General features: G+C 43.0%; 2 protein-coding genes across 4 annotated transcripts; one reads left to right on the top strand and one right to left on the bottom strand.

The window, feature by feature from the left end:
* The first annotated feature begins 12,839 nt into the window (after positions 1 to 12,839).
* DAO (D-amino acid oxidase) lies at positions 12,840 to 32,206 on the top strand. The gene is made up of 11 exons (XM_037817346.1): positions 12,840 to 12,960; positions 18,263 to 18,464; positions 19,381 to 19,495; positions 21,110 to 21,186; positions 21,942 to 22,007; positions 23,444 to 23,498; positions 24,756 to 24,860; positions 25,813 to 25,895; positions 26,838 to 26,955; positions 28,334 to 28,432; positions 29,662 to 32,206. Exons 2-11 carry the CDS (start codon positions 18,271 to 18,273, stop codon positions 29,791 to 29,793), a joined length of 1,044 nt encoding a protein of 347 aa, XP_037673274.1. The 5' UTR covers positions 12,840 to 12,960; positions 18,263 to 18,270; the 3' UTR covers positions 29,794 to 32,206.
* A 2,939-nt stretch (positions 32,207 to 35,145) lies between these two features.
* LOC119519374 (SV2 related protein) lies at positions 35,146 to 139,155 on the bottom strand. Of its 3 annotated transcripts, XR_005214012.1 has the most exons (17): positions 138,727 to 139,155; positions 101,803 to 101,963; positions 98,147 to 98,232; positions 96,240 to 96,338; positions 91,178 to 91,249; positions 82,927 to 83,051; positions 62,294 to 62,357; positions 60,301 to 60,426; positions 58,432 to 58,560; positions 54,769 to 54,842; positions 52,774 to 52,850; positions 46,640 to 46,747; positions 44,024 to 44,135; positions 43,033 to 43,114; positions 37,870 to 37,959; positions 35,773 to 36,803; positions 35,146 to 35,663 (listed from the first exon to the last, which is right to left on the bottom strand). XR_005214012.1 is itself a non-coding variant. In XM_037816955.1 (16 exons), the coding sequence occupies exons 1-16, from the start codon at positions 138,981 to 138,983 to the stop codon at positions 36,597 to 36,599; spliced, it is 1,869 nt and encodes a 622-aa protein (XP_037672883.1). In that variant the 5' UTR covers positions 138,984 to 139,155; the 3' UTR covers positions 35,146 to 36,596. The 3 variants fall into 3 exon arrangements, 2 of the variants coding, with proteins under 2 accessions (XP_037672883.1, XP_037672884.1); XM_037816955.1 differs by having other exon boundaries at positions 35,146 to 36,803; XM_037816956.1 differs by lacking the exon at positions 138,727 to 139,155 and adding an exon at positions 119,124 to 119,337 and having other exon boundaries at positions 35,146 to 36,803.
* Between the last annotated feature and the right edge of the window lie 5,024 nt (positions 139,156 to 144,179).

Here is a 144,179-nt window from a genome sequence, read left to right as displayed (position 1 = left end):
TACTGAGTTAATGATTTTTTTCTTACTGGATTAGAAAAGTGGTTAAGTAAGATATTGGAATAATGGAACGCTGCCAGGGGCTGTTCCTGGAGTGTGTAAATTTAAAGTCTGCAAACTCTTTGGCACAGTGAGTCCATTTTTAAAAAATTCAGTTTTAATGAGATATATTCACATACCATACAAACATCCATGGTGTACAATCGACTGTTCACAGTACCATCTCGTAGTTGTGCATTCATCACCCCAATCTATTTTTGAACATTTTTCTTACACCAGAAAGAATAAAAATTAGGATAAAAAATAAAAGTAAAAAAGAACACCTAAATCATCCCCCCATCCCACCCTATTTTTCATTTAGTTTTTGTCCTCATTTTTCTATTCATCCATTCTGGATAAAGGGAGTGTGAACTACAAGGTTTTCACAATCACACTGTCACCCCTTGTAAGCTACATAGTTATACAGTGATTCCATTTTTAGGAATCAACCCTAAGGAAATAATTGGACAACCTGCAAAGAAACACATATGGGGCATTTCTTTGTAATATCAAAAAGTTGGAAACCACTGGAAAGTTCAAGCGTAGGAATTGACTAAAAAAAATGGTGACATCCGCATACAATGGTATCCTGTGAAAAAGGGTTCCCCTGACCTATAGTCATTGTTATGGAAAGATGATCACAACATACAGTATATGTAAGTGAAGAGTGGGAGACAGAACAGCAGGTAGAACATGATCTCATTTTTGCAGCCCAGGTGTGTTGATGTTAAGGTTTGGGGGTGTTAGCCCAAAATGTTAATGGCAGTGGGGTTAGCTGTAGGTGGTTCTCCCCTTCTTCTTTATACCTTCTATATTGTATACATTTATCGTATGATTATTTAATAATTAGAAAAGTTATAATAAAGCTAATTCCATTTGAGGGAGTGCATGGCAGTTAACTTATTACATCATACCCTTCCTTGTCCCCCAAGTTTGGGCTTCTGCAGAGAAATCTGAATAAATGACCCCTTTGCTCTATCCTGAGTGTATCTCAGAGCTACTAGGAGGCCACGTTGTTTATGAACAGGCCAGTGGATCAGAAGGATCTTGGATTCCTACAACTCCAGCCAGAGCAACTGAAATGCATTCCAGAGGTCTGCGGTGCAGCATCTGGTTGTTTTGGTTGGTGAGTTTTGGACTTCAGAATAGTGGGAAGGCATGGCCATCATGAGACCATGGCTAGCCTGGCTCTCTGAGTGACCCCTACAATCCTGTGGGACTTGGGGGCACATCTCTTCCTCTCATTAGGCCTTGATTTGCCCAACTGTGAAATGGGCAGTCAACCAAATTAGCGTTTCTCAACTTTTTCTTTCCTTTTCTCTCTCTCTCCCTTTTTTTTTTTTTTTAACTCAACAATTCCCTCCCTACCCTCAACTTCTGATAAAGATAAAAATCTTATATCCCTTCTCTTCTGGGGGGATATTTTCTACCTATACCCATAGCCAAGAAGATTCTGTGAAACTTTACTTTCTATAGTTTATATCATGAAAATAATAGGTGTCCCCACCTGTGATGGTTGAGTTCATGTGTCACCCTGGCCGGGTGATGGTGCCCAGGTTTCTGGTCAAACAAGCACTGGCCTAACCATTACTGCAAGGAGATTTGTGGCTGGTTAATAAACCAGAAAGCTGGTTTATTAAATCATCCATCAATTGACTGCATCTGTGACTGATTACATCAACAAAGGGCATGTCTTCTGCAATAAGAGAATTCAAACAGCTGGATTTTATCCAATCGGTTGAAGACTTTTACTGGAGAGAAGAGAGAACCTTCATTTCTTCTGTGGCTAGGCAGTGTCTCCTGGGGAGTCCACTGAACACCTTCATCAGAGTTGCAACTTCGTTGCCTGCCCTATGGAATTTGGACTCGTGTACACTGCCCCACGGAATTTGGACTCATCCCCACAGTTGCATGAGACATTTTTATAAAATCTCATATTTACAGGTCTCTCCTGTTGGTTCTGTTTCCCTAGAGAACCCTAACTAATACACTACCCCATTTTCCAAAATTAAATAATAATACCGAATATGCTTTTCATACGCTGCTGGGGTGTCGCTGGTGCCTGAGGCCCTTCTCCAGCTCTCTTTTAACCTCTGAGTGTGGTTTTGACGGCTGGAGCTCTGGACACAGACCACCTGGGAGACAGTTGCCAGATCAAACACAGGACATCTGTATTTTTATTTGCTAAATCTGGCAAACCCTAGCCTGGGTTCAAATCCAGGCCTACACTTAGGGGTAGTGGGACTAAGGGCAAGTTTTCTTTCTTCTCCCTTCTCTCTTACTCCTACCCCTTCATCCCTCTCTTCATCTTTCTTTCCTTTCTTTCCTCCTTCCCTTCCTCCCTTCCTTCCTTCATTTCTCCTTCCCTCTCTCTCTTTCACTTTCCTTCCTCCCTCCCTCCTTCTTACTCTTTCTTTCAATTGTATCAAGTACATCAATATTTAAAAAGTTTTTTTTAACTTTATTTATAGAAAAATTAAAAACAAACAAAAAACACATCTCAAACAAAACAAAGCAAAGGATTAAGAAAAACAAATAACCTAAAATTTCTTCTTTGCTTCCAACGTAAGTACATTAATAATTAATCTTAATGATGGATTTTTACATATGCATATACTTGTGTAACCAACATTCAGATGAAGGAACACATTTCCAGCATCCCAGAAAATTTCCTCATGCCTCTTCCCAATCAGTACCTGCCCCCAGAGATAATCATTCTTCTGACCTCTATCTCCATTGATTAGTTTGCCTGTTCCTGCATTTCATATATATATATGGAATCATAGAGTACGTTCACTGCACACACACACACCTTCCCCCCAGTATGTTCTTTTTTGCATCTGGCTTCTTTCACGCAACAAGGCAACTGTGACATTCATTTACATTGTTAGATATAGCAGCAATTTTCTTTTTTCATTGCTGTGCACTATTCCATTTTATTAATTTTCTTAATGCACAACAATTTTTTTTATCCATTCTCTGGTTGATAGACATTTGTTTTGCTTCCAGTTTGGGGCTCTGAATGTTCATGTATGTTTCCAATTCTCTTGGGTAGAAGCCTTGGAGTGGGTTGAAGAGTAGACATAGGTTTAGCTTTAGTTGATACTGTGAGCAAGTTTTTGAATTCCGACTATGAAGTAGGGGTGATAATATCAGCACCTACCTTGTAGGGCTGTTGTCAGATTAAATGAGATAAGCCAGGTAATGTATTTAGAGCAGGCACATCCAAATTTAAAAAACATACATCATTGCTAGGTTGGCGGTGAGGAACAGGAAGACATTTAGCTAGCATTTGTGAACTTTTAAGTCCTATGGTGCACAAGGAGACACACAAAGAACTTTCTTATGGTCATGTGATATAAAACGCTATGTGACTATCGTAAAAAAATTCAAACAAAATGGAAGTACATAGAGCAAAAATGGAGATCACCCTATCCTTTTATTTTCCTAAAAGAAAAAAATAGTCTGTCTTCTAGTTTGCTAATGCTGCAGGAATGCAAAACGCCAGAAATGGATTGGCTTTTATAAAGGGGGTTTATTTGGTTACACAGTTACAGTCTTAAGGCCACAAAAGTGTCCAAGGTAACACATCAGCAATCGGGTACCTTCACTGGAGGATGGCCAATCGTGTCTGGAAAACCTCTGTTAGCTGAGAAGGCACGTGGCTGGTGTCTGCTCTGGAGTTCTGGTTTCAAAATGGCTTTTTCCCAGGACATTCCTCTCTAGGCTGCAGCTTCTCTCCAAAATGTCACTCTCGAGTGGGGGCAAGATGGCAGACTGGTGAGCTGTATGTTTTAGTTACTCCTCCAGGAAAGTAGGTAAAAAGCCAGGAACTGCGTGGACTGGACACCACAGAGCAATCTGTCTTTGGGCATACTTCATACAACACTCATGAAAACGTGAAACTGCTGAGATCAGCGAAATCTGTAAGTTTTTGCGGCCAGGGGACCCGCGCCCCTCCCTGCCAGGCTCAGTCCCGGGGGAGGAGGGGCTGTCAGCTCCAGGAAGGAGAAGGGAGAATTGCAGTGGCTGCTCTTATCGGAAACTCATTCTACTGATTCAAACTCCAACCATAGATAGACTGAGACCAGACACCAGAGACTCTGAGAGCAGCCAGCCCAGCAGAGAGGAGACAGGCATAGAAAAAAAACAACACGAAAAACTCCAAAATAAAAACAGAGGATTTTTGGAGTTCTGGTGAACACAGAAAGGGGAAGGGCGGAGATCAGGCCTTGAGGCGCATATGCAAATCCCGAAGCAAGGCTGATCTCTCTGCCCTGTGCACCTTTCCTTAATGGCCCTGGTTGCTTTGTCTATTAGCATTTCAATAACCCATTAGATCTCTGAGGAGGGCCTTTTTTTTTTTTTTTTTTTTTTTTTTAAATCCTTTTTGCTTTTTCTAAAACAATTACTCTAAGAAGCTCAATACAGAAAGCTTCAAAGAATTGCAATTTGGGCACGTCAAGTCAAGAGCAGAGCTAAGAGAGCTCTGAGACAAAAGGCAATAATCCAGTGGCTGAGAAAATTCACTAAACAACACAACTTCCCAAGAAAAGGGGGGTGTCCGCTCACAGCCACCATCCTGGTGGACAGGAAACACTCCTGCCCATCGCCAGCCCCATAGCCCAGAGCTGCCCCAGACAACCCAGTGTGACGGAAGTGCTTCAAATAACAGGCACACACCACAAAACTGGGCGTGGACATTAGCCTTCCCTGCAACCTCAGCTGAATGTCCCAGAGCTGGGAAGGGGGAGCAGTGTGAATTAACAGAGCCCCATTCAGCCATCATTTGAGCAGACTGGGAGCCTCCCAACACAGCCCAGCAGCCCAGAACTGCCCTGGGGGGATGGCACTCACCTGTGACATAGCACAGTCATCCCTCAACAGAGGACCCGGGGTGCACAGCCTGGAAGAGGGGCCCACTTGCAAGTCTCAGGAGCCATGCGCCAATACCAAAGACTTGTGGGTCAGTGGCAGAGACAAACTGTGGCAGGACTGAACTGAAGGATTAGACTATTGCAGTAGCTTTAAAACTCTAGGATCATCAGGGAGATTTGATTGTTAGGGCCACCCCCCCTCCCCGACTGCCCAGAAACACGCCCCACATACAGGGCAGGCAACACCAACTACACACGCAAGCTTGGTACACCAATTGGGCCCCACAAGACTCACTCCCCCACTCACCAAAAAGGCTGAGCAGGGGAGATCTGGCTTGTGGAGAACAGGTGGCTCGTGGACGCCACCTGCTGGTTAGTTAGAGAAAGTGTACTCCACGAAGCTGTAGATCTGACAAATTAGAGATAAGGACTTCAACTGGTCTACAAACCCTAAAAGAACCCTATCAAGTTCAGCAAATGCCACGAGGCCAAAAACAACAGAAAATTATAAAGCATATGAAAAAACCAGACGATATGGATAACCCAAGCCCAAGCACCCAAATCAAAAGACCAGAAGAGACACAGCACCTAGAGCAGCTACTCAAAGAACTAAAGATGAACAATGAGACCATAGTACGGGATATGAAGGAAATCAAGAAGACCCTAGAAGAGCATAAAGAAGACATTGCAAGACTAAATAAAAAAATGGATGATCTTATGGAAATTAAAGAAACTGTTGACCAAATTAAAAAGATTCTGGACACTCATAGTACAAGACTAGAGGAAGTTGAACAACGAATCAGTGACCTGGAAGATGACAGAATGGAAAATGAAAGCATAAAAGAAAGAATGGGGAAAAAAATTGAAAAACTCGAAGTGGACCTCAGGGATATGATAGATAATATGAAACGTCCGAATATAAGACTCATTGGTGTCCCAGAAGGGGAAGAAAAGGGTAAAGGTCTAGGAAGAGTATTCAAAGAAATTGTTGGGGAAAACTTCCCAAATCTTCTAAACAACATAAATACACAAATCATAAATGCTCAGCGAACTCCAAATAGAATAAATCCAAAAAAACCCACTCCGAGACATATACTGATCACACTGTCAAACATAGAAGAGAAGGAGCAAGTTCTGAAAGCAGCAAGAGAAAAGCAATTCACCACATACAAAGGAAACAGCATAAGACTAAGTAGTGACTACTCAGCAGCCACCATGGAGGCGAGAAGGCAGTGGCACGATATATTTAAAATTCTGAGTGAGAGGAATTTCCAGCCAAGAATACTTTATCCAGCAAAGCTCTCCTTCAAATTTGAGGGAGAGCTTAAATTTTTCACAGACAAACAAATGCTGAGAGAATTTGCTAACAAGAGACCTGCCCTACTGGAGATACTAAAGGGAGCCCTACAGACAGAGAAACAAAGACAGGACAGAGAGACTTGGAGAAAGGTTCAGTACTAAAGAGATTCGGTATGGGTACAATAAAGGATATTAATAGAGAGAGGGAAAAATATGGCAAACATAATCCAAAGGATAAGATGGCCGATTCAAGAAATGCCTTCACGGTTTTAACGTTGAATGTAAATGGATTAAACTCCCCAATTAAAAGATATAGATTCGCAGAATGGATCAAAAAAAATGAACCATCAATATGTTGCATACAAGAGACTCATCTTAGACACAGGGACACAAAGAAACTGAAAGTGAAAGGATGGAAAAAAATATTTCATGCAAGTTACAGCCAAAAGAAAGCAGGTGTAGCAATATTAATCTCAGATAAAATAGACTTCAAATGCAGGGATGTTTTGAGAGACAAAGAAGGCCACTACATACTAATAAAAGGGGCAATTCAGCAAGAAGAAATAACAATCGTAAATGTCTATGCACCCAATCAAGGTGCCACAAAATACATGAGAGAAACATTGGCAAAACTAAAGGAAGCAATTGATGTTTCCACAATAATTGTGGGAGACTTCAACACATCACTCTCTCCTATAGATAGATCAACCAGACAGAAGACCAATAAGGAAATTGAAAACCTAAACAATCTGATAAATGAATTAGATTTAACAGACATCTACAGGACATTACATCCCAAATCACCAGGATACACATACTTTTCTAGTGCTCACGGAACTTTCTCCAGAATAGATCATATGCTGGGACATAAAACAAGCCTCAATAAATTTAAAAAGATTGAAATTATTCAAAGCACATTCTCTGACCACAATGGAATACAATTAGAAGTCAATAACCATCAGAGACTTAGAAAATTCACAAATACCTGGAGGTTAAACAACACACTCCTAAACAATCAGTGGGTTAAAGAAGAAATAGCAAGAGAAATTGCTAAATATATAGAGACGAATGAAAATGAGAACACAACATACCAAAACCTATGGGATGCAGCAAAAGCAGTGCTAAGGGGGAAATTTATAGCACTAAACGCATATATTAAAAAGGAAGAAAGAGCCAAAATCAAAGAACTAATGGATCAACTGAAGAAGCTAGAAAATGAACAGCAAACCAATCCTAAACCAAGTAGAAGAAAAGAAATAACAAGGATTAAAGCAGAAATAAATGACATAGAGAACAAAAAAACAATAGAAAGGATAAATATCACCAAAAGTTGGTTCTTTAAGAAGATCAACAAGATTGACAAGCCCCTAGCTAGACTGACAAAATCAAAAAGAGAGAAGACCCATATAAACAAAATAATGAATGAAAAAGGTGACATAACTGCAGATCCTGAAGAAATTAAAAAAATTATAAGAGGATATTATGAACAACTGTATGGCAACAAACTGGATAATGTAGAAGAAATGGACAATTTCCTGGAAACATATGAACAACCTAGACTGACCAGAGAAGAAATAGAAGACCTCAACCAACCCATCACAAGCAAAGAGATCCAATCAGTCATCAAAAATCTTCCCACAAATAAATGCCCAGGGCCAGATGGCTTCACAGGGGAATTCTACCAAACTTTCCAGAAAGAACTGACACCAATCTTACTCAAACTCTTTCAAAACATTGAAGAAAATGGAACACTACCTAACTCATTTTATGAAGCTAACATCAATCTAATACCAAAACCAGGCAAAGATGCTACAAAAAAGGAAAACTACCGGCCAATCTCCCTAATGAATATAGATGCAAAAATCCTCAACAAAATACTTGCAAATCGAATCCAAAGACACATTAAAAAAATCATACACCATGACCAAGTGGGGTTCATTCCAGGCATGCAAGGATGGTTCAACATAAGAAAAACAATCAATGTATTACAACACATTAAAAACTCGAAAGGGAAAAATCAATTGATCATCTCAATAGATGCTGAAAAAGCATTTGACAAAATCCAACATCCCTTTTTGATAAAAACACTTCAAAAGGTAGGAATTGAAGGAAACTTCCTCAACATGATAAAGAGCATATATGAAAAACCCACAACCAGCATAGTACTCAATGGTGAGAGACTGAAAGCCTTCCCTCTAAGATCAGGAACAAGACAAGGATGCCCGCTGTCACCACTGTTATTCAACATTGTGCTGGAAGTGCTAGCCAGGGCAATCCGGCAAGACAAAGAAATAAAAGGCATCCAAATTGGAAAAGAAGAAGTAAAACTGTCATTGTTTGCAGATGATATGATCTTATATCTAGAAAACCCTGAGAAATCAACGATACACCTACTAGAGCTAATAAACAAATTTAGCAAAGTAGCGGGATACAAGATTAATGCACATAAGTCAGTAATGTTTCTATATGCTAGAAATGAACAAACTGAAGAGACACTCAAGAAAAAGATACCATTTTCAATAGCAACTAAAAAAATCAAGTACCTAGGAATAAACTTAACCAAAGATGTAAAAGACCTATACAAAGAAAACTACATAACTCTACTAAAAGAAATAGAAGGGGACCTTAAAAGATGGAAAAATATTCCATGTTCATGGATAGGAAGGCTAAATGTCATTAAGATGTCAATTCTACCCAAACTCATCTACAGATTCAATGCAATCCCAATCAAAATTCCAACAACCTACTTTGCAGACTTGGAAAAGCTAGTTATCAAATTTATTTGGAAAGGGAAGATGCCTCGAATTGCTAAAGACACTCTAAAAAAGAAAAACCAAGTGGGAGGACTTACACTCCCTGACTTTGAAGCTTATTATAAAGCCACAGTTGCCAAAACAGCATGGTACTGGCACAAAGATAGACATATAGATCAATGGAATCGAATTGAGAATTCAGAGATAGACCCTCAGATCTATGGCCGACTGATCTTTGATAAGGCCCCCAAAGTCACCGAACTGAGCCATAATGGTCTTTTCAACAAATGGGGCTGGGAGAGTTGGATATCCATATCCAAAAGAATGAAAGAGGACCCCTACCTCACCCCCTACACAAAAATTAACTCAAAATGGACCAAAGATCTCAATATAAAAGAAAGTACCATAAAACTCCTAGAAGATAATGTAGGAAAACATCTTCAAGACCTTGTATTAGGAGGCCACTTCCTAGACTTTACACCCAAAGCACAAGCAACAAAAGAGAAAACAGATAAATGGGAACTCCTCAAGCTTAGAAGTTTCTGCACCTCAAAGGAATTTCTCAAAAAGGTAAAGAGGCAGCCAACTCAATGGGAAAAAATTTTTGGAAACCATGTATCTGACAAAAGACTGATATCTTGCATATACAAAGAAATCCTACAACTCAATGACAATGGTACAGACAGCCCAATTATAAAATGGGCAAAAGATATGAAAAGACAGTTCTCTGAAGAGGAAATACAAATGGCCAAGAAACACATGAAAAAATGTTCAGCTTCACTAGCTATTAGAGAGATGCAAATTAAGACCACAATGAGATACCATCTAACACCGATTAGAATGGCTGCCATTAAACAAACAGGAAACTACAAATGCTGGAGGGGATGTGGAGAAATTGGAACTCTTATTCATTGTTGGTGGGACTGTATAATGGTTCAGCCACTCTGGAAGTCAGTCTGGCAGTTCCTTAGAAAACTATATATAGAGTTACCATTCGATCCAGCGATTGCACTTCTCGGTATATACCCGGAAGATCGGAAAGCAGTGACACGAACAGATATCTGCACGCCAATGTTCATAGCAGCATTATTCACAATTGCCAAGAGATGGAAACAACCCAAATGTCCTTCAACAGATGAGTGGATATATAAAATGTGGTATATACACACGATGGAATACTACGCGGCAGTAAGAAGGAACGATCTGCTGAAACATATGACAACATGGATGAACCTTGAAGACATAATGCTGAGCGAAATAAGCCAGGCACAAAAAGAGAAATATTATATGCTACCACTAATGTGAACTTTGAAAAATGTAAAACAAATGTTTTATAATGTAGAATGTAGGGGAACTAGCAGTAGAGAGCAATTAAGGAAGGGGGAACAATAATCCAAGAAGAACAGATAAGCTATTTAACGTTCTGGGGATGCCCAGAAATGACTATGGTCTGTTAATTTCTGATGGATGTAGTAGGAACAAGTTCACTGAAATGTTGCTATATTATGTAACTTTCTTGGGGTAAAGTAGGAACATGTTGGAAGTTAAGCAGTTATCTTAGGTTAGTTGTCTTTTTCTTACTCCCTTGCTATGGTCTCTTTGAAATGTTCTTTTATTGTATGTTTGTTTTCTTTTTAACTTTTTTTTTCATACAGTTGATTTGAAAAAAGAAGGGAAAGTTAAAAAAAAAAAAAAGAAAAAAGAAAAAAGACAAACAAGGAAAAAAAAAAAAAGATGTAGTGCCCCCTTGAGGAGCCTGTGGAGAATGCAGGGGTATTCGCCTACCCCACCTCCATGGTTGCTAACATGACCACAGACATAGGGGACTGGTGGTTTGATGGGTTGAGCCCTCTACCATAAGTTTTACCCTTGGGAAGACGGTTGCTGCAAAGGAGAGGCTAGGCCTCCCTGTATTTGTGCCTAAGAGTCTCCTCCTGAATGCCTCTTTGTTGCTCAGATGTGGCCCTCTCTCTCTGGCTAAGCCAACTTGAAAGGTGAAATCACTGCCCTCCCCCCTACGTGGGATCAGACACCCAGGGAAGTGGGTCTCCCTGGCAACATGGAGTATGACTCCCGGGGAGGAGTGTGGACCCGGCATCGTGGGATGGAGAGCATCTTCTTGACCAAAAGGGGGATGTGAAAGGAAATGAAATAAGCTTCAGTGGCAGAGAGATTCCAAAACGAGCCGAGAGATCACTCTGGTGGGCACTCTTACGCACACTTTAGACAACCTTTTTTAGGTTCTAAAGAATTGGTGTAGCTGGTGGTGGATACCTGAAACTATTAAACTACAACCCAGAACCCATGAATCTCGAAGACAGTTGTATAAAAATGTAGCTTATGAGGGGTGACACTGGGATTGGGAATGCCATAAGGACCAAACTCCACTTTGTCTAGTTTATGGATGGATGTGTAGAAAAGTAGGGGAAGCAAACAAACAGACAAAGGTACCTAGTGTTCTTTTTTACTTCAATTGCTCTTTTTCACTCTAATTATTATTCTTGTTATTTTTGTGTGTGTGCTAATGAAGGTGTCAGGGATTGATTTAAGTGATGAATGTACAACTATGTAATGGTACTGTAAACAATCGAAAGTACAATTTGTTTTGTATGACTGCGTGGTATGTGAATATATCTCAATAAAATGATGATAAAAAAAAAAAAAATGTCACTCTCAGTTGCTCTTGGGGTGTTTGTCCTCTCTTAGCTTCCCTGGAGCAAGAGTCTGCTTTCAACAGCCATTTTCAAACTATCTCTCATCTGCAGCTACTCTCTCAGCTCCTGTGCATTCTTCAGGTGTCCCTCTTGGCTGTAGCTCCTCTTCAAAATGTCTCTCTCAGCTGCACTGAGTTCCTTCTGTTTGTCAGCTCATTTATATGGCTCCAGTGATTTAATTTAGACCCACCTGAACCGGTGGGGTAACACCTCCATGGAAATTATCCAATCAGAGTGATCACCCACAGTTGGGTGGGTCACATCTCCATGGAAACACTCAAAGGATTCCAATCTAATCAGCACTAAAATGTTTGCCCCACAAGATTGCATCAAAGAATACGGCTTTTTCTGGCGGACATAATACATTCAAACCGGCACAGTATGCTTCATTTTATATGTATTTTCTTATAGAATCTTCACCTTTTTATTTGATAATGCTGAAGGTAGAGGGGTGGTGCATGACCCAAAATGTACATTATCAGGGCTGGTTGGCCCCTCTCTGTGGGCCTCAGTTTCCCCATCCGTACAGGGAGGCACCTGATGATCTTCAGGCTCTAACAATCGGGCTCCCGGTCCAGCCCTGGCAGAGACAGGACCTGGAGTCCTGCCTCTGGCATCTCTGGGATACAGAAGCAAAGAGCCACACATCCTCACAGCCCAAACAGGCGTCACCTCCAGTCCCTCTTTGGCCTTATCCACCCTGCGTCCCAGAATTGCATCGGGCTGGCTGGCTGGTCCCGGGAGCCGTGTGCTGTGCCTCTGGCCTGCCCTCAGCGGCTGCCAGGCTGCCCCCAGCGGCTGCCAGGCTGCCCCCACCCCCTGAAGACCAGGCCATGGTGGCCAAGAGAACAAACCCCCCTCCTCCAGAGTGGCAGCAGGAAGAGAGAAGAAAGAGGATACTCTCCAGCTGGCCCAAGAGACAGATCTCCTTGTGCTCGTCAGCCCTCCAAGAACCCCCGCCCTCCCTCCCTCTCTCGAGGCCTGTCCAGAGGGGCTCGGGATCAGCCAGAAAAGTCAGGCAACTTTTCAGGGCCTAGGAGCCATGGGAGGTGAGGTCTCCAGGACTGGACAGGGGCCAATCCCTGTGGGCTGGGCAGTGCTGAGACCCGCCTCTGTGCTCCATGCCCTATCCATAGCTCCAGACTTTGACCCTGCGTTCCAGTCCCGGCCAGCGGGCAGAGGGCTGAGGACGGGACACCCCAGAACCTGGAGCCACCCCCGAGGAAATAAGACCTGGACCGCAGCCACCACCTCTTTTCTTCAGAAGTTCGGCACGCCAAGGTGAGTGGCGGATGCCCCTTGGAGCTGGGGGGAGGGATGGTGAAAGGCAGCAGGACTCAGTGTCCCCCATGTGTCATATCAGAGCCTGGAGCAGGTGACAGAGGAAAGGACAGAACTAGGCTGGGGCAAACGTCTTGCAGAGACCCTGGCCTTGGAGAAAGGCTGGGACTGCAGATAAGCCTCTCACCTCTCCAAGCCTCAGTCTCCTCATTGAAAATATCAGGTCATGACTCAGCTCTCAAAGGGTTAATTTGAGTATTAAAAGAGATAAGGAATGTAAAATGCTCAGCTCAGAACTGGTCACACAGCAAATACTCAATAAATGATAGTTATTATTATTTGGGGGCAGGACCTGATAACCTGGTTCTCAAGCTTCTGCAGAATGTGTTCCTTTTTAAAGATTAACTCTGAAAATAACTTTATAAGAAGTAGCCATATGGTACAGTCTGGATGAGCTGATGATGTTGATCCAAATAGCTCACCCGTGACTTATTGATTTTCTGGAACTAGTATTCCATGTTCTTTGTTATGCACATGTAGCAATCAAAGGCATAAGCCCCTCAAGTTCCTTTCTAAGGGACAAGAGAGGTTATAAGCAAGCAAATACAAGGTGAAATGGCAACAGGAACTATCAAGTGACAACTTGCTGATGGCTGCCTTAATATTTTTGTGGTACAGTGCAGAAAGCTCAGCTAGAAGCAGTTCAGATCCGAGCTCAATCCACAATGCTGTGTGACCTTGGGAGAGTGACTTCTCCTCTCTGAACTTCAGTCCTGCACCTGTCAGCTAATGGTCCCTACTGCCCATGGCAGCTGTGAGGATTAAGTAAGACCATGTCTGTGCTGCATCTACATGGGCTGACAAGTGGCAGATGGCCAAATATGCTATCATCCTTCCTGCTCTATGCTTCCATAGACATTATAATTATATGCACACAAGAGAGATAAATATAATCTTCCTAGATGCACACTCCAAGCGTGCTTGGTTGGGGTAATGGCATAAAATAGAGAACCGCAGCACAAATAAAAACATCAGCAACAACAAGAAAATGGCTGACTTCACTGAGCTGTGTGCATGGAGTCCAGAGGTTCATTATCCACGTGCATGAATGATTTTACCTGGGGCTGGGCTGTCATCCTACGATCTGGCTCCTGCCACTAATGAGAACCTCATGCATTTATATTGCCATGTACCACATGCACTTACACCCACACCCCCACACACGCACAGTTGCTATAATCAGTATTGAATTTGATTCATATAGTGCCTTTTTTTTTTTTTTTAAGATAATTTGCTTACGATACACACTTTTCCCTTTAGATTCTGTTCCCACCACCAATGCAACAAAAATTCCCATGCAGGGCACTGAAACATTGGTTATTTCTCTTCACCGGCTTTAGCCTCAGATTCCTCGAATGGTGTGATTTGCTCTTGTTGAGGGTAGCAAAGCTTGGTGTTTAAGCACACAGACCTGCCAGTTAAGCAAGCCAGCCTGGGCTTGGGCTCCTAGCTCTGCCACTCCCCATCTGGGTGCCTTGGGAAATGACCTTGACTTGTCTGGACCTCGATTACCTCATCTGTAAAATGGGCATAATGATAATGCATAGGGTTGCTATGAAGACTAAACTAGATAATGCTGTAAAGTTCTTAGCACAACGACCTACGCATGCTAGCAGTTAAAAAAAAATAGCAGCTGCTACTGTTACTGTTATTTCCATGTTGCTAGTTCTTTCCTGACTCAACCATTTGATCAGCCTCCATATTCCTGACTTGCACAGAGACTTTTTCATCTCAAGACCCTACAAAACCTTTTATCACAGCTGCAAGACTGGCTGAGCTGCTCCCCTTCTCCGGGCCTCAGTTTCCCCTTCTGTATAATTATGTCTAGCCCATTTAAAGTTTTACACACTGGAGACATTGAGTCCCACACTGTGTTTGTTGCTATTACCCTGGTCAGGGGTTCCGGAAGTTGCCACCATGCTGTGGGTTCTCCCACACGTCCTTCTGCCAGGTGTGTGCCAGCCGTCCTGACCAGATGCTTGGGCTCTGGTCTAAACCAGCCTTGTTTTTGAAGAGGTGCCATGGGATGGTCTACTTTGGTTCAAAGTCACCATCTCTCTGTCCCAAAGTCTCTTACAGAGTTTTCCAAAGCACTCTCTTTCTCGCAGCTCACCCATTTCTATTATATAAGCAGCTATTTTTTCCCCCTCAATCCGTGGCTGGTATTCTAGGCAGTGTGAGACTGTAGAAAGGGCACGGGCCCTGGAGAAGGCGAGCTAGGTTCTCATGCCACCCCTTCTTCCAACTTTGTTATGATGTCCAATAGCTGACCTTGCTCACTCACAGCCTCAGCCCCTCGTCTGTAAACTGGGGACAGTGATCATCACCGCTCTCATCCCGGAGCTCTCAAGCACTTTAGCTGTGTTTTGTTTTGATCCTCGTAAGATTCATTCATTCATTCATTCATTCAGCCCCTGCTATGCGCCGGGCACTGATCTAGGTGCTGGGGATAGAGCAGTGATCACAACAAAAGTCCCTGTCCTCCAGGAGCTAATATTCTGGTGGGGGGACCATGAGGCAGGGAGCTTCATTAGCCCCTAAAAGTTCATGGAAGAGGCAGCTGAGGCTCCATTAGGATGACCGACTTGTCCCAGTTTGCCCAGGACCTTCCTGGTTTTAGTGCTGAAAATCTGCATCCTGGGAGCACCCTCAGTCCCAGGCAAACTGGAGTGGTGGGTCCCCCTAGCTCAGCCGAGCTCAGCGGCTTTCCCAGGGCCACGCAGCTGGTGCAGAGTCAGGCTGTGACCCTGGGTGTCTCCGGCTCTCAGCCTGGGCTGATGCTGTCCCTCCATATGCCATGCTACCTCCTGGATGCATAACAGGGAATTTGGAAAATGCATGAAAGCCCTTCTACTTCTCTGCCTTCTTATCATTAAGGTAAAAAGTGGTCAGCTCTCCAGAGATTATACCTCGATCACTGCAGAGACAGTGTGATGTGGTGGCAGGATCGGAAGGCCCAGAGAGGGGTTGCAACTTAGCCAAGGTCACACAGCAAGCCAGAAGTGAAGCCAGGCCTGACTCTCCCTTCCTCTTTTCTCCTTCTCACGATAGCCCATGTTTTTCCCACTGTTATTTTCAAAGTGCTGGGGGTGGAAGGGGACTATTATTTTTTGAAGCTCTGTGCTTAGGCACCATGCCAGCATCTTTCACCAAGATTGCCATTTAATCCTCATAACGACCTCATGAGATTGGGTTTAGCCCTGTATTACAGAGGAGGAGATCGAGTCCCCTAAGGCAGATCATGGGAGAAGAGAGAGTCGGGGGACACAAGGCATCCCTGAGGGAGATCTGCCTCCCCAGCCGAGCCCAGGCCCACAGCTGGAAGGAGAATCACACAGAGCAACTATGCCTTTCCGTTTGTTGGTTCTGTCCTCGACTTGGCTGCCCAAACCCCAACGGTATCCAGTTCTTGTGAGCTGGAGTCATTTTCCCCCTTTACGAAACTAGGCCATACTGAGAATGCCCAGCCGCTCGGGGCCACAGGCCTGAGTTGCCAGGAGCCGAGGTCCATGGGAGAAGAGTTGTGGGTAAAGAGGAGGGAAAGTTGAATTTGACCCTTCCAGGCACAAAAAGTCCTGTTGTTCTGCCTCAGCAGGAGCTGCAGAACGTTTCCCTGCTGTGCTGGCCCCAGCAGCTTCAATGTCAAAAGATGCTAGGCTTTCTAACCTCGAGGGCCAGACAGCCCAGCACCCTAGGGCCGGCCGTGAGGGGGTACACTGGAAGATCTGGGGTCTGAGGTCAGACATTGCGTCAGCCAGCCTTGCACGTAGTAGGTGTGCATTTATTGCAATAAATGGGTGTTGAATTTATGTGAATTGCAATTAAGTCCCAGTAGCGCCACTTACTGGCTGTGTGACCTCGGGCAAGTCACTTTACTTCTCTGGGCCTCAGTTTCCTTATCTGTTAAATGGGGGCAGTAATACTCATGGAAATGTTGGGAGACTGTTCTAGTTTGCTAATTCTGCCAGAATGCAAAACACCAGAGATGGATTGGCTTTTATAAAACAGAGTTTATTTGGTTACATAGTTACAGTCTTAAGGCCATAAAAGTGTCCAAGGTAACATATCAGCAACTGGGTACCTTCACTGAAGGATGGCCAAGGGTGTCTGGAACACCTCTGTTAGCTGGGAAAGCACGTGGCTGGTGTCTGCTCCAAAGTTCTGGTTTCAAAATGGCTTTCTCCCAGGACATTCCTCTCTAGGCTGCTATTCCTCAAAAATCTCACTCTTAGTTGCTCTTGGGGTGTTTGTCCTCTCTTAGTCTCTCCAGAGCAAGAGTCTGCTTTTGACAACCATCTTCAAACTGTCTCTCATCTGCAGCTACTCTCTCAGCTCCTGTGCATTCTTCAAAGTGCCCCTCTTGGCTGTAGCTCCTCTTCAAAATGTCACTCTCAGCTGCACTGAGTTCCTTCTGTTTGTCAGCTCATTTACATGGCTCCAGTGATTTAATTTAGACCCACCCTAAATGGGTGGGGTAACACCTCCATGGAAATTATCCAATCAGAGTCATCACCCACAGTTGGGTGGGGCACATCTCCACAGAAACACTCAAAGAATTACAATCTAATCAACACTGGTATGTCTGCCCACACAAGATTACATCAAAGATAATGGCATTTTGGGGGACCTAATAAATTCAAAACAGCACAGAGACCTACATGAAATGATGCATGTGAAGCACCTACACATTCATGAACCATGAATGTCAGTAAGTCACTTGTTTTGCACCAGGCACTGGGTTAAGGTTTTTACAATTGCTGTCTTGCTAAGTCTCCCATCTGCCTTCTGAGGGATGAGTTATTTTTCCCATTTTACAGAAGTTGAGCCTCAGGAAGCATCTTGACCCAGGTCAATGACTGGTAGGTGGCAGAACTGAGATCTGAGATTTGAAGCCGTTGTTCCAACCACCAGACTACCCAGCCTAGAGCTGGCCAGGCACCCCGCTAGGCTCTTTTATATTTTCACCTGGGGAAGGGGTGTCCATGGAGGCTCCTAGTGAAAGCTGCATTACTTACCAGCTGTGTGACCTTGGGCAAGTGGCTTTCCTTCTCTGTGCCTCAGTTTTTCTATCTGTGAAGTGGGGCAGTTGATAATCCCTATCTCCTGGGTTGTTGTGAGGATCAAATATTAAAAGAGTGGTGATGATGATGGACATGATGGTGATGATGATGGAGACGATGAAGGAGATGATGATGATGGAGAGGAGGGCAATGACGGTTGCCTTGACCTGTCTTCCCCACAGCTGGTACGATGCGTGTGGTGGTGATCGGAGCAGGGGTCATCGGGCTGTCCACCGCCCTCTGCATCCACGAGCGCTACCATGGAGTCCTGCAGCCTCTGGACGTGACAGTCTATGCAGATCGCTTCACCCCGCTTACCACCACTGACATTGCTGCCGGCCTCTGGCAGCCCTACATCTCCGACCATGGCAACCCACAGGAGACGTGAGTGAGGGTCCCAGAGGGTGGCCCAGGAGCCCGAGGGGCTGAGTCTGCAGAGAGGCTGCTCTCCTCGGGGTTCCTGTCACCAAGACCAAGTCCCCTGCAGAGGCTCTGGCCTGGCCCGACGACACTAAAGGACTTATAAATATTAAGCCCCCACTATGTGTCAGGCACTGAGCTTTGTCTCCAAACTTCCTCAAAACTGGGTGACTGTCAGCACCATATGCACCCAAGAATCTGGAAAACTTCTAAGTGGGTGAATCACTACTGAGATGAATCGAAGAGGTTACAAAGGAAATTATGAACATTTAGAAACAGCCAGCGGCTTCAATAAATGAACACGAATAACAGTTTAAACGATTTAATTCTCCCTCCAATAAATTCCAATTCCAATATTTCTGATCAGTGAGTGGCAATTCAGAAGCCCAGGCCCCTTCCATCTTTCAGCTCTGTCATCCCCCAGCTCTAGGCCGGGTAGTCTGGTGGTTGGAACAATGGCTTCAAATCTCAGATCTCAGTTCTGCCACATTACCTGTCATTGACCTGGGACAAGGGAGAAGAGGAAAGGAAGATGGGAGCAGCAAGTAGGGTGGTGATCACAGTCCCCAAAGCCTTCATTTAAACTCATTGTCTACTCATTAAATGCATGACCCCAAACCAGAAGGTGGGCCCCACATGGCTGTGATGGACCATCCTTTGTTCTCCCTCTTCTCTATTTTATTCACGGTGAAATACCAGGAGACTTGCAGGAACGTGGGACTTTGTGGGAGTGAACGTGGCAGATCTCTGGGCTTGGGACATGTCCTCGCCAGAGGCAAGTGGCAGCCTTCTGGGCACAGCCCCATGCAAGCCGACCCCCTGAGCTTTCTCGCCCAGAAGGAGGTATTAGGTGATCAAGACTCTGGATGTCTCCTTCCAGGGATTGGAATCAGCAGACCTTTGCCCATCTTCTGAGCCACGTCCATTCTCCCCACGCTGAGAAAATGGGCCTGGGCTTAATCTCAGGCTACAATCTCTTCCATGAAGCTGTTCCGGTGAGTGAGGAGTTCCTGGCCCTGAGGGGTGTGGGATGGGGGTTCAGAGCCTTGAGCACGGACAAGAGCTGGGCCTGGAGTCTGCTGAGTACTTTGAGGATTGAGCCTCATAGATAACAGAGTCTTGGGTTTGAAATAGGCTCACTTTAAAGTCTATTTTCACTTTTAAACATTATTTCGGTTTCAAAGGAGTTAATAATAGAGGGGTATATGGGAAAAATGTACCTATTGCAAACTATGGGCTGTAGTTATCAGTAATATCTTAATATTAGTTCATCAACAGTAACAAATGTACCACACCAATCCTAGGGGTCAATAATAGGGGAGGAAAAGGGTCATGGGATGTTTGGGGTTTTCTTTTTTATTTTTATTTCTTTTTCTAGAGTAATGAAAATGTTCCAGAATTGATCATGGTGATGAATGCACAACTATGTGATGATACTGTGAGCCAGTGATTGTATGCTTTGGATGGATTGTATGCTGTGTGAATGTATCTCAATAAAATTGCATCAAAAAAAGACAAAAATAATTTTTGTTTCAAATTTGTTATTAAATTGGCAGAAACCAAAGAATCTGTTGATGAACCGGGGGAACTAGTCTTTAATTGGTATGCAGTGGTGGACACTTGACGCTTAATTCAAAAGGTTTTTTGTGCCCTTGGAGGCCACAGAGCTTTTCAACAAGATGGAAGGAAATACTAATCATAGCAAAAAATTTCTAAAGTCCTTATTTTTGGCCAGGCCCCATCCTAATGACTTTACTGCTGGTGATCCATTTAGCTCTTGCAATAACCAAAAAGTTTCTGTCATTAGCTTCATTTTACAGGTAAGAAAACAGAGGCTCAGAGACGTTGATTCACTTGTCCAAGGTCACACAGCTCTGAAGTGGCAGAGCTGGGATGTGAGCCCAGACCCTCTGTGACCATGTTCTACTATGTGAAGAAGAATAGCCTGACCTTGGGGGTGTACTCAGGTTGCCTGGAGAGGGTGGTCCAGCTCACTGCCCAGAAGCCCTTGCCAGCTCGCCACAGTTTATTCAATACGTAACAGCTGTGAGGCACTGTGCTAAGGGCTTTACCCAGCATCAAGACGTGATTATTAGTTCTATGATATGGACAAGAAAACAGCTCAGAGAATTCAGTTATTCGTTCATGGTACTAAATGATGAAACTGGGGTCTCCACGCAGGTTGTCTGACCCTATGATCTGCTGCCCCCGATTCTCACACTCAGTGACTTTCACTGTCACCCCTTTCTTCCCCTCATTTCTGACCTGCACCGTATCACTTATTCTCACTCTTACTCTTACCCTTGGTATAGTACAGGGGTTAAGAACATGGACTCTGGAGCCAAAGTGTGTGGGTTCAAGTCTCAGCTCCACCATTTACTGGCTGTGTGACCTTAGACAAGTTAATTTACCTCTCTAAGCCTCAATTTGCCTATGTGTAAAATGGGGATAAGAACAGTACCTGCCTGGATGATTGTTGTGAAGATTAAATGAACTGATATAAGTGAAATGCTTGGAGCAGTACCTGACACAGAATAAACACTTTACAAGTCTTTGTTTTTATTGTGGATTTCCACTCATCCCTGTGCCCCATCTTCCTTTCTCTGCAGGACCCTTCTTGGAAGGACACAGTTCTGGGATTCCGGAAGTTGACCCCCAGAGAGCTAGACATGTTCCCTGATTACAGGTAAGGTTATTGTCAAGGGCAAAGGGGCTGAGACCGCACAATTCAGACACATGTGTCCAAATGGCAGCAGGGAATGGAGGCACCAGATTTCCCATCTCACTCCTTGCCTTGAGCCCCTAGCACCCCTGATTTCCTTCAGAGCAGCCACCCACCCACCCAAACTGGGAGTGAGTGCAGGTGCAAGGGGATATGAACTCACAGAATCTCAGAACCTGAAGGGACTTACAAGTCATCAAATGATAATTATAATAGCTGCCATTTATTCAATCTCTTCTATGAGCAAGTACTTTGTTTTTGATTCCCAAGACTTACAACAGCCAAATCCTATTTGTAGATGAGGAAACTGAGCTTCAGAGAGGTTAAATGAACTTCCTAACTTCACATAACCAAGTAGCCAAGTTAGTACTCCAACCACATTTGTGTGACTCCAAAACTCGCCCTTCTTTTCCCTGCAGCCTGATGTATCTCTGGTCTTCTCCTCACCTACCCCATGCAAATGAATCCCCTTTACAAATGCACATCCAATCTCCACGTGCGCATCACAAGGTTAGGGATGGCTTTGTCTAATAGAAAATGTTTCCTTACATTGAGCTGAAAACTTAACCCCTCCCCCCCCCCAGAACTTCCCACAGTGGCCCTGGCTTTAGCCTTTGGTGGTCCACAGAGCGAGACTGATCCCACCTCCATCTGACAGCCTTTAAATATAGCTCTGATTCTGATACTTTATTCCCACCTTTGGCCTGCTGTGAATTTAGCTATGGCTGGTTCAACACAAGCCTGATCCTGGAGGGGAAGTGCTATCTGCAGTGGCTGACTGAAAGGTGAGTTTTTAAGCTTCAGCTGGAGGAAAGCATCTCTCAGGGACAAGGTTGTAGTAGACAATTGGTCATGAGATTCCTCTCTGAATTAACCAACCCCAAAGGTGACCAAAACCCTTAGGCTGGTGGGATCTATCCTTGGTCCTGAGGTCCACAGTGCACTAAGACCATGTTTCCCACACCTGGCTGGACATCAGAAGCACCTGGGTAACTTTTAACATGTGATCATTATTAGCAACCTCACTAAAATCTCTTACTGCTTGTGTAATAGTTTTAAATGTATTCTCTTAAGTTTTCTATATATACTCACATTATCTGCAAAGCATAGATTATCTTTTTTTTTTATTCTTCACTTTTTTTTTCTTGTCTAACTGCTTTGGCCAGTTTCTCCAAAGCAACATTAACTAATAGTGATAGTGGAAGCCACTGTTGTGTTCCTGACTTTAACGGGGATCCTGTAGTGTTCCACCTTAAGCAAACACTAGCTTGAGAGATTCATTTACATTTAAATTCAAATATGTTCATATTAAGGAAGATTCCATAAGTTCCCTATATATCACTTACTTATAAAACTTAACAATCTGGAATGGATGGTAGCTTTTACTAAATTTACTTGGGAAGTTTTTAAAAATATAGATTTCAGGACTCCACTTAAGCCTGCTGAATCAGATCCTCTGGGGTGGGGTTCAGGAATTTATACTTCAAGTAGCTCTGGGAGTAAGTGTAATTATCAGCCAGGTTTGGGAAACGGCTGTCCTAAGGCATGGTTATTTGCGACACTGGGCCCTTGGGACATGTATGACTTCTGTCTAGCATTTTCCAGGAAAGAACGCTCCCAGTTTTACTTCTCCATCTTGAGGAAATGATGCAGATGAAATAGTCCTGAGATTATGCTTCAGTGTTTACATGGCTTATTTCCTGTCCTTTTGATGTTTCTACTATTTGTCCAATAGTGAGCAATATTTTTCCTCTGGGACATTTAGAGGGAGGGCCAGCCCACCTCCCTCCTCATGCCCTGCTTCCAACAAAGAGGCAGTCGACCTTGGTCTGACCTTGCCCCACCCCCCCCGCCCCAGCCTGCATCTCTTCCCCTTGACGTTTCAAGGGAACGTGGCAGTAGGAGACCTGGGTTGAGTCCCAACCCCATCACCAATGCAATCTATGACCTTGAGCATCTCCCTGGGGGCCCTCCCCCACCCCCATCTGCCTGATGAGGGGCTTGGGCCATCTCAAGTTTCCCAGGGGACATTTGATGCCCTGCTAGTCCAGCAAGATGGTCACGAATGAATTTGACCACACAGCCACCTCAAGGAGTATCCCACGGGAATGGAGTCCACGGAAGGTTCTTGGGGCTTTCCCCCTCATGCCATCCTCTTGGAGGGAGAAAGTTGGGGCAGAGAACTGGATACCAGGTTTTTTGACATGTCTGATCATCCCAGGTTAACTGAAAGGGGAGTGAAATTCTTCCAGCGGAAGGTGGAGTCTTTTGAGGAGGTGAGCTGCAGGGCTGGAGGGGATAGATCTGGGGTGTGGGAGAAGAGGGGAGGTCTCCGCTTCCTGCAGCTGGGTTTGGGGTCCCCTTCTTAGGCTCCCGGGGTCCCTTTTAGACCTATCCCAGGCTTGGGGCTTCTCTCAATCCCGGGAGCCCTCAGATAGTCAGAGGGAAGAAACCTCTGCCTTGGTGTTGGTGGTGGGAGTGAAGGAAACTTGGGATCTAGTGGCCAGCAGGGAACAGTTTATATCTAAGCCTCGATGAGTTTTAGGGCTAGAGAGATGGCTGCCTCTTCCCAGTGTCAGCTGTACTCCCACCCTCAAGTTCTGGACACTTAGTTGCTTCCTATAGACATCTGGGTTGATGTTCCTGCAAAGTCCAAGCCCTCAGGTGACTCGGATGATGGCAACAGCAGCTACTGATATCAGGCATTGCTGCAAACGAAGAGCTTTACTATGCTGTGTGGTTCATTCGCAGCATCTAGAATAAAGCTTGATGCGTGGAAAGCTCTCAGTCCTTGCAGCTGCTGGTATAATTGATATAATAAGCACCTGCTCTGTTAGGCCCTGATGTTCACTCCATACATAATTGATACAGACACAGTCCTTGTCCTCAGGGAGTTAAGCGTTCCCTGCAGCAAACACTGACTCACAAATAATAATGATGTGTTGTGAGCTGTGTACCCCATGACTGACCTGTGTGGGGAGTCACGGGCTGTGCTGGGGAGTTAGGTACCCATAAGGCTACATCCTGGAACCATCGAGTATGCCACATGTGCACAGAGCTAGATCCACCACTCCTGCAAATGTCTTAGCAGCATGGAAGGCAAGAGAATGAAGAAAAGAATCAGAAGGAGGAAGAGAACAATCTCTTTCCTTTCTGAGTTCTTCTGGGAGGTTCTAAGAAGGTCTACCCCAATTAATGACACTGAACCTTCCTCAATACCCCTTTCTGAGCACTTTTATATCCAGGGGCTCATTGGATCCCCCCAACAGCCCATGAACAGGCTTTACCAGCCGCCTTTGACAGCTGAGAGAGCTGAGGCTCAGGGAGGGGAAGGGGTTTTTCTGAGGTTGCAGAGAGGGTAAATGGCAGAGCAGAGATTTGGAGCCAGGCCCCTCTGATTCCTCGTGAGACTCTTTCCCGTGGTTTCACAGGAAGCAGAGAGCCATGGGGTGGAAAGAGGGGGGCGGGAAGGGGCAAGAGATTCCATGATCCTCAGCTGCGGCACCCCCGCCTGCCGTGTCGGTTGCTGCCAGGTGGCAAGAGGAGGCGCCGATGTGATTATCAACTGCACCGGGGTGTGGGCCGGGGCGCTGCAGCCGGACCCCTTGCTGCAGCCAGGCCGGGGACAGATCATTAAGGTGAGTCCGAGTGTGGGGGGTGCGACCCCCAGCCTCTGTTGGCAGGAAGATTGTTGCTGTGTGCTTATTTCATCCCCAAAGATCGCAGACAAACCAGGCACGTCTATTGGAAGACACCCCCCTACCCGCTGCCCGGACTTTGGTGGATTGACATGTTAAAGAAACAAGAAGGACCAACAGAACACCCCCAAACTACCTCTTTGGGGGTTTCTTCTTAATTGCAAAGCATGCGTGTTATGTTTGTACATATGCAGGAGCAGCGTATGCCTGTATTCTAATAAAAGTAGCGAACATTTATGGAGTATTTACTAAGTGCCCGGCCCAGGCCCGACACTTTATGGTGTTGATTAATTGAATCCTTACCACAGACCTTTGAGATGGGTTCTGTCATGATGACCACTGTGGAAACTGAGGCACAGAGGGGTCAAGTAACTTGCACAAATTCACACAGTAGTCAGCAGGGGAATTGGGATTAGAACCCAGGCCAGCTGGCCTAAGAGCCTGTGTGTGTAACCTTCACTCCCCACTGCCTCTCACTGGGTACGTGTACATGGGTGTGAGCGTACGCCTATGTGTGGGCACTTGTGTGAATAATATGGATGTGCATTCATGCTGTGCATGCTTGTGTGCTTATGTATGTGTAGTGGAGTGTGTGTGTTCCCAATGTGGGTGTGTATACGTGTTTACATGTGTGTGCTGGAGCTTTCCTGTAGACATGTGAGTGGGAATGCGTGATGCTTCGGGGAGCCGGGGTGGTTCTCAATGGAGAAGGCCTTCCTTGCAAGAGGCAAGCAGCCAGGTGCAGACACAGGGCATGCTGGAGGGTCTTGGGAGGATTAAGGAATCTGGTTTTGCCACTCTTGTTAGAAAAGCTGGTCACGGAGGGGAGCCAGGGCAGGGGAGCCCACTGGCCCAACTTCCCTGACATTACCTCTCTATCCTGAATCAACAGGTCGATGCTCCTTGGATGAAGCACTTCATTATCACCCATGACCTAGAGAGCGGCATCTACAAATCACCGTACATCATCCCAGGGTAAAACGCTGGCCGTCCTAGGGCAGAAGAGGGGGCATCTTCATGCTCTCTTTATGCCCCTGTTGCCCTCTCTGGACCCGTTGCCCAGTCCCTTTGTTTTTGTTTTTTTTTTTCCCTTTCAATGTTTTGGGGGTGAGATTGTGCCATTAAATCCCTGGGAAGGCAGCACGCAGCCTTGATCAGACTCTATGTTGAATATGCTTTGGATGACAGTAGTGGTGATATGGGAGACAACAGTTGTAAAGGTGATGGCAGTGACACTAGAAGTGGTGTGAATGTCAATAACAGGAGTGGTGACGGGAATGGTGATTGAGTTTGGTGATGATAACGGTGGAGGTGATATTAGTGACGGTGGTGGTGTTGATGGAATGCCAATATTTTTGATTATGGAACTGCAGCAGTAGAGATGGTATTGTTATTGATGGGGAAGATGATATTGATGGGGTGGTGACTCGGGTAAGGATGGTAGAGGGGCGATGCTGATAATGGTGGTGAGTTGGTTCGGTGGTTGATGCACAGGTCAGTGTTGATGATGGTGGTAACGGAGTGGGGATGGTAGTTGGTGTTGAGAGAGATGATACTATCAGTTTAATGGGACGGCAGAGATGACAACATCAATGACAATGTTAATGGTGGTGGTGGAAATGCTGATTGAAGTTGATGGTGGTGACATGTTAATGGTGGTAGTGAAGACAGTCATGGAGATGATGTTGATGGAGATGACAATCGTGATGTTGATGTTCCTGATGGTAGAGATGATGGTTGGTGTTGAGGTGATGACAATGGCAATTGCAGAGGTGATGACGGTGTTAGCAGTGGTGACAATGTTGATAGTTGTAGTGATTTGGGCACAGATGGTGGTAAGGGTGAGTATGGTGATGATTCTCCTTTTCTCAAAGGCTTTGCTTTCCCTCATCCCTGATCCTCCTCACTTTTATCTAGAATCCAGGGAGTGACTCTTGGAGGGATCTTCCAGCTGGGGAACTGGAGAGAGGTAAACAATATCCAAGACCACAACACCATTTGGAAAGGCTGCTGCAGACTGGAGCCCACGCTGAAGGTAAGGTGGTGGTGGGGTTATTAGGACCCGAGACAAATGTGCTGGCAGCTTAGTCATGAGGATACGTGATGACGGGAAGATACCACCACCGGGATAAATTAAGTCCAGCCAGGGACTGTGGAATACACCAGAATTTGGCATTGTACAGGGGCATCCCTGCTGTGGGCTGATGAAAGCTTCCTGGCCATGGCCAAGAGTTGCTCTCTCTTGATGTGATCTCCCAGAAACACCTTAGTCTAGCTTCACAAGGAGCAAATGTATTTGTTGCAGAAATCTCTGTTTTCCCATTTGTCTGCTGGTAGTGATGACAATAGTGATGATGATGAAGGTAGGGGTGGAAGTGGTGGTTGGTGTTGATGGTGATGGAAATATTGAGGATGGTGGTAACAATGGTGATGGGTGGTGACCATTTCTAATATCATAGTGGTGGCTGATAGAGGTGGCTGAGGAAGATGAAGTAGGTGATAGACTTGGTGGTAAGTGGTAGTGAAGATGGTGATGACATTGGTAGTTGATAAAGGTGGTGTTCTAGTTTGCTAATGCTGCCAGAATGCAAAACATCAGAGATGGATTGGCTTTTATAAAAGAGGGTTTATTTGGTTACATAGTTACATTCTAAAGCCATAAAGTGTCCAAGGTAACACATCAGCAATCGGGTACCTTCACTGGAGGATGGCCAATGGTGTCCGGAAAACCTCTGTTAGCTGGAAAGGCACGTGGCTGGTGTCTGCTCCAAAGCTGTGGTTTCAAAATGGCTTTCCCCCAGGACGTTCCCCTCTAGGCTGCAGTTCCTCAAAAATGTCACTCTTAGTTGCACTTGGGGTATTTGTCCTCTCTTAGCTTCTCCAGAGCAAGAGTCTGCTTTCAACGGCTGTCTTCAAACTCTCTCTCATCTGCAGCTCCTGTGCTTTCTTCAGTGTCCCTCTTGGCTGTAGCTCCTCTCCAAAACATCACTCACAGGTGCACTGAGTTCCCTCTGTCCATCTGCTCATTTATATGGCTCCACTGATCAAGGCCCACCCTGAATGGGTGGGGCCACGCCTCCATGGAAATATCCAATCAGAGTCATCACCCACAGCTGGGTGGGGCGCATCTCCAAAGAAACACTCAAGGAAATCTAATCAACACTGATATGTCTGCCCACACAAGATTACATCAAAGATAATGGCGTTTGGGGGACACAATACATTCAAACTGGCACAGGTGGTGATAATGGTAGTGGTGATTAATGAAGTTTACTGTGATGATGTCATTGGTCATGCTGGTAGTGAGCTGCCAAAAGCTAACTCCCTCCCTAAAAATGGCAGCAGCAAAAAACAAAACAAAACAAAACAAAAAGAAAACACCAGAGATGATTTGCCAACACTTTTCTTTCTAGGATGCAAAAATTATTGGTGAATGGACTGGCTTCCGACCGGTACGCCCCCAGATTCGGCTAGAAAGAGAACAGCTTCACTTTGGACCTTCAGTGACAGAGGTATGCTCTCCTGACCAGGAAAGCCATGCCCTCCCTCTCCCATTCGCACTCCTAAGATCTCTTTGGGAATTCCAAGGAACAACCATGCCAAGGAACAGTATCCTCACAGCCTCCCTAGTAGGCAGGGGCAGTGGTGGCTAATATTCCCTCTTCTATAAATGGGGACAAGTGAAGACAATGATGGTGTAGGACCTCCTCAAGGTGACAGAGAAGGCAGTGCCTTGGTTTGCTAAAGCCTGTGGTTGAGTAGAAGGAAAACAGGTACTTACTGAGCATCTAATTTGTGCCAGACACTGCGGCAAGCCCATGACACAAATTACCTTGTTGAATCTCGCCTACAGCTCTTTGGGTTAGGGACTGTTCTCCCCATGCTTCAGAAGAGCAAACCGGGGCTCCAAGGGGTAGTCACTTGTCTAAGTCAGACCACCGACAAGGGGCAGGGCTGGGATGAAATGTTAACCCTACTCTTGCTGACTCCAAAGCCATTTCCTGGATGCCTATTTTGTGGCTGCCCCATCAGCCCTCTGGATTAGGAACTGGGCTTGCTGAAACCATGGAAGTTGTCCCAGGTTGAAGAAACTGACCTAAGTAGATGGTGGCTGGGTTCCCACTAGGAAAGATCACCCTTCCTCCATGATCCAAGCTGTATGGAGATGTAGGGTGTGTGTGTGTGTGTGTGTGTGTGTGCAGAGGGGTCAGTAATGGACAGTTACATATGAGGTTTAACTCCATGCTCATGGTTTTAGCTTTGAAGGTGCCCTCAGAAATCTTGCCCTTGTCCTCAGGAAGAATTAACCCATTAACCAGAGTGTACCCATCTGATCCCCCTGATTCTCCTGAGGTGGGTAGGAGGGTCCATCTATTAGCACAGGAGGTTTGTCAGTTCAGAGTGGGCTGGGAACAAGGAGGGTGATTTGGGGAACTCCAAATAATATGATGTGGGGAAAATCGCTGACCTCGGTTCTAGATGTGATTCTACTTTTCCATGCTGAGTGTACTAAAACAGGCCTATCTCCTAAGCAGAAGAGGAGGGTCTGGGTGGTTGTCATCTAGTCCCCAAACAATCCCCCTTACTGCTGTTCCAGGGGAGCCAGCAGAAACTCAGGGTGGTGTCTGGCTTTGCCCGGGACTCTCAGGAAGCTTCTGAGTCTTCCAGAGCAGAAAAGCTCCCTCTACCCCATCCCACTGTCCCTCAGTGACCTGGCCAACTTCACTCTTGCCCCTTGCAGGTCATCCACAACTATGGCCATGGAGGCTACGGGCTCACCATCCACTGGGGCTGTGCCCTGGAGGCAGCAAAGCTCTTTGGGAAAATCCTGGAAGAAAGGAAGTTGTCCAGAATGCCACCATCTCATCTCTGAAGAGTCCAGTGAACTCCACCTCCCCAAAAAGAATCCTTGCTCCTCTCTGCCAACTAATCAGTGTGCTCCCCTATAAGCTGTCGCTTAACCCCCACCCACCCCCAGCTCCTTTTTTGCAAGAAGCTTGAGATGAGAGGAAACCATGAAGTCACCTTACAGAGGAAAGCCTGGGGTCTTTCCATCTTCTCCAGAATGGACCACACCCCAGCCAGTCCCGACATGATGGAGAGCAAGTGGGGGCTCTTACTCCATGAGATCTCAGAAGGAAGGAGAGCTCAGAAAATCAAAGAGGCACACTGCCCAGAGCCACAGAAAACAGAAATCGTTGAGGCTAAGTAACTTGATTACAAGTCACACGAACACATTAAACGTTCTGAAAACTCCTGCAGTGAATACATCTAGCTAACGTCGTTTAACCCAGTGCTTCCTAAACCTACCTGGCTTCGGAAACCTTTTGTCAGGTGCACCAATGATGCATCGGAACACACTTTAGGAAACACTGTAACAGCTATGTTGTAGGAAGTTCTATGTAGAATTGGAGGGTGAAGTAGGCAGAAAAGGCTTTGAACTGGTAACACTTGGTGCCTCTTCCGTGTCTGGGAGTCCAGTTGGCATCAGCTGCTCGTTGAGTGGCCCCATGGCCACCATGGAACCCTTGAGGAGGGGCCATTGGAGGGAAAATCCCACAAGGAGCCCATTTATAGAGAACTAGAGTCACCAAGCACACTCCTTATTCTTGAGGCACGATTTAACGTCTCTCTTATCTTCTGATGGTCACCCTCTGAGATGGCAAACAGACTCCCAGATGTTTTCGAAAGCCTTAAATGAGCCTAGAAGACACCTCTGCTTTCCCACTCAGCCTTTTCTTCTGTCTGGGTTTCTATGAAAGGCCAAAACCTAGAGGGTTTCACACATCTTGGGCAAGAGATCTCTGCTGTGAAGAGGCCTCTGTTGGCCCATTCTTTGCCATCCATGCTTATGCCATCTCATGTGATGGTTTATTCATGACACAGCTGCCGTGATGCTGGCGGGCTCTAAGCTAGGTCTGATGAGAGAACCAAGATCTTAAAAGATAATGTCCTAAGAAAAGTAATGATACTTGTAATAATTATAATAGTAATTATTGTCATTATAATAACTAACATTCATTGCATTCTTACTTGGTACCAGGCTCTGTGTTAGACTCTTGCACACAGTACTCATCTAATCTTCACAAAAGCCCCATAAGGCAGCTATTCTCTCAATTTCAGAGGTGAGGAGAGCAAGGCAGAGAGGGCAACAGATAGGAAGGGGGTAGAACGGAGATTCTGGGCCAGAAATGATAGGATGCCAGTGCCTCACTTCCAACCCGAGTCCCACACTGAGGGGAGAAGGCTGTTCTGAAGGAATTGGTTGGGCCTCTTTCCCAGCTTTCTCTCAAACACAAGCAGAGGAACCAGCTCTCTCCTCCTCAAAGCCACATTTGTGCCAAGACTAGGGGGCTCTCACCAGGCTGCCAGGTGAGAGTGAGGTCCAGACCCCTGGACCTTAGAGTGGGACACAGTGTTTCATTTGTGACCAAAATGATTTCTATATCCTCCCCAGGGAAAGTGACCCCTGCCGGTCAAGGCTAGTTATCAACAGGAAATCATTAGGGCTCGGTACTCGGTGAACTCACAAAATATATAGGGCCAAGAAAGTCCATTTTCAGACCTGCAGTGACCATCCCGTTCTTTTTATAAATGGTAAGAACCTCTTTGAAATGTGGCTTCCTCTTGACTCTGCCCTGAAATTCAGAATTTAAACGGCATGGGGGAATTCTGCAACACACGTGGCTCTGTAGAAGATTTTACAGTGATTCATTCCTTTGCTTTCCCTTTACCTAACTCTCCTTATTCTTCCTTGAAGCAGATCTGCAACCACATTTTTAATGAATTCTTATCAGTTTGATGAATTTAGAAGAGACTTTTTTTTTTTTTTTCCCATTGAATTGTTTTGGCCCCTTCATTGAAAGTCAATTGACCATAAATGTATGAGTTTAGTTCTGGGCTCTCGATTCTATTCCATTGATCTATATGCCTATATTTATGCAGTGCCACACTTGATTATTTTAGCTTTGCAGCAAGTTTTGAAATCAGGAAAGTGTGAGTCCTCCAACTTTGTTCTTTTTCAAGATTGTTTTGGCTATTCTGGGTCCTTTGCATTTTCATGTGAATTTTCAGCTTGCCAATTTCTGCAAAAACCCCAGCTGGGGTTTTGAAAGGGAAAGTATTGAATCTATAGCTCAATTTGAGGAGTTTTGACATGTTAACCACATTAAGTCTTTCAACCCACGAACATGGAATCTCTCTCCATTTATTTAGATCTTTGATAATTTCTTTTTGCCATATATTTCAGTTTTCAATGTGTAAATCTTGTACTTCTTTTTGTTAAATTTATTCCGAAGTCTTTTATTCTTTTTGATGCTGCTGTGAACGGAATTGTTTTCTTATTAATGAATTTAGAAAGTGCTCTGTTCTCTGGTATGATGGGAGGAGGGGTATTTGAAGTGATTTGCCAAATATTTGTCAATGATCATTTGTGACGTTTATGGGTGCTCACGTGTCAAAGAATTAGCATACCATAAAGTACCACCAGTCACCAAAACTGGACTGAAACCATTGAATCTCTGAAGAGTCAGAGGTGCTTTAGGATGCTCAGACCCGGGAACCCTATATACTCTCTGTATCAATCCCTTAGTGCTTATATCACACTGCATTGCACTAATCTGTTTATGCCTGTCCCCCTTGCACGCACACACATGCACTGTTAGTGCATGAAGATTAGCTTTGTGCATCCTCAGTGTTGAATATCACACCGGCACATGAATATACCCTGCATACTTACCATATGCCATGACGTGGCCCATAATAGAGAGTTTGCATGTATGTCACCGTGGGTTCCAGACATCCCACCAATTGTCTGGGCCATCGTGCTGAAAGGACAGGCCTAAGATGCCATGTCTTGACTCTAGCCCTCCCTGACCCAACTTAATTAGACCAGGATGGAAACCAACACCAAAGTGGGTCCATCAGCTTCCCCTCCTGAGAATTTGCAAGTGGGACACCGAACAGCTGAGGAATATGTTTGCAGAGCTGAGTTCTAAGGCCATGGAACCACAGTGAGCCCAAGCCATATATATGGACATGAGAGAGCAGCAGCCACGAGGAGACAGAAGAAAGCCAGGCTGCAGAGAGGAGTAGAAACAGGATCCCAGATCCCAGATCACAGAGAGGGTGCTGCTTTGGGCTCTAGGGGCTCCCCAGTTTCCTGTCCATTGCAGGAGACCAGATCTCTCTATCCTTCCAGAGGCTGCAAACTGGAAGTCCATCAACCACAGCTGGCTTGCAGATGAATTTTATCTGGCTATATATCATTTAAACATTTTTTATCTAACATACTGAAATTGAGAGGTTCTCATAAAAATCCAGTTTTCTGTCTTGAAAATTGGAAGGTCTGGCCACACTGCACCCATAGAGCCACAAAATCATCTGGAGCTGAGTAGAGGCCCCTTTGGGCTGGTTTGTGCAACTCACTCAGCCACAGTCCTCACTCCTTCTTGTTGCTTTAATTTACAGCTTCCTGGTTTCATTCATGTATGTTCCTTGGCTGTCCCCTGCAGGAAAATAACTGCTGGACCCGTTCTTAATATTAAGCATCTACTTAATTTGAGCTGGCCTGAGCAAAAATTTCCATTCCTTGTAACTAGAAGAGCTTTGAATAGAACTCTGGGACCTACACATATTTGGCAAGGTTCCTTTCAACCACTGCTTATCCCACAACCCTCCTGTGCTAACAGAATCCTAATTTTGTATATCAGACATCCCATAGGAGCCAGCCCTCAAGGATGACTTATGATTGGTCTAAGATAGTCTTGCTAATTCCTGGGGCTTGTGATATAATTCTGACCAATGAGAATCAGTGGTGAATCTGCTGGAGGAGTTCCATATCCAACCCCAAATAACAGAATTCTGTGAAAGAAAAGCTTTTGCGATGACTCCTTCCCCTTTCTACCTCCTGAGAAAATAAACATGATGCCTGGCACTTCGGCAGCCATCTTGAGGCCATGAGGTTTCAAGCATAGGGTCGAGTGGCCAACAAGCAGAGGATGGCAGAGAAGAAAGATGAAAAGAAGCTGGGTCCTTGATGACATCCCTGAGCTGCTGAATCCATTCCTGGAATTGCCTGACTCTGGGCTTGTGAAATTAACAATAAATATTCTAATGGTTTAAGCCACTATGGACTTGCAGCTACAGGTATTCTGGTACTTTGATGTTTATTAGTAGAAACCAAGGGGGACTCTTGCTCTCTTCATTCAAGGTTTTATGTTGATTAACATTATTAAAAGATAATCAATTCCACATTCATTTCAAAGCCGATCCCTAAGACACTCTTTTATCTCATTGTCAAAACCACCAGCATCATTTATGTGTTCCGGAGAATACTTGAAGGGAAAGAAAGAAACCATATAACCTTGGTTACATTGACATCGCTTGCTATTTTTTGAAATAACACTGAGAGAAAGAGACGACATTTCCATTAATAGAAACGAAGCTTTTGGAGAGTTCAAAATTGGATACAAAGCTTCTTCAGCTCAAGGCCCTGCGAATTTCAGAGACTTGGACAACTTTTGTGGCAGCTCTTGTATCATTCAATAATACTGATTTTTTTTGAAAAGGGCAGCCTATTTAAAAGGCAAAGAAAAATTAACTTTCATATTCTCAGGAAGAGCTCCACAGACCTCAACTGCAAGCTTGTCTACCCCATCCCCTGGAAAACATTCCTGCTCATCAAGCAACTCCAACCCCCCCACCCCACTTCTGTCCCCCCACCCCTACCCCAGCTCCCTTGGGTTATTTGAGGGTGAAGGTCAGGGAGCTGACAAGCTCATCCGGCAGAGTCTGGCAAGCTGGCAAGCAAAAAGGCCAGGCACAGGCTCTGTGTTACCCAGGAGAGCTCAGCAGCCCAGAAATAATTAGAACTTCAGTCACTCGTGGTTCAAAGAAATGTGGGTGACGGAGAGCAGCAGCTCTGCTAAGCTGCCTCCTCGCTGGCTGCAGGGGCTGAGGTGCTGCACCATGGGGTGCTATTTCAAGGACCCGGGGTTGTTTGCAGTTGAGCTGAAGAAGTGACTCCGTATTGACCTGCAGACCATCAGAAGAAAGGGTTGTATCCAACAGACCCAAAGACACAGTGTCGGCAACCAACTGTGCAATTTATCTTATTAAAGCAACGCGAAGTAGACTGAGATGAACTTGTATGCACAGATTTACCCAGACATTAAGCGTAACTGTCGCTAGAGCATTATGACAAACCAGCAAACTCAGACTCTTGCAATGTCCATCACCAACATGTTTTAATAAGAGATGAACGAACACATTTGGCTTCCTTGCAATGTTTACTTCAAGCAGATTATCTCCAGGCAGAGGGTCAGTCTTCTCTGGTCTTTGATAAGCTCTGGCAGCGTCTTCCCTCCTTCTCCAGGTCCCCCGCCTTCATGGTGGGGAAAGGGGTTGGGTAGACCAAACCCCAGAGTGGATGTAGTCTGCCAAGACAGCTCTAGCCCTTCCTCTCAAGGTCAAACCAAAACTCAACTGACCTCCCTTTCTCTTCCTCTGAAAATGTATAAACTCAACCCACTGGCCCTCCCTCTCCTTCCCATCCCTGCTGTGGCTTCCAACACTGGAACCCCAGGAGCCCTGGGCAGCCTAGAAACTGAGGTTGACAGACCAGCTTTGCATCGGGGATTTCTGGTCCCCTGTCCCAGATGGGAGCTCCCAGTTGGTGCAGCCTCTTTTCTGTTTCTCTGTCCATTCAGCCATCTACCCATGCTCAATTCCAAAGCGCTGGTGCTTCATGGAGAAAGAGAGAGAGAGAGAGAGGAAACCTGAGTAAATTGTTTTCTTCTCCCAAGAGTGGGCACTCAGCCAGTCCGAGATGGTGGCCAGGAAAGGAGCCCACCTTGGTCTTTGCTGCTTCAGAAGGGGAGGTCCCTGCTTTGGCTTTGGGCTTGATTCTCACCACCCTTCATGCAGTCCCCGATTCCCCGGGAGGTGACAGCTTTCCGAGGGTGTCATCGGGCGCAAGCCCAGCCATCCCCATGGACTCATCTGGATCTCCTGGAGCCAGAGATGGCAACTCCAGAGGTGGTGGTGGGGTTTAGGGGGGAGGGCATGGGGCTCAAGTTCCAAAGCACGTCCACCTGCCGGAGTCATCCTGGGAAGGCAAACAGTGGGGCCCCTTTTGGGCATTTCTTGGACCCAAGGAAAAACTGCTCAGGCCACACCTGGGTCACCTGCGATTTCAAAGAAGAAAACCTTGGAGCCAGGGGTGTAGGAGAAACCTACTGAACAGGTTGGGTTGGTAGATGGTGGGTGAGGACTCACTGGGGTGGGCAGGTGTCACCTGATCTGGGCCTGGACTGTATCTAAAGATGCTTTTTGTTGTCATTCATTGAAGATGTGGCCGGCAAATTCTAGAAGGCAACTGGCTGGCTGCCGGCTTTGTGGGACATTCCTAATGTGGCAGTTTCCCCAAGCAGCCCCAAAGGTTGTTAACAAACCTCCCCCACACTTCCGGAGACCCCTCCAGAGCAAACGCCCCCCCCCATCCCTAGGTGGATCTCGATGAATATGAGCAGACAGAGTCAAGACACAAAACCCAGTTGGTCCAGGTTGTACTCTCGGGTTCTTGACGTCGGCAGTGAGGGTCGGGGGCCCCAGCTGGGCTCTGCCAGCTCCCCGCAAGCCACAGCCTCAGAGACCAGCTGAGACCCCCATCGGTGACTACTCCCGAGAGCCAGAGTTCGACCTGGTGACGCCTGTGCCGTGCATCCCTCGGCCAATCATCTCCTGGCCCCACTCTCGGTGGCTGGACTCCTGTAGTCCACGGCCTTTGGTCTCGATGGGCAAACAGCAGGAGGCCACGGCGGCCAGGAGGCAGCAGCCGCTGTACACCGCCAGTGTCAGGTACACGGAGGATTCCAGCATCACCTGGGGAGAGGAGATGCAGGCTGTGAGAACATCCCTTCCGAAGGAGAGACACCACCAACCCCCTCTCGGAAGCCCTCCGTGAAAAACTGTCTCATTGACTCCTTATAACAGTCCCTAAGGTAGATACTTCATCCCCACTTTGCAGAGGGGGAAACTGAGGCTCAGGAAGAGTACATAGCCTACCCACGTTCATACAGATAATAAGGGTGGGGCTGGGATTCGAACACAGGCTGTTAGGCTCGAGGAGACTGTACTCCTTGTAACTACAAACCTCCCCCTGGACAGAGCCGTGCTGACTTCCTGACTTTTCTGTATGGGGTGGGTGGGTGGGGAACCATGCCGCAGAGCTGAATCTCACTTCCTCAGTTGCCAAGTGACCTTGAGGGCAGTATCCGTTTTCTAATGCAAGGACACCAGGAAGCACTTGGCATCATGCAGATATGTTGCAAGTTCTCATACAACACTAGTTAGTAGTGATAGACGATGACTAGAAGTATGGCAGAAGCAAATTCTCGGCTAAAAAATGAATTGGAATGAACCTTGAAGACATTATGCCAAGTGAAATAAGCCAGACACAAAAGGACAACCACTGTATGATTCCGCTTATATGAAATATCTAGAATGAGCAAATTCATGTAGACAAAGTAGATTAGAGATTACCAGAGACTGCGGGGAGTGGAAAGGGAGTGATTGCTTAATGGGTACAGAGTTTCTATTTTGGGTGATGAAACAGTTTTGTTGATGGATGGTGTTGATGGTAGCACACCACTGAAAATTAATGCCAAAACTAGTGGCCAAAGCAATCCGGCAAACTTGGGGTCTTCTACCTAGGAAAGATCCGGGTTTGATTCTTGACTTCTCTACTCCCCAGCTGGGTGGCTTTGGGCACGTCCCTGGATCCTTCTGAGCCTGTTTCCTCATCTGCAAGCAATATCCCTTCTGTCACAGGGTGAGTTGTTAGGATGAAGTAAGGCAATGCACACAGAGAGCTCGGCATATGTAACTGCTTGCAATGCACTGGCTTTTGTCGCCCCAAGACCCTCTGTATTTTGGGGGCGGCACCTACCTGAGCAATGAACGGAGTGATGAGAGCACCCACTCTTGCCATGCCACTGCAGGTGCCCAGGCCCAGCGCCCGCGTCGCCGTGGGGTACACCTGAAACACAGGGTTCTGGGCGTGGGCTTTGGAAAATGCAGGACCCTCCCTCCTCTCCCACTCAAGACCGATGGGACCACCCCCAATAGGTAGTCCTGAAATGAGCGTGAATCCTCAGGTGTTGGTGACCCCGTTAAGGGACAGGATTCCCACCCCAAAGGAAGTAGGGAGTTCAACTGAGAAAGAGAACGAGAGACGGAGCTATGGGATGGAACCCAGGAAGAGAGTCCTCCCCGCTCGTGGTGATCCCCAAAGACTCCTCCACCTGCAGCTGCTGTACACTCAGGACCCAGGCATGGCTCCACCCACCATTTTTCATCAGCTCACCTCAAAGTACCCGTCATGGATTTCCAAGGGATTTCATAAAGAGAGAGGCTGAAATGTTGACATAGTTTCTCAATGTGTACCCGATTGTGGCCGCATGGCTTGTTCTCTCCCATGCAAAGTGGGAAAGGGACTGTGCACCCTCCTGGCTAAAGTGATTAAGGAGTGGGCATGTTTTCTCCACTCCCTTCCCCTGCCTGCTGGCTGGACGGAGGACTCCGAGACCCTCGGGCAGGGCTTCTCAGCCCTGGACACTCTGGACCAGATAATTCTTTGTTGCGAGGGGCTATCCGGTGCATCGTAGAATGTTCAGCAGCATCTCAAGCAACTACCCACTGGATGCTTGTAGCATGTCCCCTCACCCCTCCGGACTTTGCCAAATGTCCTCTGGGGAGCAAGATCACCCCTGGTCGTGGTGGTTCCTCACCACTAGGATGAGGAATTCACACGTGCAAGGAGTCTGGGTCCCTGAATCGCTGTGGAGAGGAAAGCTGTCTGCCAGTCTGGAACATCTACGCTGAATTGTTCCATAAGTGAGAAACTTCTATCATGTCAATAAAGTCCATTTGGGGGAGTTATTTGTTCCAGCAGTGAACTCGCCTCTAATAAATACAAATGCTCAGTGCCGAAAGCTTGAAAAGACTAAAAAGCATACAGGGGTGATAAGCAAAACTCACTCATGATTATCAGAGATAACCATTGTCACATTTTCATGTGTTTCCTTCTAGTTTTTCCTGTGATTGTATGTGTGCATATATTTATTCAACAAATACTTTTTGAGTGTGCATCTTATATATTTGTAGATGATATTTTAATTTGCTCTTAATTACACATGCAATACATGAATATAGTCTCCTTCTAAAGAATCAAAACACCTAAATTACTTTTTGATTCATTCCATCTCCCAGGAAAATTCTCCCCACAGGACCCATTATTATGAGGTTTGGAATGTATCCTCCCAGATGTGTTAAAAATATGTATGTATAGAAAATATATAGCATTGTTTTTTTTAATACAAAAGGTGTCATACCAGACATAACATTTTACAACTTGTTTTTTTCCATTCAGCAATACATCTTAAAATCCTATGCACGGATCTATATTTTCTGTAGCACACCAAATAATTTCACTTGTATGGCCAGTTTATTCAAACACCATAATCACATGGGACTTTGAAAAGGAAGTGAGACCTGGTAGGACAGGAATCCCAATATATTCCAAAGTAATTTAGGCAGAGAATAAAAATGAATTTGCAGGGTGTCCCTGAGGAACTGGGAGAAATGCAGAAATATTAAACTTCCTGGGGAATTACCGATAAACTTACTGGGGAATTACTGATATTCTCACAAGCATTGGGGACTATGAATTCATTAGGCCAAGCCCTTGATCTTGGGCCTTGCCCTCATGAAGCTTGTTACTGCAAAGGAGAGGCTGAACCTACTTATAATTGTGCCTAAGATTCTCCCCCAGAGAACCTCTTTTGTTGCTCAGATGTGGCCTCTCTCTCCAAGCCTACTCGGCAGGTAAACTCACTACCCTCCCACCATATGGGACATGACTCCCAGGGGTGTAAATCTCTCTTGCAACGTGGGACATGACTCCCAGGGATGAGCCTGGACCCAGCATCAGGGGATGGAGAAAATCTTCTTGACTAAAAGGGGGAAGTGAAATGGAACAAAATAAAGTTTCAGTGGCTGAGAGATTTCAAATGGAGTTGAGAGGTCATTTGGAGGGTATTCTTATGTGCTATATAGATATCCCTTTGTAGTTTTTAGTGTATTGGAATAGCTAGAAGGAAATAGTTGAAACTGTTGAACTGCAACCCAGTAGCCTTGATTTTTGAAGATGACTGTATAACTATGTAGCTTACATGGTTTGACTCTGTGATTGTGAAAACCTTGTGGATCACTCTCCCTTTATCCAGTATATGGACAGATGAGTAGAAAAATGGGGACAAAAATTAAATGAAAAATAGGGTGGGATGAGGGGGGATGGGATGTTTCAGGTGTCCTTTTTTACTTTTATTATTATTTTTTTGAGTAATGTAAATGTTCAAAAATTGATTGTAGTGATGAATGCACACTGTATGATGATACTGTGAACAACTGATGGTACACTGTGGATGACTGTATGGCATGTGAATAGATCTCCATGAAACTAAATTAAAAAAAAAAAAAAGAGGACAGGGGCTGAGGTCTACTAGACAGAGCAACTCTGTTTTGAATTTTGTGTTTTCAACTTTGTACCAGTGAGCTGCTGCTCCAATGGGTAAATGTAAAACAATAGAGTGGTGGGGAATGTAGCAAACGTCCCTATCTAAAGATGTTAAATTCAAGATATGGTAAAATATTGTGCAAGCCTAAAAACAACAACAAAATCCTATGCACGTCGGTATATAGATATCTACTTCATTCTTTTTAACTGCTGCGGTTGAATTCCACAATGGATATTCCACAATTTACAATTCAATAGTGATTGATGGACATTTATGTTACACACAAATATAGACAATATGATTTTTTAAAATGGATAAACGAATTAGTACTACATATCCTCTGTTTGTCTTCCTATTGTGGAGAATTCCAAGCATATACTAAATGGTATAATGAATCTCTAGGACCAAGCATCAGCTTCAAATTTCTCATCTCATGGGCAGCCTTGTTTCAGCCACACGTCTCTCACTTCCCTCCCCTCCCGAATTATATTGAAGCAAATCCCAGAGGTAATATCATTTCATCCATTAGATATTTCTGTGCTGTTTTTGAAGACTTCTTTTTTATCTCTTAGGAAAAAATTGTGGACATTTCCCCACACCCATATATAGTCTTTCACAATAGTGTGATGTCTAATGGTTGCATAGGATTTTACCTCTTGGATGAATCATCATTTATTTAACCAGCTCTTCACTGTTATAAGTAGCTGATTGGATTAGTTCAAGCCAGGGGTCAACAAACTTTCTTAAAAGTGCAGAGAGTAAATAGTTGGGGCTTTGCAAGTCATATGGTCTTTGTGGCAACTACTCAACTCAGATGTAGCATGAAATCAACCGTAGAAATAACAGTAAATGAATGGGTGTGGCACGTTCCAATAAAACTTTACTTACGGACACTGAAAATGTAGTTTCATAATTTTCATGTGTCAAGACATGTCACTCTTCTTTTGATTTTTTCCAACCATTTAAAAACACGAAAACCCCTCTTAGCTCTTAGACTGCACAAAAACAGGAGGCGGACTGGATTTGGCCCATGAGCCATGGTTTGTGAGCCTGGGATAAACCACTGGAGACCTTGAGTCTCCTAAGCCTGGAGTGGGCAGCTTTCTAGTATCTCCTGATCTCCTTCTGGAAGGCTCCAACCATCAACCCACAAGCCTTTGTTGAGTGGACGCTAGGCTAGATGCTATGAGGCAGTCAAAAACTAGGAAACACAGGACCTGTCCACAGGGAGCCACAATCTGCTCAGGGAACAGGCCATCTCAGTGTGACTACAAATACCAAAGAGTGGCACCGACGCTGATGGCAAAAGGAAGTCAGGGGACAGGGAGATCCAGGAGGAAGAGTCAGGAGTGGAGCCGGGCCTGGATGGTGAGGAGGAGCAGATGAGATTCAGGATGAAAACTCGGCCAGAGCGAGGGCTTCGGAAAGCTGTGCAGGCCCACGGGTACAAGGAACAATGTACAGCCCCTAGCACAGCTCTAGCTACATAATATTCTCTCCCTTTGCTCTTATTTAAAATTAAATAAACTATAAAAGAAAATAAATAACCCATAACCTCTGAGTGTGGAGTGTAAATTGGTTTAACATTTTAGATGGTGATTTTGCAATCTCTCTTGACATGGTTTAATGTTTACAGCCTTTCACTCAGAAATTCAACATCTTGAAATTTATCCTAAAGGAAACACACATGTGAAAAATTGGAAAACAATCCAAATATCCATTATTTGGAGAATTGTTACAAAATGAGAATCTGTCCACGCTATTTCAGAGATTCCATAACATAGCAGCTGTTAAAAAGAGCAAAGTAGATTCAGACGCCCTGTGCCCAATATCTTTCATCTGCCCCTCCAGAATCATTCTCCACCCTTCCCCACCTCATTTTCTGCCCTGGGGGAGTTGACCCGTGTGATCACATCAAAGGGCTCCCTGGCCTTCTGGCTTTTGTTGGGTTTAGCCAATGGGGAACCAGTTTCCTGGGAGGCAGTAGCAGCTCCTTGCCCTTACCCCATCAGCCCTCCTAGGGTGGTAATGGCTTCCCCAGCCACCCCACCCTGCCCCACTGCAAGCTCTTGGGCACTGCTCTATGACTTGTGGGGTTCCCTAAGCCCTGTCCCACACCATTGTAACCGGTCCCTTTATAAAACTCTTCACTATTACCCAATTACCCAACTTGACTGATGCAAGCACTAACATAATAGTATTTGCATAGAAAAAAATCTGGAAGAATACACACTGAACTATTCAAGAAGGTTGTCTCTTGTAAGGGGTGAGGGGGGGGCCCTTTCATATTTGGTTTTCTACAATTCTGTAACATTTGGGATTTTAACATTGAGCATTAACTTTTATAAAGCAGAAAAAACAGACAGAAAAAATAGACTAAATTATTGAAGGGATTTGCAGGTGCCACTGAGACCCAAGGACAAAGTTTCCTTCGGAGGAGCTCAGGCTGGGAGCCTACAACACTTTCAGTGTGGGTTTCTTGGGGGAGAACTCCCACCCTCCCCACCCTGGCTGCTTCCCGTCACCCTTCCTACCTCAGGTGTGTAAACATAGGCTGCTTGGAAGCCTCCAGAAATAAACGCTCTTGCAATGAAGAGTAACAGAGTGAGCATATTTCTAGGGAAGGGAAAAAAAGCAGATGAGCAGGTATTTTTTTTTCCTATCAGCTTGTCTCAGCAAAGTCCCATTTGCCCAAGCAGAATTTGCACTCTAAAAATTGGCAAAGGAAACCCCTCGCCACCAACATACACGTATTCAGCCACCCACTCAAGTGCCCTCCCTAAAGTCTGCTCTTATAAGTTTATCAATTTCCAAAGCACCAGGCTGAGAGGTGGTGCCCAGGTTAGGGGCATTTGGGAAGAAGAGATGTAAAGAATCAAAACTCCAGACAGAAACATGTGGGGCCAGAAATGGAGCCAGGAGGCAGCTGAGCTAGGGAAAGTAAACTTCTTTTTGGTATTTTTAAGAGGATCCTGATTCCCAAATCCTCTGTTCCATTTTTCCCATAAATGTCCCAAGTGCCAAAATTTCTGGGTTTATGCTACTTCTCCCGACCTTCCTCAGACAAGAAGTGGCCCCCAGGGTCCTCATCAGAAGTCCAGAGAGACAGAGGCCACTTCCAAATCTTGAAGCTCTTGGTAGAGGGAAAAGTGGAGACATGCCAAAGCGGGGTTACAAAATAGGGTCAACTTAAAATAGTTACATTGAGCAAATTAACGCTTTAAACACATACGTCAATTAAACAGCTATATGTGTGATCTCATTGGGAGATGATGTCGAAAGTCTGCATGTGAGGTTGTTGGCGTGAGACCTGTCATCAGAGCCCCCATCCAAGGCTCCAGAAGGGAGAATGACCTTTGGGTCAGCTGTGAGCCCAGCCAGGAACCTCAGTCCTAGCGAGCAGCTTAGGGGGACCCCTCAGATACCTCCAAGGGGTATAATTCACAGCTGGCAGACCCAGATGGCCACTGATCAGGATCTGAGAAAGAAACCTGCTGGCTAGAGAGAGCTGATTCCACGACCCACCTTCCGACACAAATAAACAGCAGGATGCTGCAGAGGGAGAAGATGATGAAGCTCAAGGCCATGGTTTTCTTGCGACCCAGGCGGTCGATAATCCACAGAGTCACCAGGACACCTGCGAAAGGAGCAGAGGCACCGTGGCAGCCTCCCACGGGGCTCCCACCGCTCCCTGTCGTTCCTATTCACACCTTGAGTCATCCCCTCCCCTGGAGTGGGCTGGACCTGGAGACTCACTGGCAATGATGAAAATACAGCAAAAGTGCAGGACCTCACTTCTGAAGTTAGGTTATAAAAGACCATGACTCCCCTCTCGCTAGCCTTGGCTCTCTCCTTGGCCCTTCTCATGCACCAGCCCCGGTGGAGAAGGTCACCTGGCAAAGAACCAAGGGCAGCGTCCGGCTGCCAGCCAATAAGAAACTGGGGGCTCTCGGTCCAACAGCTCTCGAGGAATTGAATCCTGCCAACAACCGCTTGAGTGAGTGTGGAAGCAGGTGGCTCCTGCCCCAGCTGAGCTTCCAAATGAGACTGCAGACCCTGTGCCGACCGCCCCCCCACCATGGCCATTGAAGCCACTCCCAGGCTACTGACCACAGAGACCGTGAGATAAGAAATGTGTATTGTTTTAAAAGTCGCTAAATTTGGGGAGAATTTGTTGCACAGCCCTGGATACAGACACCAAGAGCATTTGCGAATCCAGGCAGCAGAATGCCTGGGCTGGCAACCAGAAATACCTGGGTTTTAAGGGCTTGTCTCCATTTCTAACTTGCTGTGTGATCTTGGATTAGGGCTTGCCCTCTCTGAGCTTCTGTCTCTTTATCTATAAAACGGGACTAAATAAAAATGCAACGCCCTAACTCAGTAGAGGTAGTATAGCGTTATTGTTATTAATAATAATTAAAATTTGGACTAGGCACTTTTACATTTATTATCTTGTTTCATTTTCTAAGGTAAATACTACTAACAGTTCCATTTTACGTATTTATTCAATCAATAAATTAAGTGCCTACTATGTGCCAGAACTGTTCTAGGACTTGGATGTGTCAGTGAACAAAGACAAATTTCAAATCGATAAACAATAAATAAGGAAAGAAGAATCAGAGTTTTAGAGAGGTAAAGGGAATTGCCTAAATTCATGCAGCTCGTGAGTGGCAATGCTGAGTTTAACTCCTGAGCACTTAGCCTTTCCCAGTAAGCCATCTAGACAGAGTTTTAGAAGACAGACAGACAGCCTAGTACAGAAGTGAAGACTCTGGGCTCTGGGGTGCAACCAGAGTTCATCTCTCATCTCTGCCAGCCAGCAGTAGGAGCTCCAAGTCTTCTTAGTTGGATTTCCCCAGAGGAGACCCTGGGCCAAGGATGTAAGTGTAAGTTGTTGACTTGGGAGGTGATCCAAGAAAGCACCCATAGGGGAGTGGTGAAGTCAGACAGGGAGAGGAAGGCAAATGATGAAAGATGCATCTCAAGCAGGTAACTACTGTGGGCAACTGGAGCTGAATCCCACCGGGGACCTCTGGGAGCCAGCGTCAAACACATACCCTGGAGTTCCCCACCTGATGGGCAAGGAAGCTGGGATATTTATACATGACTTCTGCAGTCAGTGCTTCAGAACTGCTCCCAGGTGTTAATTCCCTAGCATTTCTGCCTGCGTTGCTTGCTTTTAGATACAAAGTAGGGGCACTGACAGTCTCTGCTACACTGGGCAAGTTCATTCTAAGCCTCAGTTTCTTCCATTGTAAAATGGAAATAATTATGCTACTTCACCAGCTTAAATGAAACTGTATCTGTAAACTGTTTAGCCCATTGCCTGGTATACAGTAACACTCAATAAATACTAGATTTTAGTATTGTTATACTCATTATTATTCCTTTTAAAGGAAAAGACAGTTCACCTCTGCACCATGTGCAGGTTTGGAGTTTCCACAGCCCACTCATCTTTTCCAGTGTGGCTAGTATTGGAAGATAATTCTCCATGGGTGTCTCATATTTCTGTACATCTTGCGAGCAGAGGCACAAGCTGTCCTTTTGTTCCAGACAATCATTTCAAGGGTGTTTGCCTAACAAACAGCCTTGGAAGATAGAGATAGTGTTTTCTCTGGAGCAAAGGGCAGGTTTGTTTTCTGTACAATGTAATAAAGATGATGTCTCCCTTTTGGGCAAAGATTGGGTAGCTTTCTGGAAGCCCATTTTGAAATATCTGGGTTCCCTGATCTTGGGGTTTCTCAGCCGTGAAGACAAATCCATTGCATGTGTTAGCATCCAACTGGGCCCTTCCACATCTCCCTCATGGGACTGGGGGGCAAGGGGAATTGATGCCAATATTTTACATATGCTACTTGCTGTGTCATGAGTAGTGAAGTCTTTTTTTCTCTGACCCCAGAGTCTCATGTTTTCTGCTAGCATGCATGAAACTGGGCAGGTTAACTTGTTAGCCTTCAAGTGGGGTGAAAATCTCAGTCCCGTCACAGTTCTTGACAACTTGTAGCTAAGACTTGGGGGAAAAAAATCTACTCCTCTAAAAATGGGATTTGCTGCCAGGTGACACCAGTTGGGCTGCCAGCTGATCAGCTGCCACATTCTCAGACTTCCCTGCCCCAGCCCCACCTCACGCGGGTCCCTCACCTGGGAACTCAGAGAGGGTAGTCCACAGCAGGTCCATGTAATCCTCCTCGCTCAGGTACTCACAGGCCAGGCTGCATTTGGCCTCTACCACCTTCTTTCGGCTGGAGACTGGGGTGGGTGGGAGACAGAGAAAGAGAAAGGCAGAGCCACGTGCAAGATCTAGAATCCCACCTTCCTGCTCCCACAGCTCCTTCTCTGGGTATGAGACAGTTGAGATGCCAGGAAAGAGCTCAGGCTCAGGAGCCAGACAGACTCAAGTGTGAATCCAAACAAACAGTGCTGTCTATAGTGTCAGCAATCTGAGCCTCAGTTTTCTCAAAAAATTGGGGCTAAACTCGGCAGGTGAACTCACCCCTCCCCACTACATGGGACCTGACTCCCAGGGGTGTAAATCTCCCTGGCAACACAGAAGATGACTCCCAGGGATGAGCCTGGACCCGGCATCGTGGGATTGAGAACATCTTCTTGACCAAAAGGGGGATGTGAAATGAAACGAAATAAAGTTTCAGTGGCTGAGAGATTTCAAAGGGAGTCGAGAGCTCACTCTGGTGGGCATTCTTATGCACTATATAGATACAACTTTCTAGGTTTCAGTGAATTAGAATTGCTAGAAATAAATACCTGAAACTATCAAACTGCAACCCAGTAGACTTGACACTTGAAGACGATTGTTCAACAATGTAGCTTACAAGGGATGACAGTGTGATTGTGAAAGCCTTGTGGATCACACTCCCCTTACCCAGTGTATGGATGGATGAGTAGAAAAATGGGGACAGGGACTAAATGAAAAATAGGGTGGGATGGGGGGATGATTTGGGTGTTCTTTTTTACATTTATTTTTTATTCTTATTTTTATTCTTTCTGGTGTAAGGAAAATGTTCAAAAATAGATTGGGGTGATGAATGCACAACTATATGATGGCACTGTGAACAGCTGATTGTACACCATGGATGATTATATGATATGTGAATATATCTCAATAAAACTGAATTTAAATAAAATGGGTCTAATGAAACCACCGTGTATGGAGGTTGAGAGAATGAAAGTAGGCAGGTTTTTGTTTTTGTTTTTTTAATTCCAGAGATTTTTTTAATAGAGCGTTTGTTTCCAAGGAAGGATTTTCAAGTATTACTTTCTCCTAAATGCTCATGCCTTAGATTTCCATTGTTTGAACAAGAATCCCATCTGGATTAACAGACTAGAGAATCTTCCTAAATACCTTGAGTGCTTGCTGTCCTTTCTTGGTATTATTGAATATGGAAATGATAACGTGAAGTCAAGGCAAAGGGTAGGCTGTGTGTGGGAATGTGCTTAGTCCAGATTGCCCCATACTGGGTGCTTTTGTGGAAGACAGACATTGGGTGGCCCCACGATCCCCCCTCCTGGTGTCCATTCTTATGTGATTCCCTCTCCTTGAGCGCGGGCAGGACATGAGACTCACTTGCTTCTAATAGAATACAGCAAAAGTGATGGTATTTACGTGATGACATTACATAAGATCGTGATGCTTATCTAGCTAGGACAGCCTCTCACTCTCTCTCAATAGCTGTGGGGGAGCAAGTGACCATGTTGGATGTCCACATGGCAAGAAACAGAGGGTAGCCTCGAGCTGACAGCCATCAAGAACCCAAAGCTCCCAGTCCTACAAACTGCAAGGAATTGGATCCTGCCAACAACCACCTGAGTGGGGCAGTGGCTCCTTCCCCGGTCGAGTCTCTAGATGAGAACCCAGCCTTGGTGGAAACCTTGAGTGCAGCCTTGCAGAAGACCCAGCCAAGCTGTGCCCAGACTCCTCCTGGACTCCTCTCTTTCTAGCATTCCCCATGGCCAATCCATCAGCCAGTTCTATATGCTCAACCTTCACTATTTGTTAGCATATGACTGGCCACTTCTCACCACTTCCACTGCTGCCTTCTTTCACCTGGATTACCACCATAACCTTCCAAATAGTTTTCCTGTTTCTACTCTTGCCCCCTCACCCCACCCCACCCCACCCCTGGCCATTGTTTACTTCCAGCACCATGGCCAGGGGGATGTTTAACTTGAGTCAGATAATGTCATCCCTCTGCGTAAAACGACAATGACCTTCAACCTGACTCAGCCTAAAAGCCAAAGTTCTTAAAGAGCCTGTAAGGCCCTGTAGGATGTGACGCCCACCACTTCCTTGATCCCGCCTTCCATTTCTTTCTCCCTTGCTCCCTATGCTCCAACCACACTGAACTCCTTGCTGTTTTTCCAACAAGTGAGGCACATTCCTGCCTTGCAACCTTGGCAATGCCCATGGCCTCTTCTTGGATTGCATTCCATAAATCCCCATAATGAATTCTCTTACCTCCTTTCAACCTTTCTTTAAATATCATTGCCAACACCCTGACCACACCCTATTCAAAAACTTCAACCTGCCCCTTGCTCTGTGCCACACAGCTGACCGCCCCCTTACCCTGCTCTACTGCTTTTCTTTTTTTTGTTTTTTTTTCATATAATTTGTCAGGAAATAACGTAAAAGACTTTGAAATGGGCAAAAATGTACTTTCTTCCTATCTAGTGTACCCCTGTGGGTTCTTTCAATCTGTCGTTGTCTTTGTGCTATTTTATAATTCTGCAAATTGTAAAATACAGATAGCAATGAAAATGAGTCTTATCCATAGAAATGCAAATTCTATCTGGTGGTGATGCAATTGATGCAATTGATTATCGCCCTATGCATATTAACAAGTTTTGCCAACCTATTGCAGCATTTCTTTTTGCCTACACAAGCGTGTGTTTTGAATTTTCCCTTGAACCAACTGTAACCTCTTAGTGGTATTAAGAGGCAATTCGCCATGGGCCTCTTGGTATTTCTGTATATCTTATAACTATCTTTGTTTTGGACCATCTTTCAAGGATATTTGTGCAGTGAAACAGCCTTGGAAGATAGTGAGTGGCTCCATTTGGAGCAAAGGGAAGGTTTGCTTCTGGCCTTGGAATATATAGATAGTGTCTCTCTCTCCAGAGCAGGCATGTTTCCTATCCAGGATAAAAGATCTAGATCCTTTAGCTCCAGGTTCCTCTCTTGCAACACAACGCACTGAGAATGGCAGGGCTTTTGCAAGTATCACCTGCCCCTTTTCATCTCACCCTTTGGGACTGGGCTCATGGTGTAAGAAAAGGCTGATCCTCCGGCTACAGCTACTGCTGTGAGTACTAGAGTATCCTTTCTCTCTGTCCCAGGAATCTCATGTCTTCTGCAAACATCTCGGAAACTGCAATGCCAACTTGCTAGCTTGTTAAATAGGTAAAATCTCAGAATGTTCATAGTCCTTAACAACTGTTTCATTCATTAATGAGCCAAGTAAAATCATTGACACATGTTCATTTTACATTTGTTTAAGAGGCATGATTTTAACTTTTCTTTAAAAATTTTCCTTAAATACACCTGTTGTGGGAGCCCCAGGCCCAGGGCCTTCCCTAAGAGCCTTGAAGACAGTGCACACAGCAGCTTGCCTGACCTATGTCAGTTAAGGTTTGACTTACTCTTCTTGTAGGATCAGGCCTCCAGCATTAAATGTAATCTATAGTTTACCTCCTTCCTGAAACTCCCTGAGATAATACCATCTCCAAGATAACCTATAATCCTCCCTTCTTCCCTGCTGACTACAATCGATCCCTATGTCACAAGACTCCCGTTCCCACACTTATGCTCTCATACCCATTGGAATGTCTTTGTCTCAAGCCCCTGTAAGGCTTGATCAGCCCCCACAAAGTACAGAAAACCTACCCACAGAGCTCTGAACCCCCGCCATTCAGAGCAGCTCTCGACATCATTCAGAGCAGCGTAACAGGCTTCCATTCCCTTGTAAGTAAGCCCTGAATAACAGCTCATGTCTCAAACCTTCTTTAGTCCTTTAGCCGCAAAAACCCCCTTGGGCCAAGACACTTATCTTCTAACATACTATAGAATTCCCTTACTTATAATTTCCTTCTCCTCACCAAAATATAAGTTCACAGGGCAGGGGTATTTGTCTTTTGTATTCACTGATACATCCCAACATGTAGACTAATACCTGGCATGTAGAAAATACTTATTGAATGAATGAATGACTTGCCCAAGGACACATAGCTACTTGGTACCAGAACCAAAATTAGAATTCAGGTCCCCTGATTTCCAGCCCTGGGCTTGTCACACAGCATCTCCTTCCCACCCAGGTATGAGAGAGAGCTTTATAACAGGGAGTTGGCAAACTATAGCCTGTAGGCCAAATCTAGTCCCTCCCTTCTTTTGCATGGCCTGCAAATCTGTGTTCCTAAATCAGGTTTAGCAATGCTCATTCGTTCACGTGTTGTCAGTTACTTTGGCACTACAATAGCAGAATCGAGTAATTGGACAGAGATCATATGGCTGACAAAGCCTAAAATATTTACTATTGTCCCTTTCTTCTTTAGATGTCCACTGTTGGGGACATGCAATCTTTGCTCAATACCAAATCTCCAAGCCTACACAGAGCCACTTCCTCAAAACATTTAATTTAGACTCCCCACACCTCCCAGGGAGATGTGACTTCACTATATCATTAAATCCTTATTCCAATAAACAAAACCATTAACACCCAGTAAGATCACAGAGACCTAAGTAAGATCACAGAGACCTAATGGGCAAACTCTGCAGAAAGTGGGAACTTAATTCCTTTATTCCCCCACCCTGGGTTCAAGGCTAGGATCTAATATTACCCTAAAGGTGGAATGGTTTGAAAGTCCTGTGGACTTCTCTTTTTATTCTTTGCTTTTGTCCAGGACTTTTCTTTTTATCCTTTGCTTTTGTCCAGCGTTTTCTCTCCTCCAGCCACACAAAAGAATCACCTGGGGAGCTTTCAAAAATCACAGATGCCTGGGCTCCACCTCCAGAGATGCTGATTCAATCGGTCTGGGAGGAGCCCAGGCACTGGCATTGTTTAAATGCTCCCCCAGGTGATTCTGCTGGTGGCCAGGGTTGAGATCCATCTGCTTCTCCAACTGTGCACATCAGAATTGCTTCACTGGAACATATTCATAAAATTCTGAGCACTGTTTTCAAAGATAACATTAACTTACTTGCTATTTTCACCTTAAGTGCTAACTTTAAGACTCAAGCCCTGACATGAAATGTGACTCTGCTGTAATGCGTTTCTACCCAGCATCTTGGAAACCACAGCCATGATCTTCTCTGCCTAGATTTTCCAGAACTTTCTCCCTGGAGTTGGTGAGCTAAAGTCACTGGAATTTGTCCAAGGCCAGGCCAGGCCCTGTGAGGGCAGGACCTGGGGTGGGAGTGTAACTGAGAAGTTAGGATTTAAGGGATGATCATGGTTGCTGAATCATATAGATAGTCCTTTCTACTTTCTGGTATATTAGAGTAGATAGAAGGAAATACCTGAAATCTCTGAACTATAATCCAGCTGCCTTGATCTCTGATAACGATTGTATAGCCTTTATCTTGTGCCCTCGTGACTGTAAAACCTTGTACCTAACCTTCACTTGTGCTCATTTTATCCAGTTTTTCAAGGTTAGAGTCTTATGATCACTGAGGACAGCCCCTAATGTTTATTAATGAAGGGTCTTGGGTCAGCCCAGAACTAACCCACCCCAAGTCCAAAGTTATCTTGATAACCGAAGCTGGATCTAACCAAAATGGGCCTGCGTGACATGCGCAGTAGCTTAGACTTAAACCTACAAGTCACCTATACCTCGTTATAATACTAAAAATCATGCCCATCATCCTATTAAGGCTGCCATTTTCTTACATACGTTCTGTGACTAAGCATGTAATCAATCTGCGCATGCACAATAATTAAATACTTCTAATTACATCATCTGGGGCCATTATGTTCATTATCCTAAAACCTGCCCATCTTTTAACACTATAAAACTATCAGAATTCCTGCAGTTTGGCGACACAGATTTTTGGGCCGCTAGGCCACTTGCTCTCCTGCTTCTCGCCTAGCAATAAACTCTTTTTTCTTTGAACCCCCGGTGTCTCAGGAATTGGTCATTTGAGCACATCGGGCAAAGAATCCACCACCTCGGTAGGGTAACAGGAGTGTGTGCGTGTGTGTGTGTGTGTGTGTGTGTGTGTGTCTGGAGGGTAATGGTTAACTGGTAAAGAAGATTGAGATACTCACTACTGCAGACATCTCCTGCTTGGAAAAGTTCTGTGGTGAGCAAAACTAATCCATAGTAAGAAAACGCATTGGAAAACCTGCCGGGAGTAAGCAAGAAGGTAAAGAAACGATCTTAGAAATGCAAGTCCCCTTGACCCATCCCCTCGGAAGGGACTTGTAGGCACAGCTTTGGGGACCAGACTTTGGGCCACATTTGGTCTTTAGGGGTTTACTGTGACCCTTGAAGTAAGGAGGCAATCAGCAATGTGATAAAGGGAAACAACAGATTGATCTTCAAAAAACCATAAACTATATAACATCGTAGTTTTTTTTTTAACATTTTCAATAGTTTTCTTAATAAGTTAAACAGTCATTGGGTGGAAAGTTCCTTAAACAGCAGTGAGACTGAATCATTTCCCGAAGCCAAGGCCCCTTCCACTAAGGATAAATAGCTACGTCCCTCCACGCCCAACGGTTCCCAGCTCTCACTGCACCCTCACAGGGTAGCTAAGGTCTTGGCGACCTGCACCCACAGCTAGCCTGTAGTCAAGCGCTCCCTTGAACAGAGCCTTCATCGACTCCAAGGAAGCTGGGAATGCCAGGTGGGGAGGAATTGATATTTCAAGGCTGCCTCTTAACAGGTAAAAGGGGGGAACATGTTTGGGTTCCAAAGGCCGGAAGATAACAGTCGCTGTTGACATCTGTCCGGGCTTTTGTGTTAAGGTGGTCAACCTGGACATAGGATTTTAAGAATTTCCAGAAAGAACGACAGCTTATTAATTCCTCACAGTCCCAGGAACCAGAGAAGTCAAGTCTGCAGAAGCAGAACTTCTTGTCCTGTTGTATATTTACGTGGGAACTTGGCGATAATCAGGAGCTGATGATTAATTTCCTTGGGTATAATTGGTGCCAGCCAATTTAGCGACGTCTATGGTGCACTGAAATTAGTCTCAAATTGTTTCAGCCGGCAACTGAATTACATGCACTCAAAGGTGGGTATCCTGAACTCCGTCCCTCCGCCACTCCCTTTTTAAAAATCCTGTCAACAGATGGGGCACTCGGTAGGTGTTTAATAAATGCTTGGTGAGTTGACGCATCTCTCAGGAATGCAAGGGCAGAGGCTGAACCCCGTTATGTATATTATCAAAGCTTTTCCCTCCTTGTCCTTGTAATTGATCACCTCAGGACCCTCCCCTGCTAAATAGCACCTCTGCTCAAAGGTGAATAGGAAAAGTGAGAACTGGTTAAAATAGAAACACAAAGCTCTAAGCCAGGCCAATTTTGTTCACAGTTGATGCCGTATACACAATTTGGTAGAAAGAGAGTTGAAAGAATGGTTGAAATTCGATGAGCTGTGGAGTTTAAGGTAATTACTCTCTGCAAATGCTCCCCCCTCCAAGGGCTCCCAGCCCCAACTCGGTTGTTTAAGAAAATTCGAACAGGATGAGAACTGAAAGCTCTAAGAATGTGCATGTTGACCAAATTGATGGTTTCCAAAAATACGGGCTGTGAACCACTGGTGGTCCCAAGGCAATATTGGGGAACGCTATCTGGACTAAATACTCAATCTCATTGCGGAAAAATGAAGTTCCATTTCAGTGTTTTACAAAGTTCCCTTTCAGTATTTTGTGTTAACGCCTCTCTAACACTTGCTAATCTCCAACTGTCTCTTTAATACAAAGTCTTCGTGGCTTGCAGGCCATCCATCTGATCCAGCTATATTTTATAGTTTTTCCCTAAGGGCATCTTCTATTTATGGCCCACAAGCCAGGATTTTCCTTTGAAGTAGAAATATCAAATTTCCTTTAAACATATATTTATCTTAGTAACAAAGTGAGTCAAATTAAAGAAAAAGCTGAAGAAACAATAGCACCGGTGAAATCTAGATAAGGCAGAAATCAGGAAAGTGGTTCTCAAAGTACGGAATTCTGCCCAAGATGGAAACATTGTATTAAAATAAAACCCCAAATAGGGCCCAGTGGAAGGGGGTAAACGTGATCAACAAATAGCGCTTACCATATAAACCACAGCAACAAAGTTGTCCATCTAAAATGGGGCGTGAAAAGGTCCCTCATTTTGCCTCGGTCTTCCTGTTTCAAGATAAGGACATGCTGTTTACTCTTCTCACCTCCACATGTGGAGGATGGAGGGTCAGCATCTGTGGAACCCACCGTGGGGAGGGAGGTTTCTTGTGGGCAGGACACTGAGGGCTCTGAGAACCCAGGACTCAAACCCACTTCACTGCAGCACCTCCCTTCCCCAACGTGGCCAAGGAGATTCAGCCTCTCCAGTGGGACCCCAGCAATGGCCAGGGGTTTAGCTCCTGCGGGCAGAGCCTATGCCCCCACTGGGGACCGGGAGCTGGGAAACATCCCCCACCCCCTCCCCAACCCCCACCCTGACCCTGAGGCTTCTCAGGTGGTCCCATGAGCACCGGGAGCTGAAAACCAGTTCAGGGGTGTCCAACCATGTCACCCCAACTCCCAAAGCTGGCTCTAGGTCAAGAAGATGAAAAGGCGTGTACTCAAAATCCATTTATCAAAGGCCAATTTGCTAAAAGATTGATTAGCTTAAGTGACCCATTTGCCAATTTTACAGAAATTACAAATTGACCAAAGCTTCGCTTTAAGCTGTTATTTTAAAAATACATTCAGTGAATATGAATATGAATATATTCTTCTCAGGTATATTTAATAACCATATTTTTCTTTGCAGCAGACTGAGGATCATTCATATTTAAGCATGATGAAGGTAGAAAAAAAAAAACCACAAATCTACAGACCCTAAGGTGGTTTAATCTACCTATGAATTATTGTCTTCATGAATAAGAATATTTCTGTAATATATTATTGAATAAGAAGCCTGTATTCATTATTTTTATTGAATGCATTTGTGAATGTCTGTATATGTTCAATATGCTTTAAATAAAATCATTAATATAGGAAAAGAGTCATTAAAATGTTTATATAAAGAATATATTGATGAATAGATGTATTAATATATATAGGAAGAATCCATTCATATTTATCAAATATATTAAAAATGAATATTCCATAAAACATGTTTTTGGTAAATCGATACATCTGACAAATAGTTTGGGAAAACTGGCTTTTGTAGAATTGGTCTGCTTCTGGAAAACCCTTCACTCCTCCTTTTCTTGTCTCAGGAGACACTGCCTCCTTGGAGCCTTCCCGGTGCAGCTCTCTGTGGGCCTTGCTGCCTCCCCGCTGCACCAACCGTGCACCTGCTCTAGTTGACCTTCCCTACAGTCACCGGGGAATTATGACCCCCAGCAAATAAACGAAACCCGCTGCCAAGTGCCCTGGGACAGGCAGAGACGCCGCAGGGGCAGCCGCTCCATCCCAAAGTGACGCTGAATGGATGGAAGAAGATCTACCCTGAGACTTCCAGTGTGGGACACACATTTGAAACCACTGTGTGCTTTCTCTAATCAGAGCATCTTTAGGGGTGGGAAGTGGGGTGGTGGGGGGGGAGGAGACCCTAAAGTGGATTTAGGGTGTGTCCCATGGCCTCTGTGTTGTCAGACCATGCCAAACACCCTCTCCCAATCTGGTGAAAATCCATTCAGTTTTTTGCATAATATAGAAACAATCAGAAATAAAATTTCATTTAAAAATATATATATATTAAGGATATTTTGGAGCTTGAAGTTGAAGGCTTAGCAATCTCAAGTGGGGACCTCGGGAACAAAATATACTCTCCTAAGTTTTTTTTCTTTTAAACCCAGTGATTTTGCTTTCGGATCACACTATTTATTCCGTATTTCCCCCTAAGTGGCTGACTTATATCCTCAGCATTCCTTTAGCAGTTCTGAGGTTGTGCTTGAATTTAATGCAATGACAGAAAAAAAATTCATAGATATTTTAGGGCTGTTTTGAGAGTAAAATATTTTAATAATAATAATGAAAAGAGATCTGGGGGAGAGCATTCCTGGGGGAGAGAAACGCTAGTGAAAAGGCCCTAAGTCATGAAGGAGCTTAGTATGTTTGAGGATCAGAAAGAAGGCAAGTCAAAAAAGATGGAAGCAACCCAAGTGTCCATTAACCCATGAAAGGATAAATAAAATGTGTATAGACATACAATGGAATATTATTCAGCCGTAAAAAGGAATGAAGTCCCGATACATGTGAAAACATGGATCATCCATGGAGACATCATGTTCAGTGAAATAAACCAGACAAAAAAGGACAAAAACTGTATGGCTTCAGTGATATGAATAATTAGAATAAGAAAACCCAAAGAGTCAGAATCTTGAATATAGGTTACCAGGGGACAGGGTGGGAATAGGGAATGAAGAGTTCATGCTTAAATTGTGCAGCATTTCTATTTGGGTTGATTCTAAAGTTTTCATAATAAATGGTAGTGATGGTAGCACTTCATTGTGAATGTAATTAACAGCACTGAATTATATATGTGAATGTGGTTAAAATGGGAAATTTTAGGTAGTATATATGTTACTAGAATAAAATTTTTTTTAAAACATAGAACCTACTACACAGTGAAACCTATTGGAAACCATGCACTATAGCTAATAGTACAATTATAAAAATTGCTTTCATGAATTGTAACAAATGAACTACACTAACGCAAGGTGTTAATAATAGCGTGGTATACAGGAACCCTGTATTTTATGCATGATTTTTCTGCAAACCTCCAACTTCTCTAATAAACAAATAAATACATAACGATTCTATTAATCAATATATTCTTTATACAAACATTTTAATGAATCTCTTCCTAAATATATTAATGATTCTACTCCAAAAAGACTGCCTTGATTAATTTTTGGAAAATGGATTTTGGGGTGTGTGATATGAATTTGGATGATTTTGGCTCCTAATAACAGAAAACCTCACACTGTATATAAAACTTTTTAAAAAAATTAGCTCCAAATAAAAAGTCCATGGATAGGCTCTCCAGGGTTGTTTACTCAGTGACTGATCAAAAACATCCAGGAATAGTCTTTTCTCTTTTCACTCTGATGTCCCTCCTAAAAACAAACAAACAAAAAACCAAAAACATAATTTCCTTGTACTGCTCAAAGCCATCTGTCACGTTTCTCCAATCGGCTTGGATGATCTTCGAGGGCAAGGACTGAGGCCTAAAATCTGTACCCCTTTTGAAGTGGGTGATCAAAATTTTTCACTGTGTGGATTCCCTGACTGTGCTGCAAGGAGAGTGATAAAGCGTCGGTTAAGCACGTGTACACGGGTGCGCTGGGGCCCCCTGGATCTGAGCTCAGGGCATTGCTTTCTCAGACGGTTTTATTGCACAGCCTTTGCGGATCAATCACATTTGCTAGTCAGTCTGCATCGGTGCGGAAAGGTGACACCGAAGCAGGACCGCGCCCGGGACTAGTTACCGGAAAACTTAAGAGGACAAAACATTTCTCTAATCACTGACGAAATTCACCAGCTGATGCTTTTAGGACTTGGCAGTGAAAATACACAGCTTGGAGTTACCAAACTCGCCACGCAGTTTTTGCTCACCTCATGTACACCCACACCCCGTGTACCACAGACGCTCATGCCCCGCCCTGGGCACATGTGCTCATCTGCATGCGCACAGACGCGCACGGACGCGCATGGAGGCGCATGGACTTGCACGCCCCACGCATGCACGTGCACTCTCCTGGCCAAGAGTCGTCCACTCACTGACCTGTCTGGAGATGATGAGCTTCCCCAGCGGCATAGGGGCTCCGTTTTCTGTCGCTATCCTTTTCAAGGTGGCAAGGGCTTTTTCCTGGTTCCCGGACAGCACGTCGTACCTTGCGCTCTCCGGCAGCCACTGTGTGGGGAGACAGGAGACCCAGGTATGGCCGGTTAGGACGGAATAGAACAGTCACTCCCAGCCACACAGTCTCACCTGTGCTCATGGTCCTTAAGGGCGGGTGGGGGTGGGGGTGGGGTGGGGTGGGGTGAGGCGCTTTGGAGCCAGAGACCTGGTTTCAGCTCCCGGCTCCATCACTTATTCTATTGGTTGTGTGACCTTGGGCAATTACTTCACTTCTCCGTGCCTCAGTTTCCTCAACCTAAAATGGGGCTAATAATCCTACCTCTTGGGGTTATTGAGAGGATTAAATGAGCCTTAGCCCTGTGTCTGGTGTTGATTAAATTGTAAGTATTATTGTTGTTACTGTTATAATTATATTTGGGGCTGCTTTCAGAGTTCCAGGAGAGAGCTGATTTAAATTGACTGCCATTCTCACCATTATTAGAAATCTCACCCCTAGCTCTCAAGAAACTCCCCCACCTGTGTTCAGCATCCTCTTGCAAACTTGGTCCAAGAAATCAGGCCTAATATAGTCTCAGTCCCCAAGTGACCAGATAAATACACTCTTACAAAAATGAAGCAAGAGCCATCTATGAAACAGCAGGCTTAAGCACGAGACACAGAGCCAGACGATCTGGTTCTAATTATAGTTCTATTGCTTATTTGATGTGTGCCCTCTGGGTTTCAGTTTCCTCCTCAGTAATTCCTCCTCAGTAATCTGTGGGAGATGTAACACAGATTGTTAATGTCCCCAGATTCCTTGCTTCCCCTACCAGAATATAGAGCTATCTTGGGAAGTGGAAGTTGCTGCCCAGCCAGGGACTACATTTCCCAGCCCCCCTTGCAGCTAGGTAAGGCCATGTGACTTTCTCCCACCAATGGCATAAGAGCAGACTATTCCTAGTAAAGGTACTTAAGAAGTGAGCAGTGCTGCCTCTACCAGCCCTTTGCTGGTTTGTCATCTGAAGCAGAAGATTCCACAGCCCTGGAGGATGACAGAGCCACAAACTGGAAGAAACCTGTGCCCAGCGTCATACTTGCCTATCAGGAACACCCATGCTGGACTGTTCTGTGAATTAGAAATAAACTCCTATTGTTTCAGCTATTGAATTTGTAGGATTTATTTGTTACAGCAGCTTGTGTCATCCTAACTAATATAGAGGATAATCATAGGTCTAGCTCATATGGTTATTGGGAGGAATAAATGTGATGATGCACGTGAAGAGCCTAGCACAGAACCTGCCACATAGTTAGGCTCAGTAATTATTCAAACCTATTATTACTACTAGGAATTATTGTAATATTTACTGTAGATGAGACCCACTTATGTACAAGCTTATTTGGGGACCACCCCCTGGCTGTAAAATGTTTCATGTGTGGGTCTACACCGTGAAATGATAATTGTGTGGTATAAACTCACTGAGGAATGTGGTTTATGCAGAGTTCAGAAGGAGGAATAATTTGAGCTCCTGGACCCACCCGTGCCTGAAGCCAGACATTTACTTTAAGAGTAGCTCTTGTAGTGGTAGGGCCAAGGCAGTCACCCTACCCTGCTATAGCCCTAGAGGACATCTCAGCAGTGTCAGTCTGGAGGAAATCCAACATCAGGTCCCATTATCTTGTCTCATTTTCTGATTTAAACAAATAAACCTTAAAAAGTGGCTTTGGTGCCCTCCTCCACTCCCTCCTCCCCAAAATACAGTGAACAGCAGGGTGCCAAGTAGCAAAAGTTGATATCTCTTAAAGGATACCTACAAAACACAGGATGGCAAAGAGGAAGAGCGGGACAGCCGAGAGGATGAGCAGCCAACGCCAGCCCATGCTGGGCATCACGAACACAGCCAGGATGACCTCGAACACTGTCCCGATGGCCCAGAAGACCTGGCACGGAGAGTTGGGGTCAGAGGTGGGGGCAGCACAGCCAACCCAGAAAGCTCAGTTATGGGGTCATTGGAGACAAGGGATCAGCAACGTCAGAATGGCCACAACTCTTCCCGTGGTCCATACGGTTAGGCCAGGGCTGCCTTGTTGTCCATCTCCCAGGGGAACCATTGATACTGCAGAATATTTGCATGGTGCCTTCTGGAGTTGTCTGCTCAAGGAGGTCAATGCGATCGATATTGTATGAGCTCAATATGGTAGTGGATATATTGGTTTTTGTCTACTGACATCTTCTACCTTTCCCAACAATTCCCCAGCATCTTTTATCAGAATTGCCTTTCCCCTATGGGGCTGAATATCTTCTGTGTGTCTCTCTGGAGTCACTCTCCACCTCTTTTCCACCTTGCTCTCTGTGTGGACTGCTTCAACAGGCTTCCATTGGGTCCAGCCAATGGGGAGTCCTGCTGAAGATGAGGAGGAGGAAGGAGACAGAGGTTGGGACTTGACTCCACTGGCTCCCTCCCTGCAGGGTGGTCAAGGAAAGGCTGTCTGCTTCCCTTAGTGAAAAGTCAAGTCACAGCTCGTAGGAGGAGGCCATTACCATACAATTCTCTCTCTCTGGCCTGCTAATTACTCCCACCCTTTGCTGTTTGAGGCCTGAGGTGGTAACACCTCTGCAGGGACTTTATGGATAGTTTCTGTATTAAACCCTCTTCAAATTATCCTAATTTAAGTGTGCAGTTTCCTGCCGAGACCCTGGTTATACAACTATTGTCCATTCCCAAGGCTGAGCCTCCAACTTCCGCACCAGTTCTAGGATCCCCAAGAGGCTTCCTAAATTCCCTTTTGCTTAAATTAACCACAGTCCATTTCTGTTGTTGACAATCAGAGGTGATAGTCAAAAATGCTTAAGATCTAGAACAGCGTGGGCACAGAGCAATCAGAATGAACACCAGCCGTGGTGCCTGAGCCTTGGAACCCACCATCACTGGGCCAGGAGTTAACTCTTTAGCTGCTGGATCCTGGAGAGATCTAGGGGGTCCCAAGAGAGGACAGGATATCAGGCAATGGGGAGGCAGGCAGGAGTCATGGTCAGCTGGTGCAGATGCATTGCAATATTTAAACAATAGATTCATCCATACCAGTGTGGACCAGCTGGATATCAATCCTAATTGGTTCAGATTGATTGCAGTCGGATGGTTGACTTGGGTATGGGATCAATATGATCAATATTGTCAGTGTGGTTACGGTCATTGGGGAGATCAGAGTGGACACACAGTCATCCCTGTGGACATCAGTATTGGGCAAGGGGAAATAAACTACCCTGCCGCTGCGTGGGAGAGGGGTCATTGGGCAGCTGTGTATGTACCCTGGGATCTTCCAAATCATGGTTGGGAGATGTGTCACTTGATCCTGAGAGGGGCTGGCTGGACCAAGGGCATTCTAAGGCAGGCCTCTAGGCCACTGGGATGGCCAAGAATGGAGATCTCACACAAGACATGGGTCAGTCTGGGTAAAAACAGGGGTAATGGCGATGCCGTGAGCAGGGGAGCTGGAGCTTGGTTCAGTCGAGTGGGACCATGCAACACCCAGTTTCAGATAAAAGCCTTTTCCAGTTCAAGGACGTACCACCCACCTGCTTTCCTTTTTCCAAAGGGATGGTAGATTGCATTTTTTTGGTCTATTGAAGAATTTGTCTATATTGCGAAACAGCCAGGTCAGAACTGACGTAACTGATCCATTTGTCTTTGCATACTGAATCTGTTATATTTTTCTTAACTCCTCCTTCCCTGTTCCCTGGCTCCAGACACCTGAGAACCTCCTACTGGAGACACCATTGTCTAGAGGCCCCGAGCACCCTCCTTACCTCAATCAGCAAAATGCACTTGGCTCTGGCTTTCATGGGCAGGAACTCAGCATACAGCGTCACCCTGGGAAAGCAGAGGCAGGCAGAGGGTTAAAGTCAGGACTGGGTGGGAGATTGCTACAGTTCCCTGAATTTCTTGGCTGATACTCCTCCAAGTGTGGTCTGTGGATGACTTGCAGGAGGATTTCTTGGGATGATAGCCCCATATGCAGATCCCCAGGCCCCACCCCAGACCTCCAGAAGCTGACTCTCAGAGGTGGGGCCCCGGTACCTGCATTTTTAATTAACTTCCCAAATGATTCTCAAATTTAAAAACTGCTGTCATGGAGTCCTACCCACAATCCAGTAAATCTAGGAGGAAATTGGGTGGTGGCATTATGAGAAATTTCAGTCTCGAACAGTTCCTTGGGCTTTGCCTATCACTTACGTACTTAATAGTCTTAAAAGGTTCCGGTCTTTTATTCCATAGGACACCTCTCATCCTGGGCCCAGCTGATGTCTCCTTGTGACCAGACTCACACCAGGCTTTCTCGGCAGGAACACCATGGAGACAGGGCTGAACTCTTCCTGGTGCATCATACGGGACACGTAATGTCACCCTGTACCAACACTAGTGACACTAATCTTCATCACCTGATCAAGTTGGGGTTTGACAGATATCTCCACCTTAAGGTTATTATTTTTCCATTTGGGATTAATAAATATTTTGTGGGGAAATATTCAGGGATTATGCCAATATCCTATTCCCCATAGAACTTCTATCCACCAGCTTTAGCATCCATTGACTCATTTGGCCTGAATCAGCTACCACTAAGATGGCAGTGAAATGGTAGTCTTATTTCTGTTGTTCCTTCTATGTTTATGAGTTGATATTCTACTGTAAAGAAGAGCTGTCCTTCCTTCCCTCCCTCCCTCCCTTTTGTTTCTCTTTCTCTGTCTCCTTCCTTCCTTCCTTCTCCTCTTCCCCCTCCTCCTCTTTCTTATCTATCTTTCATCTATTTATCTATCTACCTATCTATCTATCATCTATCTATCTATCATCTATCCTATCAGCATAGACTTGTGAATTTCTATTCTATTCAATGGGATATAATGCATCACCGCCATTATTATTCTGATGCTCAGACTGTCCCAGATCTGGCCAGTGGGAGCCCCTTCAAGCTGACTTTTGTCTCTCTCTCAAATGTCTCATCATCTTACTTTCTGGCACAAGTGACATCCAGGCTCATCCTGCACCTTCCTTGCCCCAGCCCTGGAGTCAGCCATTTTTCTAAGAAGTCTGGTTCCCTTTGGTGGATGATGGCGTTTGGAGACCAGAATCTGAGGGCCCTGGGTGCTTGTTCCTAGTGGGGCCTCATTGGTTCTGGGCCCTCTCAGTAGACAGAGCTAAGAGATATAACTATATACACTATATACTCCCTCTCCACACACACCAGACATCTACACCTATTTCTATAATCTTTCTATGTATACATGTTAAACAAAATACCTTCAGTTCCAGTCCAACACTTCAGGGTTATTTCTAACCTTCCCCCTTTCAGCATTTATATTTCCCTTCTACAACAATGAAAAAGCTGGGCCCCATAATCTCAATATATTTACTTATTTGCTCAATCAATTCACTTGTTTGCTCAGTGTAACCAGGGTCTCAACTACATGGGCTGCCTTCTCCGTCTGCTGCCTCCAGGCCCTTCCCTTTCACTTTCTCAGCCATGGGGCATGCTGGGAAGAGAAGAGGACTTTTAAACTGGCCCTCCCTGCTGCCTTCCATTTTGCTAGGAAGAGGAGACGTTCTCTTTTCCCACACCTCCCACCTAAGTCAGACATGCAAGCTGTCAGATGGCCTCATGTTACTCTCCTGGCTCCTCATAAGAGAAGGTAGAGGGGGTCTAATTTCCTCTAACCTGTTCATGGCAGATGCTATTAGTGATCTATTTAGATCTCCTGGGATCCCTTTTACCAGATCAGGTTGCTCACACCTGCAACCTTCTCCTAAGGATTGCTCTTTATCAATTGGAGTTGCCTCATCACAGAGATACCTGGGAGTCACGTCCCTTCTCCCCCAGGTGCAGACTGGTGTTAGGTGCAAAAGCCCCATCCCCTGGCTTCAGAGGATGAGCTCTCTGGAGAAGTTTACACTCCTGAGCTGCCTGTGGGATCAGGTTGAGGCTAGACATCACCCAAAAACAGATCCTTACTTAATTTCTCTGCTTTACCTTTCTTGCTTCCTTCACCCTTTGACAGGTTCCTCCCATGAGCATTCCATCCATAAATCATGTGTGCAAGAATCCCTGCCCCAGGCTCTGTCTATTTCTATGCAACACAAACCTAAGACACCTTTCCCGGAAGAGCTTCTAACTTCTTACAAGTTGGCCTCAACAATATCGTTGAGAATTAGAAACCTTTCTATCCCTAGCAAAAGTCCTTCTGAAGGTTCTGATGAAAAGGGACCGCTGTCCAAAAAAGGAAGGATTCTCAGGAGCCTTAGAGGCAAGGCTAGGTCATTATAGACTCTACTTACAGAAAAGAATGAAGAGAAAGTAAATGTCATCTAGTCTCACTTCCCAGTGTAAGTATTTTAGCACATTCTCTCTTTCTGGCTTAGTCTTTCTGTCAATAGAGAATTGTCAACCCTATCTTACATTTGGTTTATAAATAAGCATTTCTGTGCCATTTTAAATCCTCTTACACATTTATATTCCATCATATGCATGAACTATACATTCCTTAATAGCTAACTTTTATTGAGCATCTACTATGTGCCAATAACTGTTCTAGATGTTTTACCTGGATTATTGCAACTAAGAAGCATTGCATGTCAATGAGATAGGTACTATAATTCCCATGATATGTGTGTATGTGTTCATATCTATATTTATCTATCTCAGAAAAGTTGTTACTTGACCAGGATCACAAAGCTAGTAAGTAATAGGGCCAGAATTTTAAACCAGTTCTGTCTACATTAAGCAGCCCATCAATTACTTTCCTATTTGGATGGTTTCACAATTATAAACAACACCACAATAAACATCTTTAGGCCGAAATGTTTATCTTCATTTCACATAATTTCCTCCAGATAGATTCCCATAAGTAGAATTTTTGAGCTAGAGGGTTTGCATAATTTTAAAGCTTTTGATATATATTACCAAAATTGTTCCCAAAAAAGTTGTTCCAATTTATATTCCTATCAGTACTTCTCTCAACAAGAACCATCAGGAGTCTTCATCCAAATTGGCAAGAATAGAAATGTCTTGATCTCTTTTAGAACAAACATGGTCTGCTTTGCTTTCAATATGGAAAAACAAGGAACAACATCCATTTCAGAACTAGACTGTAAACAAAAAATATCAGATAATTTATTTACAGATATAGATTTTAAATTTAATGTGAAAAATTCTGCCAATAAGTCTCTTCTCATTAAAAAAAAAAAACTAATATAAAAAAAGAGAAAAAAATTAATTATTTGGCCAAGAAAATGAAGTTTTGTACAAAACCAGAGTTGGGAATTGAAATGAGATTTTCAAAAACAAAAGGAAGTATCAATATCATAATAATAATGAAAGAGCCAAGGTTGGTTACAGAAACAAATGGCACTTTTAATGATGAAGCAATGCCAGACAGTCATAAATATCTCAAGAAAATGAAGTTGGGAAGAAATATGAGTGCAAGAAAGACTCACAGTGGTCAACTAAGAAAGAACTAACTAACAATGACGAACTTCAGGATGATAGTGAGTTGCTTCCTAGGAAGGTGTTACTGACTGAATTTAGGTCACTGGTGGTTAGTAATTCTACCACTAGAAATCCATCCACTGTAAATAATGATTATGGTCACTAAAGAATTTCAGGAAATTAAAAAAGATCACATTTCCTGGAGCAGGAAAACATCCCCACTTCATTGGAGGCTGAGATCTAACAGCTCAACCTCCTTGAAAAAATACATAATTAGAAGAGTGGTTGAGGCCGGAAATGGAGGTGCAAAAATAAACATGAAAATAAGAATTTCTTGCTGATGATCTCTTTAGATATCATCCTAATGACAAAAAGAAAATAACTGAGGACGTAATAAAGAAGGCACAGAAAAACACTTCCTAGCAAGCATTTAGTTTATGCTTCCTGGGATACATGAATATAGTGTGGAGAAGAGATTTAAATTACCAATATTTTATGGACTAAGTTTGTTAAATAAAATAAAGGAACAAAGAAATTAGGAACGTCATTAACCAAGCTCAGTGACTGGGGACCAAGAGTACAGCGATTGCAAAAGATTACAGTTGTTATCATGGATGATGTCTTTGAAATTTTATTCTCTTTTCCAAATGGTGTATTTATATTATTTTAGAAAATCAATAATAATAAAAAAATAAGAAGCATGTTTAGCTTTCCCTCTTCAAGCTAAAGTCAAACTGATAACTGTGCAAAAATGCATATATTCTAAGGGTAAAGCCATTCCTGTCCTTAGCTATCAAAGATTTTTTAAATGAACCTACAGCATGCAATCTTTATATTCTTTTTTCTAAAGTTACAGAAGTAGTATACAAAAGCATTATCATTGTAAAATAACTCAGCAATTGTTCTGGTGTGCTAAAGCTGCTATTATGCAAAATACCAGGAATAGATTGGCTTTTATAAAGGGGATTTATTGGGTTACAAATTTATATTCTAAGGCCACGAAAGTGTCCAAACTAAGGCATCAACAAGAGGATATCTTCACTGAAGAAAGATCGATGGCATCTGGAAAATCTCTGTTGGCTGGGAAGACATGTGTCTGGCGTCTGCTGGTCCTTTGCTCCTGGGTTCTGGTTTCAAAATGGCTTTCTCCAAAATGTCTCTGGACTTGTCTCTGTTAGCTTCTTCAGCTCCTGTGTATCTAAGCGTCTGGGGGTCCTCTCTTAGCTTCTCCGGAGCAAACTCTGGGCTAGCATCTCCAAACATCTCCAAGCATCTCCCAAACATTAGCATCTGTGTTGGCTCTTATTTCTCTTAAATACTCCAGTGAACTAATCAAGCCCCACCCTAAATGGGCGGGGTCCACACCTCTGTGGAAATAATTTAATAATAGTTCTCACCCCCAGTTGAGTGGGTCACATCTCCATGGAAACATTCAAACAAAAGGTTCCACCCTAATCAAGACTAATAAGTCTGCCCCCCACAATATTACATTAAAGAACATGGCTTTTGTGGGGGACATAATAGATTCAAACTGACAAAGCAATATGTAAATATACAGTGTACACAATGATCCTTTCTTTCCCTATGATCCCTACTTCTATTCCCCTCCCCAACAGCCATAATGCCAGCAAACTTCCAGCCCCTTCTCTATGTGAATAAATAAATAAATAAATAAATAAATAAATAAATAAATAAATAAATAAAGACAACCTGATCTCTCTCTCTCTCTCTCTTTCCATCTTTTTCTTAACACATGCATCATTATATGGGTGGAACTGTCAGTGTCCCACCATATAAAAGTCCGCATTTTTACCACCTCAAAGCTTGCTAGCTCACCTTCTGGTTGGTCAGCATCTGCAACTCTTTGCCAGAGGGTTTTCTCTGGGCAACAAAGCTTACTTTCTTAACTTGTGTAACAAGCCAGAAGCACCAAAGAATTAAAACTTTTCAGGGCAGCCCTCCACAAAAGATAGTTCCCTTGTCCTTTGGATGGAGCTATTCGGTTATATGTGCTGTAGAGTCTCCCAGAATTCCCTGGTGGGATTACGTTCCAGTTGCCCACAATTATAATTTGCTTGACAATGAACTCTTCTTTTTCTTTCTTCTCTTTATATCTTATTTCCTCGCTCCCATACCTGTGTCTCCTGGGATCACCTTCCAAGTAAACTACCTGCTTTTAAACCTTTGTATCAGGATCTGTTTCCCACAGGACAGTATGGAAATCTTTCCATATTAATATACAAATATTAATATTTATATTAATCATTTTTGACAGTTGCATAGTCTTCCTCATTGTGGGCTCTACCATCATTTCTTTACACCATCCCCCACCCCCGCCCCCTCCCCATTGAGAAATATTTAGGTTGTTTTCAATTTCTTATTTTTGCAACCCACACTACAAGAAATATCGTTGCCTATAATCACTGTGCCCCATATTCAGCCATTAGTTATAGCAGCTCATTATGGAAACGAGCTGCTTGATCTTCATCCAAAGTATTGTTATAATTACAATCATACTGAAGAACGAAAGAATGAGCAATAAAATTAGCAATGCCAAGAGGCAGCTGATGCTGGCATAAATAAAATCTCACCACAAGTAATCTCCTTTACAACATTTGGCGATTAGAGATTTGCCATTTGGCTCCCATGCTTGGAAGGAAACGACCTGTGATCTCAATTTGGCATTTCTACTTGGTCTTTTGGAGGAAAGAGCAAGGCCAAGGGCAGGTTTGTGAGCAAGCGTATTCCAGACACAAATCTGAAGAGCTTTCTGAGGCAGCTTTCAAGGCAGACTGGATGGGCAGCTGCCTGGGATATTAATGTGTAAGAGCAGCTAAAACACACGTAGACAGCCAGTTAATTCAGGTTTTCATCGCAGCCACTTACACAACTGATGCTTCTCCTGAAGTACACGGCACCCTCTACTGGGAATAAAAAACCCTCTGCCCCAATGCCAACCTGTGACCTCAGTAGTTCTGTGATGTGATATGTGTGATTAGAGGTGATTATCATTTTTCGGTGCTTATTTACATTTTCTAAATTTTCTAAAACAAAAATGTGTTGTTTGTAATGAAAAAATAGAGTTATTTTTAACTCCCTTGCTTTAACTAAAGTCCATTTCTTCTTGATGTTCCTCCATAAACATAAAGTGTGATTATTTGGCAACCTAAATGTGATTCCTCTCCCCTACCTTAAAAGGACTAAACTTTGCTCAGAACCACAGAAGTTCTACATTCCCGGAATCATCACCAAAGGTGTACCAACATCCCCAGAGGGCATTAATGATTTATGAGGACCTTCCGACTACATATGCTCATAACTGTTTCAGCTATGTTTGTTCAACACAGCATCAGATATGTTTGTTCAAGCTTTGGCATCAGGTAGATTTGGATTTGAACCCAGTTTTCCCATGTGGGAGACTGTTTGCACAAGTGGCCCCAATTTCTCCCATCCCTGTATCTGAGCTCCTTGCTACATGACTTTGCAGCTTGCTCCATCAAGAGGCTATTTCCCCAACCCTTGAATATGGGCTGGCTCTGTGATTTTGCTTTGCCCAACAGAACGTAGCGGAAGTGTTGTGCCAGTTCCAAGCTTCGGCCTCAAGAAGGCTCGCAGCGTCTGCTTGCTGGTTTGGGTTCCTGCCCAGGGGCCATGTGAGCAAGCCTTGGGGCTGCCTGATGGTGGATGAGAGACATGTGGAGCAAAGATGAGTCAGTCGAGGCCGATAGACCAGCCAGCACCCATCCAAGTCACCAGTTGTCTGAAGACACATGGGTGAGCCCCACTGAGCCCAGAAGAACCAACGAACTGCTGAGCTAAAGAAAGAGGAGTTAAATAAATCGTTGCTGTTTTAGCCATAAGTATTGGGGTGGTTTGTTACAAAGCCAAAGCTAACCCTACACTCTACTTGGTAGCTGTCTGGCCTGAAGCAAGTCACCTATGATTTCTGAGCCTCAGTTTTCTCATCTGTAAATTGGGGATAATAGGGTTGTTGAATGGACAGTGAGGTAGTGTGAGGAAGACCATAACATAGTGTCTAGCACTTGGTAAGCACTCAGTTGACATTATTATTGTTATTATTATATCACTATTAATGTTATTGTTATTATCACCATGAACAACTTTGGGGGAAGGAAGAAAGTAAAGAAGAAAGAAAGGGAGAAAAGGAGGTACATAGAAAAGCACAGATCAATGCAGAGGGATGGGCTTCTAATTAATAACATAAATTGTATTTATACTAAAAATTCAGAGTACACTATAAGCACTTCTGGTTGTTGAACTTTTAAAAAGCATATAGGGAATTAAAAGTGTCCAGTTCCGACAGGCGGGGCAAGATGGCGGCATGGAGAGGAGTGGAAACTAAGTAGTCCCCCTGGAACAACTACAAAAAACCAGAAACAACTAGTAAATAATCCAGAATAACTGCAGGGGGACAAACGAGACCATCCACTCATCGTACACCAACCTGAATTGGGAAGAATGCCCGAGAACACAGCGTAAAATCTGTAAGTAAAACCTGTGGATCCAAGTTGTGAGACCCCCTCCCCCATAGCCCGAGCTGCAAAGCCTTGTGATGCCAGAGAGAAGCTCTCTCCCAGCAAGCGAATATAGCTCAGCTGAGCTCCAACTGGGGTTTTAAGTAGCGAGTGCGAACTGCTCACTACAGGTACGCATCCCCAAAAACAGACAGAGGCTTTGGGTGACAACTGACCTTGGAGAGCCGGAGGGTCGCCTTGGACTGGGTCTGAAGGGGACTATCTGTTTCTTTTTTGGCTCAGTGGAGAAAGCCCCAGTCATTTTCAGTTTCCAGGGCTGTGACTCTGGGAAGGGTGGAGACAGCACAAGCAGAGAGCGAGACCATTGAAATGCTAATGACCTCCACCTGAGGGGTCTGTCTTCTCTAGGAGGAAAGGGGTGGGGCCCTTTCCATTCAGAACCAGACCCCAGAGCCTGGGGGAACACGGCCATACCTCCTCACACCAGTCAAGAATTATAGGCTAACAGGCGTCACCTGCTGGGCAGAAAAGCACAGTGACCCGAGGCATCAAAGGGTGGAGCAATTTTCTAAGACACACCCGCAGGGAAACCAGATACTGAATATTTCTTCCCTCTGGGACCTGAGCCTGTTCTGGTCTGGGAAACCCTGATTTGGATAACCAAGGAAACCATGCCTAGACAACAGAAAATTACAACCTACACTAAGAAAAACAAAGTTATGGCCCAGTCAAAGGAACAAATGTACACTTCAACTGAGATACAGGAATTTAAACAACTAATGCTAAATCAAATCAAAAAGTTTAGAGAAGATATTGCAAAAGAGATAGAGGCTGTAAAGGAAGCACTGGGCATGTACACGGCAGAAATCAAAAGTTCAAAAAAACAACTAGTAGAATCTATGGAAATGAAAGGCACAACACAAGAGATGAAAGACACAATGGAAACATACAACAGCAGATCTCAAGAGGCAGAAGAAAACACTCGGGAACTGGAGAACAAAACACCTGAAAGCCTACACGCAAAGGAGCAGATGGAGAAAAGAATGAAAAAATATGAGCAACGTCTCCGGGAACTCAAGGATGAAACAAAGTACAATAATGTACGTATCATTGGTGTCCCAAAAGGAGAAGAGAAGGGAAAGGGGGCAGAAGCAATAACAGAGGAAATAATTAATGAAAATTTCCCATCTCTTATGAAAGACATAAAATTACAGATCCAAGAAGCGCAGCGTACTCCAAACAGAAGAGATATGAATAGGCCTACGCCAAGATAATTAATAATCAGATTATCAAATGTCAAAGACAAAGAGAGAATCCTGAAAGCAGCAAGAGAAAAGCGATCCATTACATACAAAGGAAGCTTAATAAGACTAAGTGCAGATCTCTCAGCAGAAACCATGGAGGCAAGAAGGAAGTGGTGTGATATATTTAAGATACTGAAAGAGAAAAACCACCAACCAAGAATCCTATATCCAGCAAAGCTGTCCTTCAAATATGAGGGAGAGCTCAAAATATTTTCTGACAAACAGACAATGAGAGACTTTGTGAACAAGACACCTGCCCTACAGGAAATACTAAAGGGAGCACTACAGGGTGATAGAAGACAGGAGTGCGTGGTTTGGAACACAATTTGGGGAGATGGTAGCACAACAATGTAAGTACACTGAACAAAGGTAACTATGAATACGGTTGAGAGAGGAAGGTGGGGAGCATGTGAGACACCACAAGAGAGGAGGAAAGATAAAGACTGGGACTGCGTAACTTGGTGAAATCTAGAGTATCCAACAATTGTGTTAAAATGTACAAATATGTTCTTTTATGGGGGAGAACAAGCAAATGCCAACCTTGCAAGGTGTTAAAAATGGGGAGGCATTGGGGGAGGGATGCAATCAGCATAAACTAGAGACTGTAACTAATAGAATCATTGTATTATGCTTCCTTTAATGTAACAAAGGTGATATACCAAGGTATATGCAGATAAGAGGGGGGGATAGGGGAGGCATGTTAGACACTTGACATTGGTGGTATTGTCTGATTCTTTATTCTACTTTGATTTAAGGTTATTTTTCCTTTTGCTGCTTCCTAGCTGTCATTTTTCTTTCCTCTTTCTTTTGCCTCTCTACCTTCTTTGACTCTCCCTCCTGCCTTATGGAAGAAATGTAGATGCTCTTATACAGATAGTGGTGAAGGTGGTGAACACATAAATGTATGACCCTGCAGAAAACCATTGATTATTTACTTGGGATGGAATGTATGGTGAGTGAACAAAACCGTATTTTAAAAAAATGGGTTGATGACAAAACCTCGAGGGCAATATACTGAGTGAAATAAGCCAGACACATAAGGACAATTATTGCAGGGTCTCACTGATAGGAACTAATTATAATATGTAAACTCATAGACATGAAATATAAGGTACCAAGATATAGGACGAGGCTTAAGAATGGGGAGTGGTTGCCTAGTATGAGCAGAATGTTCAAAGGATGAACTTAAATGTTTGGAAATGAACAGGGGTGTCGGTAGCAAGATGTGAGAATAACTAACAGCGCCAAATGGTGTGTGAATGAGGTGGAAAGGGGAAGCTCAGAGTCATATATGTCACCAGAAGGAAAGTTGGAGGTCAAAAGATGGGAATGTATAAAACTGAATCCTATGGTGGGCAATGTCCATGATCAACTGTACAAATACTAGAAATTGCTTCCATGAACTGGAACAAATGTATGACAATACATTTAGAAGTTAATAATAGAGGGGCATATAGAGAAGAACTATACACCTATTACAAACTATATACTACAGTTAGTAGTATTTCAACATTTTTTCATAAACAGTAACAAATGTACTATATCAATACTAGGAGTCAACAATTGAGGGGGGTTGGTTAGGGATAGGGGAGGATTAGAGTTTCCTTTTCTTTTTTTCTTTTTTCATCTTTCAATTTATTTCTTGTCTGGAGTAATGAAAAGTTTCTAAAAATTGAACAAAAATTAAGTGTGATGGATGCACAGCTGTATGAGGGTACCCAGGGGCAAGCGATTGTACACTTTGGATCTTTGGATAATTGTATGGTACCTGAACAATCTCAATAAAAATGAAAAAAAAAAAAGCATATAGGGAGGATCTGGGAAAGATTGTGGAGTAGGAAATTCCATGAATCGATCCCTCCACCAAAACAACTATTGAACTGGCAGGAATTGTCTGAATAAACTACTTGGGAAGTCTGGAGTCAAAGAAGAAATCAAAGGGAAATTAGAAAATACTTAGAAATGAATGAAAATGAAAACACATAGCAAAACTTACGGGATGCAGCAAGTATTTGGAAGGAAATGTAAAGCAATAAATTGCCTACATTAAAAAAGAAGAAAGATCACAAATCAATAGCCTAACTTCACACCTAGAGGAAGCAGAAAAGCAAGAGCAAACTAAACCCAAAGTTAAAAAAGGAAGGAAATAGTAAAAACTAGAATGGAAATAAATGAAATAATGAATAGGAAAACAACAGAATCTATAAAACCAAACATTGGTTTTTTGAAAAGATCAATAAAATTGACAAGTCTTTAACCAGACTGACAAAGGAACAAAAGAGAAGATAACTAAACTAAAATCAGAAATGAAAGTGGGGACATCACGAACAACCTTTCCAACCTAAATTGGAAAATGAACAATTGTACACTGAATTAGATAACCTAGATAAAATGGGCAAATTCCTGGAAACACACAATTTACCTAAACTGACTCAAATAGAAATAGAAAAATCTCAACAGAACCGTAACAAGAGACTGAATCAGTGACCAAAACCTCCAAACAGAGAAAAGTCCAGAACCAGATGGCTGTCACTGCCATCTGATACTGTTTATAAACAATAAAATTTTGTTTATTTTAAACAATAAAAAATGTGTAATTCTTTAATTCTTCATTTAAAGAAAAATTCATTAATACAAATCCTTCGGAAACTCTTCCAAAAATTGAAGAGGAGGGAATACTTTCTAACTCTTTCTGGGAGGTCATTATTACCTTGCTACCAAAGCCAGATAGAGACAGCACATATAAAGAAAATCACAGACCCATAGCCCTTATGAATATAGATGTAAAAATCCTTAACAATGGGGGACAAGAACCCCAGGGATGAGCCTGGCCCTGACATCATGGGATTGACAATGACTTCTTGACAAAAATGGGGAAAAGAAATGTAACAAAATAAGGTTTTGGTGGCTAAGAGATTCCAAATAGAGTTGAGAGGTTATTCTGGAGGTTACTCTTATGCAAGCTTCAGCCAGATATTATAAATTGCTACAGTATGTCAAGCTCCAACCAATAATATTCCTGAAAACACTGAAGACAGCCCAGGGCTGTATCTAAGACTCTATAAAAGTTTTACTCATTAAGTTTATGTTCCAGAAACTTAAAACCTCCAGATTATTCTTATGCCAGATAAGCCCTGAAATTTAGAGGTACCAGTTTCTCCCAGAACATCAACCAGTTGCATTCCCCTACCCCATATTGTTGACACCCCTTTTCAACATTAAGAAGTTAGAATGGTCATTGCCCAAATATCCCTGAAGACAGAAAATAATCAAATGAGAGGGAGGAGTTTTGACAGAGAAGATAGGATTTAACAAATGATTATGGCTACTGAATCATGATATAGATATTTCTTTTTTAGTTTCTAGTGTATTAGAACAGCCAGAAGGAAATACCTGAAATTGTGAAACTGTAACCCATACTATACTTTGAAATTTGCTCTATAACTACCTGTTAAACTGTATTTAGAAATTTATCACTTTTCTGTATATATGCTATATTTCACAATAAAAATGTTTTTTTTTAAATCCTTAACAAAATACTGGCAAACTGAGTCCAACAGTAAATTAAAAGGATTATACACCACAACCAAGCAGGATTTATTCCAGGAATGCAAGATGGTTTCAACATAAAAATATCAATCAATGCAACATACCACATTAAAATAATGAAGGAACAAAACCACATGATTATCTCAACTGATACAGAAAAAGCATTTGACAAAATCCAACATCCGTTCATGACAAAAACACTCAGAGAACTTTCTCAATATGATAAAAGGCATTTATGAAAAACCCATAGTTAATGTCATACTCAGTGGTGAAAGACTGAAAACTTTTCCAAAGATGAGGAACAAGACAACAATGCCCACTGTCACCACCGCTATTCAACATTGAACTGGCAGTTCTAGCCAGAGCAATTAGGCAAGAAGAAAGAAAAAGGCAGCCAACTTGAAAAGGAAGAAGCAAAACTATCTCTATTTGCAGATGACATGATCCTATATATAGCAAATCCCAAAGTATCCAAAGAAAGCTACTAGAATTAATAAACGAATTCAGCAAACTGGTGAAGTACAAGATCAACACACAAAAATCAGTTGTGTTTCCATACTCAAGTAATGAACAATTGCATACAAAATTAAGAAAAGTATCCCATTTCCAACAGCATCTAAAAGAATAAAATATCTAGGAAGTGAAAGACTTGTACACTGAAAACTATAAAACATGGCTGAAAGAAATTAACGAAGACCTAAGTAAATGGCAAAACACCTGTGATTATGGGTGAAGACTTCATATTGTTAATAAGTCGATATTACCCAAAGTGATCGATACATTCAATGAATGTAATCCCTATCAAAATCCAGACAGCCATTTTTGCAGAAATGGAAAAGCTGATCCTCAAATTCACATGGAATTTCAGGGCCACGAATGGCCAAAACTGTCTTGAAAAAGAACAAAGTTGGGGGACTCATTTTCTGATTTCAAAACTAATTACAAAGCTACAGTAATCAAAACAGTGTGGTGTCAGCCCAAGGACAGACATATAGACCAATATAGAATTGAGAGTCCAGAAACAAACCCACCCATCTACAGCCAGTTGATTTTCGACAAGGGCTTCAAGTCCATTGAATAGGGGAAAGAATAGTCTCTTCAACAAATGGTGCTGGGAAAACTGGATTTCCACATGCAAAAGCATGAAGTTGGACCCCTACCTCTCACCATATACAAAGCTTAACTCAAAATGGATCAATGACCTAAATACAAGAGCTAAAACCATAAAACTCTTAGAAGAAAACAGAGGGAAGCAGCTTCAGAACTTTGCGTTAGGCAATGGTTTCTTAGACTTGACACCCAAAGAACAAGCAACAAAAGAAAACATAGATAAATTGAATTTCACCAAAATTTTAAAAACTTTTGTGCATCAAAGGACATTATCAAGGAAGTGAAAAGACAACCTACAGAATGGGAGAAAACATTTGGAAGCCATATATCTGATAGGAGTTTTGAAATTTATCACTTGTTGAAATTTATCACTTTTCTGTATATATGTTATATTTCACAATACAATTTTTTTAATATCCTTAAGAGAATATATAAAGAATATATCCAGAATATATAAAGAACTGTCACAACTCATCAACAAAAAGAGAAAGAGCCCAATTAAAAATTGGCAAAGGACTTGAATAGGCATTTCTCCAAAGAAAATATACAAATGCCCAATAAGCACATGAAAAGACATTCATCACCCTTAGCATTAGGAAAATGCAAATCAAAACCACAATGATATACAACTTCACATGCATAAGCGTGGCTATTATTTTATAATATCAATATTTTTAATGATGGCTACTATTTAAAAAAAATGGAAAATAAGTGTTGGTGAGAATGTGAAGAAATTGGAACCCTCCGGCATTGCTGGTGAGAATGCAAAATGATGCAACCACTGTGCAAAACCATTTGGTGGTACCTCCAGAAGTAAACAGAATTACCTTATGACCCAGCAATCCCACTTCTAGGGATATACCCAAAGGAACTGCAAGCAGGGATTCAAACAGATACTTATATGCCAGTGGTCAAAGCAGCATGATTCACAATATCCAAAAGATGGAAGCAACCCAAGTGTTCATCAATGGATAAATGGATTAACAAAATGTGGTATATACACCAATGGAATATTAGTCAGCCATAAAAAGGAATGAAGTTCTGATATACACTGCAACATGCATGAACCTTGAAAACATTATGCTAAGTGAAATAAGCCAAACACAGAAGGTCAAATATTGCATGATTCCACTTATGTGAGGTTTCCAGAAAGGAAAAATTCATAGAGACAGAAAACAAAATAGTGGGTACCTGGGGCTGAAGGGAGGAAGGATTGTGCAGTTATTGCTCAATGGGCACACGTTTCTGTTTGGGGTGATGAAAATGTACTGGAAATAGTGGAGAAAGTGACACAACATTGTCAATGTATTTAATGTCAATGAATTATACACTTAAAATGGTTAAAATGGTTTTAAGTTATGTATATTTTACCACAATAAAAATGTTAAAAAAACTTTTACAGCAAAATTGTACTCATTTGGTCTGGTGAAGGGGTGCAATTGGGTAAAACTATTCTAAATTAATGGAAACTTTTAATTAAACATTGTCAACTAAATGTTTCCAAATAATGAGCTTAGGGAAGCCATTTTTGTAACTATATAAGAACATTGTATAATCAAGATATAATTTTTTTATGTAAATGGCTACTGCTGGGAAACCACAGCTCTCTTGGGTGATTAAATACTTCTGTGATTTTGTTCATTGTTTTCACTTGCTCTCCTCCCAAATAAAAGCCATGCAGTGGAGTTGTAAAGAGCATAGGCTTGGAGAGTCAAGTCACGTTTAAATCTTGTCTTTGGCATTTCCTAGCTGTGTGTCCTCGGGCACGTGACCTAATTTCTTACTGGTAAAATGGAGATAAAATGGAGATAATAATATGTATGTCTCGAGGCTCTGTGGGTTTTAAAATGGTCATAAATGTAAGCTCATGGCCCAGTGCCTGTCCCATAGTAATAGCTCAATAAACAAACAGGAGGGCTTTAGTAGCATTCAGTCCAGAGGTGTGACATTTGAGGTGTGTGGGGAGAAGACAGGCCAGCTGGGGACCCTCCCAGCATAAGGAAAGCTTCACCCCAAGTTAAGTTATTTCTTCTTCCTTTTTTCTCCCTTTGCTGCCCTTTCCATCACCAAAGACCATGGTAAAAGTCCCTAAGGCAGATGTTCCGTTTTATTTTATCCAAGAGTCTAATTCTGCAGACTATAAACATAGGCCAGGAGAGAAGGGGACACAGGGGTATGTGTCCTTTATTTTAGTCCCCCTGGGGTCCTATCCTCTCTCCCTGCACTTGACTCTGGGATCTTTCTCCTTTGTAGTCTCTCTCTCCTTTGCTGTTGAGAAAGAGGTTTTCTCTGCTCTAGTTACTCCACCATTGCAATACCATATGTTTAGAATCTTTCAGAGGTTCCTCAAAATTTCTGGTCCACTGATGGTATCCTTTTCCTGCTTCCCAGCTCTGTGTTCTATTTCTTACAACTCTTATGTCATTTCCAGGAAATTTGGAGGAAGTAGAAGTATTAAAGAATGTTTCTCTGTCCACCATCTTGCATGAGAACCACTGAGAACATTCTGGATACTTAAAGCCTTTTCCTTCCCTCCTATGGAGTGAAATCCCAGGGGGCTGTTTGGGGCTATCTCTGCTGCGTCTACCTGAGCATCCCTGGGAAAGGAATATCATCTGTTCTTCTGTGAGTGCATTCCTTCTGACCACTAGGGGTAAGTTCTCCCCTAGTCAATGAATAGCTCAAGAATGGGCAGTGGCTGTGTCAGCAGGGAGTCCCAGAATTAGACCAGAAGTGAAATAAATTGGCCCAAAGGTCCTGCCAGCTCAGATTTATGGTCTTGGCTCTTTTAATTGCCTCTGCTTCAAGCCTCAGGGTTTTTGAGCCCAGCACAGATCCAGGACTGGATGTCAAATGCCTATCCTGCCAGAGTCCTGGGGGAATCAATAATGAGTAGGGCAGGGAGGGACAGAGGGGGAACTGAAAGCAACTCACTGTCTTTCCAGCCTCTAAGTGGCAGGAAGAGCCTGGGGATTCGCCATGTGGTCATATCTCCCTCCTTATCCACAATCTCACGCTGAGGCCATTATAAGGACACTCAAGCTTCTTACTAAAGCCTTCAGTAGGTCAGAAGTTTGCTAACATTTATTGAGTGCTTTGACAGGCACTGTTATGTAATAGTCAATGTGACCCCTGAGGTGGGTATATTATTAACCCCATTTTAGAGATGGAGAAACTGAGGTGTAGAAAGGCTAAGAGATTTGCCCAAGGTCACAGCTATTATGTGAAAGAGGCAGGATTCAAACCCAGGCAGTCCACGCTACTTTGGAATCAGCTTCAACCCTCTAGACTATGTCTCCCAGTTCTTCTCCATCCTGACATTCAACAGGCTCAATAACTCAGTCCCTGAGATGCTGACTTTTAGAGGGCAGGGACTGTAGGGGTACAGCTCCCATAGCCTGATCTAGCTACTTCTGCTGCCAAAGAGCCAACCTTCCAGCGACAGAGATCTTCACTGAGACCCAGTATGGAACCATCCCTCATCTTTTGGTGGCAGATTATTGACACTGAATTCCTTCCATTTTGGAAGGAGTGACAATTCCTCTTGATGGCAATTGGCACATATTCTGGGTGATGTTTTGCCTTTCCTGCCCACAGGGTCTCAGACAGCACCATTATCCGAAGGCTTACAGAGTATCTGACCCTTTGGTATGGGGACCCACAAGATACTATGTGGGACCAAGGGAGTTGATATATAGCAAAGGAGATGCAGCTGTGCAAATGGGAATAGGACCATGAAATCCATTCTTAAACTGTTGGCCTGATAGAAAGCAATGGAACAGCCTTTTGAAGGTGCTGCTGGGGTGGGTGAATTTGGAGATGGTGGCCTGTAAGGACGGGGCACTGCCCTCCAGGACACAGTACACACTTCAACCCAGTGGCTGTGTTCCCAATAAATAATCCAGGGGTGGAAGTATGAGTGGGTCTCATTTACCATTTCTCCCAGTGACCCACATGGGATATTTGTACTTCCCATCCTGAAACTTTAGGTTCTGTGGGTCTAGAGGTCTTGGTTCCCAGAGAGGGTATCCTTCTATCAGGGGACACAGAAAGAGTCACATTCGAGTTTAAGCAGTAACTATTACCCAGCAACTTTAGGCTCCTTGTGTCAATAAATGAGAAGGCAGGAAAGAGTCACTACTTTGTCAGAGGTAATTGATCCTGATTATCAGGAGCAGGGAGGGCTGCTGTTGGAGTATGGGGGCACCCAGGTGATCCACTGAGCATCTCTTAGTGCACCTCTAACCACTTTTGATGTTAAAGGGACAAATGCAGCAGTTATGGCCTGAGAAGGTCACGGTGGCCAGGGAAGGAGTACAGTTCACCCCAACAGGTAAGCCACCGAAACCAGCAGAAGTGCTAGCCAAAGGTGAGGGCAATCTAGAATGGGTAGTAGAGGAGGGAGGTAAGAAGCATCAGTCACAGCTCTGAGGCCAGCTGGTAATAGCAGGGACAGAAGTTTGTTCCAAGAAAAGAGTTGATAAGTTTTCCCAGGAAAAGAGACCAATCAGTGTCCTGGAGGAGCTGCTCCCAGATGGTGTGAACTTATTGTAGGAAACAGGTGGATCCAGAAGAGCAAGGGGTGGACTGTCATGGTGACTGTGATGCTCCTGCAGGATTCACCCTTCAGGACTGAGGCACCGATTCCCTTGGCTGTTGAGAACTCAGTTGAGGCCCTCCCAGGAAGTGCCTTGGCCAAGGTCATGCTCTCTCCCCAGGGGCAGCCCATATCCAATGACTGACAGATGTGAAGGTCCAGCCCCCTTGCCTCAATTTGGAACAATTCTGAAAGGCCATTGCAGCTTCTGAACACCCCTGGGATCAGTTGAGGCCTGTGTTTTAATTGCAAATAACTCAGTTTCTCTCTCTGCCCAGTCCTGTTATACTCACTCCTTTATAGGTGTGGATCCCAGTAATGACCTGCACCCAAATTTCTAAGGTCAGAGTCTATTTCCCAGGATTCCGACAGGGAGCATGTCTGTCTTGCTCACTGCTATATTCCCATTACCTACCATGGGCCTGGGCTATAGTAGGTGCTCAATAAATATAGGTTGAATGAATGAGTAAACTAGAAGGGATCTACTTGACCCTCATGCAACATTCCCTAAATTATTGCAATAAGGTTCCTTGAACCCAACCCATCTTGCCTGTCATTGTCAGTTGATACTTCTAAAGTATCTCCTCTGCTCAAGAACTCTCAGTGACTCCCCACCACTTATAGACAGGCCTTTGTCCTGGCATTCAAGGTCCTTAACAAGCTTGCCCCAGGCTACCTGTCCATCATCAGCTTTCAGTTCTCACCTATTTCAGCTCTCCGAGCTAACCAAATCAGACCCTGAACCTTCCTCAATTCATTTAGTGCTTCATCTTCTCTTGCAGTTCCGTTCCTGTGAAAAATCCTTCAACTTCCCCCAAACTCCCTTCTGGGCCTTCCCAAATGCTTTTTACATCCTTTATGGCAGGGCAGTCACAAGCAATGGTCAGAGCCCAGGCTCTGGAGTTGTAAGGGCCTGAGGGCAGATGCAGCTTTGTCACTTGGGGTGAGTTACTCTACCTCCCTGTGCCTCTGTTTCTTTATCAGTAAAATAGGGTTAAAAATAGACTTTACCTCACAGGACACTTTGGGGGATGAAATGTGATAATCTAAGCTGTATACCACCTAGAACAGCACCCGACACACTGAACACTATAAATATTAGCTATTATCATCCACCTTTAGGGCAGGAATCAACAGGCGTTTTCTATAACATGCCAGATGGTAAATATTTTAGGTTTCGGAACCATGCGTCTGCTGAGATGACTCAACTCTGTCACTGTGGTGTGCAAGCAGTCATAAACAATATGTAAACAAATGGGCGTGGCTGTGTGCCAATAAAACTTTATTTAAAAAACAGGCAGCACGTTGCATTTGGCCCACGGGCTGTAGTTTGCCAACCCCTGCTTTAGGAGCCAGAACAAATGCCACACACTTGGGAAGCCATCCCCATCCCACCAGGAGAAAGTGCCCACTTCCTACAACTCTGAATACACTCAGTATCTTAAATGAAAACAACCCTCTTGTGGTTAGCATCCCACTCTGTATTTTATTGAGGCTAGAAGGGTGCGAGAGGAGGCATAGATGGTTAAAAGCATGTCAGTGTTGTCAGCAGATGAATTCAGGGTCTTAATTCCGCTTACATACTGTGAGACTTGGGCAAATGATTTCACCCAGAGCCTCAGTTTCTTCAACCGTCAAATGGGGATTGTAATAACACAATAATATAAACCACCTGGGCCTGCTTGGATGTGTATAGTTTTTATCGTTATTTCACTTTTACAACCTTCCAGCTATTGTGTGCTAGTTGTTGATCATTATAATATCAATAATGAGAATGTTCTCTTGCTACATCAGAGCTCCTGGATACCAGAAGCCACGGTGTAAACATCTTTGCCAACCCTGAGGCTGTGAACAGACAGAGCTGACTGGCGGCCTTGGCTGGCTGGCCAGCGGGGTATTTACTTACGACTGGGGGACCCCTCCGATTCCAAAGCCCACCAGGCCTCGGAGCACCAGGATCCAGCTGTATATGGGCGCAAAAGCGCTGAGGATCCCATAGTACAGGGTCCAGAGCACGCTGATCTTTAGCCCCTGCGGAGAAAGAAGACACCAAATCACAAGGGCTGACTCAGCACTTCCAGGCAGTGTGGCCCTTGTACCCAAATGTAAAGCCAGTCAGGTCACCCACGCGGCCAAGGTGATGCCAGGGGTTCTCTGCCCGGGTAGCACCAATCCCTAGGAAGGGTTAAGCGAAATCGTGCAACAAGGACAAGTGGGACGAATGAGAGAGAACGTGCCCTGTGTTGTCCACCTCTACTCAGCTCTGGCCAAAAGTTGCCATGACGGATTGTGGTCCCAGGCTGCCAGATCACCCAATTTTCAAGAAACGCAATAAATCTGTTTACATGTATGCAAAATGTGCCATTTTTGAAACGAAGGCAACTGAGTCAAAAATCCTACAAAACATAGTGTGAGATAAATAAAACACATCCATGAGCCATATTTGGCCTATGGGCCACCAGCGTGCAATCTGTAGCCTAGAAGGGCCAAACAAATATTCTGGCATTTGAGCCTCCTGCTCTAAGATTAGCTGAAAGTCTTGCTGCCTCTTAGGTGCCAGGCCTGTAGGGGAGTATGTTGATGTCATACAGCTGCTAAACCACTTATTCAGCTACCCCCAGGGCTGTCTGGCACTTAACCCCCCGGTATTTTCCAATCGTGCTCAATTACAAGGAAAATACTTACAGGGCCAGGAGATCCTGGGGTCCTCAGAGGCAGAGTCCTAGCACATGCCAGCCCTCTCTTTTTGCCTCTTTCTTAAAAACATGGACCTAGAGCTTCCTTTTTTTTAAATTCAGTTTTACTGAGATATATTCACATACCATACAATCATGCATGGTGTAAAATCGACTGTTCACAGTACCATCATATAGTTGTGCATTCATCATCCCAATCTATTTTTGAACATTTTCCTTATACGAGAAAGAATCAGAATAAGAATAAAAAATAAAAGTAAAAAAGAACACCCAAACCAACCCCCCTTCCCACCCTATTTTTCATTTAGATTTGTCCCCATTTTTCTACTCATCCATCCATACACCAGATAAAGGGAGTGTGATCCACAAGGTTTTCACAATCACACCATCACCCCTTGTAATCTACATTGCTATACAATCATCTTCAAGAGTCAAGGCTACTGTACTGGAGTTTGAAAGTTTTGGGTATTTACTTCTAGCTATTCCAATATATTAAAACCTAAAAAGTGTTATCGATATAGTGCATAAGAATGCCCACCAGAGTGACCTCTCGACTCCATTTGAAATCTCTCAGCCACTGAAGCTTTATTTTGTTTCATTTCGCATCCCCCTTTTGGTCAAGAAGATGTTCTCAATCTCATGATGCCGGGTCCAGATTCATCTCTGGGAGTCATATCCTGCGTTGCCAGGGAGATTTACACCCCTGGGAGTCAGGACCTAGAGCTTTTGAACTAGCTAGTAACCTGATAATATTGTGATTTTTTTTTTTTTAACTGTAGGCCCCAAACCATAAAAGTTACCATTCATTGCAGGCTAACTGAGCATCAGCAAACACTGTTGTAAGCACTTCACATGCATTTTCTCATTTAATCCTCCCAACAAACATTTGAGCCCCCTCTGTTGTCAACTCTGTTTCACAGAAGGGAAAACCAAGGCTCAGAGAGGTGAAGCAACTTGCCCAAAGTTACCTCACTCAGAAGTGGGGGCACTGACTATGAACCCTAAGGTTCTATTTTCTTTCCATGGCTGCCACAAGCCCCCAGGTTGTAGAAACTTCTGTAGGAACCCAAGTGGCCCTCCAATTCCTAACCTCATACCTAATTCTCTGCAAAGTCACACAGCAGACACCTTCAAGGAAAACCCCCAGCTGGGTCCAGGCAAATCAAGAAGCTCAGAAGAGATTCTCTGCACTAGCTGAGACTTCTCAGCTGCCCAGCCCACCTGGTGTTCCTTGGAGGAATTCCCAGGAAGCTTTACAATTAGATCCTGATCCATCCTCCCTGAGCTTGAGCCAGAATTCTAAGCTGGGGAGGAAGAGGCTATGCGTTCTCTCCTCTCCCTCTGATCACATCAGCTTCATGTTGAGTATGGAATTTAGCAGACCATGGAGGAGACCTGGAGGAGACACCTATAGGCAGCCACCCAACCTTCATCTAGTTGGGATGTCTGACTATTCAACTGATTAACTGAATTCTGGAAGATGTTTGTTATGTCTCTTGGCAGCCAAGGCCAAGGATAAGGATTCTGGAGCCAGAAACACCTGTATTTTAATAGTGGCATTGTCATTTCTTTGCACACTGAGCTTGGCAAATTATAGGAATAATAGCAGACATTTATGAGCTGCGTCCTCTGTGTTAAGAGCTTTATGAACAATGGCCCATTTGCTCCACATCCCTGGCCTCTACCCACTAGAGAACCCTAGCTGTGACAACCAAAAGCATCTCCAGAAATTGCCCAATCTCCCCTGTAGGGCAAAATCTTGCCCTGTTGAGAAGCCCTGTTCTAGAGGGTGCCAAAATGTGACTACAATTCACAAGATTCAGAAAACAGCATTACAGAAAACCCATCTATGAATCTTTTTAAAATCCAAGACTACAGCTTTCTACTCTGAGGCCATGATAAACCCAAAGATGTCTATATTGTACAGAGCTACCCCCTAAGAATGCCATGTGAACTACCATCCTTAGGAGCAAAGTAAACACAATCTTTTAAGGGAACTCAGAATCTTAAACTAGCAAACTTTGTAGACTTTTCTGGAAAATGAAGAGTGTTCACCAGTAAAATTGGTTGTTGGTCTGTGGAGGACAAGGCAGTAGCAGAAAATGGAAATAAGGAGATATGATTCTCATCCACCCCAGCTTAGTCGCTCAAGAAATATTTATTGAGTGTCTACTGTGAGCCAGGTACTATGTCAGGTGCCAGAGCCACCTCAGTGAACAAAACAGACACAGTCCCTTCCCTCAAGGGACTTACTAAAGTCACTCCATACTCTCCTGTCTTGTGCCCACGGCAGACATCACTAGTCGATCACAGCATTTTCCCACTGAACCTTCTGAATCCTCAAACTCATGCTCCCGGCAGCCCCTACTAAATGATTAGAACAGACACAAGGGATGAAAACCCATTTAGCCTTTAGTTTTGGGCATTGATAATTGTAGCTATTAATATCAGCTGTTATTGAATTCAACCTCCTCCTAATATAAATGAGGAAACTGAAGCCCAAGAGAGGCATGTGACTTGCTTTAGTCACCCAGTGGCAGATCCAGGCCCCAAAGTTAAGGTATTTTTATTCTTTCCCCCCTGTATTCCTTACTGCTCCATGGTTCAGCTCCCAGATAACAGAATTCAGGGTATGTCAAAGTTCTTCATTATGGATTTCTGCATTTTTGTTGATGTACATGGGTGCCTCAGGAACAAGTAAAAATAAAAATCTTTTTAGCCAGAGAGACAGGAATGAGTTGTCCACCCCCACACCAAGTCTGCTCAGGAGGAAGTTACGATAAGACTCAGAAGAGCTTTTTCTTCCAGTTATTTTAAAGACCTAAAGGTGAATGTCCAGCCTCAAAGCCTGCCACAGTTTTGCAGTTCCTTTAACTGCTGCCCAGCAGTGTTTCTCTTTCCCTCCTACCTTCCTTTCTCTGCCCTCCCTCCTTCTCCCTCTAACCCTTTCTATCTCTGCTCCCCCCTCCCCTTTCAACCAGAAAATCACTAAAGCAGTGACTCACACCCTCCAGACACAAGAAGTGGGTGGGAGAGGGGATGGGGGCCGAGTCTACAGAGCTGGTAGCCAAAGACCAGAGATATCTAGCTCCTCTCAGGTATACAGGAGGGAGGAAACATCTTTTATGCTCTTTGGAAGGCCTGGAGAGGACTTTCCAAATGGCCTCTCCAGCCCTTTACATTTCTCCGGGCCAACAAGGCTGCAGTTAGTTTCCCAACCTTGCCAACTCTGCCTCTGCCACATCTAGTTCTTGGCAGTTCATTAATGATCAGCTCCCAGGTATCTGCTGGCCCATGTGTTTCCCGTTCAGTTACAGGAGAAAAGATTGCAGCTGGAGTCCACTTCCTGTCCAGCACCGTTCAACATTCATTCATTGAGTCAACATATATTTATTGAGCACGTATGGGTCTGAGCCACTAGCATCAGGGTTGAGACCAGGGGTGTACTTGGACCCACCACTGTTGGACTGAGAGGAACTTCTTGACCAAAAGGGGGAAAAGAGATGAAACAAGATAAGGTTCCAGTGGCTGCGAGATTTCAAATAGAGTCAAGAGGTCACTCTGGAGGGTATTCTTATGTGCTATGTAGATATCATTTTTAGTTTTTAGTGTGTTGGAATGGCTAGAGGAAACTACCTGAAGCTGTTGAATTGCAACCCAGTAGCCCTGATTCTTGAAGACAATTGTCTAACTATGTAGCTTGCACAGTGTGACTGTGTGATTGTGAAAACCTTGTGGCTCGCACTCCCTTTATCCAGTGTACGGACAGATGAGTGGAAAAATGGGGACAAAAATTAGATGAAGAAAAGGGTGGGATGGAGGGGATGGGAAGATTTAGGTGTTCTTTTTTTTGCTTTTATTTTTATTTTGGAGTAAGGAAAGGGTTCAAAAATTGATTCTGGTGATGAATGCACAAATGTATGATGGTGCTGTGAATAACTGATTGTACACTGTGGATGACTGTAGCGTATGTGACTATATCTCAATTAAACTGTATTAAAAAAGTAAATCAACAATGGGGAAAGGAGGGGAATGGGACGTTTTGGATGTTCTTTTTTATTTTAATCTTCATTTTATTTTTTGGATTACGAAAATGTTCAAAGTTTGATTGTGGTGATGAAAGCACAACTATATGACGATACTGTGAACAACTGATTGAACACTTTGAATGATTGTATGTTATCTGATTATATCTCAATAAAATTGCATTTTTAAAAAAATACAAGAGCTCTAGACTTACAAAGAGCTGGGGTGAGTCTTGGCTCCAGGGCTACAGATTGTGTGGAATTGGGCAAATTGCCCACTCTTTGTGCCTCAGTTTCCTCATCTGTAAAAACAGTGATAATACTACCTACTTCCTTGGTTTTTAGGGGGATTGGATGAACTAATGCATGTAGCATGCTCAGTATAGTACCTGACATACAGGGAACTATTTTATTTTCAGTCCAGAACATAATGTTGTAGCAAGCAGATCTTGCCTATTACTTACCCACTACCCAAATTCTCCTCTTCCCTTCTAACAGAATTCTAAGTTTGTTTAGAACACAGGAGCAGATTCTTATTAGTTGAAACCAATATTTCTCAAAGTAGGGTCCCCAGCGACAACCTCGACGTCAGCACCACTTGAGGACTTGCTAGAAGTGCTATCACTGCAGTGCCAGCTAACGTGTGTCCCTTGCCTACGGTGTACATTCGTAAGCCTTTGTGCTGGTTTGAATGTATTACATCCCCCAAAACGCCATTATCTTTGATGCAGTCTTGTGTGGGCAGGAAACATATTGGTGTTGATTGGGTTGGAGACTTCTGATTGGATGTTTCTGTGGAGATGTGATCACTCAACTGTGGGTGAGATCTTTCACTGGATAGTTTCCATGGAGGTGTGGCCCCACCCACTCAGCGAGGGCCTTGATTGGTTTACTAGAGCACCATATAAGCTCAGACAGAAGGAGCGAGCTTGCTGCAGCCAAGGGGGACACTCTGAAGACTTCACAGGAGCTGAGAGAGGAGCTTCAGTTCACAGAGACATTTTGGAGACAGCCTTTGAAAGCAGACTTTTGCTCTGGAGAAGCTAAGAGAGGACAAATGCCCCAAGAGCAACTGAGAGTGACATTTTGGAGAGAAACTGAAGCCTAGAGAGGAGTGTCCTGGGAGAAAGCCATTTTGAAACCAGAACTCTGGAGCAGACACCAGCCACGTGCCTTCCCAGCTAACAGAGGTTTTCCGGACACCATTGGCCATTCCCCAGTGAAGGTACTTGATGATTGATGCATTACCTTGGACACTTTATGGCCTTAAAACTGTAACTGTGTAATCACATAAACCCCCTTTATAAAAGCCAGTCCATTTCTGGTGTTTTGCTAAACAGCAGCAGCATTAGTAAACTAGAACAGCATTGTACAAAGCAATTCACACCCCATGACCTCAATTCACCCTCTGATGTAGGCTCTGTTATTTTCTTCTTCATACAGATGAGGAAACTGATGCTCAGAGAGGTCAACTCACTTGTCCAAGATCACACTCCCAGGGGGAGAGTCCAAGACAGAGGACAATTAAGCAGAGAGTACAGTAGCTCAGAAGGTGCACTGCTAGATGGGCAACTTTTCCTAAGCAGGGCTCTTGACCAACTAAACCTTGCCCGGATTTACAGAGATTTTTTTTTTTAAACTTTTTATTGTAGTAATAAATATACAAGTCAAAATTCCCTTGTTAACCACATTCATGTGTACAATTCAGTAGTGTTAACTGCATTCACATCATCTTTCCATCACCAATATCCACTACCCCTACTTTTTCATCACCTCAAAAACCACATCCCCTTCCCTGCTAACCTATAAACTACTATCTCCATAAAGTTTGCTTATTCTAGATAATTCATATAAGTGAGATCATACAATATTTGTCTTTATTTCGTTCAACATGTTTTCAATGTTTATCTGTGTTGTTGCATGTATCAGAATGTCATGCCTTTTTATGATTTAATAATATTCCATTATGTGTATATACCACATTTTGTTTATCCATTCATCTGTTGATGGACACTTGGGTTGCTTCCTCCACCTTTTGACAATTGCGAATAATGCTACTATGAACATTGGTGTAGAAATATCTGTTCCAGTCCCTGGTTTCAATTCTTTTGGGTATAAACCAAGAAGTGGATTGCTGGGTCATATGGTGATTCTCTGAGGAACTGCCAAACTGCCTTCCACAGTGGCTGCACCATTCTACAGTGCCACCAGCAATGTATAATGGTTCCTATTTCTCCATATCTTCGCTAACACTTATTTTCTGTTCTTAATAATAGCCATCCTGGTGGGTGTGAAGTGGTATCACACTGTGGTTTTGATTGGCATTTCCCTGATGGCCAATGATGCTGAGCATCTTTCCATGTGCTCATTTGACCATTTATGTATCCTCTTTAGAGAAATGTCTATTCAAATCCTTTGCTCAGTTTGGAACACTGTGATTACGTGCATAAATGTTTATGACTATTATATTGTCTTGGTGGATTGAACCTTTTATTAACATATAGTATCCTTTTTGTCTCTTGTAATATTTTTGACTTAAAAGTCTATTTTGTCCAATATTAGTACGGTGATCCCAGCTCTTTTTTCATTACCATTTTTGCATGGCTTATTTTGTTCCCTCCTTTCACTTTCAACCTATACGTGTCTTTGGGTCTCAGGCAAGTCTCTTGTAAACATGTAATTGGATCATGCTTTTTCATCTGTTCTGCCAAACTGTGTCTTTTGATTGAATAGTTTAATCCATTTACATTCAGTGTAATTACAGATAAGGTAGGACTTCAGCCATTTCATCCACTGTTTCTTATATGTCATATCTTTTTTGCCCCCTTTTCCTTTATTGCAGTCTTCTTTTGTATATAGTTGATCTTTTGTGATGTACCAACTGATTTCTTTCTCATTTAAATTTCTGTTTATATTTTAAATACTTTATGGTTACCAAGCGGTCTGTATTAAGCAACCTAAGTCTGTAACATAATAATTCAAAATGATACCAACTTAACTTCAATTGCATACACAATCTCTGCCCCTATACCCCTGTTTCCCCTCTTTATGTATTTTTTGTCACACATTGCCTCTTTATATTTTGCATGTCTATAATACAGATATATGATTATTTCCTATTCAACTGTGTTCTAAATTTTATAGGAAATGAAGAGTAGAGTTACATACTGAGGATACCATAGTACTGGGTTTTGCATTTACCCTTGTATTACCTTTACTGGAGATCTCCATCCTACTATCTACTGTCCTTTCCTTTCAACCTGAAGAATTCCCTTTAGAGCAAAGTCTTCTCACTGCATTTCAACTCAAAAAGGAGTTACAGCAACATAGCTCCTAATTAGGCCCCCCAATTGCTAAAGCAGCACAGCTTTTGCAACTTGTCAGCATCATCAGGGAGATAACCCAGAAGACATGAGCTTAAAAGAGTTTGCCTTACTGTTTTCCTGCCGTACTGGTCTGAGACGTTTCCCCAGAGCGTGGAGCTGGACATCATACCTACAAAGACCACCTACGGGTGGAAAGACAGTTTCTGTTAGACAGCAGCACGAAGCCTTGAAGAGAAAAAAAAACAACTGCATCAAACCCATGACATCACACCCTCGGCAATAACAACAGTGAGTCGATATTTACTGAGATCTTGTGCTATTCTAAGTGCTTCATGTAATCATATAAGCCTCACAACAATCCTACAGGGGTGGAGGCTATTGTTATGCCTATTTCACAGATGAGGAAACTGAGGCTTAGTGAGGGAAGGTCGCTTGGCCAGGGTCACACAGGCATAAGTGGTGCAGCCTGGACTAGAATCAGGTTCCAGAGCTAGCACTTTACCAACTACTCACCATCCCAAGTCAACCCCTTGCCCTGTCTCTCAGAAACTCTCAAAGGCTGCAAGGGAGAATTTGGAGGGTATGTAAAGCAGGCAGCCAGGAGGTTGGGATGGGAGCTGCGAGTAAGAGGAACCATTATTGGTACACAAGCCTGCCAGGTACAATCACTATTATATTGTTAATCCTCTCACAGGATTGAACTATTGAACGATCATGCCCATTTTACACATAAGGAGCCCATGGTTCAGAAAAGCTAAGAAAGTTACTCAACTTCCCAGTTAGGAGAGAGTAGAGATGAGTCTTAAATGCAGGCAGGCTGACTGGAGCCTGTGTGCTTTATCAACCACGCTCTCCCCTTTCCTTGGGCACCCACCAAATGCCAGATTCCAGGCTAAATGCTTTATGCAGACTTCATATCTAACCCTTGCAGCAACCTTGTGGTGGGTGCCATTATTATCCCTATTTTACAGATAAGGCAACCGAGGCCCAGAGAAAAAAGGCATTGCCTGCCCAAATCCCAAAGCACCAGGCTATACTTCCTCCAGGGATGAGCTAGGGCAGCGGGCTTCAAACAGGAGCTACAGAGACTCATTCCAAGGTATTGTTTTACAGGAATTAATTTCCGGGTCCTCCACTTCCATGGAGGATGAGCCAGTGTTGGGGGTCTTACCTGTTCCCTATCCCACACCATCTTTCTCAGCTGCCCTCTCCCACTTTCCATCCATCCCAACCTTACCCTAGTGCATTGCTTTTGGAGGCAAACCCTCTAGGGTACCGTTAAAGGGACACTAACGACAGTTAAATCCTTTTATAGGTCATCTAGTTTCTGATTCCTTTTTTTTTTTAAACAAAAATTGAAGGAGAACCTAATCAAAATGCCAGCAACATAGATCATAAAAATAATTGTTCATAAAAGATTGCTGTTGTCCTTTGGCATACAACTTGGAAGTCATTAAAAAAATCGAGTGGCATTAGGTAAATGAGTTATAACAAAACTGCTTCCATTCCTCAAAAGTTTTTTTTATGTGAACAAAGCTTTTCATATTTATATCCATTCAATAAAAATGAAAAATAGGAATAGAATTCGTGCTTAACCCTGTCTCATTTTAGCAATAAGTAATCGTCCAAGAATACAAAAAAAAATTCTTTGTTTAATAACTATTTATCAAAATTAATTCTATTTTATTGTTTTGTTCTATTGTGTGTTTTCATCTATAATTCACTATTATGAATTATAATGATAATGATGCAGGGGAAAATTTTTAATACTTGGAGCCTTTATGTTCTCAGAAAATTAAAAACCAATAATTTAAAATTTATATACTTTGTTGCATGGAATTATGATACAGTGACAACAAATACTTTCAAGCAAAATAAATTATTAATTAAGGTAAAATTTTATGAGCAAATGGAAATATAAATTCAAGAAGAAAACAAGGTAATGCAAAGTTTCCAGCTTCTAAAGACTTATTCATGTTATTAAAAATAATAGATGATGGTGGGTGTCAGATTACTTTAGTATTTCAATTCCATTGGACACATTTCAAAAAGTGATATGATAATTCTGTCTAAATTTTTAATATTTCAGTATACTAGATATTATGTAATCTGCAATCTATAACTTTAAAACAGATGTCAATTTAAAAACATGAGCGGATCCTTGGGGCTGCAACAGTTTTTGCACAATTCTTGTCTAAATTACCCAAGTGAAAGTGTCTTCAGATTATTGTCTTTGGGTGAGCTGTTGTGGCCTTAGTCAAGTGCTGAGGGATATCCTTGCATTCTGAAAGAGTTAAACATTCCCTAAACACCCATTTTTCCCCTGAGGGAGAGATTTCCATACAGGAGAGCCGTAATTCTATACCATGGTAATTACGGTAATCTGGGCCAACAAGGAAAGAATCTGCCTTATCCAGCTTGTGTACTTTATGCAGTTAAAGCAACCTGCAGTAAATCCCATAACTGTTCCACAGAAAACCTGGCCACAACATTTTGCGGCTCTACCTAGCTCAGGAGTCCAGACACTATGCCATACGAGGGTAGCCCAGGGCAGTGGCTGGGAGCAGGGCTCCAAGTCTGCCAGGCCTTTTTCACTTCTGCCTCTGTCTCTTATAGGCCGTGTGAGCTTGGGCAAGATGCCACACCTCTCCGAGTCTCAATTTCCTCATCTATAGAAATGGGGGTGATGACGGCAGCTCTTTCATAGAGTTGAGAGTCAAAGAGATAATGGATGCAGAGCCCTTAGCACAGAGCCCGGCCCATAATAAGTGCTCAATAAATGGCCGTGGTTGTTATTACCCAATGAGGAGACCACAGAGGTCTGCATTGCAAAAAGAGAGAATGAGGGATATAAGACGGAACCAGCAGACGGTTGTACAACTCTGTGAATATATTAAAATCCAATGAACTGTACTTGTTAAATGGGTGAACTGTGCTGCATTTATATGTGAACTATATCTCAATACAGCTGTTGGAAAGAGAAAGGAAGAGAGGAAGGGAGGGAGAGAAGGAGGGAGAAAGAGGAGAAGGAAGGAAGAAGGGAGGGAGGGAAGAGGGGAGAAAGAAAGAGGGAGAGAGAAAGAGAGAGAAAGAAAGAAAGAAAGAAAGAAAGAAAGAAAGAAAGAAAGAAAGAAAGAAAAGGAAAGAAAGAAAGAGAAAGGAAGGAAGGAAGGGAAAGAGAGAAAAAAGAGAAAGGAGAGGAGAAAGAGAGAGAGAGGGAGAGAAAGAGGGAGAGAAGGAAAGAGAAAGAGAAAGAAAGGAAAGATAGTAGGTAGGAAGAAACTACCATTTCCTGACTCCCCCTGTGGTTCTGTGCACTGTCTGTATGTCGCTGCTCATTTACAGAGAAACAAGTGTCATCATTCCCATTTTGCAGATGAGGAAATAGAGCATGCTAAAGTGCCTCACTCAAGGTCACACATCTCGAGGCAATCGAACCACAACACTGCAGGCCTGCCACTGATCTGCACAACCTTATTGCTGACATCAGAACCAGGCTTTGCTGCTGAGGGCACTCAGGCCATTCAAGAACAGTTAATCATAGAAAAACAGCATTTTGGAGGTGGCTCTAGCTAGCAAACATTCTGCCACTAGCAGAGTGTGCACGACCTTGGGCAAGTTACTTAACCTCTCTCAGCCTCAATTTCCTCAACTGACAGTAATTCCCTACTTCCTAGGGTTATGATTAAATAACAGAGTGGATATAAAGCCCTTTCCACAGTTAAGTGCTCAAAAAACATTAGCTGTTGTGGTTACTGCTGTTATCATCCTCTTATCTAGCCTGGTTCTTCCCTTCCTTTTTAGAAGGCTGCTGCTAAACTATCTCTGATAAAAATTAAAAATGGGCAAAAGACTTGAATAGACATTTCTCCAAAGAAGGTATCTAAATGCCCAAAAAGCACATGGAAAGATGCTCAACATCATTAGCTATTAGGGAAATGCAAACCAAAACCACAATGAGATACCATTTCACACCAACTAGAATGGCTACTATAAAAAAACCACAAAACTGCAAGAGTTGGAGAGGATGTAGTGAAATATGAACACTCATTCATTCATTGTTGATGGAATGTGAAATGGTACAGCTTCTGTGGAAGACAGTTTGGCAGTTCCTCGGAAAGTTAGGTATAGACTCACTATATGACCCAGCACTCCCACATCTAGGTATATACTCAAAAGATTTGAAAGCAGGAACTCAAATAGATAGTTGTACACCAATGTTTATGGCAGCATTGTTCACAATTGCCAAAAGGTGGAGGAAACAACCCAAGTGTAGATAAATAAAACGTGGTATATATGTGTGATGGACTATTATTCAGCTGTGAAAAGGAATGAAGTTCTGATACATGCAACAACATGGATGAACCTTGAAGACATTATCTTGAGTGAAATAAGCCAGACACAAAAGGACAAATAGTGTATGATCTCACTGATATGAAATAATTAGAATTAGCAAACTTATAGAGTCAGAATCTGGAATATATGTTACCAGGGGATGGGTTGAGGTTAGCAAATGGGAAGTTAATGCTTAAATTGCAGAGTTTCTATTTGGGTTGATTGCAATGTTTTTTGGTATAAATGGTGGTGATGGTAGTGCAATATTGTGAATGTAATCAAAAGCACTGAATTATATACGTGAATGTGGTTAAAAGGAGAAATTTTAGGCTGTGTATATGTTGCTAGAATAAAAATAAAATTAAAAATGTATTTTTTTAATTGAGGTTACTGTCTCGCTTTCCTTCAAGCCTGAATTCTAGGATGCAGCAGCTACCTACCATTTATTGAACACCTACTACGTGTTCAGCGTTGTGTTGTTTCCTATCCTCAAATCAGCCCTGCTTGGAAGGAACTGACATCTCCTTTTTATAGTTGAGAAAAGTGAGGCTTATAAGATTTATAAGTGACATGCCCAGCTATTGAGCATAATGCCGGAGCTGGTGGTGGGGGATGGGGGTGCAAATAGTTGGACCTCTGGGTGGGATGAGTTTGGCTGCAAACCTACCATGTTATTGGGGGAGGACTTGGGTAAAGGAAACTAAGGTCACGGTGTTTCCATCCAACCTTAATCCTTTTCTGCAGAGCCCTTGGCAGCAGGAGGTGGGGTGGCATCACTGAGGACACCCCAGGGGCCCAGAACTGTACATCACAGGACAGCGCAGTTGGGCTTCCTACCGAGGTCAGCAGTGCAACCTGCCAGCTGGGGAGCTGCCACTCGCAATGTAGCTGCGGTGCGAGGATGCTCAAAATCATCATCTCCATGGCGTCGGCCATCTACAGGGGAGAAGAAAACATCATGAGGCCTAGCTGCTGGCTGCCAAGTGCCCTACCAGATATTAAAACATAGCAAAGAGCTCTAGGAGTTAAAACAGCATGGTACCCAAAAGGGGGATGTGAAAGGAAATGAAATAAGCTTCAGTGGCAGAGAGATTCCAAAAGGAGCCGAGAGGTCACTCTGGTGGGCACTCTTACGCACAATATAGACAACCCTTTTTAGGTTCTAATGAATTGGGGTAGCTGGTGGTGGATACCTGAAACTATCAAACTACAACCCAGAATCCATGAATCTTGAAGACAATTGTATAAAAATGTGGCTTATGAGGGGGGACAGTGGGATTGGGGGGGGCATAGGGATCACACTCCCGTTTGTCTAGTTTGTGGATAGATGAGTGGAAAGGTGGGGGAAGGAAACAAACAAACAAACAAACAGACATGGGCGCCCAGTGTTCTTTTTTACTTTAGTTGCTCCTTTTCACTTTAATTATTATTCTGGTTATTTTTGTATGTGTGGTAATGAGGGTGTCGGGGATTGATTTTGGTAATGAATGTACAACTACGTAATGGTACTGTGAACAATCAAATGTACGATTTGTTTTGTATGACTGCATGGTATGTGAATATATCTCAATAAAATGAATAAAAAAAAACCAAACAGCATGGTACCATGCAGGAATCAACAAATCGACGTTTAACGTTCTTGGCGTTGTGTGTTACAGTGTTTTTAAAAAATGTGGTTCACCCCTTCAAACGAAGTTGGTAAACATATTTCCAAAATCTGAGTAAAACAGTTTTAAAAATTCATTTTTATTGAGATATATTCACATACCATACAATCATCCAAAGTATATTATCAATTGTTCACAGTACCATCACATAGTTGTGCATTCATTACCCCAATTTCTTTTTTGAACATTTTCCTTGTACCAGAAAAAGTGAAAAAACAAGAATAAAAAATAAAAGTAAAAAAGAACACCCAAATCATCACCCCCCCCACCCTATTTTTCTGTTAGTTTTTTGTCGCCATTTCTCTTGAGTAAAACATTTTTGTAGAGATAGACAATGTCTTTTTGGTTTACAGGTCATTGTTCATATATAATTGTCAGTACTTTTAACAAGTGCAAACTTTTAATATATTAAAACATGCTGGAAAGTGCTGGAAATTAAATGCTGTACATTCTTACCTGACTAAAGGGATGGAACAAAGGAACCAAAATGGGAGCCCAGAGCAGACCCCTAAGGCCATGGGAATATGGAGCAACATAAAGGCAACTTTTCCAAATAATGGGGAAAAGGATGTGGGACGTTCACTATCCATTTGGAAAAATACTATACAGTTAGATCGCCACCTCACACCACTAACAAAAATTCATTTCTGCTGTAATAAAGGTCTAAATTGCTATTTGCCATAGCTAATTAGGCGATTTAAACTAGGGAATGTGAATCCCTCAAAACACAAGGCAAATTTTTATCTGTGCACGTTTTTCCAGCTCCACAGCGGACGTCAGAATCTCCTAGTAGCCTTCAGCCCTAAAGGGTTGGAGAACCGCTTAATTAGGTAGAAGCTTCGACTCCTCCTTAAGGGCAATTGCCAACCACACCCAATTCCCTCCCCCAGCCCCTGCTCCCAAGTGTCCAGCATCACCACCACTGGCACTTAAAATAAACTTCATTGATTGGAATTCAAGCTAAGTCCCTATGTGGAAGGAACTATGTCCTTCCTTGTAGACCATGGAAACCCAACTGAGCCCCATGGGGGTTCCATGGAGACTGAATACGGGCCCCCGGGCCCCAGAAATACTTGCCCAAGCCAAGCCGGTGAGGACTGACAGCTTCCACTGGAATTTCCCAAAGCCAATGGCTTCCACCGCATCTTCCACCATGAAAGTATCTGACAAGGGGAGAGAGGAGGGGAGGAAGGGGTTAGTGCACACTGCAGTTGTCCCAGTGTGTGGGTATCTGGGGTGGTTCCCCAGCCAAGTGAATTAAAGGCAGCACATGCTGCTTCTAGAATTTATTCTAGAAAATATTCCAGCAAACTTGAAGAGACATCATGGTACAAAATCCATTGCTTCACTGTTTACAACAGGGAAAACTGGAAACCCAGAATATCTAATGATGGGGGATTGGTTAAATAAATTATCATGCATCCACATTATGAAATATGGCCCAACTGTTAAAAAGAATGTGCAGACGTAGAAAGATGCACATAATATATTGCCAATTAATTCTAAAGCAAAACAAGATGAACAACAAAATAGAATATGGTTCTATTCTTGGAAATGAATGTGTGCATGTGTCTATGTATGTATGTGTGTGTGTGTATATCCATATGTAAAGAATATATACAAAAATCTATTTTATGATTTTATTTTTGTTGTCTTTGGAGTGAGGAAGGGAGAAAGCATTTGAGACTTTAACTTCTTTTTACAATCTGTCTTTATTACTTCCATCATCAGGAAAATATATATACCTTTAAAAAACAGAATTCCATTATGTACTTGTATGGGAAGCTGTCCACACTATATAGTTATGTGAAAAAAGCAAGTTGTGGGGAGATATGTAACACAGGAGCCGTCTTTGTGATAAAATTAGATACAATGTGTGTGTGTGTGTCACATGGGGGAAATAAGATTGAGCGGACGGATTATAAACTTAACAGGGTCATCTTTGAAATCAATAGTCACTTTCCTACTTTGTACATTTCTATAATGTCTGAACATTTTCCAAATGCACATGAGTTACTTTTATGCAAAGAAAAAAATAAAGATACAATTTATAAGCTAATACTTGTGCAATGTGGCATCCTGGACTGAATGTTGGAATAGCCTAAGTGGGAATATTGGTGAAGTCTCAATAAGGTCTGGAGTTTAGTTAATAGGATTGTACCAATATTAATTTTTTTAGTTTTGACAAATGGTTATGTGAAATGTTAACATTAGGGGAAGCCAGATGTAGGATATATGAGAGCTCCTTGAACTATCTTTACAACTTTTCTATAAATCTAAAATTATTCCAAAATAAAAAGTTTACTAAAAAAAAAAAAAAATGAAAAGACTAAAGGAGCATGCTTGGGTGCCCTTCTGTGGGGCTCCTCTAAGAATCTCATCAGGCCCTGCTGGGAGTTATCATCTTTCTGGAATTTCAACCATGGACCTCTTATGTCAATCATAATTTTCTCCAGAACTGTGAGCTGGTGTTTATCATGCTAGCAGGTTCTGGTTTCCTCAATCAAAAATGGGTATTGAGGAGAAAGCAGAGCGATTCCTGTAACATTATTAAGAAGAAGAACAGTAATAATAACCGAAGAGTGCATTTATTGAGTGTTCACCATTTGCCAGGCACTGTGCTAAGAGCTTGATGTGCATTAGCACATTTAATCCTAGTCATGACGCTATGAGTTAAGGCCTGGTATGGTCCCCATTTTGAAGAGGAGGCATGGACTTGCCCAACGTTACACAGCTGGCATGAGCTAGATCTGGGAGTTGAGCCCAGATCAGCCTGAGAGCAAAACCTCTGCTCCTAACCACTTCTCACCACCCCCAGTCATTGCCCCCTTAGATCTGTCAACAACAGGCCTTGGGTTCAAGCTATTAATCCTCTCTTATGTTGGGAATCAGGAATTTCTGTAATGTTTTCATCTATCACCATCAGATGGTAGGGGGAGACCAAGACTAGGTCTCTTGTTTGACCAGTTCTACTCTCAGAGGTAGCACAAGGTTTGGGTAAGAATGTGGGCTCTGAGGTTCTGAGGCTGGATGTTAATGTAGCTTGACTAAGTCCTAGCTGCATGACCTTGGGCAAGATAACTAACTCCTTCATGCCTCAGTTGTCTCTTCTGCAAAATGGGAAAGACGATCATAATAGTTTCGACTGCAACTGTTGTAAGGATTAAATGGGTAATACATGTAAAGTGCTTAGAACAGTGCTGACACAGAGGAAGTCCTCAGCCAATGTCAACTGCTCCAATCACCACCACTGTTATCATCATCACCACCATCAGCAGCACTATCATCAGCCCTTTTGTCATCACCATCCTCTTCATCACCATCATCACCTCCATCACCATCACCATCACTATCATCATCCTCATCATCTATCATCACCATCATCACCAGTCATCCTCATTCTCATTACCATCACTGTCATCATCAGCAACAGTAGCAGTAGCATCACCATCATAGCTCCCATCCTCTTCATCACCATCATCATCACCACCACCATCATCATCGTCATCATCATCTTCACAGCTCCCATCCTCTTCATCACCATCATCACCACCAAGACCATCATCATCAACTCCATCATAGCCCCCATCCTCTTCATCACCATCATCACCACCACCACCATTCTCATCACCATCATAGCCCCTAGCCCCTTCATCATCACCATCAATACCACCATCACCACCTTCATCATCATCATCATCTCCATCATAGCCCCCATCCTCTTCATCACCATCATCACCACCACCACCATTCTCATCACCATCATAGCCCCTAGCCCCTTCATCATCACCATCAATACCACCATCACCACCATCATCATCATCATCTCCATCATAGCTCCCATCCTCTTCATCACCATCACCACCACCACCACCACCATCATCAACATCATAGCCCCTAGCCTCTTCATCGTCACCATCACCACCACCACCACCATCATCATCATCTCCATCACAGCCCCCATCCTCTTCATCACCATCACCACCATCATCATCGTCATCATCATCACCATCACAGCTCCCATCTCTTCATCACCATCACCACCACCACCATCATCATCATCACCATCATAGCCCCTAACCTCTTCATCGTCACCATCAACACCACCACCACCACAGTCATCATCATCTCCATCAGAGCCCCCAGCCTCTCCATCACCATCACCACCACCATCATCTCATCATCATCATCTCCATCACAGCCTCCATCTTCTTCATCACCATCATCACCACTACCACCACCATCATCATCTCCATCATAGCCCCTTCTCTTCATCACCATCAATACCACCACCACCATCTCATCATCATCTCCATCATAGCCCCAAGCCTCTTCATCATCACTATCATCACCAACATCATCATCATCTTTACCATCAGAGCCCCCAGCCTCTTCATCATCACCATCATCACCACCTCACCATTATCACCACCATCATGGCCATTACCACCATCAGCAGTAACAAGCAACAGCAGCGTCTTTGTCATCATCATCAGCAGCAGCCATCCTCAGCCTAGTGCTGTGCAATGACACTGGCTGGCAGGGATTGTGATGTAACCTTACCTACATGTGAGCCATGTGAGCCCAACCCACACTTCCACTGGGCCCTCTGGGCCCTCCCACCGGCCCCTTCCCCAGACCCCTCTGAGCACGCCACCTGGGGAAGCAACCCTGGTGCCTCAGAGCACCTGAGCGCGGCCCGGGCTGATGCCCCAACTGCAGGGTCCCCTCACCATCAGTAGGATTGGCAAATTCCTTGGGCACAGCTGCCCCATCGTCCAGCTCCACAGCCTCTAGGCCTGCACGGACCCCTTCAATCTGGACCTCATGCTCTCCCGAAGCCGTGTCGTCTTCTGACCTTGCACTCTCACCTGTGCGACGGAATTTTACCACCCTAGAGGACAAAGTAAATCTGGTCAGGATGGCTAGAATTCCCCCTCAGTGGCCTTGCTGCACACCTCTTGAGTCCAAGACAGGTAAAAGACTTTTTTTCTCATGGTTTGGAAAATTGAGTGGGTGGGGATTGGCATTTCTTTTGAGTTGAACTTCACAGGAAGGGAGGAACAACTTTGAGAGTTATGCGTCAGGACTGCCATGCACAGTTGGACAGGTTGGCACTGCACAACTCCATGGGACCCCACTCACTTTCACGTTCACAAGCTACGTGATACAGACACAGTATCTTTATTCTAGACCTGCATACTGTTTGGAAGCAGGTGTGTTTCAGAGTTTACGCTCATCCGTCTTTATAGAACAGAGTTAACAATTTGGTCACCCAAGGGTTATATTAGGTCTAAAAACACTTGCCCATGTTTTTAAAAATTTAAAGTGGACACCCAAATTTAAAAATTGAGAGAATTCTGTTAAAAAGTCAGATTTTGTATTTCTCTTGAAAAATTAGAATTTTGGGCCATATGGGGCCCACCCTTCTGCATGGACAAGGGGTAGATCTGTGCAGTAGCGCCCCCTTTAGGTGGGACATACTCTCTGAAGTTGGTCACAATCTCCATTTCTCCAGATTATCTCTAACCCTGAGGGTCTTTTGCCATTTATCCTCACGCATGCCCCGTGTTTTTCTCACTTGGCACTTTCCCCATCTACGTGACCTGTCTGGCCCCTGCAGGCATTTGAGTTGGAGACTATATGGACCCAACCGGCAATGCAATAAGTTTCTTCAACGTGTGCTGTTTCTTGGCACTCTGGGAAAATCTTTGGGCTCTCTGAGCAGCAGTTTCTTTCTCTGGGTCCCAGAGAAAAAAATTACCCATTTCCTTCCAATTTTCCTTAATCCCAAACACAAAATTCCTGTGATTTGCCAGGACCGTGGTGGATTTCAGAGTTATGGAAGTGACAGGAAAATGTGTTCTTGCCCTTTCAGGCTCACAGAGAAGAACAAGATTGAATGAGTAATGCTAATTTGAGAAAAGAAGTCTGAGGTCATTGGCATAAGCAACTGGAGGGCAAACTTGGGGCAGGGTTTTAAAAAGTTAAAACAAGAGAAATATCTAAGATTATTATTATCAATTATTGCATTATTCCATGTATTTCATAGAAGAATAACTGGTGCTTTAGCATAGAAAGGGTGAAAAACATTCCTTCAGAAGCACAGGGAACGTGCACTGCTCGAAAAGGCAGATGAAACCACAGAGTTTTTTTTAAATGCCTGAAACCCCACTCCTTGGCCAGGCTGGGCTTGGAAACCCTGAGCTGTCAGGCTCATCTTGGGGCCAAGCAAGGAGCACAGGGTTTGTGTCAGGCTTTGAAGCCCAGTGCTAACACTGCATCCTGTCCACCACCATTCAATAGCCATCGAGCTCGTGCTCTGTGCAAGGTTCTAGGTGATATTGCACAACACTCTGTGAGGTTGAGATTATTCTTACCATTTTACAGACAAGAAAACTGAGGCTCCCAGAAATCCTGTAGCTAACAAAGCCTGGAGCCAGGGTTCAACCCTGGGTCTGTCTGGCTCAAAATCTTGAATTCCTAGCCAACAACAGGATACTACCTCTACAAGCCCTCCCATTGCCCCCCGATCTATAAAATTATAGATAACAGTAAGAGAGATATCTTTTGCCCTACTGTCCAGCTTAAGGACCAAATACTACTCTTAGGCTAAACCATATGAAATCACCAACGTTTGACCATAATTCATTGGAAGGTGCTGGATCCCTTCCCTGTCTCTATCCCTCCGTTCTTCATAAGTATTACCCACAATCAGGAATCTTTACGTGCATCATTTTTTGATTTAATGCTCATAACAACACTGAGAGGTGGGAATTATTATCATCCCCATTGGACAAGATGTGCTATAGTCAGTTTGAGCCTCAGTTTACCTCTTCTATATATTGGGTGTAATCATCGTGTTATAGGTCAGTTTCCCTAGAAGCACAGCCTGAGACGGGGATTCTTGTGCAAGTGATTTATTAAGGGGGTGCTCTCAAGAGAAACTTGCTTTTGGGAAGTGAGGGAAGCAGAGATAAGGCAGGGATAAGCAAGAATGTGGTTTCTGCTGAAACCTAGCCTTAGCCTGATCCCTCTGGGAGCTCTGGAGTGTGAATTGCACCACCAACACAGTCCCATCTGGGAAAAATGGGGCCTGAACCATTATACCCTTGCATCAATCAGTCATTGGCTGAGGCATCTCCAGGGATTCCCAGGCATTCCCAGGCGAGGTGGCTGTCCTCAGCCAGAGCACCCTTCTAGAGGAATCTGCAGCTGAGAGCCGTGAGCAGCCAACAATGGCAACAGCCTGGTAAAGGGTATCTGGGGTGGGCACCAATAGTGTCTGCTACAAATAAGGTCTTTCTAAGTTATTACACAAATTAATTGTAAGGTGCTACACAACTACAAGGGGGTAATCATTGAATTCCCCTCCCTCAAACTCCTTAGATAATAGCTAACAATACAGCTAACATTGTTTGGGCATTTGCGGTATGTCGAGAGCAATGCTAAGCCCTTCACGTTATCCCCTGTAACCCTGACAATCTCCCTATGAATTAGGTACTGTTATTCTTTCCCTATCTGACAGAGGAGGAAACATGCTCAGAGAGGTTAAGGCTCTTTCCCAAGGCCACACAGCTTGAAGGCTCTGAGGCTTCGGCTGCATTCTCTTCAGTATTGGAGCCTTTGCTCCACTCACTGGGCCTCGGTGTCTACCCTAAGCATGCCCACGTGGCTGGGGAATGAGTGCAGTGCCCGAACTGAGCTGGCCTTGGGGACAGTCTTGCCAGACAGTGGCACGTCACAGTTGAATTCCAGCCCAGCTGACAGCTCTCCAGGCCATCACCTTAGTCCAGGGGTTCTGGGACTGGAGGGAGCCTTGGAACCCTCTGCAGGGCTGGTTGCTACGTGGATGGCTGAGCCTCACACCCCAACCCACCCCCTCGCAGTGTCTAATACAGAAGATCTGGGCTGGGGGTGGATAATTTGCTTCTCTAACAAGTTCCCTGGTGGTGGTATATTACTGCTTGAGGGACCATACTTTGGGAACCACCACTTCAGAGTATCAGAGTCAGACAAATGATTCTGCTGCCCTCCCTCTACCCTTCCATCAGCTCAAAGGCAGGTGCATCTGGGAATAAAGGCATGCAAACAGATTGCCTCAGGCTCAGCAATCTGGTTAGAAGGTGGGATGGGAGCGTCTCTTAAAGCTATGCTTGCCCACCAAGGACACCCTTTATTCAGAGTATGTGTTGGCACAGCTTTTGAGGGGTTCTGATGGAGATTATGGGGGTACTCTAAAGCCAGTGGCATGCCTATAAACCAGTTCTCAAAAAAAAAAAAAAAAAGCCAATGAACAAAACAAAGAATGTATTTGTAGCATTTGCCAATATCCATGAGATAAGTACATTCCTATGTCCAGTTTCAAGCTATCAATGGTTCAATAACAGGCTGGCAAAATTCTTGAATACTTAACAATCCACTCTCTAGAGTTGTGATAAGCAGGCCTCAGCACACCACTGTTAAAAAGCCTTCAGCCCTTAGCACAGTCACTGATCTTACTGGAATCCATTTGTTCATTTATTCAACAATTATTTATTGAGCACTTGCCTTGTTCCAGGCCCAGAGTGGCTGCTGGGGTTAAGAAGGTGAGTCAGACTGACTTAGACTCCTTCCCGCAGTGCTCACAGCATATGGGGAGTGGAACAGGTGTTAAATATACAGATAGATTTCTTGCATATTGTGAGAACTGCCACAAATAAACTGTGTGCAGTGACAGAGAATAGTGGGCTGAGGGAGAGGAGAAGGCTCGCTCTGTGTGTGTGTGTGTGTATTTCAGTGCTGGTTGGAAATGGGTTCCTGGGAGAGAAATGCAAAAGAGTTGGGCTCCCTGTCACCAAGAAGTAACCCCAAGATAAAAAAACACAAACTGTCCCCCCCAAGGCATTTATAGAAGATGGAAATATGGGGAATATCAGGCGAAGGAAGGAAACGAACATTTATATGCATTATCAATTCATTTTCAGGGATGGAAGGAAGGTCAATGGATTGCTCTTGACTCTGAGGACATCATGGAAGGAATGACTATGTGGCCTGATCTTTTTCACTGAATTCAGCTTGGAAGGTAGCTCCCACCCTCTCCTCAAGGACCTTCCAGGGCTCCCTACTTCCTTCCGTGACTAATAGCAACCACTGCAACCTTTTTTTGGAAGGTAATTTGTGATATCTTTCAAAATTTCAAATGCCCTGTTCTTCTGCGCAGAATTGTTCTGCTTGGAATTCATCTTAAGGGTAGATAAGAATAGGCAAAGATTTATGGTACTAATAATGGCTCGTCATGTGTCCAGTGCTCAGCACTTGGCATGAATTATTTCATTTAGTCTTCACCTTCACCATCCCCATTTTACAGATGAGGAAACTAAGGCACAGAGAGGCTGGGAATTTGCCCAAGGTCCCACAGCGAGTGGCTGAGCCAGGCTTCGGCAAAAGCCACCTGACTTGAGTTCCCTTTCCCAGTTCCCACTCCCCCTTCTGTGCTCTTAGTGTGTAATAATAAAAAACTAGAAACAAACTATCATCAGGAGGGAAGTGACTACATCATTTAGAGCACATCCATTTAATGAAATATTCAAAGACTAAAATTAAAATTAAAAAAGACGTTGATCTGTAAGGGCTAATAGGAAAAGGTTATTGAGGTTCATTATCAGATGTGCTATCCTGTGATCCCCATGATCAGGGACCACGCTACGCAAAGCCTTAAGTGTGGCCTGCAAACCTGGAGCCCCAGCACCCCCAGGAGCTTTTTAGAAATTCAGCTTCTCAGGCCTTGACCCAGAAATACTCAATCAACATCTGCATTTAAACCAGGTCCCCAGGGGATCTATGTGCACATTAATGGCTGAGAAACACTATCTAGACTATATGCTTATACAATCATAAACATTTCTGGAAGGGGACATGAGAAGCCTAAGACTGGTTGTTATGGGGAGAAGGATTAGATGGGAATGGGGAGTGTTCTGGTTTGCTAATGCTGCCGGGATGCAAAACACCAGAAATGGATTGGGTTTTATAAAAGGGGGTTTATTTGGTTACATAGTTATAGTTTTAAGGCCATAAAGTGTCCAAGGTAATGCATCAACAATCAGATACCTTCACTGGAGGATGGCCAATGGTGTCCAGAAAACCCCTGTTAGCTGGGAAGGCACGTGGCTGGTGTCTGCTCTAAGTTATGGTTTCAAAATGGATTTCTCCCAGGATGTTCCTTTCTAGGCTGCAGTTCCTCAAAAATGTCACTCTTAGTTGCTCTTGGGGTGTTTGTTCTCTCTTAGCTTCTCCGGAGCAGAAGTCTGCTTTCAATGGCCATCTTCAAAATGTCTCTCATCTGCAGCTTCTCTCTCAGCTCCTGTGTGTTCTTCAAAGTGTCCCTCTTGGCTGTAGCAAGCTCACTCCTTCTGTCTGAGCTAATATAGTGCTCCAGTAAACTAATCAAGGCCCATGCTGAATGGGTGGGGCCACGCCTGCATGGAAATTATCCAATCAAAGTAATCACCTACAGTTAGGGGGTCACATCTCCATGGAAACACTCAAAGAATTACAATCTAATCAACACTGATACATCTGCCCACACAAGATTACATCAAAGATAATGGCGTTTGGAGGGACATAATATATCCAAACCAGCACAGGGAGTTTTGAGGGAAGGGAGTTTTTTTGTTTTTTTTTTAACTTTTCATTTTGGACCTTTTGGTAATGTTTGACATTTAAACATGTGCATCTATTTATTTTATAATAAATATAAACAGTGACTATTGATGGAGCTCTTATTTGCCCTGTGGCCCTCGGCTAAGCATACTGCAGAGGCTTTAATCTGTGAAATGGAGATGAAAACAGGCTCCCAGGGCCATGGCGGGTGTGCCAGTTTAAACGTATTATGTCCCCCAGAAAAAGCCATATTCTTTGATGCAATCTTGCGGGGCAGACATAATAGTGGGGATTAAGTTGGAACGTTTGGATTAGGTTGTTTGCATGGAGATGTGCCCCACCCAACTGTAGACAATAACTGATAACTGATGGGATATTTCCATGGAGGCATGGCCCCACCCATTCAGGGTGGGCCTTGATCAGTGGAGCCATATAAATGAGCTGGCTCAAAGAGAAGGAACTCAGTGCAGCTGTGAGTGACGTTTTGAAGAGGAGCAAGCTTGCTAGAGAGGAGCGTCCTGGGAGAAAGCCATTTTAAAACCAGAACTTTGGAGCAGACGCCAGCCACATGCCTTCCCAGCTAACAGAGGTTTTCTGGACGCCATTGGCCATCCTCCAGTGAAGGTACCCGATTGCTGATGTGTTACCTTGGACATTTTATGGCCTTAAGACTGTAACTGTGTAACCAAATAAACCCCCTTTTATAAAAGCCAATCCATTGCTGGTGTTTTGCATTCTGCAGCATTAGCATACTAGAACAGCAGGGATTAACTGAGCTTGACAAATGGGAAAGTTGCAGGCATTTGGTAAATATTAGCTTCCCTATTTCTCCAACCTCATTTGATTCACCTTTCTGCCTTGAACATGGAGTATATTGACCTTTGTGAAATGCAACTTTGAGAAAATAGCTTAGCTACCTGCAGGTTTAAACCAGAATCCATTCAGATTTCTTCTTTGGCAAACCACTAGAATCTAGGGAACTTTATTTATTAAAACTTGTTTTAAAACACACATAAGGATAGACTTCTGACATTAAATTATACTCGGAAAGCCAGACTACATTTTAGATCCGTCAGGTTCCTAAAAGTACTTATCAACTCTATGAGCCAAGATTTCCCAAGGAAGAAAATTTAATATGAAAGAACAAGAAAATAGCAGTGGCATATGTTAAATGTATGAGAGCTCTGAAACAAGTTGGCTCATAATTTCTTGGCATTTGTTGTGTGTATAGAGCAGATAATTTACCAAAATAGCAGGGAACATTTATTTTACATAATTTTGCTATTTAAAAGAGCGAAAAACTTGAAATAGCCGTCAACTTAAAGACCTTGTTTGTAGCATGTAATTCATCTCAGTACCTTAAATTAGTGTCTTTGACTTGACTGGGGTATTTTGAATAAGGAAGCTTTCTCTCTCTTTTATTCTGAGCTTCTGGACGTTTATCCCCTGAGTTCATGAATCTATCAGACTGTAAAGGAAGCTTAAACCAACTACAGTTGTCATGGGGTGGAATTCAGAGTCTTTCATGAAAGAAAGATCACTTGCAGTCAAGAAGAAGAGGGCCCACGTCTGGGAAGCAGGTTGACCTGGGTTTGAATCCCATCTCTGCCTTTTAGTAGCTGTGTGACCTTGGGCAGTTTCTTTTACCTCTCTGAGCCTCAGTTTCCTCCCCCGTCCAGTGGAAATGGTGATTCCTACCTCACAAGGTTGCCATGGAGATCAAAGGAATCAACACATAGCGAGCCTTGCACAGAGTTGGACACAATCAAGTGTTTTTTGAGTGCTGAGTGTGTGCTGAGTGCTGGGGGTGGAGAGGGGGACAAAGTGGACATGGTCCCTACCCTCATGAAGAGGACACTGGAGCAAGGAGACAGTTGATATGCAAGGAAACAAATAAATCCTTATATATTTGCAAAGGAATGTGTCTTGAGGAGGAAGCAAACAGGATGCCAAGATAAAGAACAACTAGGAGAGGGGTGGTCAGGAAAGACCACCTTGGGGAGGCTGAGGCTGAGAGGAGGAGATCATCACACACAGCCTGGGGGAAGAGGGCTCCAAGTGAAGAGAGCAGGTATTGCAAAGGCCAGGAGGTGGGAGCGTGGGAGAGAGGCTGGATCACGCAGAGCTCTGGAGCCTGCAGTGAGGAATTTTGTTTTATTCTGATATCAGTGGGGCAAGTGGGTGGAAGATGACCAGAGATGAATTTTGAGATCACTCAGGCCTATTCCCCTCACAAGGTGTGATGGTTGGTTTCATGTGTCAACTTGGCCAGGTGATGGTGCCCAGGTGTCTGGTCAAGCAAACACTGGCCTAACCGTTACTGCAAGGACATTTATGGCTGGTTAATAAACCAGTAGGCTGGTTTATTAAATCATCAGTCAATTGGCTGCAGCTGTGACTGATGACATCAACGAAGGGCGCGTCTTCCGCAATGAGAGAATGCAGTCAGCTGGATTTAATCCAATTGTTGAAGACTTTTAAGAGAGACAGATAGAGACCTTCACTACTTCTTCAGCTGCCCAGCGAAGCATTTCCTGAGGAGTTCATTGAAGTTGCCAGTTCGCTGTCTGAGGAGTTCATCGAACATCTTCATTGGAGTTGCCAGTTTGCTGCCTGCCCTATGGAATTTGGACTCATGCATCCCCACAGTTGTGTGAGACACTTTTATAAAATCTTATATTCATAGATACGTCTTGTTGATTCTATTTCCCTAGAGAACCCTAACTAATACACAAGGGGAATGGGTGTGGACGGTCAAGAGAGGATGTGGGAAGACAGGGAGGAGGCTGCATGGTCAGTTTGGCCAGAAGTGATGGTGGCTGGGGCTAGGGGGGTGGCAGGGGGTGGGAGTCTGAAACTTCCACTCAATATTAGGCCACACCGCCCCCTACACTCTTCCAGGCAGTACAGGAAGACCTCTTCATGGGGAGGCCCATCTTTAAGGCCAACTAGCCCATGACAAGGTAGCAAAGACCGTCTTATAACAAGAGTCCAGCATGTTTGGTGAACTCAGCCGACTTCACTAACAATGAGCGTCCCTCAGCTTTGTCCCCAGTACCTTGGCTGTGTGATATTGGGGCTTCTTTGGAGTCTGAAACATATTAACAAATGTGAGTGAGATGCGTGGACCTGGAGTAGCAGAAACTGCCATGATTACTAAAAAAAATGAATTTGCTTTGCCTCTATTTTCAGGATATGACCTGGGGCATTTCCTGATATGTATGATTGGGCAAGAGCCTTTTCAGGGACTGAACCTCCATCTTCAAATATTTGCAGTTTGGACATATGTAAAAAGGAGGCGTTTGTTCAACTTGAACCCAGACAACAGACCTTGAACTTCTGGATATAAAGGACTGAGAAGCAGATTTCAATTCAATATAAGGAGGATCCTTCTCTGGCAGAGAAGTCCCGAGATGAAAAGGGTCACTTAGGAGACAGTCAACGCCCCTTCATGTGAGGTATTCAAGGAGAGGCTGGTGTCCACTTGAGTGGATTCAGGAGTAATGAAATTTAGCATTTATACAACATTTCAGAATTCCAGGTGCTGTATGTACTATCTTATATAATTCCCTCACCAACTCTAGGAGAGGGGTGGTATTAATATCCCCAGTTTACAGACAAGTAAACTGAAGCTCAGAGAGGTTGTACCAATCATGATCAAGGTCCTCTAAATATTATATAGTATACTAGGTCCTTAACCCATGTAGCTCCAAAATCCATGATCTTAATCAGTCAGCTGATGCTTCTCTAAATGAAGCCAAGAACACCCCTATGGAACTAATGAAAATATGGATTCCTTGGCCATGTTCCAGACCTAATGCTTTTGAAGCTCTGAAGAATGAGTCAAGGAATTTGCATTTTAATAGGGTGTCTGTGATGGCCACAGACGTTTAAAAGCCACCACTTGATGTCCTACTGCCCTGAACTGGGGAGAGGGAGTGTGATGGGTTGGATGTGATGACCTTTCAGGTTCCTTCCATTCCTGAATGTCTAGTAATCTGTAATTAGTAGAAATTTTAGTTCTCTGTAGATTTTATTTTTATTTTCCTGCCACCCCCATCAACCTGGATAACAATGAGTTGTTCCCTGGAGAGTGAACCAGGAGCTTATATCCTGGACAAAAGGCAATGATCCCAAATAAATAATAGTTAACATTCATGAAGCCCTTACCATGTGCTGGAAGCCCTACTAAGCACTTGATGAGCATCATCTCAACTAATTCTTATGCCCTATGAAGTGGGTGCCATTGCTACTCCAGATGGTTAAACTGAGGTCTGGAGAAGAAAAGTAACCTGCCTAAGGTTACCTACTGTATTAGTCAGTGTTCTCCAGAGAAACAGAACCAACAGGTTATATATATGTAAATATTCAGTGATTTATTATAGGGATTGGCTCAAATGACCATGGGGATTGGCAAATCTGAATTCCTTGGGGCCGGCCGCAAGTTGGAAACTCCAACGAAGGTTTCTATGAATTAACCAAAAGAAGTTGGCTGGCTGAAGTAGAGATAGAAATTCTTCTTTCTGACTGCTGAAATCATCAATTTTCCTTTTAAGGCCTTTAGCTGATTGGATGAGACTTCTCCTGTTGCTGAAGGCAATCTTCTTTGTTGGTTGTAGAAGTAATAGGTGCAATCAACTCACTCGTGATTTAAATCTATCCATGAAATACCCTCACAGTAACAATCAGGCCAGTGCTTGCTTGGTCGAACAAGTGGACATCATAACTTAGCCAAGCTGACACATGAACTTAACCATCACACCTACCAAGTTAGCAGGACAGTAAGGATGAAAACTCAGGTCTGATTAAAGAGTCCACCAGCTTAATCATTCTCTGACATGACTTTAGCAGAGTGGGGCTGGTGACTCTTCTCACTAGGGGAACAGAAGGCCTATGCTACAACTTTCCAGGTAGTTTGTCCTTGTAACTTATTCATTTATTCATTCAATGAGCATGCAGAGAGGACTTTTTATGTGCCAGACTAAATTCTTGCTCTCACGGGGCTTATCATTATTTACCAAAGATATATTGAAGGTCATGTAAGATGTACATGTTGCTAGAAGAACGTGCAATAGGGGTCCCAACATGACTAAGATCAGAGAAATGAGGTTTTAAGAGAGAGCCTCTAGATCCTTTAGAAACAGAGTGACTGAATAATGTATTGTGTAAAGTAGAGCATGTTAGAGCAGTGGTCCTCACCTGGAGGTTAATTTTGCCTCACAGTTAATTTTTTATTGTAACTGGGGTGGTGCTACTAGCATATAGTGGGTAGACCGCAGGGATGCTGCTAAATATCCTATTCTACACAAGATTGACCCCATTACAAGGTATTATCTGGTCAAAATTGTCATTAGCGTAGAGGTTGAGAAACCCTGGGTTAAAGAGTGAAAGGGGTGCTACTAAATAGTTACATCAGGAAAACTGCCATAATCCAGAATGGTACCAGGTGCACCCATCTAGAAAGTTTAAGATTCACAGTCTTTTAGAGCTGAAAATGTCCTTAAAAGTGACCTAGGCTTCTCCTTATGTGTCAGGGAAGCTAAACGATTTTTCCCAACATCACACAATGACTCATTTGCAAATTAGCATAATACTTTTAGACAGTCCAGGGAAGAGTTTGGCTGGGTTAGTAAATTCACTGCAGGTCGGTGGGCTCTGGAACAACCTTCCCCAAGACCTAAGGCTAGCCTAAGTCAAGGTCACTTTGCAAAGAGATTTTCTTTGGTCTCCAGACTGTTCCATGAAGTCACTGCAACATATACAGCCATTAGATGTGAAGTTGGCTGGTGTGTGTTAGAAATGGAGGGGAGCTTTTACAGTCAGGTTTAAAAGGCTTTGGTGGATCCACAACTAACATCATACTCAGTGGTGAAAGGCTGAAAACCTTCCCCCTAGGATCAGGAACAAGACAAGGATGCCCACTGTCACCACTGGTGTTCAACATTGTCCTAGAAGTTGTAGCCAGAGCCATTAGGCAAGAAGTAAAAATAAAAGACATCCAAATTGGAAAGGAAGAAGTAAAACTACCTCTATTCACAGATGACATGATCTATCTGGTTAAGAGTGGCTGGGTGAGGGGAGAATGGGGAGTCAACGTTTAATGGGTACAGAGTTCCTGTTTGTGTGATGGAAAAGTTTTGGTAATGGATGGTGGCGATGGCAACACAACCTTGTAAATGTGGTTAAATGCCACTGGATTTTACATTTAAAAATGGTTTAAATGGCAAATTTTATGTTCTGATATAGTTATCACCATAAATTTTTTTTAAAAAGCTTTGGTCAATTAACTTTGAGGATCTTCAGGCTTTTACAATAATCCCCTACCTTTTGTCTGAAGTAGGGGATAATGGTCCCCCATCTCTACCTGTTAGCCAGGGATCCTTCCCCTTTGCCCCACTGAGTCTCAAGGCGGCGGGAGCCAGAACGAAATCTCACTTAGTCACACACTCTGGTCCTATATCTCTGTGCAGGGGTATCCTCATTTTGAGCTCCTCCTCTAGAACTTAAAAATGAACCCTTAACAAGTTTAACACAGGTGCAGTGTTACATGGAACAATTTCAAGAACAATAGTCATGTAATCAATAGGTCAAACTGACTTTCTCCCAATTTCCGATTTAGTGTTGAAAAGTCAAAGGTGGTGGGGAAGCAGGTGATTGTGATGAAATGAGGCTATAGCTGATCTTTCCACTGTAATAATTGTGGTTCCAACTGTCAGGGAAAAATAATTTTGCTTATGGGCAGATTCTCTGGATTTTATGTTTTTCATTCACAAAGTTTTCTTTTAATCCTTTGGTCTGTTCGTACTGGTCTAATCCGGAATCCAAGATTAGATGGAATCTACAGCAATGTCCCACATGTTTGGGATTCCCCAGATCCTGTCCTCATGGAACTTTCATTCTTGTGAGTGAAGACAGCCACTGAACAATAAATAAGTGAATTCTATAGTAAGTTAGGAGGTGATAAATGCCATAAAAAAAAAAAAGAAAGAAAAGGTAGAACATGGTTGCTGGAAGATGGAGGCAGAGGGCTGCAGTTTTAATGAGGAGAGTGATCAAGGTAGGCTTTGGTGAGACGGTAACATGAGACTTGACAAAAGTGCAGCAGATACCTTGGAGAAGAGGCTTCTGGGCAGAGGGAACCACTAGTCCTGAGGCAGAAGGCTGCCTGGAGTGTTTGAGGAAAAGCAAGGAGGCTAGAGTGGTTGGAGCAGCATGAATGAGTGGAAGAGTAGAGGAGATGAGGTTAGATGGGAAATAGGGGCTCAGAGCCTATCGGGTCTTCTGTGCCATTGAAAAGACTTGACTTTACCTCTGAGTGACATGAGAGCCATGGGAGGGTTTAGAGCAGAGGAGGGACATGACCTGCTTTTAAAGGATCTCTCTGGCTGCTCTAGGGAAGTTGACAATGGACTATAGGGAGGCAGGGACAGGAACAGTGAGATCATCAAGGAGACCACCAATCAACCCAGGCAAGACGATGGGAACTTTATGCAGGGGGTAGCTGCAGAGGTGGGGAGAGGCGGTTGGAGTCCACCCACAGGATTTCCTGAGGGATTGAAAGTGAAATGTGAGAGGTGCGGGTGGGGGGGCAGAATCAAAGTTAACTCCAAGCTTCTTGGACTGAACAGTGAGATGGATGGTGTCATCTTCAGTTGAGATGGGTAAGGCTGAAAGAGGAGCAGGTGGAGGAAAGATCAGGGGTTCGAGTTTGGACATGTGTTTTCACGCCAAGTTAAGACATTTTCTTAGTGTCTTGCAATGGTGGGCCATGACCTCCCGGGGCTTTGTTACCTGAACAAGTTGGAGAATAAGGGAGACAGGAATCCAGAGTGGAGGAAGAGAAACAACACCAGCACCATTAACTGAGCCCTTACTTGGACTCAGGGATGGAGAGGTTTCCAAGGAATAGCTTCCCAACAGCCCTACCATGTGGATATTATTATTATGCTGATGAGCACTGAGCCTTGGAGAGATGAAGTCACTGGCTGGAGGCCATCCAGAGGGGAAGTGGCAAAGCCGGGGTTTGAACCCATGTCTGTCTGACTCAGAGCCTGCTGTCTTAACTGCTGTGGATAAAGAGCAGGACTAAACCGGGGAAGATTCATTGAGGATATGGCCTTCAGTTCAATCTTAGGAAAGGATGAAGTCCCAGCTCCTTGCTTTGCATAGTCTGTCCCCTGTTTCCCTCTGCAGCCGTCTCTTCAGTTACTTGTTCATTATGTTCCACTAGCCCTTTTTTGAGATGCACCAAGATTTTTCCCACTTCAGGGATTTCCTCCACACAGTTCCCTCTGCCTAGAAGGCTCCTCATCCTATCTCTTTTCCTGGATGACTCCTACATGTCTCTGGGAACTCAGCTCAAATGTCACTTCCTCAAGGAAACTTTCCCTGATCACCACTATACCCCATCTAGAACTAGTCTTATCATACCCTGAACTTCTCTTTGATAACACGTAAGTCAATTGTCATAGTTATCTGTGCAATTTTGTGTTGAACGTCTGCCTCTTCCACCAAACCAGAGCCATCCAATAGAACTTTCTGCAGTGATGGAAATGTTCTAGACCTAGGTTGTCCATCATGGTAGCCACCAGCCACCTGTGCTATTGAGTACTTAAAATGTGATTAGTGCAACTGAGGAATGGATTTTTAAATTTTATATAATTTAAACGAATTAATGTTTAAATTTAAACAGACACATGTGGCTAGCGGCTACTGTGTTGGACATTGCAGCTCCAGGCTGTGAGCTCCTCAAGGGCAAGGACCATATCTAACTTATTCAGTTGTAGAATTCCTTACATCTAGTCTGCAAATCTTGCTTTCAGGAAATCATCCTAGGAAGAGACCCAGAAAGGCCTGACTTGCCCAAGATCACTCAATGGGGCAGGACTGAACGCAAAATGTCAGCTTCCTAAAATCTCCTGTTCATAGTACTGTCCCTGAATGGACAGCAGGTGAAAGGGAGGGGCTGTTTGAAGTCTTGAATGAACCATCCCAGAACTGTGTGAAGGTGCCCCCAAGTCTAAGGAAGGACTGTTTTCTTTAGCTACCCTAATCTTTCTCCCCTTCTCTCGACCCTGTAAACTACTTAGTGGCTTATAATCTATTAACACTTGGCCTCCCAGGGGATAGAGCCTGTTCCAAAGTCCACTCTTGCCAATTTTCTGCAAGGCACTCTGAATTTTTTAAACCATATTGTTCTCAAGAAATCTTCCTGCAATCTGTGCATAATATACACAAGGTGTGGTTTAAAGAACATCTAAGTCGTGATTTGTTTCATATGGCTGTCCGTTTTAGTTTACTCTTTATGAATTGAGGTCAAACAGTTCAGGGCTAATTTTGATGTCATTCAAATGTAGTTTGAGGCTCACAGATTACAATTTTTGGGAGTCCAGCATAGTAAACTTAAATATTTTGTTTTTACAAATGATTTTTCAGATGTAATAATAGTAATAATGCATGTTGAGGGCTTTGTGTCTGCCAGGCATTTAGCACCCACTGTCTCATTTAATCTTCACAATAACCCTATCAAACAAGTACTCTTAAGAAGCCCATTTTATGTCTAGGGAAACTCAGTCTAAAAGAGGTTAAGTCACTTGCTCAAAGACACACAGCCAGGAAGAGGCAGAGCCAGGATGTGAACCCAAATCTGTCTGACTCAAAAGCCAGTGCTCTCAGCCAGTACACTATTTGGTCTCTCTATTAGATAGTATATGTATGTATTCATGTGTATAAAATTTCAGGAAGAATAATCAAGAAACCTAACTGGGGGGAATGGGACTAGAGATTAGGAGGCATTTTTGTGCTTCTTTTTGAATCTTATTTGCCCTCTTTATATGTTATTTTTATGATTAAAAACTAAATTAATAATAAAATTTAAATAAATAAAAATCTCCCTATTTTTACTTTTTTTTAATTAAGGAAAAAGTTGTGATAGCATCGTGGCTTTATATTAGTGATTAAATACACATGAAATCTTTGAGTAATTTACAAAGCCCACAAATTATTTGTAAAATAAAATTATTTGCAAATTATTTGAGAATTTATTCCAGTAAAACTGCCATTCCCATATTATATTCTTATTTTGAGTACCAAATTTCATATTTCAGTTTCTGAAGTATTTTTTTATTTGGGGCTGATGGGTTTTTAACATGATATTTATTTTCAGTGAAAGAGATGTGTTTTCCTTGAGATATTTACATTCGGACATTTTCATTTTTATGTACTCACACATCAATTCTAGATATTATAACTGAACATCCTTTAGCATTGATGAAATAATGCTGCATTACATAATAAGATATGCTATTTGGGATCAATTAATAAAAGCTTTTCATCACATAAAGCATTGTCCCCTCCACCTCCCACTCCCAGCTAATGAAATTAATTTTATACTGATTGAGAAAGATCATAATTGCCTTCAGAACTCACAGCCTCAGAGAGCTGTATCAGCCACACTGAAAGTCACTTGGGAGAATTTCTCAGTGGCTTAGGACAAAAAACATTTTTTAAGTCGAAATACACATAAGCTAAGCAACAAACCTTTCCAACAAACTGAAGTGGAATCTACTTTTACCATCCAAATGACCAGTGCTTCTAAAAGTCCCCAGAAAATATCTTCTCAATGCCCCATCTCATATTCTTGGAATCTGTTTAATACATCACAATCTGCTTGAGGTAGCAAAATACCTATAAGAAGCCCCTTTACAAGGCCTCTTTTTCATTGATTGGTTTTATTTCTCTAAGACTTTCAGAGCATTTTTGGTACCCCTTTAAAATTTCAGTCCTCTAAACAGTGCATTCGTGATGTTCCTGGAGACAGCCTTTGAAGGCAAGTCTCACTCTAGCTAGCTGTTAGAAAAACCTTTCATTCAGAAGGCAAGAGGTTTCCACGACGGTACACAGCCCTCTCATTCACAGTTCATAAACAACAGGACTTTGCCCAAGCCTCTTCTCCTCTAGGAAGGATCCCTGGCTTTTTAGAAACTGGCTTGCAATATCAATATCATTCCTTCCCAAAAGACCTTGCAGAAAAATTAGGAATTTCACAGCATTGGAGGAGGACTGGAAAGGATAGATGTCATTGCGTGGACTCATCAATTCAGTCCACATTCAAAACAGCAGCTAATGCTTCCTTAAAGCACAGACCTGAAAATTCCTTTAGGATTGAGAGCAATTGAAAGGGAAAACATAACACCCATGGCTCTTCCATAAGATCCTCAGGGATCTTAAAAATTGAACTGAGTCAGAGATTCACAGGCTGGGCTGCTGGAGTAGGAAAATGGCTTGTCTCCTCCAGGCCTCTGAAATAGTTCCCTTTAAATAAAAAAAAAAGCCACGCAGAGATGCCCCCCTGGAGGTTTTATTTTTTGAAAGGAAAGCCTATCTGCCTCTCACTCGCCCCCATGATACTTACGGCAGCTGCCTTAGCTGGAATAAGTCCTCCTCCATGTCCGCGTTGCGCCAGGACGAGCCCTTTTCATGGCTTTACATGGTGGTGGGGGGTGACGAGCGCTCCGGGTTTCAGCACCGGGTGCTGGACAGCTCCCGCGCCGCTTCCTCCCTCCCGCGGCAGCTGTTCGGAGGAGGAAGCTCCACCAGCAACCAGCCCACGAGACAAAGCCGCCGCCGCCAGGAGACCGCGGCGAGAGTGGGAGGAGGGGAGGAGGCGGAGGGGAGAGCAAGCTGCGAGGGGAGAGGGGGCGGGGAGAGCCCTTCTGATTAGAGGAATTTATAGGCTTTCTGTGGCCGGTGGTGTTTTACTGGAGTGCCTATAGGGTACAGCAGCCTGAGAAATGGCCGTCGAGGTACCAATGAACACCCTTTGGTTGACGATGCTCTAAACGTTTATTTGTAGAGACTCATTAATATTGCTATTAGCATACTAGTCTTAAAACCCAAGCTGCTAAAGCAAATACAGGGAACGAAAAATTTTACGTATTCATGCATTAAACTCCTGTTATTGACTACCCACTACGTGCCAGGCACTTGGCATATGACAGAGAACAAGTTAGACATGTCCTTGTCATCAAGGAGCTGAAGGTCTAGTGAAATGAACCAAGAAAAAAAGTGAATGGAGTATGAGAGAGGCCAAAGATCACTCATTCATTCATTCATTCATTCAACAAGCATTATTGATTTCTACAGCCCTGACTCTGGAAAATCAAAGATGAATGAGACCAAATCCTTGCCTTCCAGGTGCTCCCCATTTTGTGTAATGGTTCCACTGGACTCTCTGCCACTGGAATGTCTGCCCCTCCCTGCTTTAGAACTTAAGCTCTATGATGATTCACTGATGTATCCCAAGTATTTAGAACAGTGCCTGGCACATAGGTGCTCAATAAATATTTGTTGAATGAATGATTCTTAATTTAGGCCATAGTTAGGAATCAGCTGATTCTATTCCAGACCACAAGTTCAATTCAACTATGGAGATGGAACCTAGACCTGTGTTTTTGGTGTGTTTTTTTTTTAATTTAAGGTAGGTTTACAAAAAATCATGCAGAAAACATAGAGTTCCCATTTACCCCCCTATTATTAACACCTGCATTAATATAGTACATTTGTTACAACTGATGAAAGAATATCATTATAATTGTACTATTAACTATAGTCTATGGTTTACATTAGGTTTTCCTGTTTGTGTTGTATAGTCCTTTTTTTAAAGACTTTTTTTATTGTGAACTTTAACATATATATACTTAACAGTGATAGCTTTCAAAGTTAAACTGTATAGTCCTTTTTTTTTTAAGTAAATTATTCTATGAATATATATAACCTAAAATTTGCCCTTGACCTGAGTATTTTTTAAAAGCTTGCCAGCAGTCAGGGGTGAGAACATCTGGTCTAGTGTGAACATATGAAGACCAGCGAAATTGTACAACAGAAGAGAGAACTACAAAGATAACCCATGATGGCAGTGGGCAAGATGACTGAATGGAGTCACACAGAAGTAAAAGAAGAGGGAAAACATTTTTCCCCTTTAATTGTTGATAAAAAACAGAGTTAGGAAACAGTGCAAGGAAACCAATCTAAAAACTGGAAATAATTACATGTCAAACACACATTGGGTTAATAAACCCTGAATGGCTACCAAAAAAGGACAATGAAAAGCTAGAGTTGAGTGTGTGCCAGGCACTGTGGTAGGTGTTTCACCCACACTGTTCCCCTTAATCTCTGCAACAATCATGAGGCAGGTATGATTATTATCCCACTTTACAGACTAGGGACCAAGGCTCAGAGAGGGCAAGTAACTTGCCAAAGGTCACTCAGACAGGAAAGAGTTGATCTGGAATTAAAACCCAGTCAGTGTGTCTCTAGAACCAGCACCCTTAAGTGCTAGGCTTTCTTCAAGATTTTCAAAAGCAACCACCCATTGTGGGTCTAGTAGGAAAATTTTGAATTATTGAAACACTGGATAAGTATAATAGAATTGAATGTTGGGAAAACCAATTATTCAGTGGCTCTAAAACTCCAATACATTATTCCTTCAACAAATATTAAATGAGCAGCAACTATGTGCCTTACACAATGCTAGTTTGTATCAACTCATTCACTCCTACCTCTAAATACTCTCATGTGGGAGAGTCAATCACAGCTTGCCCCGCCCACACTCATTTCTATAATCTGTACTACCCCTGCTGTCTAAGTCCCACATTTGATACCACACGCCTGACTTCCAGCCACAGTTGGCTTAGGGGGCAGACAATAACCTAAAGACATCCAACCTAAACGCCTATCAGTAGCCTATTGTTGCCGAGATGGAAAAAGGTGTGTGTGGGGGTGCTCCTTTGCAAGGACAGTATTCAAATGTCTCTGAAGCCTCTTACTCTACATGCCCTTTCTTTTTTCCTTTTTTTTTTTTTTCCTCCAATTTCTCTAGCCAGGTCTGGCACTCTAGGGCTCTATGACTACTCTATGGGCTCATCCTAGTTAGTCCCTGTACCATCCCAGTTCAGGATCTAATCATGCGCCTCAATCAGGATTTTTGGAGTTTCAACAGAGACTCAAGTTCCTTCAGAGAATAGGGAGTTTTTTGCCTGGCATTGGAAAGTTGTCAGATTAGGATCACCCCTCGGACTCTTCCAAGTTTCACTTCTGACTGGCTAGGAAACCCTGAGCAGGTTACCTAACTGTCTGTGAGTTCTATGTCCTCATCAGCAATACGGGGACAAATAAGTGTACCTAGTTCAAAGGGCAGTAAAGGACTAAGTACAGTGCCAGGCACATAGCAAAGGTATAATAAATGTTAGTTGTTATTACTTTTCTCTTTACCCATTGACTTCTTTTGTACTCCCTCAAAATGTTATCTGGCCTTTGGAAGACAGGAAGAGAAGGTGTGGTGTTGGGGAAAATAATCCTTATCAAGTTTAACTGGAAATCAACAGAAAATGTCCAAAATTGAGAAAACCAAAGCTAGTCGTCTTCTTTAGAAATATGGCAGAAGCAGCAGTTAAGTACTGAGGGTAAAGTGGAAAGTGGAACAGGAATTATATGTTTTTGGGTACCACTTTATTTTTTAAAACCATGTGCATGGATTACTTTGATTTTTAAAATATTAACATATAATAAAATATTGTCTTGCTGTGGCCCTGACTCAACTTCATGGTGTCCTTACAACTCCAGCTCAATTATTAACGACATCAGTTTCCTATCGTCTACGAAAGGCTTCTGATTGTCCCATTACACCTTTTCAAAGCAAATTATATGGGTCATAGGCAGTGCCCATGGCATGGGAAGTGATTGGCTGCAACTTGGTTCAAATGATTACCCCCAGGCCAATCAGCTGTGGCCAGGGTTTCATAACAGAGAACACAGCTGTTGAGGTGACAGAGGCTGTGGGCGGGACAGATTTCTTGAAGGTGGTGTGGGAGGGGAAAGCTTCGATTGACACGGGTGGTACCCTATCCACAAAGGTCTCTGGGAGGGCTCCCAGAGTTCTCCAGCCTTCCCATATGCTCCCCTCTCCTATTTGTACAGCACTCTCCATTCTCAACCAAGCATTTAGCAAGTGCTTATTCCAGACAAACATTGTTGAAATAAATGTTGAACTTTCTTTTGTTGTTGTGTATGTATTTGCCTTCTCTCTCCAGGTTAGATTATAAGATCAAGACAGGGAGCCTACTTTATACAGTCCCCACATCTGACAAAGAGCCTATCATCCTGCTAAACTGTCTGCCTTTGTGCAGTGAGGACCAGCTTTGGAGTCAGACAGACATGGTTCTGGGACTTACACCTGTGTGATCCTGGACAAGATTTTGCCACTTGAGTCTCAGTTGCCTCCTTTGTAAAATGGGGACTGATAACCTACTTTCGGGTCTGTTGTGAGAAATAAACAAGATAATGGGTACTCAAGGGGATGGCAAATGACTTTATGTGCCCAAATATATGTCAACCCCCAAATATAAGAAGGATCTTAGATATAAGATCTAAAACCAAGCTTTTAAGCCAACTTAATATGTCACATTTTAGGGAACTAGAAAAAAAATGTTCAAATGTCTGTTAAAAATTATATTTCTTAATATAGTTACATTTAAAATGACAGATTACATAAAACAGTAATTCATTTATAAATGCTCCTTTTCTCCATTATATTTATGGAACAATTTTATTTGAACTGCAGATATACGTCTTTAATGAATAAAAATGTTTTCAAATTAGATTGTGGTGATGGTTGTACAACATTGTGAATATACTAAAAAAACATTGAATTGTACCCTTTAAAAGAGTGACTTGTATGGTATGAGAATTATATCTCAATAAAACTGATTTTTAAAAATAATTACTTTAAAATTGGTTTCCAACATTTGAATTGGGAGATTTCCCACAACAGGACTGTCAGCTTTTTTGGAAATTGGGGAATAGCATACCTCCACTGGGTCTGCTTTTCTTTCTGACCACAAGCATGGCATTTTGAATACAAAATGGCAAATGCAATTAATCCAACTAATGATTAAAAATAAATAGTGAAAAAAAATACTGGACAGCCTAGGGCTTGCCCAGACTATAGCCTGCCAGTTGCAAGCTTCATGCATTTTTATTCCCTGCCTGCCCTCAAGAGGCTTTTGAAATGCACCATGGAAAACTGGGGGTATGTACTTAGGACATGATAGGCATTTAAAAAAAAAAAAGCTTGGAGCATTAATTGCTATCATTTTTTCTTTTCTCTCTTAGATATATGGTTATATTTGATTATTTTTCTAAAACAATGCTTTTCATCTCTAAACATTTATCAGCATCCCCTGGAGGGCAAGAATGCTCTGTCCCACTTCCTGAATTTCTGATTTGTAGGTCTGGGGTGTGGCCCCAGAATTTGCATTTCTAACAAGTTGGGACCACACAGAGGACTCTAAAGTTATATCTTAATGAGATTATCTGCCAAGAAAAATATGGGCTACCTTTGTTTGTATCTCTGATCTTTGAGACATCTTTGGGCAGATAAATATATGAAAAAGGCAGATGCCTCAGGCTAAACACATTCCCAATCTGTCTGGGAAATGGGGGCGCGCCAAAAGCCAGATGGCTTTTATTTCATACCAGAGCAATGCATCATGATTCCCCCCTCAGAATCTTAAAACAAAAGTGAATATTTTAAAATAGAGGCTGGAATAGCGACTGACAAACTGTCCCTCAGATTGCAATACTGAATATAAAAAGCATATGCTGTGTACAAGTGATCCCCCAATAAACTGCTCTAAATTCTATTTTTTCCAAGACAGTATTCCAGTAGTTTAAAAAATGACACTAAATAAAAAAGAAAGTCCAAGGATTTAAATTCGTAAAGATAATTGTTTTTCTTTGTAAGTTAAATTGGATTTAAAAAAAAAAGAACAGAAAAATAAACCTTTGGGGATAGGACCTAGTTCTGCTAGCTCTGCTGGTGGGATGGCACCTCCATCTGCAGTCACTGTCAGAGCCCTGGCATTGCCCTGGGATCTCAGCTGCTAAATACCTCCTGACTTTGCCATAGAAGCCAGCAGAAAGGGGAGGCTTGGCTAGGAGGTTAAGTCCTTGGGAAAAAATGTAAAGATGTGCAACGTCAAAAAGTCTCTTGGCTATGTATCCCACTCTACCAGGAAATGCAAGACATCTAATCCATGAGTAGAGAGACCTGGAGAGGGCAGACAGTATATCTATATGGCTGGCTCAAATGACTAACTCTGCAACTATCCTAATAAAAACTATCCTAAAAACGATGCCTCTGCTAATAAAACCCTTATGCCTCTGATGATGTGCTTCCAGAGGGAGGTAGAATAAGCAAGAAGAAGGGGTGAATTAGCAGCCAGTAAACCTGTACAGATCTAGGGAAGAGGTTGTAATGGTTAGGTTCATGTGTCAACTTGGCCAGGTGATGGCACCCAGGTGTTTGGTCAAGCAAGCACTGGCCTAACCGTTGATTAAATCATCAGTCAATTGGCTGCAGCTGTGGCTGATTACATCAGCGAAGGGCGTGTCCTCCACAATGAGAGAATGCAGTCAGCTGAATTTAATCCAATCAGTCAGTTGAAAGACTTTTAAGCGAGACAGATAGAGGACTGTCACTTCTTGTTCGGCTGATGAGCAAAGCGTTTCCTGAGGTGTTCATCAAAGTTGCCAGTTCGTTGCCTGAGGAGTTCATCAAACACATTCATCGGAGTTGCCAGTTTGCTGCCAATGAACATCTTCATTGGAGTAGCCAGTCTGCTGCCTGCCCTACAGAATTTGGACTCATGCATGCCCACAGTTGCGTGAAACACTTTTATAAATCTTATATTTATAGGTATCTTTTGTTGATTCTGTTTCCCTAGAGAACTCTAATTAATACAGAGGTCATTAGGTAGAAGCATCTTGAGGGGTCTGAGAAGCCGTTGAAGAAATGGTAATTTTCTCTCCCCAATACTGCAACTAATAGTTTGCATCATTGTCATCATTCATCTCAAAGTATTTTCTAATTTCCCTTGGAAATTCTTTGATCTATTAGTTATTTAGGAGTGGGTTGTTTAATTCCCATATATTTGATAATTTCCCAAATTTCCTTCTTTATTGCTTTCTGATTTCATTCCATTGTGGCTGGAGACTATCCTTTCAAATTTATCAAGACTCATTTTATGCCCTAACATATGGGTCTATTCTGGAGAACATTCCATGTGCACTTGAAAAGAATTTATATTTTGCTGTTTTGGGGTGAAGTGTTCTACAGATATGTTAGATCTAGTTGGTTTATATTGTTGTTCAAATCTTCTATTTCCTTGCTGATCTTCTGTCTACTTGCTGTATCTATTATTAAAAGTGAGGTATTGAAGTCTCCAATTACTACCGTTGAATTATCAATTTCTCCTTTCAATCTCTCAGATTTTTTTCATGTATTTTGGGACTCTATGTTAGATTCATATATATTCATTTTCATTCAATAAACATTTGCTGAAATCATAGCAAAGAACAGAGAAGAGATAAAACTGACAAAAACCTTGTCCTCATGAGAGTTATATTTTATGTGAGAAAAAGTGGCAATAAAAAAATATGCCATATGTCAAATGGAGATAAATGCTGTGGAGAAAAACAAAGCAGAGAAAGGAGGATAAAAAGTCTGAGTGTGGAAAGGGGTAAATCGCGATTTACTGATATGGCACAGGGAGGAAATTCAAAATTAGGTTTTGGACATGTTAAGTTTGAGATGCCCATTAGACCCGCAAGTTGGAGATGTTGAATAGACAATTGAAGATTTGGGTTTGAAGTTCACGAGTGAGGTCAGGGTGGAGAAGCAATATGGGAGTCATTGACATCTAGGTGATATTTTAGTTGATACTTGGCCCACAGCAGATGCCCATTAATATTTGTTGAATGAATTAATGAATGATCCTTAGATGTTTTCCTTTAGTTGAAGACTAACTTCCAAGTTTTAGAATGTAGGAGCATTTCATTTCCTGTAATCAAGTGAGCCTTTGCAGAGTAAAATAAAAGCAAGCTTTAATGTTATATACCCAACCCCAGATCCATATGGTCTGTCCAGAAGGCAGAGTCACATCTCACAGTGCTCTCTGAGCCGCTGTGTCCCAGCAGCCTTCAGATCCTGATGTGTTCTGGGTGCAGCTATCAGGGAAGAGACCCACTTCCACAAATAAAAGCCTAACAGGAATGGCAGGGAGCAGTTGGTTGTCCAGTTACATCAGGGGGCCTCGCAGAAATGGTTAAAAGGCTCTGTCTTTGGGGAAAAGTAGCCAAGTCCCAAGCCCATCAAATTACATTGCTAAGTACCAAATACATTCTGACATTTCAAATGTAGCATTTGTTTCCAAGTTCAAACCACTATCTTATTACCAAGTTGCATGATCTTGTTTTGTGTCCTCTTTAATAATATACTTTATATAGTTTTGTGAAAGTCTAACATATATAGAGAAAAGTGCCCAAATATATAGCTTGATTAATTTGCATACACTGAATATACTGTATAATCAGTACCCAGAGCAAGAAACAGAACAGTATCAGCTTTCCAGAAGCCTGATAGTGCCCCCTGCAAATCCCTACTCACCACCACCCCAGGAAACTCCATATATTAGTTTTACCTATGGAAATACTTTTTTTTGTAAATGAAAGCATGCAATAGGTACTCTTGTGTGTGGCTTCTTTCACTCAATACTATGTTGGTATCCATGTTGTATGTAATTGTAGATTGTTCATTTTCATTGGTGCATGAATATAGCACAATTTATTTATCCATTCTATTGCTGAAGGGCATTTGGGTCGTTTCCAATTTGGGTCTCTGACGAATGTACTTCTGCGACCATCCCTGCACATGTAGCATTTCTGTGGGGTAATATATCCAGGAGTGGAATTGCTGGGTCATCTTATTATGTGTGTATTCAACTTGAGTAGATACTGCCAGTACCAATTTGCACCCCTGGCCACAGTATATGAGGGTTCCAGTTGCCCTAAACTGCATCATCATCTTTTAAGCAAAACTACTTTAGGTGACATCTGGTGACCAAAGAGAGAAAGTCATGCTTCACGGTGCCATTTGCTTAGAGGGTGCAGGCCCCAAAGACGGAGCCCTAGTCATCCAACTCACACCTTGATTAGCCCAGTTTTCCCACCAGAGCAGAGGTTCTGAAACTTCATATGCATCAGAAGAACCCTGAAGTGTTTATAAAATTAAAATGCAGATTCCTGAGCCCCACCACCAGAGATTCCAATTCCATACGACTGGGGTGGAGCCCAGGAATCTCTTTTTTAACTAGTGATCCAAATCCTTCAGATAAGGGTGGTTCCCAGAAAAGATTCACTATACTGGGGATGCCAAGTTGCCCAAGGTGAATTCCCTTTTACCTTTAAAAAGTTGATTTTTAAAATAATATAGGCCTAAATGCAATGTGGTTTCCTAGACTGGTTCCTGGAACAGAAAGAAGACATTAGTGGGCAAACTAGTGAAATTCTAATCAAGTCTGAAGTTTAGTTACTAGAAATGTACTGATGTTCATCTCTGAGCTGTGACAAAGTTTCCATGGTAATGTGAGATGACATCGGGGAACAGAGTGAAGTGTATTCGGGAACTTTCCGTACCATCTCTGTAACTTTCCTGTAAATCTAAAATTATTCTAAAATAAAAAGCCTATTGAAAATAATCATATATGCTTATTGTAAATATACGAGAAAATGTCATATTGTAGAAAATGTCAGCTTTATGTAGAGATACAAACTAAAACATGTTGGGATTACACGAAGTCCGAAATTTGCTTTAAAGAACTTTATCAAAAAAGGAGGGATATAGATGAAGCAAGTGGTGTAAAATTTTAATAATTTTTAAATCTGGGAGATGGCTATATGAGGCTCAATATAACTTTCTCTCTACCTTTGTGTATGTTTGAAATTATTCACAACAAAACCTTTAAAAAATAGTAATACATGCTCATTTAGGAACATAAATATTTCATTGTATGGAAATACAGTAATACCTTTTACTCTGTCTGTAATACAGCAACCTCGAAAGTGGGGTTTTTGTTTTGCTCTCTAGGGGGTGTGCAAAGGTGACTTGCGGGGGAGAAAAATATTGGATCATCTATTTGTAGTAATTTTTTATTCCATCCTTTTAATTTCTATTTTTTTTTGTTTTCAACAATGCACATACTTGATTAACACAGGAGTACATTCATGTGGTTTATAAATAAATAATTAAATATATTTTCAATAATTAAATGTATTTGTGACTAATAAGAGTCACCACCTGAAGAGAAACTTCTAGAAATGGATGGTCAGAAGGTGATAGGATTGCAACATTCTAAATGTGATTAATCCCACTAACGGACTACTAGGGAGGGATGGAATAGGAAGATTTAGGCTATATATATCTTTCCACAATTGAAAAAAAAAAAAAAAAAGACAGTCTAAATAGATGACAATTAAATGCCAAGGATGATCCTGGATGGGATCTGAGGTTGGAGGAGAGGAGGCTCAAAGGGACACAGATGGGACACAAGAAAGAAAAAAAAAAAAAAGGAAATATAGAATGTAAGCTTTATATCAATGTTGAATTTCTTGAACTTCCTAGCTGCGTTTAATGAGATTGTATAAAATAATGTTCTTGTCCATGGGAAAGGTATACGTGAATTATATTGTTTGTTCAAAGATACGTGCAGCTTGCTCTCATATGTTCAGAGGACAGAGCAATAGATGATGGGTGTTAGGGAGGGAGAGAGGGAGGGAAAGAAAGAGACGGTGGTATGACAGGATCGTAAAGGTGATGGATCGGGGTATGGGGGTCGGGGGGTCGGGGTATGATGGAGTTCTATGTATGGGGTTTGTACTGTTCTTACAACTGTTCCTGTAAGATTGAACTTATTTCAAAATAAAATTTATTATTAAAAAAAACAAAAAAGAGTCACCATCAAAAGAAAGTTAGAAGACCACTCTTTTGATAGCATGCTCCCCTGGATTTGTCAAAGTTATTTAAAAATGAGGGACACTTGCCTCCAGGGCAGTGCAACATGGATACCAGATTCCCCTTGTGAATTGAGGGCATCCTACTTTCTGGCTCTATCCATTTAGTTCCCATCACATTTAAAAAAAAAAATCAACTTAATTGAGATATAACTTGTGTACAATAAACTGTACCCACTTAAGTATACAATTCAATTGAGTTTTACCAGATGTATACAATCAAGATATAGCACATTTCCATCATCCCCAAAAGTTTCCAAATTAACACTTTGCAGTCTGGCTCTCCTTCCTTCTCCAGCTCCTGACAGCAACCACTAATCTGCTTTTTCATGACTATAAATCAGTTTGCATTTTCTAAAATTTGTATAAATGGAATCATAAAATGTATACTCTTTTGTATCTGACTTCTTTCAGTTGGCCTGTTTTTTTTTTTTCAATTCAGTTTTGAGATATATTCACATACCCTACAATCATCCACAGTGTACAATCAATTGTTCACAGTACTGTCTTATAGTTGTGCATTCATCACCAAAATCAATTTTTGAACATTTTCATTACTCCAAAAAATAAAAATAAGCATAAAAATACAAGTAATGAAGAACACCCAAAACATCCCATCCCCCCTATTATTCATTTACTTTTTGTTCCCATTTTTCTACTCATCTGTCCATACACTGGAAAGACGGAGCGTGAGCCACAAGGTTTTGACAATCACACAGTCACACCATGTAAGCTACATAGTTATGCAATCGTCTTCAAGAATCAAGCCTACTGGGTTGCAGTTCAACAGTTCATGTATTTCCTTCTAGCTATTCCAATACACTAAAAACTAAAAATGTGTATTGATATAGTGTATAAGAATAACCTCCAGAATGACCTCTCAACTCCATTTGAAGTCTCTCAGCTGCTAAAACTTTATTTTGTTTCATTTCCCTTCCCCTTTTCGTCAAGAAGACTTCCTCCATCCCATGATGCTGGGTCCAGGCTCATCCCCAGAAACCATGTCCCATGTTGCCAGGGAGATTTACACACCTGGGAGTCATGTCCCATGTAGGGGGGAGGGCAGTGAGTTCACCTGCTGAGTGGGCTTAGAGAGAGAGAGGCCACATCTGAGCAACCATAGAGGTTCTCTGAGGGAGACTCTTAGACACAATTATAAGTAGGCTTAGCCTCTCCTTTGCAGTAACAAGCTTCATGAGGGCAAGCCCTAAGACCAAGGGCTCAGCCTTCTAAACTGGTAGTTCCCAGTGCCTGTGAGAATATCAATAATTTCCCAGGTGGGGAAGTTTAATATTTCTGCATTTTCTCCCAGTCCCTCATGGAGGCTTTGCAAATACGTTTTTATTCTCTGCCCAAACTACTCTAGGATGTATCAAGGCTTCACACTAACTTGTACAAATCAACAGATCTCACTCCTTATTCAAAGTTCCATGTAATTATGGTGTTTGAATAAGCTGACCATACAAGTTAAATTATTTAGTGTGCTACAGAAAATAAAGATTTTGCTCCAAATAAACATCTCTTCCTTTGGTCTCACACAGAAGTTGAAGTTTTAAAACAGTAAATATAGTCCTTTACCCTTTAGTCTAATTTGCCTTAGTTTCTAACCAGATCTGCTTCATTCATACCTCTAATTGAAGTCTGAATTCTTTTTCAGCTTTTTTTAACAGTTGCTGTATGAGGTAATACTGACATTCATAACTGTCAAACTCTAGCTCTGAGTGTCAGGTGTCACACAGATACTCAAAGTTCCAGGGACTGACAAGGTTATACACAAACAGCCCAGCATCTCAGAGTTTAGAGATAACCATCATAACTCAGAAATAGATGTGACTGCTGTGAAAGCTTACAATCTAGGGACCTTTACAATAAGCCTTCCCCTGATAACCTGTGCTCTAAGATTGAATTCTCAGAGTTTGCACATTATAGTTAGTCCGTATTAGAGAGGCATTATAATGTTTGTCTTTTCGTTTCTGGCTTATTTCACTCAAAATGCTGTCCTCAAGATCCATTCATTTAGTTGCATGCCTCACAACATCATTCCTTCTTGCAGCTGCTCTATATTTTATGCATACACCACCCTTTGCTGTTCTGTTCATCAGTCGATGTACCCTTAGGCCACCTCCATCCATTGCAAATTGTGAATACTGACTTGGCCTGGTTTCAAGATTTGTCCATGTTGTTGTATTTTCCAGTAGTTCATTTCTTTTTGTTGCTAATATTCCATTGTATGGAGAGAACACATTTCGTTTATCTACTCACAAATTAATGAACATTTTGGATTGTTTCCAGTATTGGCCTATTATGAATAAGGTGGATATGAACATTTGTGTACAAGTCTTTGTGTGGACTTATATTTTCATTTCTCTTGGGTAAATAGCCAGCAATGGAGTGGCTGGATCATGATGGCAGTTTTATATTTTTCTTTATAGGAAACTGCCAAAGGGAGATTCAAGAGCAGCTTACCTGAGTGGTTCTGACTCAGGGTCTCTCACGAGGTTGCATTCAGATTTTGATTGCTATTGTCTGAAGGCTTGATTCAGGCTTGAAGATACACTTTCAAGATGGTATATTCATATGGTTGACAAGTTCATGCTGTCTGTTGGCAGGAGGCCTCAGTTCCTTGCCACATGGACTTCTCCATAGTGATGCCTGAGTGTCCTTACAATATGGAGGCTGGTTTCTACCACATGTGTGATCCAAGGGGAAGCAAGGTGGAAACTACGATGTCTTTTGTGACCTGGCCTTGGAAATCGCATATGATCATTTTCACAAAAGTTTATTGGTTATACATGCTGGACTTATTCAATGTGGATGTGAATACCGGGAGGGGAGAGTCATTAGGCTACCGCACTCAGCCTCTCTTCTATGTTGGTCCACAATGTACAAACTCTTGGAAAAGATAGTATTGAAAGAACACAGTGTCTCTTCCAGGAAACAATGTGACTGGTTCCAGTTCTACCATCAATTAAGTTCCCTGGGCCTAAGAGTTTCTGTCAGTTAAATGAGCTAGGCTCTAAAGGCCTGTCTAGTTTAGGACCTTCTGGAATCAATGAGGCTGTATGGATCACAACTGGTCAGAAGTTCGGGCAGTAAAGGGGCATTTGTGGCAAATCAGGGATTAGAAAAGGAAACAGTTGTGACTTAAAAGACCATGTGATTCCTTAAGATCAGATGGTCTAGGAAGGAATGTGCTGAAGATTTATAGGACTTCTGTTTGAGCAGAAGGTGGTGACTGCGGCAAATGCCATTCCTCTTGGGGGATAAAAAAGGGAAACAGTCACTGTTTAACAGTTAGACTCATACATGAATGGGAAAGAGGAGGAAACACGCACAATTAACCATTTTGAAGTTGCTGGAAGTTTGTGGGGGCTTGCTGATTTATAAAAATGAATATATGTGGAGTATGAACTTTAGAATAATATAAATTCGGTGATTATTACATTGCAAATTAATTATTTCTACCAAAGCATTTATCATAGCATCCTTCAAGAGGGCTACCTAGGAAGACTTACTGTGGGTTTCTTGCAAGGGTCTCAGGTAAGAAAAGCTCGAAAGCTGGGTTTTTGATCCCTCGGTCAATGGGAGATCAATCAAGGAAAAGAGGGTTAGAGGTTCAAAGGTTGTGCTGGTTCAGAACTACTGTGAAAGACAAACTTATAATACATATTTCTCTTAAAATTTCTCTTGAAGAAATAAATGATCATTGTAGAAATTCAGATAATATGGTGACACATTCAGAATTTTAAAGTCACTATTAATCTCACCACTGAGAGATGCCAGGATTACCACTTTGGAGAATACCCTTCTGGTCATTTTTCTATACAGGGACGCTCATATATATGCATCTTTTTATAAAATTGAGATCATATTTATCCTGTTTTTTTTTCACTTTGTATAAGCTTCTGACGAGCACTGTTTATCAGAAGGAATGCTAATCATGATCCTGTGTTTCCCCTATGATCTTCAAAAGTTTTAAGATTTTCATTTTTAAAAAAATAAAGTGTGCACGTGATACAGAATTCACAAAGGAAGAAGGATGTAGATGGAGAATGAAGTCTCCTTCCATCCCCTGTCCTCAGCCACAGTTCCCTTCCCCAGAGGCAAGCAGTGTTCCCATTTCTTGCTAATCCTTGCATTTATAAATTTATTACTTTATTCTCTTAATCAAACCCTATTATATATATAATATATATATTATTATATATAATATATATATTATATAGAATAAACATTCTATTCCCCATGTTCTGTACCTTACTATTTTTTCTTAACAATACATCTTAGAATCTTTCTTATCAGTAAACGAAGAGATGCCTCATATCTGAACAGTGACATAGAACCCCACTGTGTTGGGTATAGCCCAATTTTGCTGGACATTTAGATTGCTTTCATTCTTTTACTATTAGAAACAATGCTCTAATACATATCTTTATTTGTATGTGTGTGTGATAAATACCTAGGATAGAGATTGCCAAATCACAGAGCATGAGGATTTGTTATTTTCATAAATAGTCTAAATAATCTGGCATGGTGATTATACCCATTTTTCCTCCTACAGGAATGCCTGAGAGTGGCTGTTTCCCTGTATACTCACCATCACTGTGTGTTATCAAATTTTTCATTCTTTGTCAATATGATGACTGAAAACAATGTTCTCTCATTGCAGTTTTCATCTGCATTCCTTTCATTACCAAGTAAGGTTGAGCATCTTTTCAAAGGTTCAAGAGCCATTTGTGCTTCTTTTCTAATTACCCCTTTGAGCCCACGCTCTGGAGTGGGGACTCCACTCAAACCAGAGCCAGGTTACCTTGTGTGCCAGTTTGCATACATATTAAGTCCCCCAGAAAAAGCCATATATATATATATTTTTTTGATGGAATCTTGTGGGGGCAGATTGATTAATCTTTTTGATTAGGATGTGACCTCTTGATTGGATATTTCCATGAAGATGTGACCCTGCCACCTTCCATTTCCCAGAGGGTCCTGTCCGAACGATGAATATGGTCACATTCTTGCCAAGGAAATCCTTCTCACCTCCACTCAGCATTTAGAAATCTATGAGTTGATGTTTAGCTTACACTTTACCTACTTCTGCCCCTGGGATCAACCCAGAACTCATTGTGGGGAGAAGGGTAAACCAGCCACAAGAATTTGTCGCCGATATGATTAAGGCCAACTGTGAGGTCCGAGGACCCACCGAGAAAAACAAAAGCAAAAACAAAGGAGCTGCAGGACAGTTCCAAAGGGCTCCGCAAGGCGGAGTTTAGCTGATTTTGAGCTGTTTTGTTGTTTTTGTTTTGCTTTGGCCTCCAAAACAACCCCATATGGAAAAATAACAATAAAAAATCCTGCTAGTGTTTGAATTCTCCTGTTTTTCTTCTCTCTGCCTGGGAACAAAAGCAGGTACTTCATATATGCAAAAGGACCTTCTTTTTCCAGAACAGATGTCAAGGCCCAAAGCTGAGAATAAAAAATCAACAAGAGCCACAAATTCTAAGTTGTAAAGGGTCCCAGCCAGGGCCCATCATTCAGCCCACCCCTCCTCTCCTCAGGGAGAGGGCACCCTGACAATATAGGACAGTAATACCCTTTTTAAAAAATATTAAAAACACCCAGTTGGGTTCTAGATCTTTCTTGTGGCTTTGTCTTGACAACTTTGGTCACAGTTTCTGAGGTCTTGCTGCCGAGACACAGGAAAGCTAAAGACCAGAAGGAGTTAGAGAAGACATCAAGATCTAGCTTTGTCTTGCTCCCTCCAGGCCATTCTCTCCTCTAGGGTCAGTGGGGAGAAGACCTTTGAATCAGGTTTGAGTTTTAAATTTAAAAGTCAATAGGACGGGGGAAAAAAAAAAAAAGTCAATAGGACGGTAATTTAAATACCGAAATGAGGGGGATCTCTGAAAGTAGCTGCAAAGTTGTGTTATTAAAGGAACCGCTCCCTGGAGGAAAAGGGGGAGGTCCAACTTCATACAGGTAGAGACAGTTGTTGGAAAAAGACTGCTGCAGGTTTTTATCCCAAGTGGTTAAGACTCCCAAATAAGCTGTTTGCCTGCAGAATAATCACAGCAGCTGAGAGATCTCTAAGGCCCTGACTAGTGACCCTGTTATCTCCCCAAGCACCACAGTTTCTGGATCTGTCTGATGGATGTCAGAGTAGACCCTGCTGGTTACTTGCTGCAGAGTTGTCATCATAATTTAGTAATACATCCCAAGTTTTAAAAGCATCTGTTAGTCAAGGAAAGCCACACCCCCATTGGTTAGAGGAGCAGTGAGAACCAGGCAGCAGAGAAATTGTTAATTTTATGAAATGTGGAATCCTGTATTACTTATGTGGTCCTTGTGAGAATTAGACCAGCTAAAATATGTAAAATGCTCAAAGATGTCTGTGAGTTGGTTGACTACAGATATTCTATAAATGCCTATCGTTTAAAGTAGCTTGGATCTTATTAGACTTGGGAGCAGATTTGTTGGTGGGGATGGCAGGAGATTCAGCAGTCAGTGTAAAGCAGCATTCTCCAAGTATAGAATGCAGGACCCCTGGTGGGTTCCCAGAACCTTTAATGGGGTCTTTGAGGTCAAAGTTATTTTCATAATAATGCTAAGACATTGTTTGCCTTTCCCACTCTCATTCTCTCCTGAGCATATACTGGAGTTTTCCAGAAGCTATGCAGGGTGAGATGAGGTCATTGCTCTAACGGTTAATGAAATCATTGCTTAGGTACCTGTGCTGGTTTGAATGTATTATGTCCCCAAAATGCCATTATCTTTGATGTAATCTTGTGTGGGCAGACATATTAGTGCTGATTAGATTGTAATTCTTTGAGTGTTTCCATGGAGACGCGACCCACCCAACTGATTGGATAGTCTCCATAGAGGTGTGGCCCTGCCCATTCAGCATGGCCCTTGATTAGTTTACTGGAGCACTATATAAGCTCAGACAGAAGGAGCGAGCTTGCTACAGCCAAGAGGGACACTTTGAAGAATGCACAGAAGCTAAGAGAGTAGCTGCAGATGAGAGACAGTCTGAAGACAGCCCTTGAAAGCAGACTCTTGCTCCGGAGAAGCTAAGAGAGGACAAACACTCCAAGAGCAACTAAGAGTGACATTTTTGAGGAACTGCAGCCTAGAGAGGAACGTCCTGGGAGAAATGTCATTTTGGTTTCAAAATGGCATTTTGAAACCAGAACTTGGGAGCAGATGCCAGCCACGTGCCTTCCCAGCTAACAGAGGTTTTCCGGACACCATTGGCCATCCTCCAGTGAAGGTACCCGATTGCTGATGTGTTATCTGGGACACTTTATGGCCTTAAGACTAACTGTGTAACCAAATAAACCCTCTTTTATAAAAGCCAATACATCTCTGGTGTTTTGCATTCCAGCAGCATTAGCAAACTAGAACAGTACCCTTGGGTTTTTTTTTTTTTTGTGTCTGACATTCCACTCAACATGATGTTTTCAAGGTTCATCCATGTTATTGCATGTATCAGAACTTCATTGCTGTTTACAGCTGAGTAATACTCCATTGTATGCATGCACCATAAGTTATTTGCCCATTCATTGGTTTATGGACGCTTCGGTTGCTTTCATCTTTTGGCAGTTGTGAATAATGATGCTGCTAAAAACATCAGTGTACAAATATCTGAGTCCCTGCTTTCAATTCTTTTGAGTATATACCTAGTAATGGGTTTGCTGGGTTATACGATAGTACTATGCTTAGCTTTCTTTACTTAGCAATGAATGAGTGTTCCTATTTCTTTGTACCCTTGGGTATTAAAAATTTCTCAGATTTGATTGGTGGTTGCCAGGGCTCAGGAGTGGGTGGAAGGGTTGACTACAAAGGCTCAGAGGATAATTTTCAGGGGGATGATGATTCCATATCTTGATTATGCTTGGTTATGCTTGTGACAGTAAACCTTTGTCAAAACTCAAAGAACAATACATTAAAAAAGGGCGAATGTTACTGGGTAAATTGTACTTCAATTTTTAAAAAGCCAAAAAATATTCCTCAATTTTAATTTCTAGTAGGATAAATACTGTTAGATATAACCCACATAAACAAAAGCTTTTTGGAAGTCCTTAAAAATTAAGCATACAAAAGGGCTCTGAGCCCAAAATTTTGATTATCAGTGAGCTAAAATATTATTTCTTTACTAAAGCAGTTGCCATTACTCCTTCTGGAGTTTGAGAGGGCAAAGTCTCTTTGGCCCAAAAGCCCATAAGCTGCAATATCCAGTATAATAGCCACTGGCCACAGGTGGCTTTTGAGCACATAAAACTTGAGATGTACTTGGTAAAAAAAGAATGTAAATATATAATTTTTACATAGAAACTATATTTTGGAGGGTATATATTAAAATACATTTAAAATAATTTGTAAAATTAATATAATTTGTATATTTATATTATCAAATTATTAACATAGATTAAATTAATTTCACTCAATGCTTTTTATTTTTTCTTAATGTGGCTACTAGAAATTTTATTACATACAGGCCCTGCGTTATATTTCTATTGGACAGCACTATTCTGGCAACATACATTCCTGACTGCCAATCTTGATTGTACCGCTATACTAGCTGTTGTCAAAAGACATACCTCTTTATGAGGTTTGCTGGGATGTAAAATGTGGGTAGTATCAGGGTTGGTGTGAAGATTAAATGTAAATAATGCATGTGACGTACTTAGCACTATACTAAGCACCCAAGTAAATAGTAAGTTTGGTGGATATTACTAGCAAAGGCCTCGGTTTCCTAATTAATGCCGTCAGAGTGGGATACATGCGCATTAAATGTCCTTCCTCTGCCATCTGTTTCCACTCCGGAGAAAATAATAATTAATGGTAGCCCGGGCCTGACCCTGCTTTTGGGCGGGACCACCCTCTCCACAACCACAAATTCAAATCATGACCCACGGTCCCTCCTAGAAGTTCCGCATCTGTATGTATGAACGGAGCCCCAGGAAAAACCTAAAAAAAAGTGACCCAAAGCCACTGAGCCTCCCTTAGCAACCGACGCCGAAGCCCGTTGCTAACGGGGAAGGAAGAACAAGGACTATTGATCTCCGGCAGCGCTACTTCCGGTCGGGCTGGGAGAGGGTCCCCCGGCCTACCTTCCCCGGAGGAACTGGGACTTTGGTCGCGGGTTCCGCCGCCTCGGGAGCCTTCGGAGTCCTGGGTCCGGCGGCTGCCGCGGTAGCCACCGGGACAGCGGCGGGGCCTCCGGCGCGACGGCGATGCTGAGCTCCCGGGCCGAGGCGGCGAGGACCGCGGCCGACAGGGCCATCCAACGCTTCCTGCGGACCGGGGCCGCGGTCAGGTGAGCTGTGCGGGGCGGGGCGGCGGAAGAGGCCCGCACCGGGGTCCCCATCCCGGGCCTGTGGCGGCCTTTTCAGGACCCGGTCTGTGTCCCCGGGGCCCGAGTGGCCGCTCCGGAGGCTTCTGCGTCCCGGATGGTTGGAGGCCCAGGCGCTGACGCGGGAGGGGCGACGGGCGTCTCGGGGTCCCCAGTCCTTTTCGGCAACACCAATTTTGTCTGCACTCCCCATTTCTGCCAGCGTTCCTCCTCCCCGCCCAGTTCTGTCAGTGCGTCTCCGCCTAGGCCTCCCAGTGCGCACCAATCCTGTCAGATTTCCCGGGACTGCCAGGGCCCTTCAATCTTGTCAAGGCCCCGAAGTCTGTCAATGGCCCCCAGTCTTTCTAGGTCCTCCTATCATGTCCTGGCCTGCCAGGGTCCCCCAATCTTTCTAGACTCCCCAATCCTTCTAGGATTCCTACAGAGCTGTTTGTGCCCCTAGTGCTGCTAACGCTCCCCAGTCTTGTCAGAACACATAATCCTACCAGGGCCCCAAATCCTTCCAGAATTCTCCCAAACTGTCTGCTTCCTTACTCCAAGCTTGCCATCTGCCAATGTTATCAGGCCCTGCTAGGATTCCCTCAATCCTATCAGTGCCCTGGCCTGCTAGCTCCACCCCAAATCTTATCAGAACCTAGGTCCTTCCAGAGATCTCTAATTCTTTCTGGGTCCTCAGTCTTAGCAGTGATTCCCTTATCTTGCAGGTGTCCCTAACCCAGTCAGGTTAAGGCTACCCCAGTCCTGTTAAGGTGCCCCATTCCTGCTAGAGCCCTTATCAGGTTCCCCCAACCCTGTCAGGGCCTTCATCTTCTTTTCTTATCTACCCTTCCATGGGCTTGTGGCTTCAGAGCTGAGCACCAAGGCTCCAGGGCTGACCCTAAATGACTCAGACCAGCTCCTCAGGTCAGTTTCCTTCCTCTCAAATTGGAGCAGGTCTAAAGAGCCTCTCATCCCAGGGCTGGAAGCCCTCAATGGCTACTCTGTCCAGTGCTCCATTCCATAGATGGCAAACGGGCTTTGCCAGTGGCTCCACAGCTGAACTGATAGCAGAACTGGGAGGAGAAGCCAGCTCTCCTCTGCCCCAGGCCCCACCACTTTCTTTATCATTTTTCATAGTAATGGAGTTACCAACATTTGCCATTTGTCCTGATTTTTTGTTTTGTTTTGTTTTAATGCTCTGCTAAAGACATGGGCAAGATCTCTGGTTCATCCCATCGATGCTCTGTCCTTCAGTTCTCCTCAGGAGCTTTGTGGTTTTAAGCACAGATTTGGGAGCCTGACAGGCATGGGTTCTGATCCTGGCTACTTCACTCACTTTCATCAAATTGGGCACATCTCTTAGTTTTCTCATCTATAAAAGAGTCTGCTTCTGTGGGGTTGTTTTGAGAATGAGTTGAGACTAACATCCTGGCATAGACTATGCATCCTTAAATATTAGCATTTGACTAGGGGATTTTAAAGCACTTTTGACTAGGGGATTTTAAAGTGTTTCAGCATTTCAACAGTTTTGTTTTTTGTTTTTTTTTTAACCTTTACAGACACTGTTGTGAATGTAAAAGTCAATACAATAATGCATTAAGAAATGACAAAAATAACTTTCCTGAATGAAACTGAGATTATAATACTTAACAAGAGTAGCAGTGAATATTTAAGCTCTTACTATGTATCCTATGCATTAGTGTTTGTTTCATTCTCACAACAACCCTATGAAGTAGGTCTCATGATTGTCCCCACTGTACAGATGAGGAAGCTGAAGCTTCAAAGGTGAAATGATGCCTCAGGAAAGGCAGGATTTGAACCAGGTTAATGTCATTCTACTTTTAAAACCAAGTTCTGTGGACAGTCTGTTGACTTTGGGATGAACAAAGATTTATTTGAAATTCGCTTGTCAGCTATGACAATAGGAAAATGGTACCTGTTGTAAGACAAAGTCACTATTACCACCAGTGACTGTTCACTGGGTTAATATTTACTGAGCTGAGGTCAAAACAATATTCACATGATCCAGATACTGGGATAAGAATATATTACACACACACATACACACACACATACATATGCACATATAACACATGTATTCAGATATATCTTACACTCAGTGAAGTACCAAGTGCTTTTTCAGTAGAAATGCATAACAGTGTTTTAAATTACTGGTAAAATTTCTTCATTTGTAGTCAAAGAATGACTTCAGTATTCAAGTCAAGCCTAAAACTAAGAAATCTTTACCTTTATAACATCTTTTATACTATTTTATGCTCCCCTCCCCATTTATTATTCTAAAAGAGAAATCTGTTTCTATATCCTTTCTCCAGTATTCAATCATTCAGTAAGTATTATTGACAACCTACTAAGTGCCATGCATGATCTAGTCTTTGGGAGTGAAACAGACAAGGAGCCCTACCCCAGGGGACTTCACATTCTAGTTGAGGGAGTCAGACAACAAACATAGTGAATAAATGAATTTGCTGATAGAAGGTGTTCTAGTTTGCTAATGCTGCTGGAATGCAAAACACCAGAAATGGATTGGCTTTTATAAAAGGGGTTTGTTTGGTTACAAAATTACAGTCTTAAGGCCATAAAGTGTCCAAGCTAAGTCATCAGCAGTCGGGTACCTTCACTGGAGGATGGCCAATGGTGAGGGAAAACCCTTGTTAGCTGGGAAGGCACATGGCTGGCGTCTGCTCCAGAGTTCTGGTTTCAAAATGGCTTTCTCCCAGGATGTTCCTCTCTAGGCTTCAGCTTCTCTCCAAAATGTCACTCTCAGTTGCTCCTGGGGCGCCTGTGCTCTCTTAGCTTCTCTGGAGCAACAGTCTGCTTTCAAAGGCCGTCTCCAAAATGTCTCTGTAAACTGCAGTTCCTCTCTCAGCCCCTGTGCATTCGTCAGTGTCCCTCTTGGCTGTAGCAAGCTCGCTCCTTCTGTCTGAGCTTATATAGTGCTCCAGTAATTTAATTCAGTCCCACACTGGGTGGGGTCACACCTCCATGGAAATTATCCAATGAGAGTCATCACCCACAGTTGGGTGGCGTGCATGTCCACAGAAACACTCAAAGAGTTACAATCTAATCAACCCTGATACGTCTGCCCACACAAGATTACATCAAAGATAATGGCGTTTTGGGGGACATAATACATTCAGACTGGCACAGAAGGTAATACATGCAATGGTTAAAAAGGAAAAGTAGACTGAGGAAAGGGACCATGAGTGCAGGTTCTGTCTTGTGTTCAGTGCAGACCTCCTTGAGAAGTAGAGGGAGGTGAAGGAGGTGGGTGAGTGAGCCAAGCAGCAACCCAGGGGAAGAGCATTCCAAGCAGAGGGAGAAGTTAATGCAAAGGGCCTTAAGTGGGAGCGTGGCTGGTGTGCTCAGGGAACTTCAAGGCAATCAGGGTGGTTGGAGCCGTGCAATGACAGGCAAAGCAGGAGAGAAAATCCAGCTTTCCTCTGAGTGAGGTGGTCTTGTTGGGAGGTGGTGTTCTGATTTAGGTTTTAAATCCTAATGTCTAAGAGTGCTAATTTTCAAGATACGATCCTATTGCTGTTTTTTGCTTTAACTTAGAAGTTAGATATTTGGTGGATAATTTTGACCAAACATTATTCCTAATTACCTATCTCTGTATATCCATGTATTGTGTTTGCAATGACAGAAGACAGTAAATTTATTTTCTCTTTTAGATATAAAGTCATGAAGAACTGGGGAGTTATAGGTGGAATTGCTGCTGCTCTTGCCGCAGGGATCTATGTTATTTGGGGACCCATTACAGAAAGAAAAAAGTGTAGAAAAGGTAAGAATGAAGCCATTGCATCATGATGCAAACCTGATCCAAAGCAATACAAAAAGAGGAGTGTGTGTCTGTCATTTTTTTGTTCTTTTACATCTTATAATGAGGACTTCACTTTTTGAAACAGTACTTTGTTTTAACCAGAAGTTAATTTTGTTGACTCAGTATTTTATACCCTGTAGTAAAAAGATTTATGAGCCAGCCCCTCTCAAGTCTTGAGTTTGAGGCATACTTTGCAATGAAAAATTTTGAGCGGCTTCATTGTCTAAGTGTTCTCATTAATATGGCAATGGTGTTTTTCAATGGTACAACTTATTAATTATGTGATGCGTTTGTGGTTTTGCTAACTAGCTGCTAGTTACTAGTGAAAGTTTCAGGTTAGATTTTTCATTAATAAAAGAATCTGTTTCCTTGTTTGAAAAAATGCCCTCTTTTGTAAATGTTGCTCTACTTGTGTTGATTAAAATTCAGCCAAAAAAAAAAAAAAAAAAAAAGAAAAGAAAAGGGACAGAGGAAGCACATGTGGCAAATGTTGATCATTGTTAAATCTAGGGGTAGTTACAATTGAGGTTCATTATATATTCTCTCTCCTTTTGTGCATGTTTGAGAACTTTTGTAATAAAAAGTTTTTTAAAAAATTTCAGCAAAAGAGGGAAATATGATGAAGTTTTACTGATAATCTTTGCAGAAAGACTGATCAGAATTGCTAGAGTGGTGCTGTTCCCACTGATTGTAAGATGAAAACAAAATCATTGTCCTGGGAGAGCACCAACAGAACAATTGCTTTCTTCTGTTCTGAGAAACGTTGCTTTCGCATTAAAGAAGAAAGAGAGCCAGCGAGCCAGGGAGGGGGGTGGTTATTAAATGCTTTTGTACATTCAGTATGAACCAAGCTGTGCCAGATACCATGGTAGGTTTCAAAAATAACACATGATGAGGAGGACCTGTCCTTCTGGAGCTTACAGTCTGAGAGAGGAATACTCGGACAGAGCCTGGGAACAGGCAAAATCCTTGGCTCCAGACGTCTGTGGATAAGAACTTCTTAAATTGGGATTCCAAATTCAAGGCTGTAGTGCAGAAACCTTGGATCCTGAATTAGAGAGAAAAGAGAGTTGGTCAAAATATGATGTGCTGTTTTCTTCTCCTTCCTTTTTTTTAGGGCTTGTTCCTGGCCTTGTCAATTTAGGGAATACCTGCTTCATGAACTCCCTGCTGCAAGGCTTGTCTGCTTGCCCTGCTTTCATCAAGTGGCTGGAAGAGTTTACAACACAGTATACCAGGGATCAGAAGGAGCCCGCCCAACACCAGTACTTATCCTTAACACTGTTGCACCTCCTGAAAGGTATCTAGATGGGAATGTAATGGGGGATTATGTGCAGTTTCAAAGAAGACCAGATGATAGACAAAAGTCTAATAGCCTTAGTGTAGTGAAA

The sequence above is a fragment of the Choloepus didactylus genome, chromosome 23 (genome assembly GCF_015220235.1).
Source record: "Choloepus didactylus isolate mChoDid1 chromosome 23, mChoDid1.pri, whole genome shotgun sequence".
Lineage (NCBI taxonomy): Eukaryota > Metazoa > Chordata > Mammalia > Pilosa > Megalonychidae > Choloepus > Choloepus didactylus.
The sequence above is the reverse complement of the archived record's forward strand: the minus strand, read 5'-3'. Positions and strand labels throughout refer to the sequence as shown.

Coding starts and splice junctions, on each gene's coding strand:
- DAO (XM_037817346.1), top strand. CDS start 18,271: ATGCGTGTGGTGGTGATCGGAGCAGGGGTCATCGGGCTGTCCACCGCC. Junction 19,496..21,109: donor TCTTCCATGAAGCTGTTCCG/GTGAGTGAGGAG, acceptor CTTTCTCTGCAG/GACCCTTCTTGGAAGGACAC. Junction 24,861..25,812: donor GCCGGGGACAGATCATTAAG/GTGAGTCCGAGT, acceptor CTGAATCAACAG/GTCGATGCTCCTTGGATGAA.
- LOC119519374 (XM_037816955.1), bottom strand. CDS start 138,983: ATGGGGACCCCGGTGCGGGCCTCTTCCGCCGCCCCGCCCCGCACAGCT. Junction 96,339..98,146: donor TCCTCACCGGCTTGGCTTGG/GCAAGTATTTCT, acceptor TCTCCCCTGTAG/ATGGCCGACGCCATGGAGAT. Junction 36,804..37,869: donor TCACTCCGTTCATTGCTCAG/GTAGGTGCCGCC, acceptor TCCTCTCCCCAG/GTGATGCTGGAATCCTCCGT.